The sequence below is a fragment of the Oryza brachyantha genome, chromosome 7 (genome assembly GCF_000231095.2).
Source record: "Oryza brachyantha chromosome 7, ObraRS2, whole genome shotgun sequence".
NCBI lineage: Eukaryota > Viridiplantae > Streptophyta > Magnoliopsida > Poales > Poaceae > Oryza > Oryza brachyantha.
The window spans coordinates 18183223-18319149 of NC_023169.2; the positions used below are offsets into that span (position 1 = coordinate 18183223).

The 135927-nt window shown below is 42.0% G+C and overlaps 19 protein-coding genes, 1 long non-coding RNA gene, 1 other non-coding gene and 1 pseudogene across 32 annotated transcripts in view; 13 read left to right on the forward strand and 9 right to left on the reverse strand.

The window, feature by feature from the left end:
- Positions 1 to 3588, reverse strand: part of LOC102702580 (xylose isomerase) — a 4181-nt gene extending 593 nt beyond the window's left edge. Inside the window, exons 1-18 of the mRNA XM_006658026.3 lie at positions 3480 to 3588; positions 3195 to 3276; positions 2995 to 3108; positions 2581 to 2655; positions 2354 to 2483; positions 2167 to 2258; positions 1816 to 1866; positions 1645 to 1724; positions 1517 to 1571; positions 1336 to 1437; positions 1198 to 1249; positions 1063 to 1108; positions 928 to 983; positions 693 to 744; positions 534 to 613; positions 365 to 435; positions 233 to 273; positions 52 to 151 (exon numbers count right to left, since the gene is read on the reverse strand). Coding sequence (XP_006658089.1) covers positions 52 to 151; positions 233 to 273; positions 365 to 435; positions 534 to 613; positions 693 to 744; positions 928 to 983; positions 1063 to 1108; positions 1198 to 1249; positions 1336 to 1437; positions 1517 to 1571; positions 1645 to 1724; positions 1816 to 1866; positions 2167 to 2258; positions 2354 to 2483; positions 2581 to 2655; positions 2995 to 3108; positions 3195 to 3254 — 1257 coding nt within the window. The 5' untranslated portion in view covers positions 3255 to 3276; positions 3480 to 3588. The remainder of the gene's footprint in view (positions 1 to 51; positions 152 to 232; positions 274 to 364; positions 436 to 533; positions 614 to 692; positions 745 to 927; positions 984 to 1062; positions 1109 to 1197; positions 1250 to 1335; positions 1438 to 1516; positions 1572 to 1644; positions 1725 to 1815; positions 1867 to 2166; positions 2259 to 2353; positions 2484 to 2580; positions 2656 to 2994; positions 3109 to 3194; positions 3277 to 3479) is intronic.
- Positions 3589 to 5799: 2211 nt separating this feature from the next.
- Positions 5800 to 9434, forward strand: LOC102702865 (probable GTP-binding protein OBGC1, chloroplastic). Its single transcript, XM_006658027.3, has 6 exons — positions 5800 to 7229; positions 7469 to 7742; positions 7902 to 8193; positions 8423 to 8582; positions 8757 to 8865; positions 8969 to 9434. The coding sequence occupies exons 1-6, from the start codon at positions 5839 to 5841 to the stop codon at positions 9062 to 9064; spliced, it is 2322 nt and encodes a 773-aa protein (XP_006658090.1). The 5' UTR covers positions 5800 to 5838; the 3' UTR covers positions 9065 to 9434.
- Positions 9435 to 10349: 915 nt separating this feature from the next.
- Positions 10350 to 12222, forward strand: LOC107304574. The gene is made up of 5 exons (XM_015839276.2): positions 10350 to 10433; positions 10762 to 10839; positions 10938 to 10997; positions 11072 to 11354; positions 11658 to 12222. The coding sequence occupies exons 1-5, from the start codon at positions 10389 to 10391 to the stop codon at positions 11678 to 11680; spliced, it is 489 nt and encodes a 162-aa protein (XP_015694762.2). The 5' UTR covers positions 10350 to 10388; the 3' UTR covers positions 11681 to 12222.
- A 14624-nt stretch (positions 12223 to 26846) lies between these two features.
- Positions 26847 to 28177, reverse strand: LOC102703143 (annotated as a pseudogene).
- A 1071-nt stretch (positions 28178 to 29248) lies between these two features.
- LOC107304616 lies at positions 29249 to 31555 on the forward strand. Its single transcript, XR_001550694.2, has 3 exons — positions 29249 to 29506; positions 30126 to 30211; positions 31131 to 31555. It is a non-coding gene; the product is annotated as an uncharacterized LOC107304616 (long non-coding RNA).
- Positions 31556 to 31887: 332 nt separating this feature from the next.
- LOC121054979 (ethylene-responsive transcription factor FZP) lies at positions 31888 to 32832 on the reverse strand. The gene has a single exon (XM_040526281.1). The coding sequence runs from the start codon at positions 32830 to 32832 to the stop codon at positions 31888 to 31890; it is 945 nt and encodes a 314-aa protein (XP_040382215.1).
- A 7228-nt stretch (positions 32833 to 40060) lies between these two features.
- LOC102703139 (PRKR-interacting protein 1 homolog) lies at positions 40061 to 43112 on the reverse strand. The gene is made up of 6 exons (XM_006658028.3): positions 42898 to 43112; positions 41885 to 42045; positions 41142 to 41203; positions 41005 to 41067; positions 40819 to 40887; positions 40061 to 40538 (listed from the first exon to the last, which is right to left on the reverse strand). Exons 1-6 carry the CDS (start codon positions 42999 to 43001, stop codon positions 40476 to 40478), a joined length of 522 nt encoding a protein of 173 aa, XP_006658091.1. The 5' UTR covers positions 43002 to 43112; the 3' UTR covers positions 40061 to 40475.
- A 796-nt stretch (positions 43113 to 43908) lies between these two features.
- Positions 43909 to 50117, reverse strand: LOC102703413 (potassium transporter 7). The gene is made up of 9 exons (XM_006658029.3): positions 49886 to 50117; positions 48671 to 48914; positions 48171 to 48413; positions 48015 to 48068; positions 46879 to 47139; positions 46736 to 46788; positions 46482 to 46596; positions 46140 to 46394; positions 43909 to 45278 (listed from the first exon to the last, which is right to left on the reverse strand). Exons 1-9 carry the CDS (start codon positions 49916 to 49918, stop codon positions 44191 to 44193), a joined length of 2346 nt encoding a protein of 781 aa, XP_006658092.1. The 5' UTR covers positions 49919 to 50117; the 3' UTR covers positions 43909 to 44190.
- Positions 50118 to 56364: 6247 nt separating this feature from the next.
- On the forward strand, positions 56365 to 67680 carry LOC102703417 (cysteine-tryptophan domain-containing zinc finger protein 7). Its single transcript, XM_006658886.3, has 13 exons — positions 56365 to 57081; positions 58021 to 58093; positions 58177 to 58301; positions 58376 to 58738; positions 58844 to 60177; positions 61494 to 61891; positions 62020 to 63704; positions 63790 to 63947; positions 64577 to 64734; positions 65066 to 65226; positions 65763 to 66445; positions 66528 to 66623; positions 67245 to 67680. Exons 1-11 carry the CDS (start codon positions 56923 to 56925, stop codon positions 65949 to 65951), a joined length of 4803 nt encoding a protein of 1600 aa, XP_006658949.2. The 5' UTR covers positions 56365 to 56922; the 3' UTR covers positions 65952 to 66445; positions 66528 to 66623; positions 67245 to 67680.
- On the reverse strand, positions 67623 to 69963 carry LOC102703708 (pentatricopeptide repeat-containing protein At4g32430, mitochondrial). The gene has a single exon (XM_040525945.1). The coding sequence runs from the start codon at positions 69955 to 69957 to the stop codon at positions 67762 to 67764; it is 2196 nt and encodes a 731-aa protein (XP_040381879.1). The 5' UTR covers positions 69958 to 69963; the 3' UTR covers positions 67623 to 67761.
- Positions 69964 to 70055: 92 nt separating this feature from the next.
- LOC102703991 lies at positions 70056 to 73790 on the forward strand. Its single transcript, XM_015839637.2, has 4 exons — positions 70056 to 70142; positions 70896 to 70947; positions 71067 to 71324; positions 73667 to 73790. The coding sequence occupies exons 1-3, from the start codon at positions 70074 to 70076 to the stop codon at positions 71297 to 71299; spliced, it is 354 nt and encodes a 117-aa protein (XP_015695123.1). The 5' UTR covers positions 70056 to 70073; the 3' UTR covers positions 71300 to 71324; positions 73667 to 73790.
- A 351-nt stretch (positions 73791 to 74141) lies between these two features.
- Positions 74142 to 75002, forward strand: LOC107304575 (protein SRC2-like). Its single transcript, XM_040526344.1, has 2 exons — positions 74142 to 74220; positions 74293 to 75002. Exons 1-2 carry the CDS (start codon positions 74142 to 74144, stop codon positions 75000 to 75002), a joined length of 789 nt encoding a protein of 262 aa, XP_040382278.1.
- Positions 75003 to 79085: 4083 nt separating this feature from the next.
- On the forward strand, positions 79086 to 80360 carry LOC102704269 (protein SRC2-like). The gene has a single exon (XM_040526156.1). It carries the CDS (start codon positions 79146 to 79148, stop codon positions 80103 to 80105), a length of 960 nt encoding a protein of 319 aa, XP_040382090.1. The 5' UTR covers positions 79086 to 79145; the 3' UTR covers positions 80106 to 80360.
- A 1607-nt stretch (positions 80361 to 81967) lies between these two features.
- On the forward strand, positions 81968 to 84129 carry LOC121055012 (autophagy-related protein 18a-like). Its single transcript, XM_040526345.1, has 4 exons — positions 81968 to 82702; positions 83090 to 83300; positions 83415 to 83544; positions 83799 to 84129. The coding sequence occupies exons 1-4, from the start codon at positions 81968 to 81970 to the stop codon at positions 83887 to 83889; spliced, it is 1167 nt and encodes a 388-aa protein (XP_040382279.1). The 3' UTR covers positions 83890 to 84129.
- Positions 84130 to 85014: 885 nt separating this feature from the next.
- Positions 85015 to 87791, forward strand: LOC121054935 (60S ribosome subunit biogenesis protein NIP7 homolog). 2 transcript variants are annotated; one of them, XM_040525996.1, is made up of 2 exons: positions 85015 to 85678; positions 87398 to 87791. In XM_040525996.1, the coding sequence occupies exon 1, from the start codon at positions 85111 to 85113 to the stop codon at positions 85675 to 85677; it is 567 nt and encodes a 188-aa protein (XP_040381930.1). In that variant the 5' UTR covers positions 85015 to 85110; the 3' UTR covers position 85678; positions 87398 to 87791. The 2 variants fall into 2 exon arrangements, with proteins under 2 accessions (XP_040381930.1, XP_040381929.1); XM_040525995.1 differs by lacking the exon at positions 87398 to 87791 and adding an exon at positions 85884 to 86216.
- A 1802-nt stretch (positions 87792 to 89593) lies between these two features.
- LOC121055058 lies at positions 89594 to 89694 on the reverse strand. The gene has a single exon (XR_005812277.1). It is a non-coding gene; the product is annotated as a U6 spliceosomal RNA (small nuclear RNA).
- Positions 89695 to 94289: 4595 nt separating this feature from the next.
- Positions 94290 to 95069, forward strand: LOC102703703 (flowering-promoting factor 1-like protein 5). The gene has a single exon (XM_006658030.3). It carries the CDS (start codon positions 94427 to 94429, stop codon positions 94742 to 94744), a length of 318 nt encoding a protein of 105 aa, XP_006658093.1. The 5' UTR covers positions 94290 to 94426; the 3' UTR covers positions 94745 to 95069.
- Positions 95070 to 97309: 2240 nt separating this feature from the next.
- On the forward strand, positions 97310 to 98976 carry LOC102704543. Its single transcript, XM_015839931.2, has 8 exons — positions 97310 to 97570; positions 97657 to 97734; positions 97817 to 97886; positions 97972 to 98025; positions 98113 to 98166; positions 98283 to 98336; positions 98432 to 98506; positions 98592 to 98976. The coding sequence occupies exons 1-8, from the start codon at positions 97557 to 97559 to the stop codon at positions 98688 to 98690; spliced, it is 498 nt and encodes a 165-aa protein (XP_015695417.1). The 5' UTR covers positions 97310 to 97556; the 3' UTR covers positions 98691 to 98976.
- A 78-nt stretch (positions 98977 to 99054) lies between these two features.
- On the reverse strand, positions 99055 to 100861 carry LOC102703987 (pentatricopeptide repeat-containing protein At2g32630-like). The gene has a single exon (XM_006658031.3). It carries the CDS (start codon positions 100859 to 100861, stop codon positions 99221 to 99223), a length of 1641 nt encoding a protein of 546 aa, XP_006658094.2. The 3' UTR covers positions 99055 to 99220.
- A 7776-nt stretch (positions 100862 to 108637) lies between these two features.
- LOC102704264 (heavy metal-associated isoprenylated plant protein 35-like) lies at positions 108638 to 110243 on the forward strand. Its single transcript, XM_040526087.1, has 3 exons — positions 108638 to 108785; positions 108882 to 108957; positions 109060 to 110243. The coding sequence occupies exons 1-3, from the start codon at positions 108750 to 108752 to the stop codon at positions 109935 to 109937; spliced, it is 990 nt and encodes a 329-aa protein (XP_040382021.1). The 5' UTR covers positions 108638 to 108749; the 3' UTR covers positions 109938 to 110243.
- An 8463-nt stretch (positions 110244 to 118706) lies between these two features.
- On the reverse strand, positions 118707 to 127299 carry LOC102704539 (probable indole-3-acetic acid-amido synthetase GH3.11). 10 transcript variants are annotated; one of them, XM_015839757.2, is made up of 8 exons: positions 127079 to 127299; positions 126815 to 126904; positions 124721 to 124780; positions 124510 to 124598; positions 123381 to 124131; positions 121720 to 121821; positions 120148 to 120962; positions 118707 to 119727 (listed from the first exon to the last, which is right to left on the reverse strand). In XM_015839757.2, the coding sequence occupies exons 5-8, from the start codon at positions 123737 to 123739 to the stop codon at positions 119159 to 119161; spliced, it is 1845 nt and encodes a 614-aa protein (XP_015695243.1). In that variant the 5' UTR covers positions 123740 to 124131; positions 124510 to 124598; positions 124721 to 124780; positions 126815 to 126904; positions 127079 to 127299; the 3' UTR covers positions 118707 to 119158. The 10 variants fall into 10 exon arrangements, with proteins under 10 accessions (XP_015695243.1, XP_015695245.1, XP_015695244.1 ...); XM_015839759.2 differs by lacking the exons at positions 126815 to 126904; positions 127079 to 127299 and adding an exon at positions 126448 to 126587; XM_015839758.2 differs by lacking the exons at positions 126815 to 126904; positions 127079 to 127299 and adding an exon at positions 125594 to 126261.
- A 1567-nt stretch (positions 127300 to 128866) lies between these two features.
- Positions 128867 to 135679, forward strand: LOC102704826 (probable histone-arginine methyltransferase CARM1). 2 transcript variants are annotated; one of them, XM_015839769.2, is made up of 16 exons: positions 128867 to 129241; positions 129378 to 129455; positions 130314 to 130422; positions 131079 to 131222; positions 131401 to 131504; positions 131589 to 131687; positions 131771 to 131840; positions 132289 to 132385; positions 132561 to 132615; positions 133182 to 133265; positions 133608 to 133685; positions 133780 to 133883; positions 133972 to 134144; positions 134235 to 134392; positions 134885 to 134961; positions 135164 to 135679. In XM_015839769.2, exons 1-15 carry the CDS (start codon positions 129038 to 129040, stop codon positions 134918 to 134920), a joined length of 1593 nt encoding a protein of 530 aa, XP_015695255.2. In that variant the 5' UTR covers positions 128867 to 129037; the 3' UTR covers positions 134921 to 134961; positions 135164 to 135679. The 2 variants fall into 2 exon arrangements, with proteins under 2 accessions (XP_015695255.2, XP_006658954.2); XM_006658891.3 differs by lacking the exon at positions 134885 to 134961 and having other exon boundaries at positions 135164 to 135493.
- Positions 135680 to 135927: the final 248 nt, after the last annotated feature.

A 135927-nucleotide genomic window follows, 5' to 3' on the forward strand; every position in this document is an offset into this window, starting at 1 on the left:
CTTCTAGATCCCTGAATAAAAACTTTAGAAGGCAGTAGTGTTTTCAGTTACCTCCATCAGCTTGACAACATTTCGAAGGCCACGGGCCAGGGTGTCCATTCCTGATATATGAGCCAGAAACATGTCCTCAACATCAGTACTCTCCCTCCTCCTGTAAACATAACCCAAGTCAATTGAATTTCAATTGAATCTGAACCATTACAAAATAAAAGCCAATGTCATGGGAACCAACAATTTGGCATCAAAGTTGAATCCACCAGGTGCAAGCCCACCCTGCAATAATATCAAAACATAGCCAATCATGAATAATATTGTTTTGATAATTATATGAATATATCAATTTATTAAAATGAGTTGAACTCACATTCTTAACTACACTTGACATAACCAAAGTAGCCTCTGAAATGTCTGTAAGGAACTGGTCGGTATCCCAACCTGTCCATATATGTAAGAATTGAGATGTTAATTTATCAAGTATGCCCCAAATCTAAAACAAGCAATAATTTCATGAGATACAGTGTGCTGGCACATACCAATCTGGGGATCACCGGTGTTTGCGTCAATATTCCCAAGCAACCCATTAATTCTTGCAGTTTCAAGCTCATGGTGGCAGCTGCAGATTTAACATACCATTATGATACTGCCACTGTAAGCTACTATCTTGATCAACGTTAGGGAAGCAAGAAACTAACCTATGTCCAGATAGAGTAGCATGGTTGCATTCAACATTTATCTTGAATTCTCCTGTATCATCATGCATGTGAAATAAAATGTTCTTTAGATGATTTCAGAATACGCTGCTAACTCCAGACAGGCACCAGTTAATAAAATTATTGAAAACGCGATGACACATGAATTTGTAAAATCCAAATAACAGTTCAACTTTAAAATCATTGTAAACCTTATATAGATTCCAACAGACTGTACCTGTTAGACCATATTTCTGTAGAAAAGAGAATGTAGTTGCAACATCCCAATCATACCTGGAGAGGACGAACAAGGGTTAGTATTGTTTAATCCTTGTAGACATTTTGTTAACATAAGTCAAACTAATAAACATACTGGTGTTTTGTGGGCTCCTGTGGTTTAGGCTCTATCAACAATGTTCCTGAAAAAGAATGTAAAAACAAAATTAAATATTATATCCATGTCACAAATGGTAACATGTGATATAGCAATGACATGAGTGATGAGTACCATTGAATCCGATTTTCTTCTTGTAGTCAACTGCAGCTTGAAGAAAATTAGCCTGGACAACACCAAATAAAATGGTAAATCGAAACTGAGACAAAATAGCACGGAAACAGAACAGTAACAATATAGGCAGACTCATACCAAATGGTCAAGCTCTCTCTTCATGTCAGTATTAAGAAGAGTTTGGTAACCCTCTCTTCCACCCCAGAATACATAGTTTTCACCACCTAGGTAGTGAGTGACCTTCAAGTGATAAAAGTCAAATCAAGAATTGACCTATGCAATACCCTATTAAGATGTTCAGAATTCCGAGACAACTCACCTCCAAAGCTTTCTTAACCTGAGCAGCCCCATAAGCATACACTTTAACTTCTGGGCTGCAGTATCAATGTAGACTTCTGTTAGCTTCAAATCATACACAAAATTTCTAATGCAGCAAAACCAATCTACCTAGTAGCAGCTCCGTGCATGTAACGTGGATGCAAGAAAAGTTGCGCAGTCCCCCACAGTGGTTTTATATTGGTCTCCTCCTGCATGAGGTTCAAATCATATTTGAGCAAAAGGATCAGAACCAATGCACTGCAACAAAATTCCAACAATTTTAGGCTACAGCAATGTAACCTGTAGTTTCTTTGCCAGCTCAACTATCTCATCCAGATTTTTATTCGTTTCCTGCAATGTGAAACAAGAGGATTGTAAAATACCAGACCTTCCACAGTTCGCCAGAGTACACAGAACCCAGAAAATCCAATAATTAACAGAAATACCGTAGGAGTAAAGCTTATCTTGAAAAGTACATGAAACAGATGTTACACATTGTTCTGAAGGCATATTCAGATATAAAGGGACTGGGGGTTTGACAATATCTAAACTATTTTTAGTAAAACAGATGATTAAAATAGTTATGCTGTTAACAAAGGGTTAGGTATCATAAATTGCTATAAACTGGAATATTATGTATGAAGGCCATACCGTGAGCGTTTTGCCATCAGGGGCAATATCCCTGTCATGGAAGCACCATTTGTCAACTCCAAGCTTCTCCATGAATTCGAAATGAGCTCTCACTGCAGTGACAACTCAAACAGAAGTTGTTGGTTCAAGCAAATGTGTGAATTCATAATGAACTGAAACTAAACATGAAACGAGGCAATAGCCATACTTCTTCTCTTAGCCATGGCCAACGAATTTGTGCCATCCTCCCAGGGCCAAGCCTTTGTAGGGGCACCAAAAGGATCTGCTCCGTTACCACGGAATGTATGCCAAAAGGCCACGCTGAACCGCATCCAATCCTAATAGCAAGCAAATAAACACAATGCTCAGCTAAATTCGATGATGCAAAAGGGATTAAAGGGATCTGTACAACAGGACGTCGTTCACAAACCCTACCTTCATCTTCTTTCCAAGAATCACTTCTTCGGCATTATACCACTTATAAGCAAGCGGGTTCTTGCTACTTGGACCCTGCAGCACAATTGTTCAACAAAGTTTTGTAACTCAGAAAGTCACAGCAGTTTCAATCCAATATAACAATCCAATCTAAGCTTTTGTCAAACAAATCTAACCAAAGAGTCGCAGCAGTTTTGGCCCAATACAATAATCTAAATTTCCAAGCTTTTGTCCAACAATCTAACCAAAGAGTTGCAGAGTTTTTGTCCAGTACACAATAATCTAAGTTTCTAATCTTTTGTCCAACAATCTAACCAAAAAATCGCAGCAGTTTTAGTCCAATGTAACAACCTAAACTCCTAAGCTTTATCCAACAATCTAATCAAAGGTGTAATCTTTGATGGTCTCACTCACCTCATACTTGATCTTGGGGATGCCAGGGAAGAACTCCCCTTCCCAATCCCCTGAAGCAGCAGCATCATCGCACTTGCTATCGAGGTCAGCTGGACAGGTTTGCGGGGCACCGATCTGCAACAACAAACAAAATCACAACACGAAGGCCACATTTTTCACCTCAGTAATCAAGCACCGCTAACTACGCAGCGATCACTCACCGAAGCAGATAGACACAGAGATGAGGCCACCAGCAAGAGCAGAAGCTTCGCGCCCTTCATGGCGCCGGTGGCACCGGCGAACCTGAAGAGATGCAAACGCGACGGATTGGCGAGAGAGATAGCCAGAAAGCTCCCGATTTGGATGAGGAATTGAAGAACTCCCAGACCAATCCAATCCAAGCCAGTTGGAGCTCGCCGCCCACATAGAAACCTACCGGAAAATAGTGCTGTCCAATCTGCGAGGGCGGCGAGAAGAGGAGGAGAAGGGAGGAGACGAGACGGTACCTGCGGCGGCGGAAGGGTGAATGGAGTGGGGGCGATGAAGGGGAAGAGGATAATTAATCGCGAGGGGGATGAGGAGGCGAGAGGAAGAAGACGATGAGGAGGGCTTTAAGTAGGATTGCCCCCGCGGCCTCCCTGCTACTCCGGCGGTGGGTGACGTCACTTTTGTTTGGATTTATATTATCCATGGGGCCAATGATACTAACAACCCAACACAATAATATCCCCTTCGTTTTAAAAAACTTAATTTTTTTATTTATATCACACGTATCACTACAAGCTTAAAATGCCTTTTACCTTTTGAAATCCTATGAGATTTGTCTTATACATTTTCAACTTCAGTACAGTACTTGTTTCCGCCATTACCAAAATCCCTTACAATAAATATTCAAGAAATAAAGTCTTTATGGAAAAGGAGATGAGCTTAAAAACGATATTTTTTGGGACTGAGTCGTTGACCCTTTTTCACATTTATTATTTAAAATTGTTATGTAAGTATGTAAAAGATTTAAGTTATAATTAAATATATTTTTAGTAATAGATCTAATTATACTAAATAAATGATAGTCCAAGCAGTTTTTCCGAACAAGATAAATAATTAAACATGTTTTAATATATATATATATATATACTATTATAAAAAACGCGGTAACGATTCTGTTGGGAATTTTCGTCCGTCAATGCTGACGTCATCCATTCATCATGATGACGTCAGCAACAGCACCGTCGCCAATCTCCTTGATCTTTCCGTGTCCGCGCGACAACTGGAGGCATATTCTTACGCTCAACCGTAAAGTAAGATTGATTTGTTGGCGTAGTGGATATGGCGCACCTCCCACAATGCACAGGTTTCTTGTTCGAATCCTAGGATTGCCAGGGCAGGCGACGCGGCAAAGAATTTTTTTGTCAACTTGATTAACTGCAGCTAGCCGATTAATTAATAAAATTAAGATTTGATTTGGTAGATTATTTTGATTGTTCTATAATCCAAATCTCTATTATTATTAAGATTTGATTTTAGCCCTAAATTTATAGTATTGTTTTATATATTTTTAATTATTAAATATATCAGATAATAAAGTATAAATTTAACACAAAAAATTGACACCTAAATAAATTCTCAAATCAAAATTATTAGTGTGATTTTAGGTTAGATTATTTTGATTGTTCTATAATCCAAATCTCTATTATTATAGAAAATATCTAAATTCCTACCGTTATAAAAATTAATAAATTTTGGCACTTACATAAATTCTCAAATTAAATCATTATTATTGTGATTTTATGATAGATTGTTTTGACTACTGTATAATCCAAATCTCTACGGTTATCTAAATATCTACTGTTATAAAAATAATAGTGTTTCTGCCAACCACCTTGCCCAAATAGGCCAATCGGGCCACGTTGATCATGTTGTGTATACTGCGCGGGCCTTCCGAGGCTCGGTAGTCTATCTTGAATGGGTCACGACATGTAGCACAGTGGTAATGCGTATGTGGTTGCAATGTGATTGCTTTGTAAGTAAAAGATTACGAGTTCGATACTTGCGCGAGAGCATGTTTTGTATTTTTTTTCTTTTTGAGCAGTCGTTCGTCCAAAACCGTTGTTTCAATATAAAGACCTTAGTAAATAAAAGTTTCATAGACCAATGGTTAAGATATTGATCATTAACTTAGATGTGCTAGGTATGACTATTTTTTTTACCTGCCAGTACAGTTTTGATGTATTTAGTTACACCTTTTATACCTAATATAAATATATATCAGTAAAATAAGAGCGCAATTGTATGTTGATCACACTTTGCTATTTATGACTCAACGCTAAATTTATTTTAATTTATATAATTAAAATTAACTTAACCCGGTGTAACGCCCAATTTTTCTACTATATAAAAGACTAAAGACAATACCTATTAAAATAAAATACGGATAATCACTATTCACTATTATCTTTTTCAAAAGATTAGGGGCGGTGCTTGTCAAGTCATTATCTAGGCGGAAGGGCACGAGATTCTCCTGATATCTATCCACAGACGGAACGTAAAAGGCAAACATATTTATAAAATAGAACTTTTATATCTAGATCTTAACTGTTTAAAAAGAAAAATAGGCTATAATAAAAAATATAAAATCCGAAATTAAATATCTGGAAAGAACAGGGCCCACTGTCGAGGAGAAGGACGACTCTAAAATCATCACGTTTTAAAAACCTCTGAAGCTGATGACGCATCGATCGGCTACCGCAAGATCTGGAATGGACGGCCCAGATCTCACCCAGCGACCCTCTGCTTAGCGAGGCTGTCATCTTATCCGTTCTGCTCACTGAGAAAAAAAAAATCTCGCTCGGCTCAAACGGCCACGAAATGGCGCCGGCCGCCGCCGCCGCCGCCGCCTTCCCCTTCCGCCTCTTCTCCGCCGAGGCTCGCCGCAACACCAAGGGCTCCCGGGGCAAGCGGGGCTCCGCCAGGCCAATCAAGCCGCCCCCTCCTCCTCCTCCTCCTCCACGACGTCCGTCTGCGTCGTCGGGTGCTGTGGGTGGCGTCGGCGCCACCACCTTCACTAGGCTGCCGCTCCGCGACGCCCCCGCGTCGCTGGAGGTGACGTTGGACCGGTTCCCCACCTCCAATCCCGAGCCCCGAGCTCCCGCCTTCACTCGCCGAAGTGAAGAGCGGTTGGGCGACGAGGAGGAGGAGGATGAGGATGAGGATGAGGTGGAGTTCGGCCTCCGTGGGGCTACCACGTTTGCTCGGCTCCCTCTGCGGGGCTCCCCCGACGGCGGTGATCTCGCCATTGGGAAATTCGATGCTGGCTTGGCCACTCAGGGGGGCCCGAAGAGTCGCTCCATTTCACGTCAAATGGTCGAACACCTTGACGACGTAGAGGACGAGGACGAGTTGGAGGAAGAGGAAGAGGAAGATGAGGAGGAGCAAGTTGTCAGCCGCTTGGACATCTTCGAGGGAGCAAAAGGCAGGGAAGCTCGGGTTTTCTTACCCGACGAGGACGATGACGATGACGTCGTGGTGTTCGACCCGGACTACGACGGCGACAGCGACGACGAGGGATTCGGCGCTGTTACTCTTGCGCAGAGTCCACCGGGCGACGCCATCGCCGTCGCGGAGCTGGAAGAGCTACACTACAACGTTGACGAGGAGGAGGGCGACGACGACGGTGAGGTTATAGTGTTCCACCCAGGCTACGACGAGGAGGAGGAAGATGACGACGTGTTCGAGGACAACGGCGACGACTACGAGGACAAAGAGGGGGAAGAGGAAGGTGAGACGAAGGAGAAGGGTGTCCCCGCCGTGATGCGGTGCTTCGACACGGCGAAGATATTCGCAAAGGCAGGCGACGGCGGGAACGGCGTGGTGGCATTCCGGCGAGAGAAGTACGTGCCGTTCGGGGGGCCCTCCGGCGGCGACGGCGGCCGCGGCGGGAACGTGTACGTGGAGGTGGACGGGGAGATGAACTCGCTGCTGCCGTTCCGCAACTCGGTGCACTTCCGCGCCGGCCGCGGCGCGCACGGCCAGGGCAGGCAGCAGGCCGGGGCGAAGGGCGAGGACGTCGTGGTGAAGGTGCCGCCCGGAACGGTGGTGCGGTCTTCCGCCGGCGACGTGGAGCTGCTTGAGCTGATGAAGCCTGGCCAGCGCGCGCTGCTTCTCCCCGGCGGCCGCGGCGGCCGTGGCAATGCCGCATTCAAGTCCGGCACAAACAAGGCGCCCAGGATCGCCGAGAAAGGGGAGAAAGGTCCAGAAATGTATGTTCTCTTCTTCCCTCCATTGAAAAATTGCTCATCTTTTCTAGTTAGCTATGGAGTAAGCTCTTGACATATATGAAATTAGCCATTTAGCTTACACTAATGCTGCCAATTCAGGTTTTTTTTTTTTTCGAACCAAACCATTCTTCTTGATAACTTGGAATTGTATTGCCTAATTTACCTCTGTTGTTTTCTCTGACTGATGTTACCTACATTTTGGGATGATTGGTGGTTGTTAGGTGGCTAGATTTGGAGCTGAAGCTGGTTGCTGATGTGGGGATTGTTGGCGCCCCAAACGCTGGAAAGAGCACACTTTTGAGTGCTATTAGTGCAGCCAAGCCAACTATAGCCAATTACCCTTTTACGACATTATTACCGAATCTTGGAGTGGTCTCATTGGATTTTGATGTTACAATGGTAGTTGCTGATCTTCCTGGACTACTGGAAGGTGCTCATCGCGGATATGGCTTGGGCCATGAGTTTTTAAGGCATAGTGAGAGATGTTCAGTGTTGGTATGTTCCTTTGCTTTTTCTCTTCTTCCATTCTTCCTTCATGATCAATGTTGAAGTACACATCTCTTATGTCATGGTTTGATTGTTTCTTGAATGTTTGATATTGGAAATGTATGCATGAATTCATGACTTTTGTTTTCTTTCTGGTTTGGGTCTTAGATTCATGTTGTTGACGGCTCAGGAGAACAACCTGAATATGAGTTTGAGGCTGTCCGTTTGGAACTGGAGCTATTTAGCCCATCATTGGTTGACAAACCTTATATAGTGGTGTATAATAAGATGGACCTTCCAGAGGCATCTGAGAGATGGAATAAGTTTCAGGAAAAGCTACAGGCTGAAGGAATTGAGCCTTATTGCATTAGTGCAATGAATAGGCAAGGAACACAGGATGTTGTTCATGCTGCCTACAAGATTCTGCAGAAAGAGAGGCAAAGGATGAAAGATGATGAAGGTATTTCTATACCCTATATTTTCCGTCAAATTATAGTATTAGCTGACAGCTGGTTATTAAGTATGGATGTGCTGGCTTTTTGCAATTTTAGATTAACTGCATACGTGCTACTTCTGCTATCTATGCTAAAGTAGCGTTCTTACTAGCATTTGTTTTACTTATCATAGTTAACACTTCCACATTACTTGTTTTTCTTTCTTAGATTACTTATTACTGCATGTTTCTGCAGAATGGATCGGCCCTGAAAATCTGAATCACGTGGCTGATGCAATAAAAAGGGTAAGGAGGGCTCCCATGAACGAATTTGAGATTTTTCATGATAAGGGCACGAGGACATGGAACGTTACTGGAGCTGGAATAGAACGTTTTGTTCAGATGACTAATTGGCAGTAAGTAGTTCATTTGTGCAGTGCTTACCTGTTGCTCTCTCCGAGAGATCAGTCCTAAAAAGAAAAATCTCAGACTGCATTACTCGTTGTTTATCTAAATTGACCTCTTCTAGAATTACTGATTAAACAGTAAAAAGCAAAGTAACAGTAAATCTGGTCTCTTCTCAAATGCAGGTATTCAGAATCCTTGAAACGATTTCAGCATGCTTTAGAGGCATGTGGTGTCAACAAAGCTCTTATCAAACGTGGAGTTAAAGAAGGAGACACGGTAGTTGTTGGTGAGGTATGTATTCCTGTGTCAAACAAAACAGCTTGAAAATTATCTGTGTCCCGTGGAAGCGGACAGACGGAATTATCAGACTTGGTAAGAAAGTTTTTTTGTGCAGATGGAAATGATTTGGACAGATGGGCCTAATAAGACCAGCTCATCAAAAACAATGAACTCGAAAGATGACTCTGTCAGATGGCCTGAATTCGGCTAGATCAAGAAATTGTTCTGCATAGCAGCAGAGTGACTTCAGTGAAATGTTTGCACAATAATTGTATCGCTGCACTATTATGCCAAGAACAAACTAGTCATTACAATGGCTAGTTGCAGCAAGACCAGACAAACACATTCAGCACAAAGAAAAGAGACATTTTGTGGCACGGCGCATCACACAAGCTTGGAAAGGTAGATTATCTAGAAGTGCTATGCCATTCTCCAGAAAGGTAGATATCTGTAGATGAGATTCAGGAATTCTAAGGTGATGTATAAAACAATTTCTTCGGCAAGATAGAAAGCTTGTCATTGTTTCGCCCATACTTATTACAAAGAGAACGGCTTATGAGTGATGAAAAATAATTTATAGATGATTTTTCTGTATATATGTTCTTAGCGATTTAAAAACAAATATGGTAAAATAAAGTATTATTAAAAAAACTAAAATCAACTTCAAATTTTTCTTTTATGGGTAAAGCTGAAGTGCAAACGATGGAGCTGTAAATGTTCGCATCAATGAGACAATGACATAAGATTAAAGAAAGACATTTGTCATTGCGTTGTTCTGCGTTGAACGCTGGAACAAGATCCGTGTGCTCTAAATTACGCTCAAAATGTTACTAAGACATCTAGCTTTTCTTGCGTGCTTAAGCTTATAAGCTAAAATTTAAATTTAAAGTTAATTTTAGAGTTTTTTCATCGTAATTTACTTTTTAGTCTTTGTTTTTATATCGTTAAGAGCATGTATATAAAAAGTTTTATTTATAAATCATTATTAAATCAATAATAATCCGTTTCTAAACACTTGCAACCAGGGGCTTTTTTTTCTGTTGTACGTGCCCAAACAGCAGCGTGCCGAATCCAATGCAGCATCGGATTTCGGCGAGACGAGGTTTGCATTACATATTCGACTTACTAATCAGAGTTGGAATCTGTCTGTTCGTACGTGTCTCTCTCCTACGAGTAGTAGATAAATATGCGAAGCGCGCGGTAGCTAGCACGATCGATCACAAGCCCTCTCTCTCCGTCTCGCTGCACCTGGAGGATCGAGGCTGGCTGCTCGATCGATCGCCATGGCTACGACGCGGAGCTGTCTCTTTCCGTATTCGCCGGCCATCTTGCTGCCGGTGGTGGGCAGGCGCGGCCGCCGCTGCCTCCTCCCGCCGGGCCTGAAGACGACGGCGGCGCAGCCCCGCAAGTTGACGGCGACCGCCCGCCCGCGCCTGCAGCCGGCGCAGTGCCAGAAACGCGACGGCGGCGGCGCAACTACGCCGCCGGTGCAGCGACTGCCGGCCGACTTTCTGCAGGAGGAGAAGGAGAAGGTCATGCAACACCACCGCGAAATCGTCTCCGTCGACAATGGCTGCCTTGTACGTGTTCTTGCACCACCGTATTTTTACTACTTGATCTGCCACCATCATCTACTCCCATTGTATTTTCTTATAATTTACCCTATTAACCTTGTAATTTTAAAAATCAATCAAATCTACTGGATATCCAAGTAAAATTAAATTGATATGAATATTTTCTATATAAAAAATATCATATATTTTATAAAAAATATTTTTCTATTTATTTTAGAAATAACATAATATGTTTTTATCTTTACAAACCACGTACATTCAGCTAGTTTATCAAAATTCGCTATTTATGAACCACAAATTAATTCTAACGCCATTTGGTGGGAAAATATTGCAGTATGCTGAGGCCATGGATATGTCGGCGCGGCTCTGCCTGGCAGCAAATGATGGTCTCGCCATGGCTTCTCACGTCATGGTAACTACATCTACATGTTCTTGCATATGTTGCATTGCATATTAACTCCTATAAATAAATAAATTAACACAACAAATTGCTCTCCCTGAAAATCTCAGCACAGTGCAGAACTCAATCTCGCTGCGCCCAACGAAACATCTGCAGAAACAATCCACAGGGTACGTACGTTTAATTACTCCTTATTATATAGGTTTCTGCTGATGATGGCTGATCATCTCTGAACTTGCTGCAGACGGTCCGGGTGTGCGTGAGCGCCTTCATGGCCGCCGACGGCGACTCGTACCAGCGGAAGGTGAGCAGGGAGACGGTGGCCTCGTTCCTGGGCGCTCTGCGAGGCCTCGCGGCGTTGAGCCACATCTTGCTGGAAGGCGCCCTGGAAGCCGTCAGCCACAGGCTGCCCATGGAAAGCCTGTCGGAGTACGCCTTCAACTCCGACGTGATACGCCGAGTTCGAGAGGCAGATGAACGAGCTGGAGTCCATGGTCCAAACGGCTCTGTCTCCGGAAATCTGCAAGGTATATACAAGTGCAATTTACTTTAGTTTTGTCGTGTGTTTTTCATGTCTATTCTCTCTCTTGCTGATATTGATCCCAAGAAAAAAACAGAGTAGGTACAGCTAGTCCGTGAACAGCTAGCCATCACACTGTAAAAATATGATAGGTTCGATCTATGGTCATTGAGGGTCTCCTAAAAGGATCTACTAAATTCATCGAGTTGTTCTAAAGAATCAAAATGGTCGGTTATTAACGGAATTCCTTCCCTTTATCTTTGTGATGTTAGTTAATTTGGTGTGTTAAGTTTTGTTACATTGTCTGCAGATAGCACTGCCGGTGATTGTTAAGGGAACTAAAATTGCTGGATCAATTCTGGGGCTTATGGTGGATCGTCGAAGGAGAGCATATGTGAAGGCACATAGTAAAATGGCATCTTGTGTTCAAATTTCTGTATGGGCCTTAGCAGATAGTATAAATAATTCTTAAGAACATCTCAAAGATCTATCTCATGGAATATATATGCATGTGAACTTTAGTCCATCAACCTCCTTATAAGAGAGAGTGATATCCTAATGACGTGAGGGAGAACTCTAAACCACACGTTCATGCTCTCTCGGCTTGCCAGGAAGTGCTCGGGTGGCGTGCGCACACGACATGCGCATGAATGGTCCGCTAAAATGAGCTCCTCGTGCTTGTGCAGATGACTTATATATTTGGTTCAGTTACAAGTCACAAAGATAATTCACGTGTCACGATATCTCTATAAATACCAAGTCAAGTCTATCTGATTTTGTTACAAGTAGAGTCGAGTCGAGCCTTGCACCATATACGAAAAAACAGCTACTGTTTGCTACCTACTCCTATACTGCGTAGGGTTCATACGGTAATTGTTGCGAACACTCCAATTCAGAGCCTGATTCATCACGTTTCAAGGATGTTTCTTATATTTGATCTATTCATGTGTAATACCTTAATTTACATGTTTAGATCCTATCAGATGGTTTTGTTACCTTTTCTTTTTACTGTTATGATCTATTTATGAAACAAATTAAATCTACATCTACTTATATTTTCAACATATTATGCTTAGCGTTCGCAAATCACAGCTGATCTGAGATACTTGGCATATATAGTAGCCTCCCATGTCCCAAAAGTAAAAAATTATTGGTTTCTCAACATGAAAATAACGATATATGTCTGGCCTTATTAATGTATATCACTAATTAATGTTGGTCTATCTCCCTTACGACTGTTGTTTCTCTAGTAACTTATTACTCTCTAGTCTCTACTATCTACATGATCGTTTGCAAGCATACCATTATGATTTTTACAAAGTTAGAGATATACCATTGATATCTCGCTACCATACATACGAGTCAATAACACATGGGTCAGAATTACATATCTCTAATTTAGCAAAATTGCAGTGACAGCTTTGTAATTTTTCCTAATTTAAAATGGCTGAGTAATTAATGGTTTTTTAAACAAATGGAAAATTTGCACTAAAATCTTTCAAATTTCTTGAACTAAGGGCATCTTCAAAGAATATTTAACTATTTGTCATCCTCAGATTTGGCAATTACTCAGTGTCTATGATATGTGGGCCATGGACCCATATATCATAGACACATTAAGTGGTAAATAGTTTAACGTGACACTATAGCGGTGGCAAAAAAATTAAATGCCCACATCTTCAATGTATCTTACCCAACTTAACATTAGTGTGGGACATAGTAGCAGGGTAGTAGTAGTTGTTTACATAATTCACGATGTTTATATAGGGAATAGGAAGTAGGGTGGGGCCCACTTTGAAAAAATAGCAAGTTTTCCAAGAGTCACCAACTTGATGTCTGAGAAGATAACATTGTTTATTTTCTTATACCTGATAGTAACACTATATTTCGGTAGTAGTTATTCACCATCTCCATAATGTCTATTACCAATATTTAATGCTTACTGTCTGCTATTATGCTACATTATGGCTAAGAGTATGTTCGATAGCTAGGCTCCTTATGGTGCAACCTATCCAAAGTTAAGTTATAGACAACATTGATACTCGTACTTTTGGCTATTTATCCTTCAGTGGTAAGTGACGTAGTAATCAACAAAGATGCTTATGGAGACTTCGCCAATCCTAAAATAAGTCGGTGTGGTGACTTCATCGGTCTTCAGGTATATAGGCTAATCTTCAAAGATACTCATAGGAGTAGGATATGATTGTGTGCATTCATAGGGGAGAGAGTATGTACGCATATGAGCACCTACTTTTATATCATGTTTGGCAAATAGAAAACATGTAATTTTTTAATTGAGCTCTTGCACCCCCTAACTCTCGCTTCAACTCTGGCAACCTCAATAAATAGCACTAGATGAAACCCCACGCGTTGCAGCGGGCACATTAGAAAAAATGAAATATGCATGTAAGTATGTTTGAACCTAAAAATAAATTGATAGACAAAATATGCCCTAAGTAAGAAATACTTGAAACGACATCAAGCTCATAAGCTAACAATATGGAGATCTTTTTTACTCCTTGTAGCATATGATGACTTAGAAACATTAGAAGCAACAAAAACTACTTCAGATTTAGCTATATGCACACATAATATTAAAATGTATAAAAAATTACAAAGGAAATAATGGAGATATAAGTGAGTAGTTCTTCTACCTAACCAAACAGGAATATAATATAGTATATAATTTCAAAAGTGAGTAGTTCTGTGTCACACCCGGAGTTTCGTCCCAAGCCTAAATCGTAAAAAGAAATCCGTAAATAACAATTGGCTTAATTAACTCAGGAAAAATCCCTCTAAAAGGAATTAATTCAATTAAATCGAGGCTCGCAAATCGACTAACTGGATTTAAATTCAAATTGCAGAAGTATAAAATTTGGCCAAACAAATTAATTTAAAACTCGGCAAAAGTGGGGTTTTCCTTTTTCCCTCCTTTTTCCTTTCTTTTTCCCTTCCTTCTCAAATTGGGCCGAAGTCCAATTTTCCTCCCTCTCTCTTTTTCCTTTTCTTTTTCTTTTTCTTTTCCTTCCCGGGCCGGCCCAACCGAGCCGGCCCACTCCTCCTCGGCCGGCCCAGCCGAGCCGGCCTCCCTCCCGAGCCGCGCGCGCCCCCGCCTGGGCCGCGGCCTCGGCCCAGCTCGCCGCTCGCCCGCGCCGCGAGTCCGCGCCGCCTCCCTCCTCTCTCTCGCGCCACTGACGGGTGGGGCCCACCTGTCAGTGACTGTTTCGCCGCGCTCGCGCCCGCGCCCGCGCCGCGCCGCGTCCGAGCCGGACTCCGCGCCGTCGCCGCAACCGCCGCCGCCGCAACGGCCGCCGCCGAGACCGCGTCGTCGCCGACTCGGTCTCCAACCTCCGCCCGCCCTAGCCGGTGCCGCCACCCTATAAATCCCGAGCCGCCGCGCGCCGTCGCTCACTTTCCGCCGCCCGCTCGAGTCGCCGCCGCGCTGCTGCCTCTCGCCGCCGCCGCGCTGCTGCCTCTCGCCGCCGCCAGGCAACTTCGCCGTCGGACGCCCTCGCCGCTGTCCAGCCGCGTCATCACCTCAGCGTCGCTGTCGCCGACCAGTCGCCGTCCTCGTCGTTGCCGGTGGACGACCCCGCGCCGCGCATTCCTCCGTCGCGTCGTCGCCGTCACGCCTAGTTGCCTCGCCGCCGCCGATCGATCTCCGCCGCCACCGCCGATCTCCCGCACCCACCCGCGTCGCCACCTCCGCCTCGGCCTCGCCGATCCGTCCGCACCCTCGCCGCCGCCGGTGAGCACCCGCACCCTCCTCCCCTCCCTCTCCCCCTCTCCGGCCGACCGCCGCCGAGTCGCGCGCCGTCGCCGGACGAGACCAAAGCTCGCCCTCCCGCCGGCCGCCGTGGTTGTCGTCGCCTCCGCGTCGCCGACGTCTGGCCGCCGTCGCTTGCACCCGCGCGTGCCGCGCCGTCGCCGCTCGTCAGTCGCCGTCGCCGCTGTCCTTCCACCATCGCCGTGCGTCGCCGCCTCGGCCGTCATCGCTGTCGCGCCGTCGCCGCCCGCCGGTCGTCGCCGTCGCGCCGTCGCCGTCGCGCCACCGTCGCCGTGCGCCGCCGCCGCCGCGTCGCCCGCCGCTCCCGCCGGCCGCCGCCGTCCGCCCGAGCCGCGCTCTGCGCCCCTCCTCTCTGTTCCCTCTCGCTGACGAGTGGGCCCCACTCGTCAGTCGGTCCCCGCGCCCGCCTCCTCTCTCTCTTCCTCGGGCCCGCGTGTCAGTCTCTCCCTCTCCCTCTCTCTCACCGACAGGTGGTCCCCACCAGTCAGCCGTCAGTTTCCTCTCTCCTCGCTGACGTCAGCAGCCCCATTAATTGCGCAATAATTGATTTAGGACTTTTCTGTTTAGCTAAAAAACCCAGAAAACTTCTAAAATTCATAAGTAATTCATCTAGTCTCCGTTTAGGTCCATTCAAATTTCATTAAATTCATAAAATTATCAAGAATCCATTAAAAATAGTTTCTTTTGCTGTTTTAGTAGAGTTTATGCCTGTTTTATTTATTTTTGTGCTTTGTCGCTTGGATTCGGACCCCGCCGAAGAGCCGGTTTACTTCGAGATCGTCGCCGAAGTTCCCCAAGGGCCAGAGCAAGGCAAGTGACACTCATCCTTGAACATATTGAACCCATTATTGCAAATTCCCCGCTTTATGACTTCAAATATGCATTGTTTTAATTAAAGTACTTACTTTATGTTATTTTCGGGTAACCTTATTATTATGCCGTTGGTTATCCAACTTTATTCATTGCTGGACCAGGGGTAAATTGACTAGAGTTAGGCCTAGGTTAATGCTTAGCCATGCTTAGAACAAATAGCTCATGGGATCACATTTAATCATGCTTAGTTCTGGATAGCTCAGATATTGATTCACTACCCAGTTCGGGTTAATGTCAACTAAAATATTGATAATGGTGGGCTGTGGGTGCATGGTTTTGAGAGTCGCACCCATGGCGATTAAGGACCGGTTCACGGGAAACCCTGGAAGTCATTAAGTGCTAACCACATGCCGAAATGGGTAAGGTGGGATTTGGAGCATGACTTCGAACTATTTGACGTACCCAGGCAAGGGTAGGCGTGATGGAGTATGGACGGACAATCGTGGTGTAACGAAAGCTTCTCCTGCTTCCGGATCTACCAAGGCACAAGAGGGGACTGCCCGACTTGGTGTAAAGGAGGGGGTGAAACCTGAAGTGTGGTACGATTAAATAGGGAGGGTTGTGTAACGGGTCCTATCACGGTCTCCTTTCCGGTATGCCGTGGTGGTATGTCGGCGCACGTTCAAGTGTAGTGGAGTCGTGTCTTGTGGGTACAGTAGTACACCTCTGATCAGAGTATAAACTATTCGAATAGCCGTGCCCACGGTTAAGGGCGAACTCCCAGCTTCACTGTGATTAGTGAACTCTAATAACTTGAGTAAATTGGTTATCTCTCGGGACTACTGCAACGTGGTGTAACGTTGAGTAGTGGTTGGGCCTGTTGCAACGTGGTGTAACGTTGAACAGTGTTGTGGTACTTTACAACTGTTTTTTTTATTTATGCTTTACTGTTCTTAATTACCTTTGTTCTTTTAAGCTCTGTTATTTATTTAAACTGCTGCTTTATTGCAACTAACCCTAGCCTGTCCTTGTTAACCCTTATGCATCATTTACTTTTTCCCCCTTGTCCGTGTTACTTGTTGAGTACGGTGGTTTGTACTCAGCCTTGCTTAACTTTCCCAACCCAGAGCTAGAAGCAGAGTTCGATGGAGGTGCCTCTCAGGAGTGAGCTGTTCCGCCGTCGAAGCGTTGCCTGTGGACTGGAGCCGTACCCGCTGGAGCTAGTCTACCCCTTTGTTTTTCTTTCCGCTGCATTTCCGCTAGAATAAGTGTAATTTTCCGTTGTTTCTAAGAACGATGGTTATGTCATCAACATTGTCTTTTTGTGTACCCTGGCTGGTCCTGGACAAGGATTTAATACACAATTAAGTTCAGAAATTCGTGTGAGGAATTTCTGGGCGTGACAAGTTGGTATCAGAGCCTCCTTTGACCGTAGGATCAGCCCAATGGAAGCCCTAAGAGCCCTCTGCTTTTCATGTTTGTGCATAGTTTGCGAAAGTTAGAGTGTTTTGAAAATGGGTTGGTGTTTTTCAAAAGCGTGAGTGTTTTAAAAAGACAAAACCCCTTTGATTGAAAAGTGTGAGTAAATCGATTTACGGGTAAAACTTTGTTTACTTTCTTTCTTTTATGGTTTATTTATCTTGAAATAAAACTTTGCATCTATTGATTCCAAATCCTTGTGCTCTTTAGATGGCTGACCACCCTTTGTACCATCGTGGAAACGGGATGGCTGGATTCGTGGCAGAGTTGGCAAGAGTCTCGTTCACAGCAGGATACCCCTACGAGCCGGAGTACACCACGATCCATCCTCTGGAAGGCGAGTTTCCCCACCGAGTAAGATTGGAGCTGCATGGAATCCCCGGTTTCCTCCCTAACTTGGAAGCAGAAGGAGCTGGAGGTTCGCATGAGCATGCCTGCCAGGAAGCTGCCTACAGTCTGATGACAACGCTCAGGGCCAGGCATGACCTGACGTTCCGACATTCGGCTTACCGGTATCACCCTGGTCGTGGACCCAATTCCATGGTCAGTAGGTTTCGGTCTGCCCGAAGTGAGCAAGACCCTACCTTCGGTAGGATGTGCACGGTGCTGCAGGGCCTCGACCAGATGCATCACGACCTCCACAAAGCGTCTAAGGCCTTGAACGACGCCAAGCTCACCCAGATCGTTCGTCTGCAAGATGAGGTCGACCGCTTGAAGAAGGAGAACGCCAGGCTCAAAGGACTCCCAGAGCCCGGAGGTGCAAGGTGTCGCACGACGGCAAGGAAGCGAACCCGTGGGCCGCCCAGAGTTCAGTCTTACCCCGGTGCCCCGGATGAACCAAGACCCTTGATGCAGATGGTGCCAACCTCTCCGACCCCAGTGCCCGAGGAAGGTGTCTCCCCGTTCAACGCAGCAAGGAACCACAACAGGGTCGTCACGGTCTCTAGCAGCAGCGAGTCCGCTTCTGGTGAAGATGAAGATGGTCTCCCCAGCAACTCAAGAAGCCGCTCTGAAGACGAGGAAGAAGATCCGTCCCCTGTCGTCGATCGTCGCTCTCCTTCCGTGCCCTAGACGCCGCCCTTAGCTTCGTTTTAGTCGTTGTGTGCTAGTTTTGGTGTGTTAGGTTTGCTTCGCTTGGGGCTAGTGGTGAACCATAGCAGTAGTGGGGTTATGGTTGTGCCACCAGGAGTTGTGTGGTTTTTAAGTGTGTTTCTTAAGCAAGACAATTACAGATCACTAATTAAATAAAGCCCCTGTTTGCTTAGTCGTTTCTTTTTCTTCTTTCTCTTTCTGTTCCTCCCGCCCCCGCAGATGGTGAACACCCGCCACGGCAACCGCGACACCGACCAGTCCAGCACCGGAGGACCGCCCCCGCCGCCTCCACCAGAGAACCCGTCGCTCGCCCAGATTCTTGCTAACCAGACGCAGATGCTATCTTGGATGATGCAGCAGATGCAACAGCAACAGCAGCAGCACCAACAAATGCTACAGCAGCTTCTAAATCAAAGTCAGAACAACCAGCAACAGCAGGGACCACCCCCAGTGCAGTCCAAGTTGCGGGAGTTTCTCCGTGTTCGTCCCCCAACTTTCTCAAGCACCACCAACCCCATGGAGGCAAGTGATTGGCTCCATGCCATTGAGAAGAAGCTCAACCTACTGCAGTGCACTGACCAAGAAAAGGTTTCCTTCGTCGCACATCAACTGATGGGTCCCGCCTCTGCTTGGTGGGATAATTTCCTGGCTACCCGCACCGCTACCACGGAAGTAACTTGGGCGGAATTCTGTCTTAATTTCCGCAAGGCCCATATCCCTGACGGGATAGTCACGCAGAAGAAGCGTGAGTTCCGCGCTTTACACCAAGGTACCAAGACGGTGACTGAGTACCTTCATGAGTTCAATCGCCTAGCGCGATACGCTCCCGAGGATGTCCGCACCGACGCCGAAAGACAAGAAAAGTTCCTCGGGGGTTTGGATGATGAACTGAAGAAGCAGTTGCTTTCGGGCGACTATGCCGACTTTGAGAAACTCGTAGACAAGGTCATCCGTCAGGAGGACCAGCACCTCCAGATGGATAGAAAGAGGAAGGCTTCGCAGTTCAGGTCTAACCAGTCGCCTCCTCAGAAGCCCCGATTCCACACCGGCCCCTATCCTCAGAATCAGCAACACGGGCAATCAACCTTCATTGTCCGCCAGCATCGTCCTTACAATCCCAGCAACTTCTCCAGTGGCTCATCCCAGCGTGCTCCTACTCAGCGTGCTCTTCCCGCACCAGCTCCCCGGCAACAGAATGCTCCTCCACCAACAGCTCAACCTCCTCCAGTCAGGAAGGATGTAGATGCAAAGCCTGGGGTGTGCTACAACTGTGGCGACCCAGGTCACTTTGCTGATAAGTGCCCGAAGCCGAAGCGCAGTGGGCAAAGGTTCGTGCAAGCTCGCGTGAATCACGTCACCGCCGAAGAAGCACAGGCTGCGCCAGAAGTGATACTGGGTACGTTTCCTGTCAACTCCGTACCTGCTACAGTACTTTTTGATTCTGGTGCTACACACTCGTTTATTTCAAGAAAGTTTGTGGGATTGCTTGGGTTGGCAAGGGAAAAGTTAAGAGACCCGATGCGGGTTAACACTCCAGGGCATAGTATGTTCTCGGACCATTATAGCCCTGATGTGCCCATAGAAATCTAAGGGATACCCTTTCTAGCCAATCTCATCCTTCTCGAATCTAAAGACCCAGATGTCATTTTGGGAATGAACTAGCTTACTAAGCATCAAGGAGTGATTGATTGTGCCAAGCGTACAATCACCTTGACCAGTGAAGAAGGTAAAGTGGTGACTTATCAGTCGCCGGAGTCAGTGGCGACCAGGACTTGTTTGAATCAGATGGAAGCCGAAGAGCAGCCCTCGAAAAAAGTCAAAGACCCAAAGAAGTTGGAAGACATACCAGTGGTTTGTGAGTATCCGGAGGTGTTTCCAGATGATCTCACAACGATGCCGCCAGAAAGAGAGATCGAGTTCCGTATCGACTTGGTACCCGGAACCGCACCGATCTATAAGAGACCCTACAGGATGGCCGCCAATGAGATGGCAGAAGTGAAGAAGCAAGTGGATGAACAGCTTCAGAAAGGTTATATCCGACCGAGTACCTCGCCTTGGGGTGCCCCGGTTATTTTTGTTGAGAAGAAGGACAAAACTAAGAGAATGTGTGTGGACTATCGTGCTTTGAACGATGTCACTATTAAGAATAAGTATCCTCTGCCAAGGATTGATGACTTATTTGATCAGTTGAAGGAAGCCAGTGTTTTCTCCAAGATCGATTTGAGATCAGGGTATCACCAGTTGAGAATTCGGGAAGAAGATATCCCTAAGACGGCATTCACTACTCGCTATGGCTTGTATGAGTGTACGGTAATGTCGTTTGGACTTACTAATGCCCCGGCATTCTTCATGAATCTCATGAATAAGGTGTTCATGGAATACCTGGATAAGTTTGTGATTGTCTTCATCGACGACATTCTTATCTACTCCAAGTCAGAAGAAGAGCACGAGCAACATTTGCGGATTGTGCTAGAGAAGCTCAGAGAACACCAGTTGTATGCCAAGTTCAGTAAGTGTGATTTTTGGCTGCATGAAGTGAAGTTCCTTGGCCATGTGATCAATGCCCAAGGTGTAGCAGTGGACCCCAGTAACGTGGAGTCAGTGATCAAGTGGACCCCGCCTAAGACGGTTTCCCAAATCAGGAGTTTCTTAGGACTTGCGGGCTATTACCGCCGGTTCATTGAGAATTTCTCAAAGATAGCCAAGCCAATGACACAGTTGTTGAAAAAGGAAGAGAAGTTCAAGTGGTCAAGTGAGTGCGATAGGAGTTTTGAAGAGCTCAAGCAAAGGTTGGTTTCGGCACCCGTGTTGGTTTTGCCGGATCAAACGAAGGACTTCCAGGTTTACTGTGACGCATCCAGATCGGGATTGGGATGTGTGCTAATGCAAGAAGGAAAGGTGGTTGCTTACGCCTCTCGTCAATTGAGACCACATGAGGGTAACTACCCGACTCACGATTTGGAACTAGCAGCTGTGGTGCATGCCCTAAAGATTTGGCGACACTACTTGATCGGTAACAAGTGTGAAGTATATACGGATCATAAGAGTTTAAAGTATATCTTTACACAACCGGATCTGAACCTCCGTCAACGAAGATGGTTGGAATTGATCAAGGATTATGATCTAAGTATCCATTACTATCCAGGCAAAGCAAATGTAGTTGCAGATGCTTTGAGCCGGAAGAATTACTGCGGCTCTGCGATGTCAACGGAAGTTTGTGAGCAGTTACACCAGGAGTTTGAACGACTAAATTTGGGTTTAGTCGAAGAAGGCTTTGTGGCAGCCCTAGAAGCGCAGCCCACTTTGGTGAATCAAGTTCGCCAATCTCAAGCAAATGATCCGGAGATAGCCGAGCTAAAGAAAAATATGCGAGTTGGTAAAGCCCGAGATTTTTCAGAAGATGAACATGGAACAATCTGGATGGGAAACAGGTTGTGCGTACCAGATAACAAGGAGTTGAAGGAGTTGATACTCCAAGAAGCTCATCAAACCCAGTACTCTATTCACCCCGGGAGTACTAAGATGTATCAGGACCTCAAAGAAAAGTTTTGGTGGGTTAGTATGAAGAGAGAAATTGCAGAATACGTCGCCTTGTGCGATGTTTGTCAACGAGTCAAAGCAGAACACCAAAGGCTAGCAGGACTATTGCAACCTCTCCAGATTCCAGAATGGAAATGGGAAGAAATTGGGATGGATTTCATCACTGGTTTACCAAGGACCGCTGCCGGTCATGACTCGATTTGGGTAATTGTTGATCGATTGACAAAGGTCGCTCATTTCATACCAGTTCACACTACCTACTCAGGGAAAAGATTAGCCGAGATTTACTTGGCTAGGATCATGTGTTTACATGGAGTACCGAAGAAGATCGTTTCTGACCGTGGAAGCCAGTTTACTTCAAAGTTTTGGCAGAAGCTACAGGAAGAATTGGGAACCCGACTGAATTTCAGTACGGCTTATCACCCACAGACAGATGGTCAGACGGAGAGGGTAAATCAGATTCTTGAAGATATGCTCAGAGCTTGCGCTCTCGACTTTGGTGGAACGTGGGATAAGAATTTACCGTATGCAGAGTTCTCATACAACAACAGTTATCAGACCAGTCTGCAGATGGCACCTTTTGAAGCATTGTATGGGCGGAAATGTCGCACACCCTTCTTCTGGGATCAAACAGGAGAACGTCAAGTTTTCGGGACTGAAGTTTTAAGCCAGGCGGAAGAAAAAGTCAGAATAATCCGTGAAAGGTTGAAAACAGCTCAAACCAGACAGAAGAGTTATGCAGATAATCGTCGGAGGGACTTAGCCTTCGAAGCAGGAGACTATGTGTACCTCCGCGTCACACCTTTGCGAGGAGTGCACCGGTTTCAGACCAAAGGAAAATTGGCACCACGTTTCGTGGGACCATACAGGATAGTGGAACGCAGGGGAGAAGTTGCGTATCAGTTGGAACTCCCCGCTAACATGGCTGGAATCCATGACGTGTTCCATGTGTCGCAGCTCAAGAAGTGTCTCCGTGTGCCTGAGGAACAAACAAACTCCGAGCACATCGATCTGCAGGAAGATCTAACTTATGTGGAGAAGCCAGCATGGATTCTAGAAACCAGTGAAAGAAAGACTCGGAACCGTGTGATCAGATTCTGCAGAGTTCAGTGGAGTCACCACTCAGAAAAAGAAGCGACATGGGAAAGAGAAGATGAGCTCAAGGCCGCCCATCCGCACCTCTTCGCCAGTGCCTCCGAATCTCGGGGTCGAGATTCCGTTTAAGGGGGGTAGGTTTGTCACACCCGGAGTTTCGTCCCAAGCCTAAATCGTAAAAAGAAATCCGTAAATAACAATTGGCTTAATTAACTCAGGAAAAATCCCTCTAAAAGGAATTAATTCAATTAAATCGAGGCTCGCAAATCGACTAACTGGATTTAAATTCAAATTGCAGAAGTATAAAATTTGGCCAAACAAATTAATTTAAAACTCGGCAAAAGTGGGGTTTTCCTTTTTCCCTCCTTTTTCCTTTCTTTTTCCCTTCCTTCTCAAATTGGGCCGAAGTCCAATTTTCCTCCCTCTCTCTTTTTCCTTTTCTTTTTCTTTTTCTTTTCCTTCCCGGGCCGGCCCAGCCGAGCCGGCCCACTCCTCCTCGGCCGGCCCAGCCGAGCCGGCCTCCCTCCCGAGCCACGCGCGCCCCCGCCTGGGCCGCGGCCTCGGCCCAGCTCGCCGCTCGCCCGCGCCGCGAGTCCGCGCCGCCTCCCTCCTCTCTCTCGCGCCACTGACGGGTGGGGCCCACCCGTCAGTGACTGTTTCGCCGCGCCCGCGCCCGCGCCGCGCCGCGTCCGAGCCGGACTCCGCGCCGTCGCCGCAACCGCCGCTGCCGCAACGGCCGCCGCCGAGACCGCGTCGTCGCCGACTCGGTCTCCAACCTCCGCCCGCCCTAGCCGGTGCCGCCACCCTATAAATCCCGAGCCGCCGCGCGCCGTCGCTCACTTTCCGCCGCCCGCTCGAGTCGCCGCCGCGCTGCTGCCTCTCGCCGCCGCCGCGCTGCTGCCTCTCGCCGCCGCCGCCGTGCAACTTCGCCGTCGGACGCCCTCGCCGCTGTCCAGCCGCGTAATCACCTCAGCGTCGCTGTCGCCGACCAGTCGCCGTCCTCGTCGTCGCCGGTGGACGACCCCGCGCCGCGCATTCCTCCGTCGCGTCGTCGCCGTCACGCCTAGTCGCCTCGCCGCCGCCGATCGATCTCCGCCGCCACCGCCGATCTCCCGCACCCACCCGCGTCGCCACCTCCGCCTCGGCCTCGCCGATCCGTCCGCACCCTCGCCGCCGCCGGTGAGCACCCGCACCCTCCTCCCCTCCCTCTCCCCCTCTCCGGCCGACCGCCGCCGAGTCGCGCGCCGTCGCCGGACGAGACCAAAGCTCGCCCTCCCACCGGCCGCCGTGGTTGTCGTCGCCTCCGTGTCGCCGACGTCTGGCCGCCGTCGCTTGCACCCGCGCGTGCCGCGCCGTCGCCGCTCGTCAGTCGCCGTCGCCGCTGTCCTTCCACCATCGCCGTGCGTCGCCGCCTCGGCCATCATCGCTGTCGCGCCGTCGTCGCCCGCCGGTCGTCGCCGTCGCGCCGCCGTCGCCGTGCGCCGCCGCCGCCGCGTCGCCCGCCGCTCCCGCCGGTCGCCGCCGTCCGCCCGAGCCGCGCTCTGCGCCCCTCCTCTCTGTTCCCTCTCGCTGACGAGTGGGCCCCACTCGTCAGTCAGTCCCCGCGCCCGCCTCCTCTCTCTCCTCCCTGGGCCCGCGTGTCAGTCTCTCCCTCTCCCTCTCTCTCACCGACAGGTGGTCCCCACCTGTCAGCCGTCAGTTTCCTCTCTCCTCGCTGACGTCAGCAGCCCAATTAATTGCGCAATAATTGATTTAGGACTTTTCTGTTTAGCTAAAAAACCCAGAAAACTTCTAAAATTCATAAGTAATTCATCTAGTCTCCGTTTAGGTCCATTCAAATTTCATTAAATTTATAAAATTATCAAGAATCCATTAAAAATAGTTTCTTTTGCTGTTTCAGTAGAGTTTGTGCCTGTTTTATTTATTTTTGTGCTTTGTCGCTTGGATTCGGACCCCGCCGAAGAGCCGGTTTACTTCGAGATCGTCGCCGAAGTTCCCCAAGGGCCAGAGCAAGGCAAGTGACACTCATCCTTGAACATATTGAACCCATTATTGCAAATTCCCCGCTTTATGACTTCAAATATGCATTGTTTTAATTAAAGTACTTACTTTATGTTACTTTCGGGTAAACCTTATTATTATGCCGTTGGTTATCCAACTTTATTCATTGCTGGACCAGGGGTAAATTGACTAGAGTTAGGCCTAGGTTAATGCTTAGCCATGCTTAGAACAAATAGCTCATGGGATCACATTTAATCATGCTTAGTTCTGGATAGCTCAGATATTGATTCACTACCCAGTTCGGGTTAATGTCAACTAAAATATTGATAATGGTGGGCTGTGGGTGCATGGTTTTGAGAGTCGCACCCATGGCGATTAAGGACCGGTTCACGGGAAACCCTGGAAGTCATTAAGTGCTAACCACATGCCGAAATGGGTAAGGTGGGATTTGGAGCATGACTTCGAACTATTTGACGTACCCAGGCAAGGGTAGACGTGATGGAGTATGGACGGGCAATCGTGGTGTAACGAAAGCTTCTCCTGCTTCCGGATCTACCAAGGCACAAGAGGGGACTGCCCGACTTGGTGTAAAGGAGGGGGTGAAACCTGAAGTGTGGTACGATTAAATAGGGAGGGTTGTGTAACGGGTCCTATCACGGTCTCCTTTCCGGTATGCCGTGGTGGTATGTCGGCGCACGTTCAAGTGTAGTGGAGTCGTGTCTTGTGGGTATAGTAGTACACCTCTGATCAGAGTATAAACTATTCGAATAGCCGTGCCCACGGTTAAGGGCGAACTCCCAGCTTCACTGTGATTAGTGAACTCTAATAACTTGAGTAAATTGGTTATCTCTCGGGACTACTGCAACGTGGTGTAACGTTGAGTAGTGGTTGGGCCTGTTGCAACGTGGTGTAACGTTGAACAGTGTTGTGGTACTTTACAACTGTTTTTTTATTTATGCTTTACTGTTCTTAATTACCTTTGTTCTTTTAAGCTCTGTTATTTATTTAAACTGCTGCTTTATTGCAACTAACCCTAGCCTGTCCTTGTTAACCCTTATGCATCATTTACTTTTTCCCCCTTGTCCGTGTTACTTGTTGAGTACGGTGGTTTGTACTCAGCCTTGCTTAACTTTCCCAACCCAGAGCTAGAAGCAGAGTCCGATGGAGGTGCCTCTCAGGAGTGAGCTGTTCCGCCGTCGAAGCGTTGCCTGTGGACTGGAGCCGTACCCGCTGGAGCTAGTCTACCCCTTTGTTTTTCTTTCCGCTGCATTTTCGCTAGAATAAGTGTAATTTTCCATTGTTTCTAAGAACGATGGTTATGTGATCAACATTGTCTTTTTGTGTACCCTGGCTGGTCCTGGACAGGGATTTAATACACAATTAAGTTCAGAAATTCGTGTGAGGAATTTCTGGGCGTGACATTCTGCTACCTGACCAATTAATTGTGATATTTGCATCATCAATTGCTAAAAGTGCCAAGCATGGACAACTCGTTTCAAGTCCAAGGAGTTGCAAATTTATAGTCACTGTCACAACACCTGTCAGGCTTATAATGGAACATTGCAAGCAGAATATTTTTAGGAACAGCGAGATCTTCACCAGATAATTGGGTTTATATAAACTGAGTTAAATTTATGCAAATATAAAAGTAAGTTTTCTTTATTTGGTTACAGAAAACTGTAGGTAGTAAATATTGTAAGCTGGAAACAGTAGGTATCTAGTAATAGTATATAAGTACTAAATCTCATTGTTTTTCACAGTTTCTTCATCGAGAATGATATGCATGTGAGGAAGCTTATTTTTCATGTAATTCAGAATGTGAGGTAGCATATAATCCTAGAGTATTCTAGGGCAAAAAACGGTGGGCAATTCTGATATCTGGATGTCTGTTCTTCAAGTTGTCCTGATACCAGGTGTTGGCTCCGTGTGTTACTAATTCATGTCCTTGCTTGTCAAGAATGGCTACCATTCTAGTTGAGAACAATGATCTTACTGTTGTTTATTGGGCTTCTTTCCTTTTGATGTTTGAGTCTCTGGTTCATCTTCATCTTTGGCAGACATGTTTTGTTCATCACCGCCATCTTCGTCACTATCATCGCTATCATCTTCAGAGTCAGATGAGCTGCAAGTGAATGACCTTCCTGCAGGTGGGAAACCGTTCATTGTTGCTTCATCCACCTCTACAGCTTTCTCTGAATGCATATCAGCTACACCAAGAAGCAAATCCTACAAAAATAGAATTATTTGCCCATTGATTAGGACAATTGAATTGTACCCCCACGATTTTGTTTTGAGCAGATAAATATTTTTTTCATATATCACAATGACTATTTGTTTGTTTCAGATTATTGCTAATAATCTAGATTAGCATATTCCTAAGTAGAATCAAACAGGACCTAAGACAATCCAGTTTACCATCTCAATATATTCCTTCTCATTTCCTGTAAGCGCTTCTATATCATACTCTTCAGGGCGCTTATTCTAAAAATAAATTACATAAATTGTAGTTTATTAACAGCAAAAACACCCATCTAATGTAATATCAATTAGAAATATACTTTTACATCAAGCCGCAATTTGTCGTTCGCCTTTGCCATCTCTCCCAAGAAATCTTTCACTCTTCCAAGAACTGCCCTCCATTACGACACCCAGAACAAAGGCAAAATTAGGTGAGCAAGGCAGAACATCATTCAACTATATGGGAACAAACAACCTGTTACACAGTAAAAGTTTCTTACCGTGATCAGAGCATTGTGTTTTTGACAGGTTAAGTGGGGTAAAAATCAACATGCCAGCACACTACTGACTTCTTTTCTCGAACAACACAGCATTGACTTGGAAAAAAATCGACATATATATGTGTAATCCATCCAAATTTGCTACCGGCCCGTTATTTTCAGCCGCCAGTACTATGGATTATAAAACGAATACATCACACCCTAAGATCGCTATTAAAGGAAAAAAAACACTTGGGGCTGGTTCAAGTATGCCTCCACGTAATACTGGGCACACGGATCGGCCATATCCTGCAAGGATGCATTTGAGATGATGTATTAGCGACGGGAGGGAGAGTGGGGAGCAGGGAGCAGGGAGCGCTTGCCTGGAGCGATCTTTCCTCGGACTTGAGGGGGTCGAGGGAGAGGACGACCTTGGCGACGATGGGGTTAGCGTTAGCACCGGCCGCATCGGAGGGGGCTCTTGTCGAGCATGTTCTCCCGCCACCACCTTGCCACCACCGAATCCACCACGTCCACGCCGCCACCTCGGCCCATGTCTCCGGTGGAGTTGGGGGCACCGTTTTGGGTGCTGTGGTCCGACTTCTCCAAATCCGACGGCGTCTTGGCGTGCGAGTGAAGGCGCGGAGAGAACGGCACTGTCTTTGGACCTGGATCTCGCCTCGGACGCCCGGCGCGACGCCATGCGAGGCGGAGAAGGAGGGGCGCAGGAGAATGGAGAGAGAACGTACCTGGCGGTGGCATCGGGGCGGAGAAGGAGTACGGGAACGCAGGAGAAGGAAGTGCAACCGCAAGTGGGCTGGGCTTCACGCATTACCAATCATCCAGATTAGATCCGACGGCTAAGATTTACGGGTGACGTGGCTCAACCGCAGTTCATCATTGGGTCTTAACTATATATATATATAGAAAGAAGGGATTAGAGTTCTAGGCTTAGAGGGATGGTCATGTAAGATAATTGTCGCACGCAATGCCCTTTTAACAATGAGTACAATCTAATAGTCCTCTAATTTCTATCTAACCAAAAAAGAATAGTTCTTTTAAATTTAAAGATATAAGTAAAAAAGAAGGTGAGTTATTACCTTTTAAAAAGGAAAATAAACAAAGTGAGTATATATAAATTATTTAGCCATATTATTATAAGTTAGATAATGGATGCCAAGTTGATTAATTATTTTGTCACTTAATAATCTAAAAAAAGACATCCTTAAAAGGAACTTATTACGTCACAGTAATATATGGGCTCAAAAATGAGTAATAATCTATCGTAATAATCCATTTGTATGTTTTAAATTATTTTTAATAATCTAGATTAAATAATCCTGAAGTAAAAACGTAATGGAGCTTTGTTACGCGATAGATCGAAACAGATCGATGATTCATGGGACGCAGCGAGCAGCTTCTCCCTTGTCCGCGCGCGGCCTAGCCACGTTGCGCCGCCGCCGGCGACGTCCTCCTCTGTTTCGCCCGGCAGATTGACCGCGCGTGGCTCCGCCCGCTCCGCCTTCTCCTTCGCGGCGGCGGCTCCAGGCGCAGGACCGCGTCGTCGTCGTCCGCTGCCACAGGAAGGGCGCCGCCGACCAGCCGTGTCCAGAGGATGACGATGATCCCGATTAGGTATTCAAACTGACAACTTCTCAGCTCCCTTCCTTAATCTCTCGCTATATTAACATCAAATTTTACTGTGTTCTGACCTGAATTTGGGAAAAATATTCCGCCATGTTTTGTTACTCTGACCTAAATTTGAGAAAATATATAGCCAGGTTTTGTTCTTTTTCTCGGTATACAGGTCAAAATTTGCAGGGAAAATCAATATTTGTCTTAATATTGTATTAAGATTAGTCAGTGCAATACTGTATTTTACAGTTGCACATTGTCTTTTTTCTATCTAGTCTCCATCGTGCCGGCTCTATTATAATTTTCTCGACGCGGCTGACGAGCTCTAGGCTCTAGCAATGAGTGGATCAAATCGATGCTTCACTTAAAGTGAAAGGAGTAATTTAGCTAAATATTCTCTCTGTTTCAAAACATATCAACATTTTCATATATTACATTAGACATATTCACACATCCCAGTATTACGAATTTAGGCAAACCCTAGGCTACTAATATAGTGTAACACTGTAACTGTCGAAAATATTGTATTGTTGCTTTCAATGTTAATGCGTGCTCTGATTTTTTTTTCTTTTTGAGAACTGCTCTGTTGTTTCTATTCCAATGTCCAATGTTTTGTAAGAACAAGATCCCGGTCGGTACAACATTCCATGATTAGAAGGTACTGGAGCCTGGAGGGAGATATATTCATAGAAGATATGCTTTTTGGTTAGTACTGTTCATAACATGCTAGAGCTTTTTTTTTTTTGTTTGGTACTATATATATTCAAAGTTAGCCACCATTATTCCTGACTGAATTCCTGACTGAATTGGTAGGTCTCAATAATTTTGAAATGTAATTTAGCCACCATTATATTCTACTTCCAAGATAGAATACCAGCCTACAATTCATTTCTTAGCAGGAGCAAACTTACGAAGAAACATGCACATCGACTTAGCATAGCAGAAGCAATTGTAGCGTAACCCGGTAACATGCTTACCAAAAATAACTTTTACCGACATAATAAACTAAATAATACCTTGACACCATGGAAACCAGTCCAAAATAAAGACTACTGTATTATATGTATACTTATGTGGTACTATCTCTCTCTCATAATATGATTATATAAGGGTTGTAACGAATTGTTTTTCTAAAAAAATGAGACGTGAAGAAAAGGTAGGATCTCTCTTATAAAATAAAGGTTCTATAGGGAATGGGTGGGTGGTTGGGGTAAAATAAAGTGCAACTGTTTTTCCTATAGATGAATATAAGCCCTAATATAATGACTAGAAAATAAATTACTGAGAAAGCTTTTATAAGTGTGTCCCATAGCGATTTAAAGTCAAATATAGAAAAATTTACTAAGGCAAATAAATGCAAAGCCAACAAAAGTTTCAATAAATCTTTGTCCTCAAGACCAAACGATGGGGGGTTTGAATGAGGATAAACTGAGTGTTTCAATTCCTTATACTATTATGGAACTGAGTGAGGAAATAACTGTAAAAATGTATATGTCCATCTGGGAAGAATATGTGGTAAGTACTATAGTAGTGAAGCGTGTACTAGTGATGGATCGATCCAACATCAAAACAAGCTACAGCGATTTGATTTTGTACTAAAATGTGTGCAACCCCCTGCATGCAGTTGCATAGAGCATTTCGGACAGTCGATCTGAAATTCTGAACCTGACGTACGCGAGGAATCAGCATCAAGTACCTGACGAAAGGGTTGCTTGCTTGACACTTGTCCAGTGAGCTTTCCGTTGAACTGTCTCAATTGCTTCCCTCCTTTTCCCCAGCTTTTCTGTACTTCTTGCCATGTCGTATTCCTGCCTCATCTTCTTCAGTTCTTCTCATTTTTTTCTGAATTCTGAATCCACTGTTCCACTGTCAGTAGCTGCTCAGCAAATCAGTACTTCTCGCGGCGCCATTCTCCTCATCTGTTTAGTTAGTTAAGTTAGCTATCCAAACAGCTCATTGCAGGTTAGTGACAGGATCAAATTGGACATTTTTGGATGAGGTTAATGGATTAATTAAGATGCTAGAAATTAACAAGCTGTGCCATGCAATATATCATGCATGCATGCATGAACATGATGGCTAGGTACTAATGCTAATATAGAAGAGAGATCATCATCTGCCTAAGTACATATTTGAAGAAGAAGAAGAAGCTAATTAACTAGTAGCTATGGCGCCAAGCCATGCACTCTTCATTCTTGTTCCATCTACTGCTGCTGCTGCTATACTACCCGATCGCTTGCTCGATGAAACGACGATCTGATCAAGATCAACACGATCTGATCAAGATAGAGAGGAAATTATATATGCATGATCGATCAGAGGCAAAGTGCGTGATTAGCCATGCAATGCCGGTGCAACTCGATCGATGATCGATCGATTCTTCAGTGGGAGAGGAAGCTGAAGGGGGAGTAGGAGTCGGAGCCCTGCGACGAGGCGACGACCATGTCGGCGCCGCCGCCGCTCGCCGGGAACCCGCAGGCGCCGAGCTGGTCGGCGGCGTCGCCGCCGCCCCAGAACCCGGCGACCATCTGCGCCAGGTCGTCCACGTCCTCCCGGAGCCCCATCATCCCGTAGGCGTCGGCGTCGGAGTAGCGCCGCATGTCCTGATCGGCTGATGACGCGCCGCCCCTCGGCCGGAGGCAGCTCTCCGGCACCACGCTGCTCAGGTACCCGGAGTTGTCGTCGGCGCCGGAGAAGAGGAAGTCGTGGCCGTTCCTATCCAACAGCGAAGCCGACATGCTGGAGCGGTGGGGATCGACCTGGACCATCACCGGCATCGTCGAGCACTCGCCGACGGAGGACGCGCCCGACGCCGCGGCATGGCCGTGGTGACCGTACGAGCCAATGTGCGGCGTGCCCACCCCGTGCTGGTGGTGGTGGTGGTGGTGCCCATGGCCGCCGTACTGCATGGACGACGGCGCGGCGGCGGCGTACTGCTGCGCGTGGAACGGCGCGAGGAACGGCGGGTAGTTGTAGGCGGCGTGCGTGTAGACGAAGTTGGTGCGCGCCTGCGCGCCCTTCATGGAGAGCGCGGCGCGGTCGTACGCCAGCGCCGCCTCCTGCGCCGTGTCGAACGTGCCCAGCCAATGCCGCTCCTTGGTCGTCGGATCGCGTATCTCGGCGGCGTACCTCCCCCACGGCCGCCGCCGCACGCCGAGGAACCTCCCGGGCTCCTGCGTCCGCCGCCTGCCGCGCCCCGACGACGGCCGCTCGCTCGGCGACGACGGCGGCGACGGCTGCGACGGCGGCTTCGGCGGCTCCGAGAACGCCATGAGACTGGCCTGGCTCGTGCCACCGCTGCTGCTGCTGCTGCTGCGAGTGTTCATGGCAATGCTAAGAGAGAGTGAGCTAGCTAGGCTTTAGCTAGGTATACGAGTGACCAAGCTCGAGGTAGCTTAGCTTGAGGTGTTAGCTGCTTGTGTGTAGTGCTCACAGGGGAGGGAGGCAAGGGTGCTATTTAAATGGGGCTTGGAGGGGGATCACTGTCGGAATCGATCTTTTCGTCCGATACATATCATCTAAATAGTCAGTAAATATTATTAAAAATAGTAAAATAGATTAATTTAAGATATATCATACTATATTTAAATGCGGCTTGGAGGGGGATCACTGCTGGAATCGGTCCTTTCGTCACATGCATGTCATCTGAATAATCAGTAAAATATTATTAAAAATAGCAAAACAGATTAATATGAGATATAACACACTATAAACATACAAGTTTAAATATCACTTCTATAAATTATTTAATAAAAAGCAACGAATTAAACTCTAACCACCATACGTACCACTCCTGGTCACCGTGGATGAGATGGCATGGGCATGCATGGATGCAATTAATGCACTTGTTTAGTTCTAGGAGGAAGAGGGAGTGGAAAGCTGGTTCTTCATGAAGGTTAGTTTGTATGCATCTTGTTTTCCAATGTGTGTTTGGATTTGTGTGCCCTAATTTACCTTAGGACCAGTAGAGTGGAATGTTGTGTGCTACATGCATGTGTGTTTGTGTATGTGGTGTGTTGCTTGAAAATTAAGAATAGTTAGAATGTTCTCCCCTTAGTTATCATGCATACACTTCATTTATGACAATGTTAGCTCACTACATGCATGTAAGTTAGTATCATCCTAGGTATAATATGGGGGTATGCCATACAAACATATACAGTTGTAAGGGTCCAACACCAGCCTGCAGCATCTGCAGTGCCACATTAATCAGGCTAGTGACCAAGAAGCCCCTGCCAAAGCAACTCTTTAATTTGCTGGTCCTACATATATTCTAATTGTGCATGGTTTAAGCTAGTTTCTAATGAACACTGCCTTAAGCTTGCATGGAGTCATGATTCACTCCTGAGTAGAGAGTAATACAAACTAATCAGATAATGAAAAGATGCCTGCCACTGGGTGAGAAAAGGATGAGGGAAAGAAGAGAACATATGTACCTAGTCATCCACCTTTTTGAACAAGTGTAGTTTGTGTGTTCCAACAACAACAAAAAAAAATGTAATCTTTGCTCCAAGATACTACTTCTATAGCTGTATATATATATAATTATGGTACATGTCAAAATGCTACTACACACACAATAATGCCCCATTTTTTACAGGCCATATGGCTTTGCTTTCCTTTGTATCCACCATGTGCTTGCTTGCGCAATACATGCATGCATGCAAGTTAAAAAGATGCAACAAAAAAGAAATACTCAAAGCTATACTTAGTTGCATGCCTCATTGCATATGCAGGGGTAATTAAGAAAAGTTTCAAAATGGAGTGGTTAGCTTGCCCTCAAAACAAGATGAACAACAGTGAAATTGTGTAGAAGGGCACTCTTTCTCATGGCATTCCCTGTTAGATTTTTTGGTGTATTTCTCTTGGTTCCATTCATTCATGCAACCCTTGAGTGACACTCACATGAGGTGAGGGTCCACGTGGGTCTCCCCTTCTTTGACTCCTTTTCTCTAGTGAAGCCTTGCTTTGTTAGTTTGCATGAGCTAGCTATAGACAAATTAGTTAAAAAATAAAATGGCTTGTAACGATCATTATCCCTCACAATTCCCATTGAATTCTTGCTGATAATTTAATCACAATGGACATTCTATAGATTAGTGCGCATGTGCGTGCCGGTGTTAGGTTCAAATGAGAACAAATCGAAAGGAGTGATATTAAATCAGCAAAACAAGAGAACTATCCCTTTCATGTCTCTCTAGATCCATTTTAATAAACCTAATAGATGCCTTTCTGGAGTCAAAAAGAGAGAGAGAGAGCTAAGCTAGAGCCAAAACCGGAGAGAGGTATTGATCAACTTCAAGGTGGTAATGCATCCAATGTTAATTAGCAGCAACATCAGCTCGACCGACTGTTGAGTGTGTGCCATGTGAGGTTTGGGCAAAACAACAACTGAGGTGGATACTGCTTTTCACCCACCTATCTAATTTCTCCTCCACAGGAATTAAATTAACTGTAATAATATGTATCTTGTAAAAGGCTTCAAATAGAAAACATCATAACATTCTAGTGGATATACTATATATTTTGATCGATTTTCTATGGATTCTTTTTTTTTTCAAATTGGAAGCATGCATGGGAACGATTGTGTTTTCAATATAGCACAATTCCGAGTATGCCAATGGTGCTTCGGTCACTAGTTATACCTCCGTTTTATATAATGTAAGACTTTCTACCATTACTTAAATTTATATATACACTAACAAATTTAGACATATACAAATAATATATATTGATCAATGAATTAATATAAGCATAACTAAAAGCTAGGTTTTACCATACGAAACGGATACAGTAGATAAAGGCACTTTGGTGCTTAAGCTTTGAGGGGTGTTGGCTAAGTCGATGGCCCTTGTAGCTTAAGTGTTCTTGTTTGTGTCTTTACTGCTAGGGTGGGAAGTTTCGGAATTCTCGTCCATATTATTATTATTATTGTTAAGGAAATGATGTGCAGATCTTCTGTGTGTTCGAGAAAAGAAAAGTTTGCTATTGATTAAGCATAATTAGTGTAGATAAATTAAATGGATCAACCCACTTAGTGAAAGCATGTGCTGTTATTTCCTCGCTCTTCTTAGTTTTAACTTAGGAGCATCTAGAAAAGGCTTTTCTTGGAGTGTACAAAGCCTTGACTTCTATCCCTCATGAGAACAATGAGAATTTGGATTCTTATGAGGAGCTGCATTTGGTGCAATTCTTGCATCTAATGCCATAGCTTCCTACAAATGCAAGTATAGTACAAGAGAGGAGGGCTACATGTGTAGAGTGCATGCCAAGAGAGAGAGAGAGAGGGAGGGAAAAATCTTATCTGATGGCCTTGACTTCCCCTCCTCTTGTGTGTGAATTTGGCATATATATGTTGGTCTGTGAAATATTTGCAAGATGGGCATGCACCAGATGTGGTCAGGTCAAGCCCTAGCTAGATATCTGAAAAGGTGTGAGGAGGAGGAGAAGGTGGTGTTCAACTGGAGATGGGGGAGAAAAAGGAGTTTGGGCCTTTGGGGCATGCACAATCTAAGGACAAGGAGGCTCCACACAATGGCCTTGACAAGATGTACTAGAAATGTAAGTTAGTTAATTTGCACAGACCAAAACTGCTAATTATGATGAAAACTAGCACAACACACAAGACACATGTTCTTGTCCATTCCATAGGGTCACCCGGGTTTTTGGGGTGGCCTTTGCACTACTTTGACTTTGGACCTCCCCTTATAGAACCAACAAGTTTTGTGGAAAAGACACACCAAAAAAATATATATGTATGCTAGGAGTGTTTATGTGTGTGTGTGCAATTGTACAAGTATTCAAGGCAGTTCACTAAACATAATCAAGGAAAGGTAGAAAAAGACCACTTGGGGCATGCACATTTGTCTCACCAAGTTGTGGTTTGAATAAAGGAAGATCAGACAGAGTTTAATAGTGAAAAGGTGCACTCACAAAACAAAGGTCCTCATAGACGCTTACTTTAATCATTTGAAATTTGAACTCTGGATTTTCAGCTTATTTGTTATTCATTTTATAATACTAATTCCAAAAACTTTCATAAGATATATATTTTGGTGAATACCATTTCAATTTCTACATCATGATTTGTTCCTTTTCTTCCATGCGTGTATATATGTTTAGTAAGCTTTGATGCCTTAACAATTGCCAGTGCTTACTACGTAAGCTCTGTTTCTATTACTATCAGATAATTAAGGGCAATCAATAAATAACATTAAGTTCAAACCCTCAAATTGGACATGGTTATCGTACTGGTCAAACAGTCGGATGTCACAGTGTAATTGCTGGTGTCCATGTGATTAATTAAACAAGCGACCAAGTACCAAGAGGAGAGTGCACTACAGCACACTTGTCCCATTTTATATCGACCACCAAATGACAAGCAATTACGCAACTGAAGATGATGATTTGGCACTGAACCAATCAAGTTTTTCCCTCTCTTCAAGTTCCTATGATCCTTGCCAATTGGCTTGATCACCCCCAATGGCAATATGGCATTATATATCATGCATTTGACTGAACAATAATTAACATGAGCCTGCATGTTTACTTGGAACAAGGGGTAGTTCATGCTAATTTTTTCTACTTGGGATTGGCAGGCAGCAGGTAGACGAAACAACGGTGTACATACAAACATGCGCTAAAAAACTGTTTGTCATATGACAGATAGAGTGAGCTAAGTGAGAGTAGAAGAAGAAGCTGTTGCAGGGGATAGGAAATAGGAAATAGGAAACAGAGAAGACAGAGGAGTGTATGTGTTGGAGCTAAAACTGACAAGTACGAGAGTACAGTTCCTGGCAAAAGGGGGCTCCTGACCATACATTGGTAGGCTGGCTCTACACTCTACACACAACACAGTCTATACACCCCCCATCCATGCAATTATACACAGAGATGAAATGCATCTCCAACTCAGTCATATCCCAGCTAGGCCACTTGTGTGCTTTGCCTGATCATGGATGGATGGATGGATGCAGCAGCAACCACTCCCTGCAGCAGCAAGCTGGGTAAGGCTATGCAGGTAGAAGAATGGAGGAGATGTGTAGTGTAGTGTAGTGTAGTGTAGCGTAGCGTAGTAGATAGATATACATATACCACTAGATATATATTCTTTTGCATGTATATCTATTATTAGAGTGCGAGGATAATTATCATTGAGAGCTTCAGGGTATGTCTATGATCTCTACTATTGTACCGTACATTTAATTTAAAAGGAAAATGAACAATAATCACACCAAGTCAGAAAATGAACAATAATCTAACACCAGATGCACCACTCATCGCTGTTGTTACTTAAAAAAAAACCCAGATAATATGGAGAAACCTAATATCAATTAAATAGATATAAGTAAGGCTTCAAACCTTGCTAGAGTTAGCCAGAAAGTCCCCGTGTGTTTCTCTAGCTGTTGTTACTCCTTTCTTAAAAGAGATGAGTGTGTCTAGTATTTTTTAGGACTAATAATAAATCTCGACATATATATATAAATATATATATAATATAATATACATCGTCTTTGCAATACGGTAAATTTATATGCTATGGGATCGGGGGCGAAATGGTAAGGTAAAATAAATAAAACGGGAGGGGTAGCTATAGATCGCGGTGCGTGCGTGTACAAGGGAACAGTAGGTCGTGCGAGTGACAGCGTCCCCTGTGCGACGACGTGTCGCCGCCGCAGTGCCCTGGGCGACGCCAGCCACAGGGGCCAGCCATTCCATTCCATACGCCGAGCCAGCGAGCGACCGGCTACGGCGAACGCTGCTAGTATAGCAGCACAGCAGCTACGGCTAGATGGACGCGCTCGCGCCGCGCCGCTCCCAGGACGTGGGCGCGCGCTCGCTCGTAGCTGCCGCCCGCCGCGCGTGCGTGCGTGACGGCGTCTGCGCGCAGGGGCGCGCGTGTTGCTGGCCGGCCGGTCGCTCGCCGAGCGCCGTTCGATCGATCGGCTAGCACGCACGCACGCACGCCGCGGGCCGCCGCGCTGGGGCGCGCGCGCGCGCCGGCTACGTATGCACCGGCGCGGCCGCGGCCGCGGCGCCATACTCCCCCGCCGCTCGCTCACTTTGTAGTTTATACTGGGGCAAACTACTACCGGCTTCTTTCTTTTTAATTACCGTCTGACAATAATAATACTGCGGCGTTTTTTTTTAAAAAAAATCTCCCTCTGACAGTGCAAGAGATCTAGGGAATGGTTTATTATTTTAGGATTGGTTCTGGATATGAATAACTAAGTATATTTAGTTATTAATTAATATTTGTTATAATAAAATTATTTTGTTATTGATTAATACTAATTTAGTATTTCCATTCCATCTATCCTTGTCCACCGACCAAGAAAAAAATGGTGCATTCCATCCGCGTAATCAAACAACCAACATAGATAGCGGTGATTATTTAGCTTTTTCAGCAAAAAAGACAAACTATATATTTGTAATAAAAATAATTTTAAATAAAATTTGTATATATTTGTTCTTAGGATTTAAAAGTCAAGGTTAGAAAATAAGCTACGATAAAAATACTCTAAAACTAAATTCAAATTTAGGGTTAAAATTTAAAATTTTAACTTATAAACATAAACAGAAATTAAATTAAGAAATGAAGGTGATAATCATAGCTAACAAAATATGGAACATCTTACCTCATTCAACCTCTTATCCGTGAACCAAACTCACCCATAAGATTGACGTGGCTGTGAGCGACTAAAACTGTGAAATTATTAAGGCAGCCATGTAATGTAGGTAACAATTCAAGCGAGCTGATTGTAACTCTACAGGCAGTGTCACGCTACACTAGTATATAGCCTATAAGGTGTCAAATGTATGCATGTGATGGGTGGTGGTGGTAGCTCTTGACCGACCGGGCAGTCCCAAGTGTCGTGCGTGTAGAGGATAAGGGGGAAGCGACGATCGAGCTGATGTGCTGCAGCGAGGATGGATGGAACGGGGGTAGAAGGATAGGAGTAGAGCACTGTTCACGCAAGCACACGCTCATGGTGGTGATGATGATGATGGCCATGGAGTGAGTGAGTGAGTGAGTGATCGAGTGAGGCCTGGACACTGGAGATCAGACGAGACGACACTGCACTGCACTGCCAGCAGCGCCCGAAATGGCAACAAAGGATTGTGTTTGGTTTGCTTTGCCCCTGCCTTTTTCCATACTGGACTACACTAGTGCTGCTACATTCTGAGACTAATCACAGCATTTTTCTCCCAGTGTTTTTGGGTGTGAAGAAAAGTATATATGCAGAGCCCAACTTTGTTAGCTTTTACCTTTTGTTTTGCCAGTCTTCCAGACGTACGGGGCGTGGCAGTGTGCTATGCAATCCCAGGTCGACACTCAAAAAGGCCAGGATGGGAAGATCATGCTGTGCTACAGTAACACGGCCTACATGAGTTTTTTAGACACATGTTGACTCCTCGGGAAATAACCAGCCAGCCCTGCAGATTCACTGGATCTCATAACCCCAAGGAAAAGACACATCAAGCAGGAATTCTGCAAGCAAAAGGTTTGCCAAATCGTTTGCGAGATGGAAGAACGTACAGTTCAGAATAATACCATCATTTCATTTGCCCCCGACATCTCGAGCTGAATCATCATATCATCATCATCTCAGCATCATCGTACAGCCAAAAAGAAAGAAAAATATTGTTGTATAAAATACAATGAAATTCGTGTTTGACTGGTTCCATTGTCCCAGGTGAGCGAACAGCAAGCCGGTACCAGTAATTCAATTTTGCAGCATTTGGATTTTCCAGGTTTGTATAATTGTATTGTGCACTGTAAATTGTAAATTTCATACAGGTACCCAATGAGACTTCCAGCCATCATATGAGAGGTAGTTTACCAGGCGAACAAATATGACGGGAAGAGCAAGTGTTTACAACAAATGGACTTCAAAGCAAATGGAATGAAGAAAAATGACAACAGGAGGTATGCTTTCAGCACCCTGATACCAAAGAAGTTACAGAATCATAGCAACTTCAACTTTTTCTTCTTCTTCGATGCTTTATGGGCCTTGAAATCTTTAGCAGCCTGCATCCCAGAATTGTTCATCAGCATTTTCCACAAAGCAAAACCATGAGAAACTAAAATATATTCAAACTATTTTCCACAATAAAGCTATGTGCACCATTTTCATCTATCTAACCTAGATATTTCACAGTGACATGCATTCAATGGCAGAATATGTCCATCTGGTGAGCCATGGCAGCAGTACTTAGACCCTGATTTGCTAAGTAGACTATGCAATGACATTAACCCAGCAGCATTCCTGTGAAGGAAAACTGGCAAAATGGCATTAAAGTATCATTACCTTCATATTTTTCTTTTTCTTCTTCTTTTTATTGCTCTGTTCTACTTCAAGTTGACAACTCTTATCCTTCTGAGCAATATGATATGACTGTCAGATACAGGTCAAAAAACTTTGGGCATATATGGTGTAAGCAGCAAAATTGAAATAATTTGTCAACATGCCAAAGTGAATGTTCATAATACTTGCCTTATTCTTCCTTTTTCTTTTGACCCCCTTGACTTCTGCTCCATCTCTTGAACCCTCAGAATCCTGATGGACTTGAAATTGTAAGTGCAGAATCAAATAAACAACTTAGATACAAAGGTTATCATCAGCATATATACCTCAGATGAATCTTCAAATGCTGAAACATGCCGTACTATTCTTCCTGAAGTTGATGGTTCACCTACATTGACAAGATAAAAACAACCCTAATGGGTAAACATTTGAGAATGAGAAAACTGAAAAAGGATGGCATACATTAACCCTAATACCTTAGCAGACAGCGGCTCGATGAATAAATACATATAGGATCTCGTCTTATATGTCCCCCATTAATTAAGGTGTACAATGTTAGAAACCTCATGCTCATGTGATCCTAAGACAAATGTGCACTCCTTTGAGCCATTTTCTCTTTCGACCATCGTATCAATTATCATAGAGAAAAGATTCAATGATCATGAAATAACAAATGCTCAAAATAACGCAGGAATATGAAAATGGGAAGGCATAACTGTAAGATGACGTTATTAGGTTAATTTTCATGCTTTTATCTACAACTATAAAAGGGAGTAGTGGTGGTGGTGAATCTGCCACCTACCCCACCACCAACTCCCTCCTATTTTTTGAAAGAAAAAGTAACTTAGAGATATATATCAAACCACTTTATTAATTCTACTCTAATAACATGGTAATGATATTTTTAATAAGATCCCGTTGCAACGCATGGATAATATGCTAGTCTACTAAAATGTTTATCACGAGTGATTTCCTTAAATCATTCCATAGTATGGTTGACATTCAATACATGCTTTTCAAAGAACCAGAGTACCAAACATATCACAATAAGATGATAAAAAGCTTGTACCCTTGCTAGCCTTTATTGTCTCCTTTGCATTTCTCACAGCCAGTTTGACAAGGTCTGGGTTCAGAGAGTCCAGCCCATCAGGCTGCTGAAGCTTTCTCTCAAGGAATTTTGCCAAAGCTGCAGCCTTGTTTGTAGTCAGTGCTCCTCCAGGATGAGCCATTCTGTTTGAAAGGGTACATCATTTCAGCCTCAGGGTCATAGCAAAGAGAAAAAGACCATGAAGATCATATACTTTACATAGAGCAAGCCCAAAAAGGAAATTCCATAGGACTAAACTCCGTCACTCAGGCATGAGTAAAATAATATTAAAGCTATAACTGCTATAACATCTACCACAGTTTAAATCCAATATTATGTTTCAGGCAATACCCTCCCAAAACTTGAAGTATCGCCTTTTTACTTACACAAGTGAGCATAAATGCAAGAGGCACTGATTAATCTACAGAACAAACACAGCTATACCACAATCCAAACATGATAATTGCCAAATATACAGTAATTCTCTATGTTAGCCATACAGACTTTGAATCAAATTATTCCACTTTGTCATTTTTGGCTAAAGTCAAAGCAGCAGGTACCAGATACACCTCGGGGGAAAAAAAAGGAGCTGAAAAAAATACCTATATCTGTTTTTTTTCATTCAGAATCCTAGTTTAATTGCTTAAACAGTGAGACATTGCTATAAGCAACTCAAAATTCCACATCAATCAACAAGCCTATAGAAAGCAGATATATGAGAACGTAATAATTTGACTTCAACTAGAAGCAATTTCCTTCCGCTTAACCACTCAAACAGCAATTTGACCAAACCCTATTCCGCATTGGCAAGGAAACACAGTTAGCTCGATCAGTCTGCTCACAAAAATGTACTAAAGCTAATCAAGCAACCTCCCACACGCGGAATCTAGCCATCCCCACAAATGAATCTAGACGATTCGCTTCCAACCAGCTAATGAATGGATGGATCTGGAGGCAGGGAATATATACAGGGGGGGTGATAGATCAGACGATACCTTGGCTGGGGGCGAGAAGGAGCAGTAGGCGCGGGAAGGGGCGCAAACTTGCTCCCCCGGAGCGCGCGGCGCTCCTCGTCGGTCAGGTCGCCGGCCGCCGCCATTGACGCCGGCTGCACGATCGGCGGCGCCGCGGCGGCGGAGGCGGACCGGAGGTGCAAAGACGAAGGCGGCTCGGCTCGACTCCTTCGGCTTGGTTGGTTTGGTTAGGCTCTTGAGCCTTGGACCGGATCGGGCCGGACCGGACCGAACCGTATTTTGACTTTTCGAGTCCAAACATATGTCCATGTTGCTCTCCCTGTGACAGATGGGCCCGGGTGTTTCCGGTATACCGAGCGCCAAACTTTGTAAATTTTGACGAAAATCATAGCTTTGGTTCTGATTTGGTGTTTGTCCTAGTGATCTTGTAGGTCGAAAAATGTCAAGCACCTTTTGTTTCCCTATTTTTATCTTTTAGCATCGTCATCTTTTCGCTTTTGTTTATGTTTATATACCAAAATTTAAATGTTCAATCTTAAATTTTGGGATTTTTTATCCTAGTTTATTTTTCAGCCATGTTTTTTTATATCGTTAAGAATATGTATATAAATATTTTATTTATAAATTATTTTTTATTTACAAATATACATTGGTATTTTTATTAAAAAAAGGAAACAATCACCCTTGTGGTTTTTTAGTAGTCTGTGGCTCCCATTGTTCTCTCTTGTCTTGTATTCCCCATGTATTCTCTTTTGTGTTTCACGGCACCTGCGTTCTGTAATGTATTTAGATGAATATTTCATCGATCGATAACCCATCAAAAATTTATAAATTGGCCAAAGCTTGGAACAGCTAATTCTCAATCTTGGTAGCATCAAATTTTCAAATTGATTAAGCTCGATTTCCATGTGTTTCTCTATGATGCAGGCCGAATATTGCGAGTTTCTCCTAAGAAAACTTGCAAAGCTCGTCAGATCTTGTGAAACCAATCTTACAGCATGCTCCAAACTTGTAATGCCAGGGCAAAAGATGTTCAGACTTGTAGCTAATTGCTATGTGCTAAACATTGAACATTTTAACAATTGAACTAGATTATGTATTCACAAGATCACCGAAAGCCCCGGAATTCAGATGGTGGCACCTTAAGCTAGTTTCTGCCAACATCTTTACATCGCATGGTAACTCGGCAACTACATGTATAAAACAGCATACAAAATGACGTACACAGTTGAGGGGATTCAGCTCAAAACAAAGCCTGTCTGAACCAGGATAGAACTGCAAGCATGATCGACAAGGGAAGCAATCGATCCGATTTTAGACATAGTAGATCATGCCGACTTCGACGAGGCTGATGTGGGGTATGTGCAGCGCCACCGCTGGACCCCGGCAGTTCTTGCGCAGGAACGAGTAGGCGTAGTCGATGGCGAACGTCTTGAGCAAGTTGGAGTTCTTCCTCGCCTTGACGTAGGAGTGGCCGATGATGTACGTGACGCCGGCCTCCTTGGCGTCCAGCAGGTCGGCCAGCTCGCCCCGCACCTGGGGGTCGATCCGGTCCTCCTCCGCGATCTCGAACCGGACCCTGCGACGCCGGCTGAGGCCGCCGGACTCCTGCTCGTAGATGGACTGCAGGCTCCGGAGCGTCTCCGACCTGCTGCTCCTGGTTAGGGACGTGCCTGCAGCCCCGTCGCTGGAGTCCCTCATCACCAGCCCGGTGCCGGTTGTGTCCTCTGTGTGGATGACGGCCATCCTCCCTTCGGAGGATTCGTAGCTCCCAGATGAGGCTGCCTCCTCTGCTTCCATTTGGATGAACTTGGCAATGCTCATCACCAGGTGGTTCTCGAAGTTCTCGTCATCTTTCTGCACATCTTTGTAGCCATACCTCACGATGCACCGGTACATCCGGTACTCCCTGGGGCCGATCCTTCCTATGAGGTACCGTTCGTCTGCAGGAACGAACGGGACAGGCACTGACTTGACGCAGACGAAGACCAGAACCTGGTGGAACGCAGGCAGATTGGTGACGAAGTGCGAGAAGATGGAAGGCACCCCAGTGACCAGCTCTGTGTAGATGAGGCCGATTCCAGGCACCCGGACGATCCCAAGGCTCGGACCAAGTGTCAGTATCCATTTCATCGAAACCTTGTTTTGGAGATCAAACAAGTACTTCCTCCGAGTGCCATAGTGCCATACGTACATGACGAGCATGAACACGAATGCAAGTGCGATTGGAGCCCATCCTCCTTGAGGAATCTTGATGACTGATGCTGATAGGTAGACGGCTTCGATTGACCCAAACACCACGACAAATAACAAGGCAAGCAGTATGTTTTTTTGCCACACAAATATGATAACCAATGCCATCAACCAGGTGGTAACAAACATCACAGTGATACACGCAAGACCTGAAATCAGCAGAGGAAATGAGTTGCTATGGTAATAGCATAATGCTAAATACAGCATGCAGAACTCCTTTGTTTTTATTTTAAAGAAACAGATAAGAAAGCTATCATCTCTCCTAGTTCAAAAGGATGCCAGAATACATTGCATGCATCGCCAAATTAAGGCCCTGTTTAGTTAGGGAAAACTTTTGGATTTGGTTGTCACATCGGATGCAGAAACACATTTGAAGTATTAAACGTAGTTTAATAACAAAATAAATTACAGATTCCGTCAGAAAACTGTGGGACGAATTTATTAAGTCTAATTAATCCATCATTAGCACATGTTTACTGTAGCACCAAATTGTCAAATCATAGCGTAATTAGGTTTAAAAAGATTCGTCTCGTAATTTACACGCAATCTGTGTAATTGTTTTTTTTCATACATTTAATACTCCATGCATGTGTCCAAACATTTAATGTGACAACGTAAAAATTTTTGTTTTGGGAACTAAACAGGGCCTAAGTTGAAGTTGAAGAGTGTCACTAGGAAGTAGTGACCATCCAGAAAAGTAGCAGCTGGTGCACCTAGTACGCCCCATGAGGAGGATATATGAATCCAAATCTGAATTACAAAATTGTTGTCAACTATAATTAATAATGCACATTCCTTTAAACTTTTAATTATTCAACATTAGAATATGAATTTAAATTTACGTAACATGGTGGTAATACGGGATAATGTGGTCCTAAAACAGTACTATAGTCCATATATACTACTGCAGTGTTGAAGCTCTGAATTTACAAGTACTATTTGCTCAGCTACTGTGGTATGAAGATATGAACTGGTCAAATTTACAAGTATAAAGACATGGTCAAACTTACCATAAGCATTTCCAATAAGTGTCGTGTCACGGAAACCAAGTGTCACAGCTAGACAAATAACCATCAGAATCCAATTAATCTCAGGTATGTAAATCTGACCATGGATCCACCTTGATGTATGCACAACCTTAACCCGTGGAAAACATCCCAAAGCAAGACATTGCTTAACGATTGAAAAGGTTGCCGATATGATAGACTGGCTACCCACAACAGCAGCAAGAGTTGCAATGACAAACACTGGCCAAAACAGAGGTCCTGCAAAGATGTTGCACTATGAGTGAGAATCTTGTCAACATATGAAGCAAAGTATTCCAAAAATATGCTTGGAGTTGTGAAGATTACCTGGTACAGATTGGTAAAAACTATTTTCTACAACTGACGTGTTTTTGGAAAGATATGCTGCCTGCCCCAAGTATTGCAGCACAAGACAGGGATAAATGGCACCAACAAAAGCCAACTACAAGCAGGACAATAACTGGAGTCACAATGAAATAATGGTAAACACAGCATTAATATCTTAGGATGCAGTATGTGTGCCCAAAAACAATAGAAAAATCATGTTGCAACTAGCAAATCACTTGTGTATCTCTCCATACCCTAATAGACGCTGCAGTGAAGTGGCCAAGATCAGCAAACATAGCTTCAGTACCTAAATATTACAGAAATTATTAGGAAAACCATGCACTAAAATTGTAAGGTAAATTGCTTGATTCAAATAAAAGGGCTATCCAAATTTCACCTGTCATAGCAAGAAGTACTCCTCCAAGAGAAAGCCAACCATCTTTTCCAGTTATTTTGAAAAACTTTACAACATAATGTGGAGAAAGAGCCAGACATATTCTGGGATTCCAGTGGATGATATTATAAAGCCCAATCGCACCAATGCTCAAGAGCCAGATAACAACAATGGGGGCAAACATAAATGCCACCCTATGAGTTCCTCGGTGTTGCAGCGCAAACAGGCCAACAAGCACAACACATGCAATGAACACCACCCAGCCTGTAAAACAGCAAGTTAGTTAAGGTAGTGAAACCATTGAAAGAATGAAAATCCTAATAATGGCTGCTGGTATTGGTAAATGCACTAAAATTCTAGAAAGCTTGTCTGCTCTCCCAACAGAAAATTGAATAGTTGAAAATAAAAAAGAAGAGGTATAAACGGCTAAATCTATATCAACTGTTGCAGCCTGCAAGTTCACGTGGCATCAAGGTCATAGATGACTAGATGAGACAAGCATGATCCTAATATGGCATCCAGATTTAAAACTGTAATCCATGGCAAACAAGTGCAGGACATAAAATCTCAAATGTCAATATTTTTTTATTTCCAGTAACATGAGATGCAAGACTTACGATGGGAGCACATCGAGATTATTTGGAGAAAACCTTCAGTTACTTACAGGTAACTTGACAAACACAGGCTACTCACCAAAGTTTTAGAATTCAATAATGCTAGATGGTTTACTTGAGTAAATGTTCCGAATTTGTGTAAATAGATAAACACGAGAATGAACACTATTTGTATTCAAAGAAACACAAAAGTCATGTTATTTCTAGGGGAAATATCTCTAAGGTGGCTTACAAACTAAGCCTTGTTTTTTGAACTACCACATCAGAATCAGACACATGTACATCTCAAAGCTAATGCAAAGTCCAGATAATTCAACCTGTGGTTAACCAAAAAAACAGGTAACTTACCCATAGTCAAATAGTTTGTGACAGTATATAATGATTAGAAAATACAAGCAATATGGATGGATCAATTTCTTAAAACAGTTAAAGATAACATGATGATTGGAAAACACTGGCGTTAGGGACAATGTTGATCAAATTTCTTAGCAACATAAGCAGTAGGAAAGACAATGCTAGGCATACCATCTGGTATTCCTCCTGGGGCGGGGTCCTTTAGCCCAGAGATGGCTGACAGGACTGCAGTAGGCACAACAAGAGAATTTAATAACAAATCATCCAAATGAAAAGGCGTGCGTTGAATAGTTAGAAAGACAAAGCTAACAGACATGTCCGGCATACCAGAGATGGCAGGTGTGAAGGCACCATCACCTATCACCATGCATGCACCAAACAGAACAAAAAGAAGTAAACAGGTCCGCAGCTTCTTGTGCTTCTCCAGAAATCTTTTAAATGGAGAGGAAGCAGTGCCACCAACTCCAGGCTGATAATACGTTGAAAGCTCTTCATCTGCTGATTGCTGGTTTGGAAGCAGACTGAACTTTGCATGCCTACAGAGAAGTGAGTATAAAGCAAATGTCCCACCTACATAAACAAAATTACAGTCAATCAGAAGCATGGTGGAGATGAGTACTTAAACTAACTAACTTGATAGTGCATGAATTCGTTAAAGAATTCATCAACATATTATGACAATGACAAATGTCAGTTGTTGGTGGTTAAAGAGCATGATCCTTTCTCTAGTCCTGATCAGCTAAGGAAGATACACTGATATGCATGATCGAAACTTTTAAGACTTCTGGGAGTTGAAAAAACACAGTTAGTGCTATTAAGTTACTCACCTTCCCCATTATCATCTGCACCCAATACAATTACGATGTACTTCAGCAATGGAAGAAGTGTCAAAGTCCAAAATATCAGCGAAAGCAATCCAAATATTGTTGCTTCATCACGATAATCATTCAGCCTCCCGGATAATGCACTTTTGAAGACATAGAGGGGGGATGTACTCAAGTCTCCATACACCACACCAAAGCTCTGAAAGGCTAGCAGAGAGACAGTTCTACAGTAACTTTTCCACTGGTCCTGCAAAAGAACAACCATCAGTACAGAGAGCATGTGATTATGAATAGGGAAATTTGATGGTCCGAGAAAGAACCTCAATGTACCAAATTTGTAGTGCAAATGTTTTGTAGCTCGAGGTACATAAAGTACCTAGAGGTACCATGTTTTTACTCTAGGAAACATGGTATCTTATGGTACTATTTCAAGGATGAAAAAAAATGCTATTTTGAATAACCATGAGATTATGAGAACCGGTCAGTACGGTTCGGTACACAAAACAGCAGAGAATGCAGATATGGGGGTGATGCTAAGTCAAATTTACACTGACGTTGCCTAAAACTGGGCACATATTATTAATTCGATAGATAGCTTAAGACTTTTGTTCTATGAAGACAAAAAAAACAACTGAGATCACGCGAATTTTCGAGATTAAAAGTGGTGGCTGTAAACGTCTCAATAAAAAATTGTGATGCCATGCGTCAACACAGCAAAATTTGTAAAAATGTACTAGTGGCCAACCCCAACCATAAGAAAGACGCAAACGCGAGCCACAGCACAGTTGACTTGATTCAATTACCCCGTACATGGTTCTACATCCAAGCTGGCACCCAGTTTCGGTGAATTTAAGTTTAAGCGAAACAAGTTCACCGAATCAATCAGCATGGCCCCGCCATCTGCTATGCGATTCCACGCTGTAAACCGCGAAATCAAAATCGAACGAAGGTTTGCTGAACCCTCGCGAAATCAAACGCAGTACGAAGGAAGCAAAATCGAGACGCGTCCGTATCACCTCGAGCGATGTCAGAACTCGAATCACTCGCAGAGTCACAGCACACAACCAATCGCACTATCAACACACACACAAAAAAAAACTCACAGCGGATTGGATTGAAATGGGGAAAACACGGCCCCTTCTCGAACCCAAGCAAAATCCGATCCACCACTGGAGACGACGACTTCGGAGCAGGGAGATGGACTAGGGGAGAAGCTACCTGCCGCGCGGCCGGGCCGACCTCTTCGTCCATTGCGGAAACCAAGCGTGACGACGCCCCGCAGCGCGAAGCAGAGGCGGAAAGCTGACACCGCTACGACGACGGCAGCGGTGGCGGTGGGGCCCGCCTCGCCGGAGGGCCCGGGACAACGACGACGAGGGGGTCGGAAGAGGAGAGAAGCTTCCGCTCGCCGCGACGCCGCGTGGTTTTATACCGGAGGCAGGAGGAGGAGGCGGCGGAGGCGGCTCGCGCGATTGGTGCTCACGTCGCCGTCTCGAGGAACGCGTAGGAGCAGCGTCGCGTTGGTGTGGTGCGGCGGCGGGGGGAGGCGGAGGTGGGCGCGGCTGGGGGCCACCCGCAGTGGGTTTATTTTAGGGCGGGCAGTGACTGGCGCGTGGGGCCAGGGACGGGCGGTGACTGGCGTGTGGTGGGGCCAGAAAGGCAGTGAGACAGAGTGGTTTTGGACGCGCTCGTCTCGTGCCAGCCGGGCCGGGACGAGCCTGCTCGGTCGTGGCCTGGACCGTGGGGCCCACGTCACACGGCGAGCACGGGTGCATTTTACACACGAGCCCTGGTACAGATGGAAAAATAAAGGGAAATGCTCTGCCCCGCCGCTGCGTCCGGGGGCATTTAATTTTTTGTCACTCTTAAAAATAACACCTAACATATTTGTCACCCGCTGTCTATGACATGTGGGTTCTTATGTGTCTATAACATGTGAGCCCAGTGACAAATGTTAGCACCATTTCTAAGAATGATAAAAAGTTAATTATTCACCGCCCGCGTCGCCATCCTTCCGCTCTTCCTCCCGACCTCCTCGCCGACGACAACCTCGACGACTTCATCGAGACGGTGGGTGACGGCGGCACGATGGCAAGCGATGGGGCGGCCGGATCCGACCGTTGGCTGCAGAGACGGCGACGAGCCAATGACGGCGACGCGGCGAGCTCAGCAGGAACAGCGGGACGACAGGCAACTAGACCCAAGGCGGTCAGATCTAAAGCGTCCGGACGAGCTCTAGAGTTATAGATAAACCAATTAGAATCAAAATGTTATATAAAATGTAATGAGGGGGTAACTTTTTACCATCCGTGTCTAACGTAAGAACTAAGACAATTAAATTAATAGACATACATTTCTACATTTCTTTTAGTGCTCACAAAATTCATACTCCCTGTTTCTTTTCCCTAATTGATGTCGCTGAACTTTGACCATTCACTTATTTATTTTTTTTAGGTTACAAAAAATATAGGTATCCTTAAAGTACCTTTAAAAATAAAAACCACAACTTAAATAAAAATATTTTTTAAAAAAATTTTGCAGTAAAATGAATAATTAACGTATATATAAAAGTTAACCGTGTTAAATAAAAATATCAGAGGAAGTACTTCTAAATCATTAAGCTACACAAATACTGACTGATGTATTGTTTATACTACTGATGGTGATGTTGTTTAGTGATTTTTTTTGGACTAGTATATAAGTGTAATTAGCCAACATACTTTGTATTTTTTTTCCTGGATTCTATTTATGAAATTGAAGATTTTGGGAGAAGTTACAGACGTAAGAAACTCTTTCAAATAGGGCACTAGTCTTTATGTTCGCGAGTTCATTTGTGCTCTCAGCTGGTGAGTTACATACAAATTAGCCTACACTAAAACATTACTGGTATCCATTTGTAGTCCATTTGGTTATAAAAATTTGATATTTTGGGATAATATTTGTTAAGACTTTTCAAATCCCAAGGATCAAGCTGCATTAGAATATATTTAAAAATATAATAAGCTGATGGTATTGTTATCTACCAGGACGAAACTACTTATGTTATTTATTTTCAACCAAACATTTGAGAAATGTTTAATGATCGGAATTACATAATCTTAATTAATCAAATGTTGTTATAAGTGTCTTGATCAAATTGTTGAAACCTCCCAATACATTTACATGCACACCCCAATCCTACACCGCAAATATAATCTTGTTTCTTTAATATATCTACACGTTTATTTTACAGGTTCACCATCTTTATTACTACGAAATCCACTAACAACAGACAAAATTATAGAACCTAAGGTGAAAAAATAAAAGACACGACACAAATGCGTGATTGGAGCTACCTTTTCAGATAAGACAGGCAAGAAAGTGTTAAACACCAAATAACGTAACTGTTACGTGCGTGTACTGAACTCGAAAGTCCAAACATCCCATCTCAAAGGACGAATTGTGCAATTTGCTGATCGTTCATATTTTCTTTTTGGTCCAAGAGATGGCGTCCCATGCAACTCGTAAATTCCACTTATGTTTATAATTATAAAACAAAATTTAAATTTTTAACTTATATTTAAAGTTGATGTTGGTTTTTTTTTCGATTTTTCAACCTTATATTTTAGATTGCTAAAATATATTTTAGATTACTAATATATATATATATAAATTGTATCCATAAATTATTTTTTATTTATACATATACCGCCAAACAAACAAGAGAGGCCCTAACCACATTGTAAAAAATAATCCCAGCCACATAATGATCCATTGACCCTCATTATTCGTGCTATACTACTTTAATAACGGAAGATGAAGGTCGCATTAGCTAGATTGACTCAAAACAGAATCGCAAGGAAAAAACCAAGTCGATCCCACTATGTGATGGAATAGCCGCAATTATTGCATTAATATATGTCTAATCACATGTCATCTAAAAAGGACCATATGATCCTTTTCTTTTTACCCTTTTGACAGCGACCAGCAGAGCAGAGCTTAATTTACTCCTTGATTCTCTTATCTATCTTATCTATCTGTATTTTTTTCCTCTCCCCGTGAATGCTAAGAGGTCAACGTTTGATTTGTTTTTCAAAGAAAAATCCCGAAGGACATATTTAAAAGATAATTTATAAAATTTTTATATACATATTTTTATTTTTAGCAACCTAAAAACAAAAGCTGCAAAATAAACTACAATAAAAATCTTAAAATCATCTTCAAAATTAAGAGTAAAAATATAAATTTTGGGTTATAAGTCTAAACAGAAACAAAAATATAAGATCTATGTTTTATGTTTTATGTTTCCACTGATACTTTACGCGTGTACTCCGTGAATCGTCAATTAAGAAGTGATACGAGCAAGTGGACTAAGGCTAGTCTCAATGCATAATTTTATGGTATAGTTACGAAGGCTATAAACTATTTAACCGAGTCAAATAAGTTTTATGGCGATGAAACTGCTCTCTCATCTTATAAAACTGCCTCATTTAATAACCATGTCAAGTCAACATTGCTGATGTGACATTCTATTTAACGTGCATGATATCCCAGTAAAACATGCATTGATACCGGACTAATAAAAACCCGTTTCTATTTTCGTGGCAGAAATAATTAACCGGCTGCACATGTGTGTGATTCCTCTAACCGTGACACAAAACTCAGAGCGAAAATTCCACACGCACGGCGGCACGGGAAAAAAAACGGAGCTGAGCATAGCGGCACGTGAAGGTAGGTCACAGCTAACTCAGCAACGCAGCGCAAAAATCGTCTGGTCCGATGACGCGGAACCAAATGAGGATTAGTACGATACGACGAAGGAGGCGCTGTCGCGCACGAGACATGCGTGTCGTCGTCTATCTCATCTCATCCGCAGAAGCCAACCGCCGGAGCATCAGTTGAGCCGGGTTAGCTGACTGACCCATATTCTCATATCCCCACGCGTATCTTTTTAAACTGCTATATATAATATATCTTTTTTAACAAATAAAAATGTTAGTTTAAAAATTCATATGGATGTAAATTTTTAAAAAGTAGATACTATCTCCGTCCCAAAATAAAATTATTTTTCAGTTTTTTATATAGTGTTTTGACTTTTCATCTTATTTAAATTTTTTATTCTTCCTAGATGATAAAACATGAATACTACTTTATACATGACTAATTTTTTAAAGTTTTTTTACAAATTTTTCAAATAAGATGAATGATAAACGTTGGACATTGAAAAATAAAAAATGAAATTATTAAGGGACGGAGGAGGTAGTAACCAATAATTTATTAATTAATCACTTCATTTTTATATGATACCGTTGGCATGTTTGACCATTCGTCTTATTAAAGATATATAATTATTAATTATTTTGTTGTAATTTTAATTGTTATTATTGAAAATTTAAGTATACCTTGTAATTTTACATATTTAAATAACATAGATTTAAAAGTTAGATATCACGTAAAAAGAACATCGAGAAAGTATACGCTAACGTTCCAGCCCATTAGCCCCATTAGCCCAACAAAGAACGCGGTCATGGAAAATGCGCAATGGCCCGTTTCCGATAAGGCCCAGCGCCCGTGTCATCGGCAACGTCGCTGTCTTAAAAAATAAAAATAAAAACTCCGGTCATCTAAAGATCGTGACTAAAATTACAAAATTATTTTAGCTTGGTGTTTGGTCACGAGGATCCGTTTTTCCGTTCGGTCTCCAGTCATGACCGAACAAACCAATCAATTTCAGGGCATTTGCTATGATGGTAAAGTTGCAGGATAACAGTAACAGCATATAACACCAAAATAGCAGCTGTGACTTGAAAACATGCATTCAATTGTTCAAACATGATCATCTTTTCGTGTTTTTACGTATAAGTCAAATTTTGAACTTTAAAAGATAAACTATGGGTTTTTTTTCATCGTAGTTTATTTTCCAGTATTTACTTTTATATCTCTAATAACACGTATATAACAGTTATACGCATAAATTATTTTGTAATCGCTGACACTAACATCTCACTTATGATTAAAAATAAGCCAAAAGATAAGGCACACGTTTATTGCTCTTATTTGTTATATTTCAGTTATTTGAGTTAACCGGGGTCAAAAAACACTGGATTAAAGTTAGTTAGTCAGAAATGTTATGAATTTATGGTGAAAGTATTCCGTTTCGGTTTCGGATAGTTTGGTTCGGTTTTGAGAGATTGTATCCTCCCCTAGTTTAATTGGCCGGAGGTGCGCTCATCAGACAGAGTAGTCGGCTGATGACGCTGGTGCTGCTAGTGTTTATCCGCTCAAGCTTGCAGCTACACGCAGAGAGTGCCAGCCACGGATCACTTTGTTTGGAGGGTGATTTTGTTATCTGTGGACGTGAGCAATCCAGGAATCGAGAGGCTCTGGGCAGAGCCTTTCGACAGCGACGCGTGAATTCGCCGAGCGCAGTGTGGATTATAGGCCATGTGTGGTGCATTCATGATGTGGATTGATGCATCCCTTGATTGCTTGCTTTTAGGTTTTTTTTTTAATCTGGCACGGATGAACAAGTGTTGGGGAACTGAAGGTAATGCATCTCACCTGAAAATTGATCCAGGAGCTTGACTTTTGAGTGTGGTCAAATGTATGCAGTGTCAGATGTGTGCAGTGTAATGTACATGTATGTAAATTAGTTTTTTTTTTTGACTGGATCAACATGCTTGATATTGTGGATAATTTGTATGTGCGCAAATATATAATCAGATATCATAGATAATGCTGGCATAAAGCTATTTTCTATACAAATCAATATCATAAACCAATCATGAAAGCAATGATATCGTGTGTCGTCTTGAACATTGTGGCAGTGATATGTGACCGCAACTTTCGTGTTTATTACCTAGACAATCTTACCGTTAATTAGTTACTTGTATTTTGTAGTTTTTCTATATTTTTGTTTAGAAGAAGCCTCCATTTACAAAGTTGATCTCCCCCGTCTTTGCACTTTTGCCTATGATTATAAGTCAAAATTTGAAGTTAATTTTGAGTTTTTTTATTGTAGCTTATTTTATGACCTTGACTATTAGATCGTAAAACACATGTACTAATTTTTTCACTGATTATTTTTTATTTGCAAATATATTGTTTGAACTTTGTTAAAAAAACCAAACAACCACCCTGATATGGGTACTACTATAAACAGTAAACACCAATTGTCTTATACAACTAGTAAACATATATTTTAGGGTGTGCATGGCTCCCCTTCTTTCTAATTTATACTCAATTATTTTTCCTAGTTTGGTTAGAATGTAAAGAAAAATGCTTTAAAAGTCACATCAATATTTTTTTATGTGTTAGGGGAGTTCTAACTACGTCGAATGCAGCCTTCGATGGACACGTTATTGAATAAGAACTTGAGTGTGATACTCTTTATCAGTAATATTCTACCATACGTATAATTGTGCGTAAAATCTTTGATAATTGAATCCGAGTTCTATTACTAATAAAAATATCATATCATAATACTTACCGTAACGATACGAATAAATATGATCTATTAATTAAAAAAACTTTCTATATTAACTCTATCACTAAAACACGTAACGAAACAATTAGTCACCGTCCACGTGAGGTTTTCCCTGTGCAAGCAAAGAAAAAGACGTGGCAACACATCCAAACCGGTACACCTGCAAGCCTCGATGGCCTGACACACATGAGGCTCAAGTATGCAGGCAGCTGAATCCGGCGTGACAAACAACCACCTCCAAAACCGAACCCCCCTACACATAACAACGCACAGCATTTCCCCCCTCCTCTCCGGAAGAAGAAGAACATTCCAAGCAAATTATTCGGCTGCGAAAAGGCGGCCGAGGCGAGGCCAGGAGAGGAAAGAGAGGAGAAAAACCAGCGACAGCCAGCCACCAAACCCAAAAAAAAAACAAAAACCGGAGAGGAAGAGGGGAAAAAAAAAGCTTGGCGGAAATCAATAAAAAATTCCTCGCGTGCGAGGAAACCTCGAGACGCCAGCCAACGCGAGGAGGGGGGAAGAGGAAGAGGGAGGCAGCGGCGGCCGCCCCCACCGTCGGAATCTCTCGCTCGCGATCCCCAATCCGTGTGGGGGTGGGGGGTGTTACTTTCCTCCGATTCGCCGATTCGGCAGGCGCCGGCGGCGGGAGATCCCGCCGATCGGGGAGCTGCGTGGGGTGGGGGATTTCGGGTAGGTCGGGGTGGGGGCTTGTGCGATTGGGGGGGTTGAGGAGAGGAGAGGAGCGGAGCTGAGCTGAGCTCGGCGGAGGGGGAGGGGTGGTGGGGGCTGGATGCTGTCGGTGAGGAGGCGGCAGGAGGATGCGCGCGGCGTAGGGCTCCGGGGCGGAGCCGCGGGGGGCGGCATGGAGGACGACGCCGAGCTGGAGGAGGGGGAGGCCTACGGCGACGACACCGCCTTCGTCGACCCCGACGTCGCGCTCTCTTACATTGTGAGTGCCCAACCGAAATGCCGCGGTGTTTCGTCCCGCTGCCGTGGCTCCTATGCTTGTTTGGTTGTCATTCGTCGGATGCCAATTTAGCTTCAGGGAATTGATCGGTCAAATTTGTATGGAGAACAAACATGTCTCGTTCGATTTCCATGCTTCCTAGGAGCGATGCTGCCTCAGCACGTAGTGAAGTGATTGCATTGGTGAATCGTTTAAAATCGGGTCGATTCGTTGCTTTGGTTGTTGGAGACTGGAAGCTAGCATTTAAAGTTTGCTCTTTTTTTTTTGTTTCTTAGTAAGTGAAAATGATGATGGTGATGAGGATTCTATATTAGTCCAAGTAAATGCTTTGACGACGCTGTTATTATGTAATGAAATGTGAATCAATAATTTGTCCGGTTTCTCTAAGATTATACTTTATTTTATTTTTGATAGGCATACCATTTTATGTGATGGGGATCAATCTTTCCTCACTTTAAACTGCCAGGCCAAATTCCCTGGTGCTGTTACTTGGGTTTATTCCTGCAAGACTGTACATTCTATTTTTTATGGCAGGACTATGTGCTTCCTCGAGCAACTTTTCACGGATCGAATAACACTCTTTGTGTACAATGCACAGTGAATTAATTAAACATGCTTACGTTTTGAGTTTATTGTCAGCGGTTACTTTATATGTCCAGATACATACCACATGCCGTTATATTTTTTGACGGATGGAGTAGTAATTTCAATGCACTCTATATCCAAAGTCCTTTTTCCCTGAAGAAACGAAAAAGGAAAGGAAAATAAAAGGAAGAAATAATGAAACTTATGATTAACAAAACTCGACTGTACGCAGGGTGCCTTTTATGGATAACTTGCAACTGAATGCGATAAACACTAGCAACTTTAACCTGCCAAAATGATTCCTTTTTTGTTCTTGATGTGCCTTTTTTTTTTCAGGATGAAAAAATCCAAGATGTACTGGGCCATTTTCAGAAGGACTTTGAAGGAGCTGTATCTGCAGAAAATCTAGGTGAAGAGATATGAGTTGCTTCTGTAGTCATCTTCACTTTGGTAACTATAGAGACATTAAAACAGGAGATTAATGTATAACAGGATCGAAATTTGGTGGATATGGTTCATTTTTGCCTACTTACCAGCGTTCTCCTCTGCTCCAAACTAGAAGTCCACCTAAGGCGGCAAACATTAGCTCAAGATCTCCTTGTCACCAGCCTGCTGAGGTGCTTAACTTGGTTTTGACTTTAAACCTTCAGTGTTTTAAATTGATGTTCTAATGAGGTGATTTGTGATTTAGAGCATGTCCCAGAACACTTTGGCTGTGGCAGTTCCATCTGTTTCAAAACCTAATGGTTCCGTGGTGCTACTTTCTGACGATTCAAGTAAAAAGGAAGTACAACAAAGCACAAAAGTTGAAAGAGCCTCTAGCACCCATGATTCGTTGAATGGGCCAACTAAGTCTAGTGACCACAATAGATTTAAAGTCCGGATCAAAGTTGGTTCGGACAATGGCGTGGCAAGAAACAATGCAGCTATTTACAGTGGTTTGGGTCTTGATATTTCTTCACCTTCATCCGTAGAGGATAGCCCTGATGGCTGTGGGGGCCTCTCCCCAGAATTCAACAATGTGCCAACTGAATCTCCCCGTACCATTCTTCAGGTAAATTACTGCATGATAGCTATATGAGCTATTTGCTCTTACTTTTCATTATGCATGGTTCATACGAGTGAATAATTCTCTTCATTCTCTAAATATTTGGAACAGATCATGACATGCTTTTCAGTCCCTGGAGGGTTTTTGCTATCCCCTCTGCAAGGTAATCTTCTTCAACTGACACAAAAGGTTGTGCCTACATCAAAGAAATGGGAAACAAGTGTAAACATAGGAAATGTACATGAAGGGCATGCAGCTAAAAGGGTGAAATCTGATTCTAAGAAAAAGAAAGCTGTAGATACAAAGAGGTCAAAAAGCAGAAATGATATCAGTGCAGTTATGAAAAACGAGATTGATATAGAAACACCTGCTGGTCAAAAGATCGTATCGGAAGCTCTCAACATATCATTGCTGTCTAATCCCACAACCATGGAGGCAAAGGATGGGAGCCAGTTTGAAGAGTATCATATCCGAAACAACCTGGTGGGAAATAAAGATGCTCGATTGAAAGAACGGACCATCAACAGCGACTTGATGGCAATCAAACCTGAAAATGTCAAAGCCGAGGCAGCAGAATGTTTAGAAAACAGTGGCCTTGGCAGTTCAGAAATGGACATTTCAGCATCCAAGGGGGAAACGAAACTCAAGGCAGAAAAGGAAGAGGCGCATGTAGAAGACAGGAACACTACCAGTGAAAAAGACTTCCAATTGGATAGGAAACAAGAAAGAAAAATAAAAACAGAGAGTAAATGCAGTACCACTGGAGTTAACTTTGAAGGTAACAAGGTTATGAATGAAAAAACACCTGCTGTTGGCAGGAGCACAGGAAAGGTTTCTAGTAAAGAAACTTTAGTTAACGATATTAATGGAGAAAATGTCTCCAAAAGTGAAGTCAGAAGAATTCAGAAAGAGCAAAACATGAATGCTTCATCATCTTCTGATTTCCTGGAAGACGACAGGGGTGTCCTTTCTTCTGCTGCAGTTAAGGAGTGGAAAAATGATTCGCAATCCAAATCTAGCCATGCAGGAAAGAAACCCAAAGCAAAATCACATAGAGATGTTAGGGAGAGCTTGCCTGAAGGATCTTATGGAGGCAAGGATCATGATACATTGGAGAATGGAAGTGGCTTGGGAGAGTTACGACCAAAGGAGAAAATTTGGAAGAATGACAGTGAGAGGGATTCTGATATGCCTGGGACATCAAAGAGGGAAATTTCATCTAGTTTGAAGAATGATAGACACCCACCCACTGAGGAGCAGAAGATACATGTACCTCCATCTGCTAGTGCACCTACTGCAAACGCAGCTCCCACGCTTCCTGCCCCAGTCGTGATAGATGAACATTGGGTATGCTGTGACATATGCCAGAAATGGCGTCTCCTGCCGTATGAGATGAATCCTGCTCTGCTACCAAAGAAGTGGAAATGCAGCATGCAACAGTGGCTGTAAGTTCAACGGTTCAAATCCACATATAATGTTGAAATTTCATTCATCTTATCACTTTTAGCTCCCTCTTTATATTTCCTGCTCATTTTGCTGCCTCTATTATACCTGATTTAACCAATGAGTGTATCAGTATTCGGTAGTTACCATGTAACAAAGGGCACCATGTACATCCAGGGTTGTTTGGTTGCTGCCTTAAATTACTCCATCCGTTCTACTTTAGTTGTTGCCCTTGGTCACAGACAAGTCTATTATGCGTACACTTGATCATTATTTCTCCTAATTATATGTTCTCAATAAGTATTAAAGATATAATGGTAAAAAAATGCTTTTGGTGAGAAACATACTAATGCCATCACTAAAAATGTATTATATAGTTACATGTGGAATTTTCTTTGCGTTCTAACTCGAATGCGAGGAAATTTTTGGGTAGAGTGGTTAGTGGCTTTTGTTATGAGCATTAGTACTGTAGCACATGGCATCGTAGCATCAGATTAGGGGAGAATTTATCTTCGTAATATTATAGTTACCTAAATAATTAGTTAGTTCCTATGGTAGGGGGATTAGGTATTTGATATATTGTCTGTTAGTTAGGAAAATATAGTTATGTTAGGAGTTAGAGATATGGTTTGTTAGGAAAGTAGAGATTAAGGGGCAAGTTACTATTCACGTGAATAGCACCGTGGTACTATAGCACGAGGATTCCCTTATATAAGGGACCCATGAACGCCATAGTGATCAAGGAATAAATAATCATAAAGTTAGATTTAGTTTGATCAGAGTCTCGTAGCCATTGGGAGAAGCCCGGTGCCGACGAGAGCGATCTCGCATTTATCCTGGTCTTTGGACTCTTATCCTTTTTATGAATCATCGTCCATAACCCTAAAGGATTGGAGTTTGGATATATTCTTAAATGGTTTCTTGTGCCCCCTATATTGCACCTGAACTGCTTAGGCCATAGTTTAATTAAAAATATTTATACTGTAGTTAATGCTATTTTCTGCTATCTTGGAGTCTTCAGTGAGGCTCTATGTTGGTATGCATGAGCAATGTGATATTTATTCATGTTCATCCTATGTGGGACATTTTGCTTGTTTCTTGCTGAAAAACTATATTTTCCAATTTTGTTGGTATGCATGAGCAATGTAATATTTATTCATGTTCATCCTGTGTGGGACATTTTGTATGTTTCTTGCTGAAAAGCTATATTTTCCAATTTTGTTGGTATGCACGGCAATGTAATATTTATTCATGTTCATCCTGTGTGGGACATTTTGTTTGTTTCTTGCTGAAAAGCTATATTTTCCAACTTTTGCAGACCAGGGATGAACAGATGTGAAGTTAGTGAGGATGAAACTACCAATGCCCTGAATGCACTATATGTCATTCCAGCCCCCGGCAATGGCGTTGCTGCGGCTGGACATCCTCATGTTGCTTCTTCAGGGTTAACAACATCAAACACTTTGAGTCTAAATGGACATGTTGAACAAAGTAGGAAAAGGAAGAATGCCCTGAATGATGGAAATGGCTCCTTTGAGGGTTCTCAGCTAACACAGGCTTCAGTTCATCCACTGAGCAACCAACACGCTCCTACTAGAAGTAAAAACACTGCTGATAATAGCCAATTTCCTGCCGAGAGAGATTCTAAATCAGTTGACCATTTCATTGAAAAGAAAAGGTCCAAGAGCAAGAATCATGGTAGCTCTTCTGATGGAGGTTCTGTTTACTGTTCTTCTCTTCTCGCAGTTTTGTTTTCTTGATACATTATCTTCCCGTATGAATTCACCCTATCATGCATCAATTGGTTATGTTTCTTTTCTGAAGCTCTCCTTATTCAAATACAGGGCATCTCGGGGAAAGATCCAGGAAGCATTCAAAAGTAAAAAGCAGGAGAGAGATGGATCATGATGAATACAGAACTTCTAAGAAGCTTAAAAAAGAGGAGCGGCGCCATTGTGGCATAGATTCTACCCCTGCATGTGATTTAGCTAGTGGAGACGTTCCTGATGAAGCCAAAGCTTTGCCTGCAAAATCAATGGCCTTACAGGGTTCGAGTGAACGGAGTGATGTTCCTTCATCAAAGTATAAAAGTGTTTCTAAGTATAGTTCTTCAGAAAAATCTAAGAGGGCTAAGGACGGGGATGTTTTTCTTCCTGAAGACAAGAACAAAGAACATTTTTGCCCCTCAGATGTACAAAAATCAGATTTGTCTAGTAAGAAGAGGATAGTGAAGGAATGGGAGGAGAGTCAGCACAATTCAACAGCTCAGGTGAGAGTGTCTATAGTAAACCAAAGTTCTTCTGCCAAAGAAACCTTCAAGGATCAGAATTTAAAGGAAACTAAGTCAAAGTTAACAAAATCCGAAGAACCATTTGCCATGGCAGATTCAAAATCAATAAAATTTGCACATTCTAATCAAACTTCAACTTACAATGGGGGCAATCTAACTCATGAGCTATTTGAAGACAGCACACGTTTTGCTGTTAAAAGGGGTATGTCTGAACTACCAGAAAATCGGTCTTGTGAACAATCTCTGGATTTGGCTGAACCTGCCTCCAATGATTTAGCCTACTTTCAAACTGCAGCTGTAACTTCAAATTCTTCAAAGGCTTCAGGCTCACAGAGAAGGAAACAAAACTTTCAAGTTGCAAAAACTTCAATTGAGTCTGTATCTTCATCACCGCCTGGAATCTCTAACAATGACAAGGTCTCCCATAACAAAATATTGGGAAAGGACGGATCTATGTGTGCTAACACAAACAATACACCAAGCTCGGTGAAGTATCCAAATGCTGAAGTTATTGTAGATAATGTTCATCAGGCCAAGAAGTCACACGAGAGTATGCTTGCTAGCGAACCTGTTATGAATGATTTCTTGCAAGGGAACTCTGATAAAGATAATGATTTGTCTCAGTTAACTCAAGGCCATGCTTCCAATGGTATTATTTCAGGAAGGAGTTTGGATGATGATCTGCAGCATGCATCTGGGAGAAAAGATTCATCTTTGAAAGGCTCCAATTCAGGTAGAGGTCATAACCACTTGCATTCTGCGAACAAAAATAACTTGCTTACTGATGGCTCTTCAATACAAAATAAAATGACAAACTTGGACACTAAAAGCGATTCAGTGGTGCATGAAAACAAGAGAAGTGTTTCTTCTCTCCAAGACAGAAATGAATCAACCCATTACCCACCAGATGGAAATCCCCAGTCAGAGGTGTCACTTGGAAAAGAAAAGTCGCATCCCAAGGGCAACAAGCATGATCAAAATTCCAAAGCCCAAATGCTCCCCTCACCTCTGAAAGAAAGCAAAGTGGAATCCCACTCCGCTCCAGTAAGATCTAATGCATCAAAACCAACAGCACAGTTAAGGCGGGCCAGTGTTGAAAATGGAGGGCAACATGGCATTACAAAACAAGCAATTTCTAATCCTGCAGATACTTCCAGTCCAGTTAGGAAGGATAATAATTCAACTGGATATGCTCTTAAAGAAGCGCGGGATTTGAAACACAAGGCTAACCGTTTAAAGGTTCCTCACCTTAGCTCTCTCTTAGCTCATGCACATGAAAGTGATAGTTCTTGATATGTAAGGTTCTCACATTCTTTCTCTGCAGGAAGAAGGAAAAGAACAAGAAAGTACAAGACTTTACTTTGAATCAGCCTTAAAATATCTGCATGTTGCGTCAACATTGGAGCCTCCTCCAAGCATTGATGGCTTTAAACAATGTGATGCAGCTCAGAACTTGTATTCTGATACTGCAAAACTCTGCAAGTAAGCTATTGTTGTACTAATACGTATGCTGCATCTTGGAATACCTGTATTTGATCAACCAAAGTTTTCTTCCTCAAATACTTTGCACTTTCCTTATCCAAGGTGGAATTTCGCATATATCCCATTACATCTATCCATACCCCCACAGCTTGCATCGATTTATAGCATATTGGTCCAATATTTATAGCATATCTTTCCCACTATGCATCATTCAGTTAAAAGTGCCTAATATTTGGAAGCCCAATTCATTGCTATGGCGAAAGGTAATATAAATTGAGAGGGTGCATTTCGTTCATGAACTTGTAATGTAAATGTTTGTTTAGTGATTAGTATGATGACTAGTTGATGCCATCATTTCTGTCATTCTGTGGCCCTCTGCAATCTGCCACGTGTAATATTTTATAGTTACAGTCTTCTCCTGGGTTATAGTTATTTTGTTGTCTTGTTCATGAATACTATGCACGAAGAACCAGTCTGTACTGCAAATAAATTCCTGGGGGTTCCCTCGTGTTTTAAGTTGGATGTTAGTGTCTGAATTTTTTCTACTGCAATGGTCAATGGTCTGCCTGATGTTATTGTACTTAACTCATGTTTCGTCACTATATTAATTGATTCATACGATTGTCCAGCTTTGTTGGTCATGCATATGAGAAGTCCAGGAAGATGGCAGCTGCTGCTTTAGCATATAAGTGTGTCGAAGTAGCCTATCTCAAGGCTGCGTACTATAAATATCCTACCGCAAGCAAGGATCGGCAGATGTTGCAGGCAATTGTACAGGCTCCACCAGGTACTTGAACTTCAACACTGAAATTTAAATTATATATATTAATCTATCTTGCATTTTGAGATTTTTAAATACCTTTATTTGGTTTCAACACTGAAGATTATTCGGTTTTTCTTGAAAGTGCATATGCATCATACTATTTATATGTGCTGTGCCCAAAAATTCAGAATACCATATCCAATGCCCTGTTCTTGCTGGTGTTTCACTACTTCATTTCATATATTTGCGTATTTTCCAGGCATAGTCATCTTGTTACTGTTTCTTATCTGGATTGTGTTTGGGCTAACTTTTTTTTTTTTGCTTTGCTATTTACTTTCGTTTGCTACCTTTGTAGGTGAATCGCCATCATCTTCTGCTTCTGACATTGATAATTTAAATAACAATGGATTATCGAAGGGCCCTTCAAACAAGGATGCTAATTCACCCCAAGTTACTGGGAACAATTTGTTACTAGCTGCTCGCAATCAATCACACTTGATGAGGTTACTAGCCTATGTAAGTTATTTAATACCTTGATACACAGGCAGTTCAAAAAAAATCTGATTAGAGTGGTTATCTTTTTATAGTGTCAGATGAGTTCACAATCTGTTGTCTGTGCTGTAAGAAATAAAACCGTTGATTGTGATGGTATTAACAAATTGCAAGCAACAAAGCTAGGCTAGATTTTAACAAATGAGCATATTGCCATATCGAATAATTTTTGCCAGCTCATAAATAAGTTTTGGTTTGAAGGTGACTTGTAAAATGTTTACTGTGGTTTTTCTTTCTTTCTTAAGGATTTTACTTGCTTTACCTCCTGTCGTGATGGCAGTCCAAGACCCTTTGTTGCATAGCACTGCCATCATGTGGAGTCATATGGTGATGAACCAACCTATTTCCATTCCCCAAAACTAAAGAGGGGTTAGCTTTGGGATTAGAACCTGATGACCCTTAAACCCTTAACATATTATAAATTGACAGAAGTCTACTTATAGTGCATCATGCTTTCATCAATTACACTTTGGATCTGATGACCTTGTTGCTGTTCTTAGACAAATGATGTCAATTGTGCCTTCGATGCAACTCGGAAGTCACAGATGGCAATTGCGGCTGCTGCTGGCAACCAAGATAATGGAATAGATGGTCTTTCTTCAGTGAAAACAGTTTTGGATTTTAACTTCCAAAGTGTGAATGATCTACTAAGACTTGTGCGGCTTTCAATGGAGTCCATCAGCTGCTGACATGTTTGGAATCCAGGAAAATGACATCCCTTTACAAGGTTCTGTTGGATGTTCATTCCATGTTTGAGTTATGTCATGGACTTGCCGGTAGCATATAGTTCCAAAATTCAACTGCATGAGATGCTTAGGTCCTCTCATTTAAGTGTGCTGGTTAATCTGTACATGAGGTGTTTTGTCTTCTCTTCTATTCTGGAGGCGGTCTGTTCTTTTACACCATTGCTAGCATCTACTTGGATGATTTTATCTGTGAGGGAGGCAGCTGAAGATGTGCTTTGCACTTATCAGCTTGAGTTGGCTTTGAAGACTGCTACTTACAGACTGCACTTGATAAGCTTATACACAATGCTACTGGAAAGCAGTTCCTTTCTAGATAATTTTCTTTCCTCCGTGCTGTATATGATGTCTTTTCGTCATGGAGTTGACTTATGGTAAATAGTACCATATGTTCCTTTCAGAATGACAGGATGGTGGGTTTCTACTTGGCAATTTTGATGGTATGTTTCAGTTAAGAAATAATTTAAGTTCAACATGCTCTCCGTACCCCTAATGTCTATGTAATGTTTGATTCTTGAGCAGGTCAGAGGAGAGCAGTGTCAATTAGTGTCTTAACCAAGAAATCAGCCACTGGTGTTTCTTTTTCATTGCCTCTTCTTCTGGATGAAGTCCAAGCAGGTACCCTTCACTGATGCTAGTATCTTAGTTCGTTCTAACCCTGCTCCTCAAAATAGTGTGGAACAAAATGACTTGGAATGACTTGGGCTCATGTTATTTTGTAGAGGTGAAAGCGACCTTTTTCTCATTGATACTGTCCCTTGATGACGTATTGTTTGTTATATAGGGTCCGTATGGCCTTTGCAGTAAATGTTACGTGTTGAAACAATAATCACGTAACGCTTTCTACTTTTATACTACAGTCTACATATGCCTACACAGCACCACCAGTGTATTATTTTTAGACCCAAAACTAGAACGGAAGCCAGGAACATCCACTATACAGATGGCAGGGCCTGAACTGAAATGATTCACCCAATCTTTTCGCCTATGCTTATAAGCCAAAATTTAAATTTTTAACCTTAAATTTAGAGTTTTTAGGGTTTTTTCACCCAAGTTTATTTTCTAGCCTTAGCTTTTAGATCGTTTAAGAATACATATATAAAATTTTTATTCATAAATTATTTTTTATTGCAAATATGATGTTTGACTTTTTCCATGAAATACCCAAGCAATCTCCCCCAAGATTACCATTTTCTAGTCCTCATTTACTAACTGTAATAAGGTCTTTTCCTTGTTCAGGTTTCAAAGAAGAAATCACTTGGACCATCACCTGTGTATGAACAATGTACATACATTTTCGTGTACAATAGGCTAACTCGTTCCTTCATTATCAAAATCACGACTATAACGAGCTACCAGCACATGTACATGTATATATACCTGAATGGTCGGACCTTTTGTCTTGCGTGCTGGTACACTCGTGACACCAATGTACCTTTAGTCCCCATTTTTTCTTGTTGCAAATTTTGTTAGTTTCACATTAGTTGTCGAGATGTCAGATGTGATAGAATTTATCTTGGACTGGAAATGTGTCGCAGAGCGCAAAAATAAGCCCTGTATCCTGTACTGTTTGTAGCGCGAATTGCTTCTTCAGTCCTGAGTAAAGTGATGCTAAAATTTCGTTATGCAACTCTCCTTTTGTTGATTCTGCAAATGAAGGCTGCAGTGCAAATGGGTTTAATTTATGGTTCAATTTCGATCAGAAACCTCGAAATTCTATCTTGGTTACCCTAATGATTTTTAAACTGAGGTAATCTTACATTTCCATTTGCGAACAATTCTTGCGAAATTTCATCTCCCAGCCTAGCCCCTCGGCCATTGCATATATCTCTTCCGTGAGCGGATGCGTCGTGTCGTCCGACGAAAACCTGTGCAAATGCAGCGCCTCGTCGGCGCCGGCGCCGGCGTCCACCCAGCTGAACCCGATCTCCTTCTTGACGCCTCTGTCCCGCATCTTCCTCCTCACCCTGGCGACGCCGTCCCAGTCGCCGACGTCGGCGTAGATGTTCGACAGCAGGACGTAGGCGCCGGACCCCGTCGCCTCCGTCTCCGTCAGGACTCCGGCGACCCTCTCGGCGATCTCCGCGTCGCCGTGGATCCTGCAGGCTCCGAGCAGGCTCTGCAGAGCCGACATGGTCGGCCCGGCCGGCATCCGCATCATGAGCTCCTCGGCCTCCGCCAGCCTCCCTGCCCGGCCTAACATGTCGACGACGCACGCGTAGTGCTCCGGCCACGGCTCGACGCCATGGTTGGCGGCCATCGACTCGAAGATGTCCCTGCCCGTGTCGACCATCCCTCCGTAGCGGCAGGCCGTGAGGACGGCGAGGAGCACGACGCCGTCCGGGGCGACGCCGGAGTGCACCATGTCGCCGAAGAGGCCCATGACGGCGCCGTAGCTGCCGTGCTTGGCGTTCGCCGAGATGATCGCCGTCCAGGCGATGAGGCTCCTCTGCTCGGTCTCGTCGAACGCCCTCCGTGACTCCTCCAAGCTGCCGCGCTTCGCGTACATGTCGATGAGGGGGCCGGCGACGAACTCGCCGCCGTCCAAGCCCAGCTTGAGAGCATTGCAGTGGTACATCTGGCCGTACGCCATGGACACCGTCTCGACAGTGGTGACCGCGCTGAGGACGCTCGCAAACGTGATCTCGTTGGGTGTCAGGCACCTGGCCATGGACGAGAAGAGCTCGAGGGCGTCGTCGCACCGGTCGTTCTGCGCGTAGCCGGAGATCACGGCATTCCAGGCGATGATCTCCCGGCGAGGCATGAGATCGAACACCATCCTCGCGTCATCCATGCGCCGCGCCTTAGCGTACATGGTGATGAGGCTGTTGGACGCCGCCGCTTCGCCGGACAACGCGGCCTTGAGGCATGCCGCGTGGACCATCTGCGCTTCCGCCGCCGGGCAGTCCGCCAGCAGCGCTGACATGAGCGCCACGAAGGTGACCTCGTTCGGCGGCACGCCGTCTCGCCGCATGCCATTGAACAGCGCGACGGCGTCCTCGCCGTCCATGGAGATGGCCGTGGTCCACGAGATGACGTCGCGCTCGCTCATGGCGTCGAAGAGCCTCCGGGCGCAGGCGGGAGCGCCGCACTTGTAGTACATCGCGACGAGCACGTTGCCGATGGAGACGTGCCCCTCGGCGCCCAGCTTCAGCGCAAAACCATGGACTTGCCGGCCCAACTCGAGCTTCCCCTCGTCGCCACACGCCGGGATCACAGTGCAGACTGATATCCGGTCAGGCCGCACGCCGCCGTCCCTGAGCATCCGCCGGAACACGCCAATCGCCTCAGACGGGCAGTCGCCGTCCTGCATGAGCCCGCAGATCAACGCGTTCCAGGAGATGGCGTCCCTCGCCGGCATATCGTCGAACACCCTGCTGGCCTCCTCGAGAGACCCTCCCCGTGAGTACGCCGTGACGAGCGCATTGCCGACGAACACATCGGCGGCGAGCCCGAACCGCCAGGCCATCGCGTGCAGCTGCCGCACGAGGACGTCCTCCCTCCTACCAGCAGCCAGCGAAAGCACGACGGTGCACGTGACGGCGTCGGGCCGCACGGGGCCGGAGCGCAGCATCCACGACGCGAACTCGAGCGCCTCGGCCGGGTCGGGGAACGCGGAGAGGATGGTGTTGTAGGAGCTGACATCCCGCGCCGGGGCGGTGGCGAACACCCTGAAGGCGGAGGGGAACGACCCGGTCTTGGCGTAGCGGGCGGCGACGGAGTTGGTCACGGCGGCGAAGCCGTAAAGACCGGTGGTGACAGCGACGGCGTGGAGCGCCGGGAGGGAGGCCGGGTCGGACGCCCAGACGGCGGCCGAGAAGGCGATGGGGGAGACGACGCGGAGGCGGCGGGGCGTGTTCGCGGCGGCCGCCGACGGGTGGGGAATTCTGTCGAACGGGTGGTGGGCGGCAGCGGTGGAGAGCGCGCGGATCCGCAGCCGCCGCAGTGGCATCGTTACGACTAGGAGATAAAGTTGGCACCCCTCTCAACTCGGCCCAAACAGTCCAGTGTGAATTTCCCCACCAAACCCCTCCTCCTCCTCTCCGGCCGCTTCAGTCCTTCGCGGCCATGGCGTCGTCCGCTGCCGCCGTGCGGCCGTGCTTCCTCTCCTCCCCTCACCGGAGCGCCGCCGCGCAGGTAATCTTTGTGCGCTTCTCAGGCCGTAACTCCTGTGTCGTGGGCAATCCAATTCGTCGAATGCATTGTGGTAATTGGGAAAACATCGCAACACGGGAATAGTAAATTCTCAGGGGAATTTGCTAGCCAGTTACTCTCAGATGTTACCACTGCATTTTTAGTCTCGATGAAATCTGTGTACTTCAAGGCGTACTGTTAACTCTGTAGCTGCAGTTTTGTTGCTCAAAAATTTTCTCGCCTCTTTTTCTTCCAAAGAACCCAAAAGCAAAAACACATAACCAAAAGAGAGAAAAAAGGGATGATAAGAACAAAGCGCCTCGGCAAGGCCCTCCTAGAACAGAAGCCTACTTGTTCAAACTTAAAAGTAGTTCAGTCTGAACTTAAAACAACAAGGAATTTACTTGTAGTTGTTGAAACGTTAAGGGCTCCTTTCCTTGGGAACGCAGGAAACAGTACAATTCCTCCAAAACCGAATAGGCGCTATGTGTTTTATGACTAGTTGCTCGTAATTCTGTCTCGTTTTTGCATTTATCCAGTTGCAATGTAACCTGATGCTTCTTTCAGGCAGAGTTTCTTGATACACTGGAGTCCGACACAAAAAATGTTTTTTATGTTTGTTTTCCTTGTATTAAAACCTCATCAGCCACCCCGTACAACAAATCACTGATTTCTGAACCATTTGGTGGTTAAACCTAAAGACTTCTGACTAGTTCTTATTTATATTCAACTGTTATCTGTTTATTCTTGGAACAGGCATATCAAATTTTTCCCATGATAAAGTTTCAGCGGAAGCGACACATCAGACGTAAGTACCGACATTCTTTAAAATTTGCACACTTCAGTGACAGGAATTTGAACTTGTGATTCATACTTTGGTTTCACATCGTTTCACTGAAATGGTTGGGATAAATTTTCTGACTGCAGCTGCAGGTTCACACAGGTCCAGGAGCCTTGTTGTTTGCAGAAGTTCAGGTTTCTCTGCAAAAGCATCTACTTTCAGCAGACCTGCATCTGCTTACACTCACAATGATCTATCTAGGATACATTTCTTCGATTCTCTTCTAAATACACATGTCGGGATCTCTGGATATTGGGTTGGCCCTGATATGGATGATGGCTGCGGTATTGTTGTCGCAATTCTCCAAAGAATTGGATGATACTCTCAACTTGTGATTAAACCAGGTGATTTTTTCTGGTATTCGAAGATAATCTATATGTCCTAGATCACCACCACATTAAGGATATGTATAACTTCTTTTTAGAAAATGACTTCTTAGGGTTGTATCATTTCTCATATGAATCAATGTGCCACTGAAAATGGTTTAATCATCTGCAATTATTGGTATGTCTGCAATATTGTATTGTGGATTATATTCTAGTTGGCCTAAAAGTGCAAGCAGGCTCGTTTAAATAAATGTGCACATGATAGTGCGATAGAGACATCAGTCTTTCATCTCAAGCTACTTGGCACTAATTCACAGAATCATAACGATGTTTACAAGCTACTAGTATGAAAGATATTTCTTTTTTGATATTACGAGGATTATTTTACGGTGCTCTCTATTATTCAATTTCGGCTGTTCATTTATTTTCTAGTTTAATAGATCATATCTATTTATAGTTCTATCTCAACTATTGGTAATATAATATTTTTTTACTTGTAGTAGAACTCGAATCTTGACAGCTAAGAGTTATTCTAAGACTATAATCTATCTATCTATCTATAAAGACAGGCTTGAAAGGAGACTTCACGTTTGCTATAGGGACTAGAAATTCCCATGTTAATCGAAGAAAAAAAAATATGAACCATTAGATCACAGTGGGTCCAGATTATATAATGGTGTAGATTATAAGGTATATTAGAAAAATAATTATATTTGAACTCATGCTAAGACGTTGAATCAGACACTAGATCGAGGACTCGATCGATAGATCGGCTAATTAGCTAATATACGTACGTGTACATGCCTTTTAAGTCCCAGACCGTACTCCAATCTAAGTAGAAATACAAATTTGGGTAAAAAAAAAGAAAACTATTAAGAAGTGCCAATGCAGAAATACAATTTAGCAAAATCTAAAATTTGCATTAGTTTTTTAAATAAAATAATATCGAGATAGAAATCCATGTATAAATAAATTTTATAAAAATATGAAATTAAGACTGAAAATAAAAATAAGTATTATTGATAGAAGAGTCCATGTAAAAGTAATTTTGATTTGCCGTCATAGGCCAGGGCCAGTTGGAAAGTATGTATTAGATAGCTAGGGCTACCAGGGCTAAGAGGAATAGCTTTTGATCAGTTGCCTGCTAAAAGGCCTTTCTATCATTATCGGAAGTTCTTTTTCTCACCTGATCCGCACAATGCCACCAAAGGTAAGGATCATCATTAAATATTTTAAGAATTTTAAAGAGAAAAATCCACATAGAGATAGAATTTTGAAGTGTGTAAATTTGGTGAAAGAAGGTTCCACATTCGCTATGTATGCTAGAAATTACCACATAAATCTAGATCATAATATATATAGATGATATAGTTTAGATTTGTTATATAAAAGGAAAGCAAATAGATCATACAGGCTAGGACCGTATGGCCGGTGGATAGATTAACCTCTCAAAAAAAGAACTGATTTTGTAGATTGATCTTCTCACCAGCCACTGCAAAGCACGGTAAATGATGACTCGGGAAAAAGTATTACTGGATCATCGCTGGAAGAAAATAAAGAAGAAAAGAAACTCTCGAGATGTTATGCAAATCATGCATAGTGCACAGACAACCTGGCTTTGAGCAAAACAATTTATCGATACTAATAGATATAACAATGACATTAAGGTTTGAAAAACAGAAAAATGATCATGGTGATCTCATATTTTAACGGTCAAGATCAAATAGCAAATATAGATAAAAAGATATGTTAAGATTTACAAAAGTAATCAAATAAAGCATTGTTTTCAATTAATATTGTTTTATTTTTCAGACTCCACCAATCGGAAGGAAGCAGGTAAAGAAAAAATACCAGCCATACCAGGCAACAACAAAATAATAAAAACGAGTCCATATATAACTAATGTAGGTCTGTAGCTGCCCGTCATTATTATTGATGATTTGCTTTTTTTATTTGTCCTATCTAACATGTAGTACATATATGAGCATAGAATAGTTTGAATTTGAATCGAATAAGGTGTTGAGAAAAAAATGATAGATGGACGTCTGCCGAAAGAATTAGCTTCCAAATAATATTCTTATCTCTTTCTCCAGTCAATCTCTTTTATAAATCCCTAATTGTTATTTAATAAATTTATATAATTTGGGGTATGACGTTTATTCTGAAGGCTAAAAATTACAATGTTCATCAGAAAAAAAGAGAAAAATCTACGTCATTGATATATCATGGTGATATCATATTTTAACGGTCAAGATTAAAGAGTAGATATAGATAGAAAATTTTATGTTAAGAGTTGTAGAAGTAATGAAATAAATCATTGTTTTTAATTAACATTGTTTTATGTTTTCCTGACTCCACAGATCGGAAGGAAGCAGATAAAAAAAGGCAAGACATACATGGCTCCACACCATACTAGTAGGCAACAACAAAATAAACATCACGTCTATGATTTTTTTTACGAAGTCATTAGATTAAATATTAGAAAAAATCTCAGACATAATTTTTATGTAAAGAACGTCGATACCATTAGATTATGGTGGATCAAGATTGATTGCATACATATAAGTAAAAAAATGCCGTGTAATTAACAGAGTTATATTGAAATGACAAACAATTAAGATAATTAAAAGTACAATGAGAGTTTGCAAAAGAAAGAAATTAGAACATAATATAAGTAAAATATATAAATAAATTAAATCTAGCCGCGCAAATACGCGGGCCATCCAACTAGTATTGATAATAAAATACTATCGAACATCATATAACTACTCAAATTATAAAAATAATTAAAAAAACGACTTGCCAAAGCAAGTCTTCTCGTCAACTTACCATGAGATGAAAAGCTACCAATGTTGGGAGGGAACAGTCACTGAAACTGGGTCCCACACATTCCTATATAGAGTAGTTAGTGTACGTACGCCTGGAGGTAGCCATCGCCATCTAATTAAGCTCAAGCTAAGCTGAGGTGACTGGCCATGGCGTACAGGGCCGGCGCCCCTGGAGGTGACGCTCATCTCGGCGAGGAACCTCAAGAAGGTGAACCTGATCACTCCCATGGAGGTGTACGCCGTCATCTCCGTCTCCGGCAACCCGCTCACGCGCCAGTGCACCCTCCCCGACCGCTACGGCGGCCGGCACCCGGCGTGGAACGCCACGCTCCACCTCGCCGTCCCGGCCTCCGCCGTGTCGGGCGCGTTCCTCCACGTCCTCCTCCGCACCGAGCGCGCCCTCGGCGACCGCGACGTCGGCGAGGTGTACGTCCCCCTCGCTGACCTGCTCGCCACCGCCGCCGCCGCCGCCGGCGACGACGTGCGCGGGCTCCTGCACCCGCCGCAGCTCGCGCCCTGCCAGTACGAGGTGCGCAAGGTGAAGAGCACCGATCCATGCGGCATGCTCAGCCTGTCCTGCCGGCTAGGCCCCGTCGTGGCGCCGGCGGCGGCGGACACCGCTGTTGCTGCTGCTGCCCCGGCGTACCTGGTGGTGCCGTGCTACGCAAACGCGCCGCCTTATGTCTGCTTGTCGCCGGCCAATCCCGCCCTCCGTGATGCAGTGTCGCCGCCGCGCAGGAAGAAGGGTGGCTTCGGGCAGTGGTTCGGCGGCGCCGTTGGCGAAATGTTGACCGGCGGCGAGATGATGTCGTCGGACACGGCGGCTTACGAGGCCGGGGTGGCTGACGGCCGAATTGTCAAGTTTTAGTTAATTAGATTAGGGTTTCTTCAATAAAATTCGGAGTCTGCTTGTAGCCTTCTCAGCCCTATCAAAAGTTTGAATTTTAATCTTAATTTTAGAGTTAGTTTCGGGATTTTTCTAATTGTAGTCTATTTTGTAGCTTTGGTATTTGAATTTAGTAACATAAGTACTAAAGTTTCTATAAAATAATTTTTGTTGCTTTGTTCGTTTTTATATGGCTTATCCTCCATAGCAAAACAATAGTCAACCGAATTTTGAAGTTGTTTCTAAAAAATAATTCAAACAAATTATGATGTTTCTAAGAAAAATCAAAAGAATTTCTAAGTTTGATCCACGTATTTCCCTTGGCGCTAATGAGGCCACTTATGAAACATACTATTGCAAAAACACCGAACACGGAGATAGAAAAACGCATGCATAGAATGCATATAATTTCAAAACTTTATTTTGGTCGACTTAGGATAACACACAAGAATCCAGGATCATAAGAAAAACAAAATATTATATTTTGAACGCCATGCTTATGTTTCTTCGAGATCTCTATAGGATGGTTCATTTCATAAGAATTTTATAGAAAATAATATAATTAATACTTCCCCGTTTAAAAATAAGTTCATATTTCTAGTTTAAATTTAAACTAGAAAATAAACTTATTTTATGACAAAGGGAGTACTTTAATTCTAATAAATACTTGAAAGCTTTTCCTATAGGATTCCAGTTTTCTATGTTCGATCTTTTCCTATAAATCAAAGGGGGCCTTAGTACATGTACCTTTACTAAAATTGCTCTGTTTGATTTTTTATGCCAAATAGCCAAATGATTTATGATAAATATTTGAGAGTACACACAAATGAATTAGCAAGCATAAAACATGAATTTGAAACAATTTTACGAGAAATCATATATAGAGAGTTTCTTATATAGAGAGTACCATTTAGTAGTTTAAGAAAAATGTCCTCATTCCATTCTGTTTCATTAAGATGAAAAGAGAATGTCCTAGAATTAAATGATCAAAACCCACTGGAACACAAAAATAATCCAATAAACTAGACGCAACAGAAAATTGACGGATTGAAGTGAATTGAGTGTAGCTCAGTTGGTTAGGCTCCGTGTGGTGGAACTTGACCATACGATTCAAGTCCTGCACTTGATATGAGTATTCATATTTACATCTAATTATTTTTTATAGTAGGAGATGTATCCATCGGTATTAAGATATCTATGATGACTTCGTTAATCTCATTAGATGTTAGTGTAGTCTTCAACTGTGCTTATGGGAGATGTGTAAGTGAGCATGATGGTATAAACAACTGTATTTTTTTAAGAAAAAAATAGATTAAACCATAGTTTGGACCCCTTTAAACCTATCCTTTATTTTAGACCGACATATTTGTCATTTTCGTGATTTGAACCACCAAGGTTCTTTTCTAATAATGTCTAGCCTCACCCTAGCAAAAAAAATATAGACCCCATATATATAGGGAACTTGTTGGTGTACAGGACTCGTTAATTGAAGTATTGAAAAAGTTATTTTAGGTGATCTAAATTGCAACAATAATAAATTTACCTGGCCTAAAATAAAAGGATAAATTTAAGATTGGTCTTAGGTATCCACCAATACGACAAAAGATGGTACAAATTGCAATTTAATTAAAAAAACAAACTGAGGGAGACAGCAGAAACAACATGCACGTTCTTGTCCCGCTCAGATTATCGATCGCCTCTGGATATAGATGAATCAATTCTGTCCACCTTGCACAGGAGACTCTATACTGAATATAACTGATGATCACTGCGAAAAATACCGCATCAACATTATTCACGCACGATCTTACGTGCCCAGCACTAACCTGCCGGCCCCGGAGACCAGTCAGGATTCTGTGGTTACTATCTGTCTCGATCGGTTAGGCATTATTCATCTATGGATTATTATATGTAATGCAATGTTAACCTTGAGCATCTACATCTTCAATTCAGTTTTGCGTCATGCGTGAAGTCATGATGATGACTCGATAATGAAGTTTTAAGATGAGCACAGTAATATATACTTCCTGATTCTCTTGTTCGGTTTCAAAGGAAAGGTTTTTTCTTGTGGATTTTTTTCTTGTCTCCCTCAGTACCTAAATGTTTGACGCCGTTGACTTTTTAATACACGTTTGACTATTCATTTTATTTAAAAAAATTCCATAATTATTAATTATTTTTATATCATTTTATTTATTGTTAAATATACTTTTATGCATGTATATAGATTTACATATTTTATTAAAAAAATTGAATAAAATGAACGGTCAAACATGTATTAAAAAGTCAACAACATTAAACATTTATGGACGGAGGCAGTACTAGCTAACGAGGAATCATCACCATACCCAGTCAAAAAGTCAGTGGTAAGTACTAAATAGTGAGTTTTACCAGCTAGTACTAGCTATATTCTCATGAGATATTTGCCACTGAAGAAGAGATACTTCTGAGTAAAACCATCTCCAGTTAAGGAAATAAAAGCAGTTCTACTTTCACTGCTTTGTCTTAAAAAAAAAAACTTTCACTGCCTAATTCCCACAGCACATTCAGGATGATCAGTAAAGCCGGCTGAAAGCAATGATAACGGTACATATCCAAAATTCGCATCTTCAGCAACACGCAAAAGAAGAGAGAATAAACCAATTTTAAAACGAAAAATCGAGCCAGACAAAGATATGGCATCGATCCTCTCTTCTAACAATCATCAGAAACTCTGGACACGCAGCACTAGAAACTAGAAGAGAGCCAGCCGGCCTGGGCTCCAAGAACACTATCCTCTCCCTTCAAGCTATCCAGCATCAGATGCCTCCTGATCTGTCCTACCATTGAACCAATTATTTGATAAATATCTAACCTCATGCAGCCTCCCAATCAGGGATTGGTGATAATTCTCCATTCAATGGAGGTGTTGCTTGGTGGAACTTTAGGACATGCGACAATTAAAAATGCACAGGGTTTTTTAACTATGGGCATTAGTACTTAAACTCTGCCAAACATTATACTGAAAAACATCGAGGTTGTGGTGGTTTCATATGTAAGATGAGTAACATAGCCGCGTTCATCTGAACCGCTAAGTTAACTTATCCTCTTGCTTTCCATGCGCACGTTTCCCGAACTAATAAACGGAGTATTTTTTACAAGTTTTTTTTTAAAAAAATTGTTTTAAAGAATCATATTAATATATTTTATGTTTTTAACAATTAATAAATAAATAATTATATATTAATCTATTATTACGTTTTTCACGACGAATAAGTTAATTTACCCCTCCTCTCACGAACGCGGCCATAGTCGCAAGTTTATTAGCCAAAAACATCGATAGAGTTATAGATACATGACTCCACTGTTTAAAATCCTGATATCCACGAATATCACATGAGTGCTATTATAATAGGGAATCTTAGTGATGCTACATATTTACTGGAGACCTCGTTCACTTCTATCGTGTGTCAGGAGACCCATATAGCATTCTCTCTTTGTATTTTAATAGACAATGCCATAAAATTTATTACATGTTTGATGATTTATCTTTATTAAATAAAGGGGTGATTGTGAAAAAAATTAAATGACATATTTACTATAATTTCTGAATAAAACTTTTATATACGTTTTCTTAGCGATCCAAAAGCTAAGGCTGAAGAATAAACAACACGAAAACAAATCTTAAAATCAACTTTAAATTTAATATTAAAAATTTAGATTTTGGGTTATAAGTATGAGCTTAAGTGAAAAGATGAAAACGAAAGATTTCATGAAAACATATGAAAATAGAAGTCGTAATTAAGATACATTTAGTATATAATAATTCAATCACAATAAAATAAATAACTATTATTTAAATAAACAAATAATACGAACGATCGAACGGATACCATAACGCCATCTATTGATACGCTGAGCAAGTACATTTTTCGTGTAATCTAAAATAATCCATTCCGCTCACTCCACAGTCAGTTTCTGCTTTAACGACCAACTTTCTGCCAAACACAACATTTTAGGCAGCTTTAGAATCTTACGGTCGCTGAAAGTGGGCCCCACTCCGCCGCCTATACATACACCCCTGCATTCTCGCTTAGCTGGAGCACCACCACCTGCTCGAGCCTTGAGCAAGCAAGCACTGCAGCCATGGCGTACAGGGTTCTCGAGGTCACCCTCCACTCGGCGAGGGACCTGAAGAACGTCAACTTCATCTCGCGCATGGAGGTGTACGCCGTGGCGACCATCTCCGGCGACCCGCTGACGCGCCAGTGCACGCCGTCGGACCCCTACGGCGGCCGCCACCCGGCCTGGAACGCCACGCTCCGCTTCACCGTCCCGCCCGCCGCCGCGGCCGCCGGCGGGTGCCTCCACGTCGTGCTCCGCGCCGAGCGCTCCCTCGGCGACCGCGACATCGGCGAGGTCATCATCCCGCTCACCGAGATCCTCTCCGGCTCCGGTGGGGGCGGCGGCCCCTACGACTTCGGCCCCCGCCCGCCGCAGTTCGCGTCCTACCAGGTCCGCAAGGTGAACCGCTCGGAGCCCCGCGGCGTGCTCCACCTCTCCTACCGTCTCGGCCCCGTCATCGCCTACCCGGTCGCGATCCCGGCCCCGGCCCCGCCCTCGCCGCCTTACGATTACCTCCCCCCTCCGCCGGACGCTTACCTTCCCCGTAAGCCGGCGCCGCCGCCCACGCCGTCTCCTCCACGACCTGTCGATAGAGTTGCCAAATCGCCGCCGCCGCCGCCGATGCCGTCTCCTCCGCGACCGGTCGAGAGAGTTGCCAAGCCGCCGCCGCCGACACCGCCGGCTCCGCGAGCTGCGGTGGGGCAGGTAGCCGCGTTGCCTGCACCTGTGGCTGCAAAGGCCGACAGGCATATGGCGACGCCTTCACCGGCGAAAGCCGACTGGCAGGTGGGTACCTATGTGCCGGCGGCGAGGACGAAGGGAAGGAACAATGGCAACCTGGAGTTCGAGATGGGGCTCGGCGCCGGGCTGGTCGGCGGCGCCATCGGCGGGATGCTGGCCAGCGACATGGTGTCCGACGCGGCGGTCTACAACGCCGGCTACATGGCCGGGTTCGCCGACCGCGAACACGCCGTGTACTGAACTGTTACTTGCTCGGCGAAGATGGTTAGCTTAATAAAAATCTCGTCTTTTTTAACCTTTGAGATTAGCTCAATAAAAGTCGAGAGGATTTACTTTGGCTGAGAGTTTGTAACTTTCTCTTTGGCTGGTGAATTGATCGACGTGTTGTATATATTCGTTGTTGGATATGATATAATATGGAAAAGTCTCTTTTACTCTTTTCATATATGCCGTTAAAAAACGATTTTTTATAGAAGTGATACGAGATGACAATATGTAATAATATCGTTCCCCCAAATATTTAGGTTCAACTTCGACTTCCACAGGTAGAAAATTATTTTGTCAATTTTGTTAGTATTAAAATTTGAACATATATATTTGTAAAGTGATATCATATATTTATCTAACTTGCCAATATATATTTAAAATTGTTAATAATCTAGTGGCACGAGTGAAACGAGGGTACATCCCCTCAGGAATAAAGCTTAGGCATTCCCAACCTAATGACTAGGATAGTGTCCATAACATTAAATAAGTTGCCATCTAGAATAAAAAATTATGTGCCAAGTGAATAAATGAGAAAATAGAATGAAACCATGTCTTGCATGAGACATGGTTTCTACACAGCATTCAAGATATCATGTGAAATAAGTAGCATTAAATTGAAGTATGGAATAGTGATGTTTGCATTGAAAGAGTAATGTCTAGTACTAGTTTCTTGATGATGTGGAGTTTATGGAAACTACATCTAGTGTTATGTGTTGGTAATGCCCTTATGATATACTTCCTTGGTATTGACGATACCGTTGATTTTTTAGCATACTTTTAATCATTCGTTTTATAAAAAACACTTATTTAATTATCATTATTTTTTATGATTGGATTCATTACTAAATATATTTGAAGTATATTTATATTTTCATATATTTGCATACTATTTCTATAAAATCAAAGATAAAACATTTACTAAAGAGTTAATAGTGTTATCTATTGAAATATGGATGGATTAATATGTATGTAATTTGGGCACAAAAGCTCAAGGGCAGACAGCATGCCCTGCACTCATCGCTAGCTGGGTCTCAGTTTGGACGAAAATTGGTCGTTCTGTTTTAATGAAATTCCGATTTCTAGGAAGGTCGGAACCAGATTTCGAGGTGGACCTAAGAATACTTTTACAAAATTTAGTTTTGAAATAGTAAATTTGATTGAATACGGGTCGAATTCGGTGAGTTCTCCCCGTTCAACATCTGTGAACCCCGTTCATCAGAGTAGGTACAATAGCGTACAATAGCATGTTATAAGACAGTTATAAGCATATTTTAAAAAGATGAGAGAGCGGAGAGAAGAGAGGTGAGCTATTAATTTTTAGCCAGCTACACACGGGCTCTAAAATAAAATGTGTGCATGACATGTAGTACCATGTAAACTATGGTATAAATTGGCTATTAGATTGACTATAGATAAATTGGAGCAAGTTTAATAGTATAACCAACTGCTGGCTCTAATTTATCTATAATCAATCTAATAGCCAATTCATACCATAGCTAGCTATAAACATATACAATTATGTCTCCACATATCATACGCATATTGTGTCGTGAAGTCCATGTACAGCTCTCTCAGTACTAGGCAAATTCGGACTCTGCTCCAGCTTCCAACACGGTTTTTCACGGCAACGAGCACGAAATCGCAGTGTTTTGCCCGAGACAGTTTAGTAGTACATAATAGCAATCAAACACGAAATCAACAATGCTTAGCAACACGAGTTCGTGTCCAATTCCATGCAAGAAACCACCATCTAATCATGGATGCATCGAGTCATAACAATCACGGCATCCTCCATTGATGTGGTGCATGCCTAGCTATACTCGAGGTCGATGATGATGGCGGCGGCAACCACTTCCCCCGCCGTCGCCGGCGGCGAGAAGCCGGGGCCGCTCGTGCACGTCGCGTTCAACCCCTTCTCCACCTGCTTCATCGCGGCCACGGCCACCGGCCTGCACGTCTTCTCCTGCGCCGACTCGCTCCACAGAGTCCTCCACTGGGACGACGTCGCGGTTTGCCCGTGCCCGGCGGACTCGGGCTGGAAGGTGGTGATGGCCGAGATGTACAACGAGGCGTTCGCCGCCGTCGTGTTCCGGCGGAAGAAGGACGGCGGCTCCGGCGGGTGCGTCGACAAGATCTGCCTGTGGTGCGTGCCGAACGGGCGGATGTTCCCCATGGACAAGGACCTCCCGTTCGACGTCGTGCGCGGGCTCTGCCTGGCCGGGGAGTACATGCTCGTCGCCGGCGACGACAGGACGGTGCTGTACGAGATCCCCTACTGCGGCTCGTCGGTGAAGAAGGTGAAGGCGGTGGAGACGGCGCCCAACCCGCTCGGCGCGGGCGCGCTGGTGCAGCCCGACAGCGGCGCGCGGTTCGTCATGGTCGCGCCGCAGAAGATGAAGGGCATGCTGCAGGTCCACCGCCTCGCCGACGACCACGTCTACGTGCGCGCGCACCGCTCGGCCGCCGCCGCCTTCGCGCTGTCTCACGACGGCCGGCTGCTCGCCACCGCCGGCTCCAAGGGCACGCTCGTCCGCATCTTCAGTACTAGCGACGGCAAGCTTCTCCAAGAGGTGTGTGAGTTTTTTTTTACCTTAATTAAGGAGTATCTCTGAGATACCAAAAATTTTAAGCGTAAAATTCTGGTTGTGCATTAAGTATTAAACCTTTACACTTAAAAAAAATTTTCTCCACACATCTTTTCAAGATGGTAAAGAAAGTATCTATATATTGGCTCTATTTTGCTTCGTTTTCTAAGTTTTTGTTATTTTTAAAATTATTTTCTAACATTATCATCAGTAGAAAAATCTTGCGGTTGATTTAGAGTTGTACACGAAAAAAATCTACTACCAACAATTAATTAATATGATAGTATAAATAGATCTATTTTATTGGATTAGAACAATACAGAGTATGTAGAACACATGCTGTTAAAATATGTTTTTGTTATCCATTTGTAGGTGAGAAGAGGCTCCGGTAGGGCCAACATATACTCAATTGCCTTCTCGTTTGATTCAAAGTGGCTGGTGGTCTCAAGCGACAAGGGTACCATACATGTATTCCGTATCAACGTTGAGTTGGCATCAGCTTCCTCCGAATCCAGCAGCGGCCATAATGCAACTGAAGCACCCAGTGCAAAAACGCCTCAAAGATCTTCATCTTATATGAAAGGTAATTTGGTTTTTTGAACCTGTTTAATTTTGCTATCTTTTGCATGGAGTATATGGTTTTTTGTGAATTTGTTCTATACTACCTGACTCGTTTTGTCATTTTGATATGCTTTAGGTTTATTGTTACCGAGCTATTTCACTTCAGAACGGTCATTGGCTCAGTTCCATCTACGTGAAGGTGTGAAGTACTTGGTCGCATTCAGTATCAGACCAAATATTGTTATCATCGTCGGCATGGACGGAAGGTGAGTCTCATAATTCTTTTATCTGTATCGATTTAATGATTTAACTCTCTCTGTTTTACTCACCTTTCTACCATAAAACTTTATACCATTCTTTATATTCATCTCTTAATCAATATATGTCTATATGTATTATCATTTAAATCTAGAAAATATAATAAAGTCTTAATTACATGTTGAAATGGAGGGAAGACGTAACATTATTCATCTTTGAATTCGGATGATAAATCTAATCTCTGTTGTGTGTGTTTGTGCAGTTTTTACAGATGCCAGTTTGATCCAGAAAATGGAGGAGAAATGAAACAGCTGCAATACACGGTCTTTTTTGAACAATTAGGGGAGATTTAGATGGTATTACGTCACAACATGCGATCATTTTACATTTATTTTTCTTTTGCTTTTGCAGTAGAAACAATACATTGTGTATGTATAAGCTGGTAGCAACCCTGTGCATGGCAACGGCAAATATTATTGAGAATGGGTTGGGAGATTCTTTTGGACTTTTGTTTTATTCTTTTGTGATGCGCGTGTATAGTATAGAAGGAGGACGCTTGCGCTATAAAATGTGATTTATTATGTGCGATGTAATAGTCTCATTTATATTATTTTCTATCAAGCAAGTTAGCTGTACAGTACACTACAAATTTTATCAAACTCCATTAATTATCTTAAAATGATTGCATAAGTGGGACACAAATTTACGTGCACTCAAGTATTATGCCTTTTTAAGAGTGAAAGAGTAATACCAAATGCTAGAAAATTGTTCGTGACACCTCTAACTGCAGCATGAATATACGTGGGAATGGATCAAGTCCCATAGATTCTTTTATAACTCTATTTAGTTTTTAAATTTTTTAGCTCAAAATTTCATTTAATTTTATTTTTAACTTATTTTGAACCAGCTCAGGCTCATTACCACCTTAACCATGACCGGCTTCCACGCGTTATCGCGTCCAACTCCCTCGTCCTCTGCGACTCTGTCTCTCTACCAGCATACATACACATGTATACACGCATTAGCAAATTCTAAAACTAACTCTAAAATTATCATAACTTGGTGTTGCTCAGTATTGTAGTAAAATGTTGCACTGGATTTTTTTTACATTGTTTCATAGTTTGTCTTTGATTTTTACATTTTTATTGATGTTTCAACCAGTAAAGAGTTGATGCTTCATATGTGAAAACTGAATGTTTCTATTCGTGATTCAAATTTGTTTTAATATTTTAGTATATTGAAGCATATTTTGATATAGTGATGAAACAAGGTGTTTTATTAGCGATGGAACATATTGAAGATCGATGTTTCATCCGCAGGAGCTAAATGTTTCAATCGTGATATAATTATGTTCAAAAATTTAATATATTAATTTTTTTTAAATATAGCCACGTAACACTGAACCCACCGTTGATTGTTTTGATCCAACGGCCGTGATTTAAAAGAAAAGAAACCCTCAAACCCTTAAAAAAGAATATAAATCCAAGGGGAATCCGGCGCACAAGAAGCCCTAGCCTCCATTCCCAATCCGCACTAAACCCTTCGTCGCCGCCGCCGCCGCCGCCGCCGCCGCCATGCGGGCGCTCGACGAGAAGGAGACCAAGATGGTCTTCGAGAAGCTCTTCAAGTTCATCGGTACCAACCTGAAGCACCTCATGGAGCGGCCCGCCGTGGAGGGGCCCGACCCGCAGCCCGGCCGCTACTGCCTCCGCCTCCACAAGAACCGCGTCTACTACGCCTCCGAGGCGCTCGTCCGCCGCGCCACCGCCGTCGCCCGCCCGCGCCTGGCGGGAGTGGGCACGCCCATCGGCAAGTTCACCCACGGCGGCGCCTTCCACCTCACCGTCCACGCGCTCGACCTCCTCGCCGCCCACGCCCGCCGCCGCGTCTGGCTCAAGCCCGACACCGAGCGCTCCTTCCTCTTCGGCAACTCCGTGCCCAAGTCCTCCCTCGCCCGCATCACCGAGAACACCCAGGCCAACGACGGCGTCGTCGTCATGTCCATGGCCGACGTGCCCCTCGGGTTCGGCGTCGCCGTCAAGTCGGCGCAGGACTGCAGGAAGGCCGACACCAACGCCGTGATTGTGCTGCACCAGGCTGACGCTGGCGAGTACCTCCGCCGGGAGGAGGAGCTCATGTGAGGTGAGAGCTGATTGCATCAACAGGGACTTGATGAACATTGTTACACCTCTTATATCAATTTTGGCATATGCATGGATTGTTTAATTGGTTATGAGATGAGAGGACTGCAGGTGCCAAAGTTTATTTACTTGCAATGCTGTGCTTGTAACAGATTGTGTGCTCAATTCTGTTGAGTTCTCAGATTAAATTGATGTTTTGATTTCAGGGTGAACTAAATTAGGGAGTGCTTCAAGCAGAATATGTGCTAAATCTTCAATTGTGTGAAAATCAATCTTATTGAATTCTAAGATTGAATTGTCTGATGTTTCATGAAAGCTTCATCATTCCCTGTATCCTGTGTATTGAGTGTTAACTACATATGTTGATAAACCTTATTACTCTTTTGTAGTCTTAATTTCTTACTGCTGAGTTCTGTTGCACGGACACAGTCTTAATTTTTGTAATCCAAAGACTATTCTTATATGCACGTCTTTGTGATGTGTTCACCTGCCTTAATTTTATCATCCTTACCGCTGAGTTGCATTGCGCAGGCATGTACTTAAATTTGGTAATCCAAAGACCATCCTTATATGCCTGTCTTTGGGATTGTTAACCTGCCTTCATTGATAAGTCTACAAGAGGGATAATCCTGTAGCATGCATTCTGTAGTGTAACTATATGAAGGGCGTTCAAAAGACATGTTTTCAGTTTTTCTTTTATATATACTCCCTCGATACTCGAAATTTAGGTCATTTAGGACATGATTTAGCATACCAATGACTCATTAATTTGGGTCTATTCTTCCATGTATGCCCTTATTAAATACAGTTCGGAGTCTATTCCTAGCAGAAGTCTCTCTTGAGCGGATTGGCTAGCATAAGCAGTGTTGAGCTTTAAGGTCTTGTGTTCCATACCCAGCTCCACACCTTATTTTGCATTTTTTTTTGTATGGTGCTGTAGCTTCACGCCCGCGAACCAAAGCAACGACAGGTTTCAATACACCTTGGGACTGTGTGCTTCGCAGGGGGCATAATTGTCTCAAAGTGGCTAAGGTTCACAGAACAAACAGAAAAAACGAAAACTTGCTCTTCCTCCAGAACGACCAAAATTTTGAGTACGGAGGGAGTACAAGATACAAGATCAATGAGCTTGTTTGTCGACTGTAGATACTATATCTGTTATATTCCATTTTTTTGTTTATTCTTTTGCAGTGGATAGATGATAGATGTACTCTGATATATCTCCAACTTGATCTGTACTGATTCTTGGTTCAAAATGATTCAAAAAGTTACCTTGTCATTATTAACTGTTCATACATGCTGCGCCTAGCATTAGAGGCCTTACCTTTGGCTAGGAAGCTTAGGATTGTAATTGCAAGCCTATGGTTTGATATTTTTATCCATAATTTTCCTTTGATTGTAGCTTATAGTGACTATCTGGTTGGCCTGAATTGCTATAATCAGATAAAATAGCTGACACGGAGGCACACACCATGATAGTCAGCTATGTTTTTTCCACTAGCAACAAACAATATGCTGGTTCACCTTTCTAGTGTTCTCTATGATGTTATGACCAAATGGCACTATGATTTGTTGTGCAGTAAATTTTTATTTGATGTTCCATAGCAGCTTTGCTTGATTATGTGGTCTGTAGAACAATTTTTCATAACCTGAAGGAAGGCGCTTATAGCCTATCACTCAGTTTGAATACGATTCTGATTTTACACTTTCCTGCTTGCAGGTGCTGAGGTTTGATGTTTGACACACTGGCATGACTGCAGGACTGAGGGGATGCAGGAAATTTAATTAATTGCCACTTTTACATGTTGAGTGACAATAGATTTGCCTCTCCCATCACTGTAGCTGCGAGGGGGATTAAGATGATATGGCAAATAGTGGCAAAAAGTTAAAAGTCCCGTTTAAGATAGTGGAGGTCTGCTGTATCATCTATCTAGTAGAAAATTTTGTTCACAGGTTGTTCTAGGGGCTATAAACTGTGTTAAGCTGTACGATACTTGCCGTATGCACAAATCCTGGGTTCGGGTGTCTGATTTGATTGGTTTAAGCTGTCAAATTATTTCTATAATCTATAGCACTGGGTATCTCCTGGAGTTTGCCACAGTAAACTGCAAAAAGAATGTCCATTGGAGAAAAAAAAGTGAGAGTAACTTTTTTGTAACAAAAGTGAAAGTAGCTTGCTATGCGCATCCGGGTAATCGAACCCCGGTCAGTACCGTGGGAGAGTACTATGATACCACTACACCAGATGCTGGTCGACCTGGATTTTATATGATTGCATTAGGTGGGCCGGTTCATTGAAGCCCAGCCCACATGGTGGCAATTGTTGTCTAATTTTTTTTTTCGATTTTTTGTCCGTGTGTTTTCCAAATGTTATATATATATATATATATATATATATATATATATATATATATATATATATATATATATATATAAATAAAAGTTCTTTCTTTTAGTTAATTTATTGTTTACACCATTAAATAGCTATAAAAAATAATCTTTTATATTTCGCCATTCATCTATAAAAGAACACAACCTATCCCTTTTCAAAATATATCGCTTCTAAAATTTAGATTTGTCTATGAATATAACTACTTTACCAATCTCATATCAATCAATCATAACATTCCTCTATTTAATTTTTTTCACGTATTTTCTTATATTAACCAATCAAGACCATTTCTTACTTCAACCTTGATACATCAAAGAAAAGGTATAAGTTTTTATTATTTTAAAAAGAACGAAGTAATATAATGTCATCCACATAGCTAAAGTTCTTTACGCCACTTGGAAAATTATCGTTTAAAAGATGTTCTTATTTTTGACCGCTCATGAGAACCATTTTATTCTGGACAAGATATATCATGTTGCAATGAGACGATGCTTCTTGTCGATTATGTTGTGATCTGAAGCCCGCAATTTGCTTGCCGTTTCGTATCCAGGGCAGCCTATGCGTTCAATTGTTGACTGTCACAATCTTCTCAGGCTGTCTTTTATTCTAACTGCAGCATTGTATCGTACTTTTAGTATAGATATGACTTGATTGATTATGTTTCTATTTAGAACCTATAATTAAATGTGTGCTATATTTCTTTTTCAAATACAGACACAGAGAATCTGGTCCATGCCGAAATTTTTTTGTTAAATAAACCATTTTAGCAAGTAATTTTATTACTAATCCATTGGGCAAAATTTTTCCAAAACTGAACCTTTTGGCCACGCCAGTGTTGGGTGGCGTGGCAAGATAACGCTGTCATGTAGCCTGGTCGGCGTGGCAAGCCGTTTCGCCACGCCAATGTTGGTGGCGTGACCAAAAGGTTCATACGGTGGAAATATTTTCCTGAAGATTTAGTAATAAATTATTTATTAAAAAGGTTTAAAGAATAAAAAAAATTCGTCCATGCCTCCACAGACCAGGCCCCAGCATCAGCATATTTACAGTGGAATTGCATGTTTTTTTTTTATAACCCATTACCTGTTTTAAAATTAAGGAGCTTTCATGCAAAGTATATCATCCCCATCTTTTCGCTTATGCTTATACTAATAAGCTAAACTTTGAATTTTCAACATTAAATTTAGAGTTAATTTTTAGGGTTTTTTACTATAGTTTATTTTCCAGCATCGGCTTTTAGATCGCTAAGAATACTTATATAAAATTTTTATTTTTACAAAAGGGTATGTAGTCTAGTGGTTGTAATGACCTGAATAGCATTCTAAGATCTTGAGTTCAGATTTTCGTAGGAGCGAATTTTAAATTGGATTGTTTGAGGGAATAAGTTCGCAATTTAAAATGGCTCCATATATCAAGAAAAATAAAAAAAACTTATATTCATAAATTATTTTTTGTTTAGAAATATGTCGTTTAGCTTTTCTATGAATGAGTTATGTTAAACCCACTTAAAGATAAAGAGTATGGCAAAAAAAAGAGTATTTCTTAATTTGTGTGTGTCATACTTATACATCGGCCATTCTAATATTCTTTGTATTGTTCTAATTTTATCAGTTCTTCGAAGAAAGTCTTTGCTTGTCTTTTCCAGCTATGGCTTTTTCCATAAAAAAAACAAACAATCATCCCCGAGACATGATATTTAGAACAAAAGCAGTTTGGACGCTACAAAATTAGGCTAATCCTTTGGCGCCCTACAACATTGGAAATTGCAGAATTCCATGGGATTAGTCCACAACACAATTACAAGGCCTAAAGGCCAAAACATATTCGGACTAGATAAGGAACACAATTTTTGTGATTTCAGACCACTCAAAAAGAATTTTGATGTGGGACCAAAACCATCTAAAATAATTTGAGATCTTTCCAACAAGCACTCATCAGCCTTGAGATTCCTTCTTAATCAGCGACTAGGTCCAGTTGAGTTTGATGTTGTCAAGAGGTTTGAATCCAAAACCAAAACATGAAAAATTTTATTCCTTACCTTTTATGGTCTAATAGTGGCGTGATATCATAAAAGAAGACTTGTAGAAGATCACTGTTTGGTCCTCACTCAACTTCATTTATCATCCATGTATTTCGTTGGTGCGTTCCCTATTACTTCACCCATGTAAGTACTTCTACAATGATAAAATAGACAACTAATAGTTTATCATCCTTTGTTTAAATATAAAATAAGTAAATCTTACATAGAAAAAGCGCACATGCGGTTCATAGACGTACAAAATAGCCATGGTCATATCCAAGCTAGTGATATCCTCATCAAAATATCACTACCCTATAAGCACTATAACCAAAATAAATTTTGTATTAGCAAATACAAGTATAATAAATTATACTGGTCTTTGGAAAAGAGTTCAGAATTTTGGATAAAACCACAAAAGGCCAAAATTGTAGGACACAATTATGGATATTAAGCAAGCCATTAGATGATGTTTCATCACTTGTCAAGAAATATTTCAAAATTTTCAGCACTGCACAAAAATGCTTCAAAAGAATTGTTTCAGATAGTACATCACTCGTTGAAAAATATTTTAACGAGATGAGTCATTTAAAAATATTGATTACAACACCAAGAAACCATTGTGTGCAACATCGCAAAAATGACTGCAACATGAATAAAACATTTTTCCACGGTAAGCATCATGTGCAATATTCGATTAAAGAGGATCAAATATTCCAATACAACAAAATACAACCACACGAACAATGGTTAGGAAATTTTTTCTGTCAAACTCTAACAAGTACTCCCTCCATCCCTAAATGATTGACACCATTGATTTTTTTATACACGTTTGACCATTCATCTTATTCATTTTTTTATAAATATGTAAAGCTATATGTATGTATAAAAGTATACTTAACAACAAATGAAATGATATAAAAATAATTAGTAATTATGTAAATTTTTGAATAAGATGAATGGTCAAACGTGTATTAAAAAGTCAACGGCATCAAATATTTAGCGACGGAGGTAGGACCTATTATTGTTCGTCATGTGTCTCTACTCCGGTAGTTGATCCATTTTCTTCCTCTATAAAATGGTTAGCACAACACTGTTGTCTCACACCTGAGATATTCTATCGATCGCTTAGACCGGATCCTGCAGGCACACTGAAGTTTCAACCAAGAACTGCCTTTGCATTTTTGACACCGGCGATGCAACTCCGGCCAGTCAGCTGTCACTACTTTAATTAGACCCTATGATGATTGACGACAATGGAACATTTTGCTTCATCAGTGGCTGCGTGGAGTTGAAAGGAATGAAGCAAATGCGCACGCACAAGAACTCGGTCAAGTTAGAGCAACAGTGTGCCCATGTCCCACATGAATGTCCTCGTGCGTTGACTACACGGTCCAGTGATGACGGCGGTAGTGGTCATCAGGAACACATCCTCCCTCCATGTTGCGCGTCCCTCCGTATTGACGAAAGTGGTAAATTATTTAGAAAAAACTATAATATATCATATGATAAATTTATAAGAAACAAATTTGAAAGTGTCATTAAAAAATGTCATCACTTTATAGTGGCAAATAGTCCCTGAAACAATTTGCTTGATCGGTGGCTGCGTGGAGGCGAAAGGAATGAAGCAAATGCGTACGCACCAAGAACTCGGCCAAGTTGGAGCGGCGGTGTGCCCACTTCCCACGTGAATGCCCTCGTGCGACAACTACAAGGTCTAGTGATGGCAGCGGTAGTGGGAATAGGGACCACGTCCTCCCTCCACATTGACATCTTATGTGTCCCTCCACATCGGCAGATGTGGTAAATTATTTAATAAAAACCTATGATGCATCATATAATAAATTTATACGGAACAAATCTGATAGTGGCATTTAAAAAGTGTCATCACCGTGACAAATATTCTCCGGAACACGCACTTGCAATTGGCGCGACGGCGCACCATCTATCCTCGTCCATGCGCCGCCCAGCTCCACCGCCACCCACCCGCTTTTATATATTCTCCTTTTGCTCTACCAATCTGAAACTTCTGTGCAGATATTTCCCATTTTCGTTACTCAAATGCTCGAGGATATAAAGATGTCGATTATTCTTGACCATTTATCCACCAATTCAGAGGAGCGGGCATTATATTTCTTTATCGGTTATTCTTTTGAAAGATCCTCTGAATTATTATGCTCTGGTGTAGTAGGAGTACATGTCAGCAGAAACATATACAAACAATAATTTAGGGCTTTAGGAATAACTAATCTACTGAGCTCACAATGGGGAATAATAGCGGAATAACGGTTGTTAAAGTTGATGATGTAATATACAGCAGCCTAACAACTGTTAAATTCCATTGGCAAAAGTCGATTGATGCCATGAAAGCTTGGTGTAGCACCGAATCTGCAGGAAAAAGTGCGTCACTGTCAAATACAAGAACATTTAGACCAAATTACATGGCTATATATGAATTAGCCATATACACGTCAATAGATTCCATCTGAAAAAGTAATCTTTACCAATCGAGGTGTTCATCCTCGTCTTTTTACTTCTGCTAATTGAAGTTGATTTTGAGGTTATTCACCGAAATTTATTTTTCAGCCTTATTTTTTAGATCACTAGAATATATATATATAAAAGTTGTATTCATAAATTAAATTTCATTGTAAATATATCGTTTTGCTTATTTCATGAAAAGGCTAAACAATTACCCCTGGTTTTCCCCTACGAATTTTTTATAGACACATCCTTCTAATTTAAATTTAGGACAATGTACACCAAAATTTGAAGCTATATTTAGATCAAAACATAAGGTTTGAATTGTTTTGCACTAGGGTGTTCAAGATTGTGAAAAGGAAAACGGTACTTTCCAGCCGATTAATTCTAATTAAACAAACAGAGGCTCAAGGTTTGTGAAAACTGATTCTCGCAATACTGGAACCTCTTATTTTGGGACCAGAACTTCTGATATAAGTTGGTCTGCAAACTTTTGGGAAGGATTTACGTCGATTTCTCGACAGATTTGAGAGCAAATTTTAAGTGGTTCTGACTTAGAATATGAGGCAAGACCACCCTCTGTAAATGTAAGGCGCCAAGGCTGATTACTCCAACCCACAATATTCAAAATAATCTGCTACCTTTACCGCTGTTTCTTTTTTTTTTTTGCATAGGATTAATAGTAACATAGCTATACTTATTAACTAACTAGAAAAAATACTCATATGTTGCACCGGATCAAATTAATTTTAATTGTACAAATTAAAATAAATTGCGTGTTGAGGTAGGAATAGTAAAACTATGGTTAACATGCAATTGATTTAAGAAGCGTACGTTGTATCAGAAAGTATAATTGATAGTAAATTATGCTCAACATCATACACTAATTAAATAAGATAGATGGTCTTTCGACAATGAAGAAATACAAAGGCACACTATGCCATGTCATGTCATTTTCAACCAAGTTTTCTTAGTCATTTTCAACCATGTCATGTCATTGATAGTAAATTATGCTCAACCATGAAATATAGAGGCACACTATGCCAAACACACTACCATTGTGTTATATGCTACAACCCACTTTCACTCAAGGTACACCACTCGCGTAGATGGAAGGCTTGCATAGTACGTGCGACGGGTGACGTGACCCGATCGGCTCACTCGGGCGTGATGGATTGGTTTAATGTGTTTGATTTTAATGTGTTTGATTTGCGGATAAAACTAAATATGATAGATAGTGAAGCGAATATTTCACGAAAACGTTGAATGAGTGTATCCAAGCGAATTGGCTGGATAAGCTCAACCACATTCACTAACAATGATCATTAGTGATAAATAATATTTTTTATTATTAAGTATCAACTAGTAATTTTAAATTAGTAATAATTGTGGATAATAGATATATTTTATTGTTAATTGGTACTAATTACTATAAGATCTATGATTAATAATTTATATATTATTCATTAGTAATTTAGTATGTTCATCTCATCCACCCATGTCCATCCACCAAAAAGAATATTGGATCGTGCCATTATAGAAAAAATATAGATGGCCATATTCTACCCACACCTTAACCGCCAATTAGCCCACGAGTTACACGGGCCGGCCGGTGTACATGTAAATATGTCACCGTGGAAATTGTTGTCATGCATGTGAAGAAAGCACACTCAGCTATCATGGTAGGAGTAAAGGAAGCGATGGATTAGAAGAACAGATTCATATGTAGGCGCCTATAAAAACGAGGTAGGAGATGTCGATCGACATATCTGCAAGAAGCTAGCAAGAAGCAAAACAAACAAGCTAGTGAAGGTGAAGGAGAGAGATCGAAAGGGAATTAGGGAAGGAAGAAGGGAATAATGTCGGGAGGAGGGGTGTGGGTGTTCAGGAACAACGGGGTGATGCAGCTGGAGGAGCAGGCGACGAGCAGGAAGGCGTTGGTGCACGTGGCGACGAACGAGGTGGTGCGGTCGACGGAGGCGCTGGAGCGGCGGCTCGGGGCGCTGGGGTGGGAGCGCTACTACGAGGACCGCGCCACCCTGCAGCTCCACCGCCGCGACGGCAGCGCCGACCTCATCTCCATCCCCCGCGACTTCTCCCGCTTCCGCTCCACCCACATGTACGACATCGTCGTCAAGAACCGCGACCACTTCAAGGTCGTCGACCTCCAACCCTAATCCATCCCTCCCCCCTCCCTTCTTCTCCATTAATCCACCACTACTCTTCCCTCTCTCTCTCTCTAAATATATATATATAGAGCTTGGTGTGCTGGCTTGGTTTGGGTTATTTTGTTAATTTCTACGTCAGATCGGTTCAGCTGATCTTTCTACATATATATGTACCTGCTGGTGGTAGTGATTAATACAATATTGTGATGTAATTAAGTGCGTAATAATGTGCACTGTGTGCTCGGTTGGTATGATTGTAGTTAAATCTTGTGTAATATATGGTTTCATATGTATGTATGATTGTACATCTTAATTATCATCAAATATTGCTTAATTATATATATGTTAACTCCATATGTACTACCACTGCACGTACAATGCCCTCTGTCTGTGTCGTCGATCGATTTGTCGACATGTATACGACAAAGAGCTTTACAAAAAAAGAAGAGGAATCTGAACAGAGGTGTATCCTGTGGAATCTTCCATCTCGGTGATCACCAGCGTAGCCTCGCTTAGAGCAAGTTCAATAGTATAGTCAACTACTAGCTCTAATTTATCTATAGTCAATCTAATAGTAAATTCATACAATAGTTACCTACAAAACATCAATACATGATCTCACATATCATACTGGCTACAAATTAGTAGCCCACCTCCCTTCTCTCTCATCTCTTATCTTTTTAAAATATATTTATAATTGACTTATAGCCTCTATTGTACCTGCTCTTACCTCACGGTGTGCTCTACACTGCCCAGCGTCAGCTACCCGCCTAATGATCTGCTATATAGGTCCGGTATGGTGAGCTTATGACATCTATAACTTCTTTCAGAATGATCAATCATCTCTCTTAATTAATATTCGAGATTCTCATCTACTGTCTTCGTTCTAAAAAAGCCTCATTTTCAGCACCAAAGTTTTTTGAAAAAGATTGTTTTTCTAAAAAATAATAGAAATTTTATTGGACTCAATCAATTACATCAAGGTTATGTGAACTTCAAGCTTTACACCGAGAACAATACTGTAAAATATTTTAGTAATCTACTATACGGTGCTGTAAATTAGTATCGAGTCCAATATGTGGACTCACATGTCACTTGAATTACGATACTGTTTGAGTCCACCATACAAATAATACAGTTTTAGATGGAACAAATCCACATTTGTAATAATTATGAAAGCATCCCCTTTTCACTTATGTCAAGAAAGCATTAATTATTGATGATATGTTTTCAAAGGAGCAACATTAGATATTTCTCAAATGACAAGTTTACTCCTTAATAGGATTAAAATAACATAATGTATTGGAGAGACAAAAGCAGCAATGTACGGGATTTTACTAGTTAAGTTACCTGAGGAACTCTTTTAAACCTTCAAAATATGGTTTAATATGTGAGATCCACGTAGCATATGAGATTAAATTTAACTACCATAAGTTAAAAAAACAAATCCGACTGTAAATATGTGTATACTATTTAGAGCTTATTTTTTCTTTTCGTTGAAACTTACAAATACCGAATTTGGACATGCATATTTATAATGATATCCCATATTTACATGTCTTATCAAAAAAAATATTTTTTTTCATAACATGTAAAAAATGAGGACACTGTTCTTTCGAGGAATTAGAACTCATTTCCATAATTTTGCTGTCTGAAACTACTGCTGCTAAGATGGCCGGTATCGATGCTGGCTTTTCGCCATGACTGTGATGTGTGCCGGTCAAGTATAGCTCCCGACCGGATGGGTCCACCACTAGGAGAAATATATTCTGATGATGTATACAAGGATAGAGTTGGATGAACTAAAGCCAGCTCTCATTGGTTAGCTATGTAGTATATACGGCCTGAAAGTGGACGCACGACGGATACGAAATCAAATTAATGGTCATGGAACCGATACCAATCCTATCTACTACTTCAACATACATACACCTCATATGTAAAGCGACATAATTGCATCTTTTTTTATCTACTATCTCCATTCTGAAATGTATGTCGTTCTAGGATGCTTATAGTTAAATCTTGTAATCTTATATGACTAAGTAATGTAAAAAAGAATTAAAATTTGATATAAGAAAATGATATTGATATATATATATATATATATTCAAAAAGTAGCGATGAAATATGTTAGAAAACAAAGAGTAATTTTATTATTGTTTAAAAGGTGTCAGGAGGTCCCACAATTTCTATTGTTCATTTAGATACCTCTAGGGTACTTTATATCTTGAGTATAAATTTTGGTATCTATATTATTTTTTCAAAAATGGTAAAATTGTTCTAAATTAAAATAATTGTTCTCTCACTGTTTTGTACGTATGTCTAGATTTATTAGTATTTATATTAATTTATACCAGAAAATTTTATGTTGTGAAATGGAGGCACTAATACACTGCCAGAAAAACTAACAGTTGGTGAGCCCTACCACACTAATTAAGCACTATGTCAGATATGATTGGCCATCATCACTGCATTTGTTTCAGTTCCATTCCTTCTACCAGTACAAAACAAATCGGAAAATCACATCAAACATCATCGCAGTGTACTACGACGTGTTGCTGGACACTTTAATATGTTCCCAGTTTCCAGCGGCGGATCACATGTTCTTGAATCGGAAAAGTCGTATGAACAATTAAGTGAGTAGTCGTCAGGTAGCATACCTTTGAAGGCGGGAGACAAGTGTTGTGCAACCACCCAGCTGATGACGGGGCATTTTCACTGCCTCTGCACTTCGCATTTGCCGTTTTGCAGGCGAGAGATTTAACCTGCAACCACCAACCCGATCGATCGATCGATCTGCAGGTTTGCTTGCATCTGAAAAATGTCCTCTTCTAGGTGAGGTACAGTACACTTGTTGTACAAATTAAAGCCATATATACAAGTTGCCGCTCGATCTGGCCATAATTCAACCTGTCTCGCAGTGATCGATGGCGGAGCAGCCACCGCCGCCACCTCCATCTCCTCCTCCGGCGCCGACGACTGTGCCGGCGGCTCCTCCGGTAAGCACATGCGTACGTGCTGACCTCATCAGAATTCAGGGGTGTTCTTGTGTTCAGAGTTTGAGTTTCTGATGGTGCGCAGCGTGTGCCTGTTTGTTCATGTGGATCTGCAGAGGTTGGCCGGGTTTGAGCAGTTGGACGCTCGCATCAAGGTCGGTGGATTGCTGGGCCCGTTTCTCCGTTCTTGGTACTGAAATCTTCAGGTGATTTAGCATTGCGATTCGTTTCGTTTTGCAGGAGCTGACCTCGTCGCAGGGGCAGTTGCTGGACAAGATCCAGAAGCTCAAACTGGTATGAAAATGTGCATCCCAATACTTTGCTATTTGGATTGGAGAGTTTATTTGTGTTGACGACAAGATCATGGAGAATGAACTGCAGGAGGTGCAGAACTGGCGCTCCAATCTCGAGACACAGGTCAAAACAAGCCAGAATGTGAGTAATGTTCATCCTATCCATGTAACTGTAGGAAAACTCCTACTTTCCTTTTCCTGTAGCAAAACAAATGGCATATCTTATAGCCGATGATGGCAAGTTGGCAACTCATGCAGGAACTTCTGGAGCTGAAGAAGGGGCTCAATTCTGAAGTAGAGCTGCTGAAATCGGTCTCTCTTTTATCTCTCATGTTCATGTTTTTTTTTTCACTTCTGAATTCCGATTCTTAGATCTTACCACTCATGCTTCTGGCATTTGATTCTAGGAAATGAAGGAAATCAAGTCTGCAATCCAGGAAGAGAGGACCAGCTTACAGACTCAGTTTGTAGATACAGAGAAGGTTATTACTCTAGTACCATCTTTATCTTTGTTTACTGAGCCATTACTGCCGGTTCTGAATCTGCGATGACTTGCTTCTGTTACAGAGCAACGAAGACACAAATCAAGCCCAACATCCCCAAGAACAAGTACAGGAGATTGATGCCGGTGTCTATACAGAAGAACAAGCTGAAATGGAAGCATGAGTTGGTGCTCTACACAGATATGGTTGTGCTGCTAGATGTGGGGATCCATTCAATGCATTGCACAAAAATGTTCAGTGTATAAGGACTTGAATTTCGGTAAATACATACACGCACTACATGACAGGGAGGGGCCAAACTTGCACACTTGCGAGTTTCCTAGTGCATGTTTGTATATCAGTACTGGCAAATTGAAGTGCTGTTGTGACAAACAAGCAATTTCCCTAGTACACTCACAAGAATTACTTGAGTTGTAATCATTTCATGTACTCTCTATTTTGAAACTAGTTTTTGTACTCCCAAATCATGCAGATCTAGATGGTTCAGTAACAAACTGAGCATTGAACATTTGTGTATAAGCTCTGGCACTCCGCATTCCTATTATTGTCTTATGCCCAGCTCCTCCAGCTGTCTGATGGACAACTTATCTGATCCACTATTTCATCATATATTACAAGCTGAGTAACATTATGTACTTCATGCTAGTAATTTCAGTCTGGCCAGGACAGCTTACACTGCTGCACCCACAAAACTTACTTTGTTTGTGGCAAAACATTTTTCCTTTTATCTGAGTGAAGGCTCCCTACAAGCGCAGAATACAGAGTGTCATCCGGGATCAATCCATCTCCCAGCATATTGTCGTACAACTGGAATGCCTCCTCTGATCTCCCTTCCTTTGCCAGGCCAGATATCAAAGCTGTATATGCCACAATGTTAGGTTTGGAACCTGTCTGCTTCATCTCTTCAAAAAACCTCAGTGCCACATCCACTTTCCCATTGACACAGTGCCCGTGGATTAGCGCTGCATAAGAGTATACGTCTGGAACAAGTCCTTTCTTCTCCATCTCCTTTTTGAACCTCTCAGCCTCACGTATGCTCCCATTCTTGATGTACCCATCCATCATAACATTGTAGGTTACCAGACTTGGTTTTGCCCCATTCCCTTCCATATTTCGAAACAGCCTTCTCGCCTCAACCATGTCACCTTCATTGCAATGGATGCTGATCAACGTAGTGTAGCTGACATGGTTTGGTCTAACACCCTTCTCAATCATGATATGCAATAGATTCTTGGCCTCATCCATTCTATTAGCCCTGCGAAGTCCACATGCTAATGTGTTGTATGTATATACATCCAGCTCAATGCCCATCTTCTCCACGATCATCTTTACTTCAAGAGCCTTGTCCACCATATTTTTACGACAGTAACCATCAATCATTGTATTAAAAACAATTTGGTTAATTCCCACCCCTTGAGCTTGCATATCTTCCAGTAACATCTTTGCAGCATCCATCTGCCCAATCTTGCAGAACCCATTGATCAATGCTCCATATGTGCGCTCATTTGGCTCAATGCCATTCACAACACATTCATCAAACACCTCCGATGCCCTCCGCACATTCCCTGCACGGCAATAAGCATTAATGACTGCACTATAAAAGTACACATCCCCTGCAATATTTTTCCTCTTCATCTCATCAAACACGGCCTCAACCTTACTGATATCTCTGGACCCTGACAAACCATCGACGAGGATCGTATATGTCCCAACAGTTGGCTCAATGCCTTCAGTTTCCATTACCTTTAACACCTCCGCTACCCGATCATCATCTTTTCCGCGCGTGTATGTGTCCAGCAGCGAGTTATAGCACAACGCGTTAACCTTCACGCCGTGTCGAGGCATTTCGTCGAGCAGCTGGCGGGCGTGGATGACGCGGCCAGACTTGCAGAACCCGTCGACGATGATAGACGCAGAGAGAGGAGTGACGGAGTCAGGACAAGAAGTGATGGCCTGTTTGAGGAGGTCGGCGGCGGTTTCCAGGTGGCCTGCTCGTCGGAGGGAGAGGAGGGAGGAGGTGAGAGAGCGAGGGTCCAGGCCGCCGAGGCGGGATACGGTGAGCCCGAACGCCTCGGCCGCGCGAGTGGAGGCGCCGGAGTCTGCGTAGGCGCGGAAGAGCATGTCGTAGAAGGCGGTGACGGCGTGCCGCGGCGCTGCTCGGGGGAGGGAGGAGGCGGCCAGGTCAGCGAACGGGACGGCGAGCAGGCGAGGCGTGATAAGGGAGGCGAGCAGCGACTTGGCAGCCGCGAAGCGGCGCGCGGACAGGAGCGACACAAACCCCGCCAGCGGCGTGGCCAGGAGTGGCGCCGGCGGCGACTCGGAGTCGGACGCCATCGGCGGGAGCGGAGCTGGTGGAAGACGAGCGAGTCTAGGTGGGCCTCGATTTTCTTGATGCTGAAGATACTTCTCCAGATATCGGGCCAATAGTTTCTATGGGCTGAACTGATGGGCCAATAGTTTTGTGTTGACTCAAATTACGGCCTATTCAATGGTGGGCCCAGAAATGTGCTCCTCTGCTGGACTTTACGTGGGCCGCCTTGGGACACCTTCAAACCAGTTTATTGATATTACATGGTACTCCCTCTATATTTCTATATTTTTATATATGACACCGTTGACTTTTAGGATTATATTTGACCATTCGTCTTATTTAAAATTTATATTCAAATATACAAAATTATAATGCATACTTAAAGTTCCTATAATAATAAATCATATTAAACAAAATAATTAATAATTAAATAATTTTTTTAATAAGATAAATGTTCAAACGTGGACCTAAAAGTCAACGTCGTCATATAAAAAAATATGTAGAGAGTACATTATTAGTTGATGTAAGTATATATAATATTCCCGTTATAAAATTTACTATCATTGTATTAACCGATTGTCGTCTCCATCATAAAATATGCCCCAATTCATAATTAAAAACAGCTATATTTTGACCGTCGGTAGTTTGGCTTGTGCCTTGACCTAGGAGCTAGCCCTCGCTCAGACAGGTGCATCCATCCATATATACACAAAATCGGACGTCTGATATTGATGTCTAACTCAGACTCAACTTGATCTTAAGGACACTAATTAACCAACCAAAGTCCTATGCCCTTGGGTCATACACTCAGTACTCCTATATGGGGTTTTGATGTGTACGTGTACTCGTCGACGACGTCCCTCGTGCCTCTGCCCACATGCATGCATATCGGGAACCCTGCATGTACACGCCGCACACGTGCGCGCGTGCGGCGGCGGCGCAGTAGCTTCGATCCAAAACCTTCGTGCGCTTGCACCGGCGAACTGGCGGCGGCGGAAACGAACTGCACTTGCGGCGGCGAAACAGTATATTTGGAGTGCTGATACAGTTAGTTCATGTGTGTTTGATTAATGTTGGAATTTGGAAGCAAGCCAAGCAAGCAGGACGGCTGTGGCGCCGGCCGGGCAGCTGTGCTGTGCTGTGGCTGTGGCTGTGGCTGCCTTTCTGCAGGCGGAATTTATAATCACAGGCCCTGCTTTTGATGGAGAAAGCTCAGCACACTTACCGCGGCAGCCAACGAGCAGCAGTACTAGCATCTACTCCTGCCCCTAGCCACCCTGCCAGCTGATCGATCAATGCTTTTCTACTGCACCCACGGCTACACAACGCTCTGATTTTTATTTAATGATATAAATAATGAAATAAATTGTTATAAATTTTAAAGTTGTACTATAAAAATATATAATATGGTAAAATTTTATATAGCATTTTTTATAAAAACATATCTCATTTGGTAATTTAAAATCATATGAACTGAAACCGATGAATAATCTGAAAATAAGCACAGTCGAGTGAATATGATAGGGTGACGGAAAAGAGAAGGGAAAAAGCTATAGAAAAGAAGGCAGTAGTATGGACTATGGAGAATCTGATCGACGATCAGGGGCGGAGTGCAATGCAAATGCAACTTTTTGCCTTTTCTTGCGTTGCATATTCGTCCTTGGAGGAGATCACATCGATTTGATCCCATTACGGTGGGAACAGTCCCCTGAATGAGTGAATCCCCAACTGCCGTTGCTTTTCATTCCAGCTTCTCGACAATATTGCTACGAGAAAATCTAAAAAATACCACTAAACTGTTATTGACAAGTGCGAGTTCTAGAAAATATTATTGTATAAACGAATTTACATAGCTGTAAATCCACTTTTCTTCTTTCTCATCCTTTTTCTGTTTTAAATCAGTATTTAGTCGGTTTATAGTCTACTATTATTCATGCTGTTATTAGACTTGCTCTCGGGGTTCAGGATACAACACACAACACAAGCGGTTGCTGCTTGCTCAGTCATATCATATACGCACAAGGATAACACAGGATGTGTATCTTCGTCATGACAGCTGCTAGTGAGGAATTAGGCAGAAGAGCTCTGCCAACACCCAACTGTTTACAGCTAAAACCTTGAGGTAACCATGCCGGTCAAAGGTACGGAGTAGTTGCTAGACGAGAGGCAAGACAATCCGACGCATTTCAGTCTCGCAGCATCGGGTAAGGTATAATTTAAACAAGCAAGAACAGCGACGGAGCAATTAACGAGGTGTGGGGGAAGAAGAATTATTCAAATCCTGATTAATTAAGCTCGTGAACCCTTCTTTCTTCTCCGGGATCGAAACGAATAAACCGCGAGCTATGCGCCCAGCTCGCCGGCTCGCCGTACGTACCTCGAGCTGCTCAACGCTGCAATCTGCGAGATCGATCGATGGCGATGGCCGGGCGGGCGGCGTCGTGGTGGGGATTCCGGCGCATCTCGGGGCTCGCCGCCGGTGGCCGCCGTCCGATGCGCTGGCCCACGTGGCCGGTACATGTAGGGTAGGGGGGCGGCGGGTGGGCCCCAGCGGCGAGATAATGATATGATAATACGGCGGCAAGGACGTGGCCAGCAGCTTTTCTTTGGACAAGGAATAATTACGACCCTGACAGAGATGTTTATTTACGAACAGCTAGAGCACCGTAGTTCCACTCTCTCTCCACCTGTTCACGGTGAGATGTTTAAGGTCATTTGAAACAAAAAATATATATATAGGAATAGCAAAACAAAGATGCAGATTTTTAATAGAAATATAAACGTAAAATAGAGTAAAATAAATGAATATGGATGATCCATTGTTAACTACCATTTTCCGTTACTTTTAAGATGAACGTGCAAACAAACAAACCACGCCATGCCTCGCCCACAACCACGGCCCGCGCGGGCTTGCCCGTGTGGCTTTCCTTTGTTTCCTTGATCCTCTCAATTGGTGCTCATAATGATAATCTATTTAAGTTGAATCAATTTCTTGCTAATATCCAATATGGGACTAATTTCACCTAGCATTGATTATGGAACGAAATTTGATGGACTTAATATTGGGCTACCATTTAATTCCAACAGAATTATTGCATTAGATTTACCTTAAGTAGGAGATAAATACATCGAGATTTTTAAAAAAAGAAATTTATGGAACACAAGCACTGAGATTTGAAAGTTAAAAGATACTCTATTTTTTTTACTATGTATAGGTATACATGAGGCAGCCTACAAATAAAGTTTTTGGGATAGATGGAGTGCATGTTACACTATGAATAATCTAATCCACTTTATTCTCTTACCAGTTACAAGACTATGACCGATGCAGTGACGTGACTAGTAGTCATAGCTTATCAGAATTAACGTGGCCGTGGGTTTATGTTCCCACAAGACTCTATGGGTTATGTGAAACTATAGTATCTTAGGCACAATTCAATTGAGAAGAGGACATAATTTATGTGTGATCTTATAAGTCATATGAACTTGCGTATAACTGCTTATTGGACTCAACTAGGACTACTCTGGTTTAGGAGGAGGTACGTGACCTACTATTAGTCTCATGAGCTGAAACCACTGGTTGATGGTTCTTAGGTTAGAGATGCACTAAGTTTCCAGGAGCATGCTCCTTCTACTTTAAAATATAAAATGTATTTTGTTTTGGTAATATAGTAGTTTAACAAAATATTACTCCATTACTCCCTTTGTTCTTAAATATAGCAAATTCTCTGGATGAATTTGGACAAACATTCATAGTAGTATATAATTTTTATAACACAAAATTGATATTATTAATATATTCTTATTTGAAAATAATCTATTATTAGTAGTTTTTGTCACAAAAATGATACTATATTAATAAAATAATTTTTAACCGAAGTGTTGTACTCCCTTCGTTCCAAAAAGATTTTAGTTTTAGCCAAAGTCACATATAACACCACGAAGCTACATAGATTAGGCTCGTTCACTTTTTCAAAACCATCCTAAAATATAAATTTCTAGGTTGTTTAAGCAAATATCAATGTATGGAAGATTTAAATAAAATACTAATATTTTTATGGAGGGAGTATAAAACTATAAATATGAAGTAACAGTTATTATGTCATGCTTAGGCCCTGTTTAGTTTTCAAAAACTTTTTCCAAAAACATCATATCGAATCTTTGGAACACATAAATAAATTATTAAATATATATATGAATATTAAAACTAATTATATAGTTATAGGAGAAAGCGTGAGATAAATCTTTTAAGCCTAATTAGTATATGATTAGCCATAAGTGCTACAGTAACTAGCATGTGTCAATGACGGATTAATTAGATTCAAAAGATTCGTGTCGCGGTTTCCCGGCGAAACCTAAAATTTGTTTTATAATTAGACTACGTTTAATACTTTCAAATATATAATAATACATACAGATGTTATGTTTTTACAAAATCATTTTACAAGCTGAACGCACCCTTGTATCTGCTCTCAGAGTGAGTTCACAGTCTTTCTCCGCATACTCTTGCTTCTCTTCTCTCGTGTCATAAACAAATCTGGTGGGGTCATCGCCTTTGATGCAGATTGGAGAATTGTACCCTACCCTGCTGTTAGATTGACAGGCTTGGCCGAGCACAATTTACTAACCCTGCAGGCGGTTGGTAGCTCTCCGGATTTATTGCTGCACTTTGCTCTACGATTAGTACAGCTACTCCACCATTCACGCACTATAAACTGAGTTCAGGGGTTCAGGGCGATGGAGCAGCAGTACATTGGAGCCAAAACTGTGACCAGAGAAATGCCAACTGGCATGCCAAAATTGATACTACTCTCCTCCCAAAATAAATCCTTTTAGTTATTCCAGCTTGTTTCATCAGAGTTTGTTAAATCAAGGAATAAATATATTAAGAATAGATAAAATCGGAGATAATTGTATTGATATTTAACAAAGTAAAGGGTATTCTAATCTTTTAGTTTTTTATTGGTATATCGTGACAAGTGAAAAATAAATTTATTTTGGAACGAATGGAGTAATAACAGCAAAGGTCACGGAGCCGTACTCTTCAGTTTTTTTCATCGAACTATTGCTATAGTATTTATTTCAGGTCCCTTAAACCATACACCATATGTCTCAAAATGTAAGTATTTATAGTATTTAAATTTTATACCATAATATAAGCATTTCTATACTAGTCCATATGATTTTAATCGTCCCTATGATTACAGAGTCAATTAATCAGATGGTTAGAAAGAAAATCTAATCAATTTAAAATTTAAAAATTAAACACTGAAATAACTAAAAGTGAATATTTTGATATCTCTTTAATATATACTAAACAACCTAGAAATGATTATATTTCAGATGGAGGTAGTAGTACATTTATTCGAACATAAGATCGTATTCGCCCATGTATAAAGTAAGTTCGTTTTTAAACAATTACTCTATTGCATTGGAGTTTATGGAATTAGAGAATAAATGCATTATAGGTAGACAAAAGGGTGAGGAGCAATTCATTGAGATTTGATAAGGTAAAGGATATTATAGTCGTTTTTTATATTGGTGTGTGGTGATGGGTGAAAACTGAATTTGTTTTTGGATGAGGATATTTTCTTTTAATATATAATAGTTCTCTTCTAATGTACTTCTTATAAATCACTTGTTCTAAGGCCAGTTTATTTCCATCGAAGGAACTTAGCCTTTCGAGACTCTTGAATGGTGACTTTCGAAAAACAATATCCATATAAAAAGTTTTTTGTACTACCTTTCCAAAGTAAATTAAGTTTTTTAATATTTTATTAGTTAATTCAACAGTTTATACCCTCAAACAATATAAAACAATCAGACAGCCCGTAAATATCCTTCAACCTCACCTATCCCAGATACCACCTAAATTTTATCTTAAGTCCATCAGTTTCTCCAAATATTTACTACTCCCTCCATCCATAAATGTTGGATGCCATTAACTTTTTTATATATGTTTGACCATTTGTCTTATTTAAATTTTTGCAAAATATGTAAAGCTATATGTATACGTAAAAGTATACTTAACAATAAATAAAATAATATAAAAATATTAATAATTATATAAATTTTTAAATAAGATGAATGGTCAAACATATATAAAAAGTTAATGGCGTCAAACATTTAGGAATGGAGGTAGTAATTTATTTTGTGCAACAAAGTTGATGATATGTGATCAATAACCTACTCCCCCTGTTTCACAATATACATTGTCTTAAATTTATATGGATGCTAATGAATCTAGACATATATATATATATTATAATATCAATTAATAAATTTAGATAAGACTAAAAATTCTTAAACTGTGAAACCATAGTATCTTAATTCTCAAACAGGCGACGTCGCACGCACATATGCACGAACAGGCGACGGATGCTCCGTTGATACGCCATGAATGGCCTTGCACCTCAAACGGGAGACGTGCCTGACAGCAGCAGTGGCAGTACATTTCGCCTGTCTCTTGCGAACTATACGCTCTTCGTACGTACGTACGTACACACATACAGATACAGCACGTACGTATGTAGCTATAACCACGCTACGTACTGTACGTACCGGCATACGACGACTGATATTCTGATACGTAGTATCTTCTGGTCGACCCTACGCCGTATTTACCTAGCTACGTACGTACGTCACGTGGGGGCGTGATTAACTGTAGCCCAATCGTATTTAGCACTAGTACCACGTACGTACGTACTGGGGTACAGCAGTTTAATTTCCCAGTGTTTTGAATTCTGAATGTCTGAAACTGCAACATGCAACGATCGATTCTTAGGTCTGTCTTACTGCGTTTAATTTTGGAATTTTTGGCATACTTCCCAAGCTTGTTTCGTGCAAAAAATATATAAAAATTTTCTCATATAATTTTTCTTTCTTAAGACATTTTAACTTTTTACAAGCCTGTTTCACAACGTAGGATTTTGTAACATTGGTTACATTTTAAATAGCTATTATAAAATCATGTAATTTATAAAATCGAAAATTCTCACGAAAATGAGCACCATAGGACTACGTTTCTCGATTGAGAAGCCAGTCACAGAATGGCCATATCACCGGATCAGATTAGGATGCAACAGTAAGTAGTAACTTTAGTACTCTGTAATTAGCGACTAGTAAGCCGCAGAAGTGAATGTTACTACTCCTAGTTTTTCTACTTCGCTCTGAAAACAAACTTGTAGTAGTACGTGCATGTGGTGCTCCATTATGAGAGACACCTTTTGTTTTGAATGCTGCTGCTGTTAAGTTGTTGCTGAATCTAATGGCCTGTCCCAACCCCATTTCACCCAACCCTGCAGCAGCCAGATTACGAGGTCTTGATTGCACCACTGAAAACAAAGAAAAGATCGCCAGAAATGCATGCACAAGGGACCAATCTTTGCAACAAAACGCAGCTCGATCCTTCATCAAACATGAGATACATCATACAGTAGATAAAAAGATCATATCATTCACCAAGAACAGCATCAGCTCAGGATAATCAGCAGAAGAAAACAGAACTGATCATCAGGGGAGCTACCACTTCAATCTGATCATCATGGATCATGATCATCTTCCAATGATGATGTGCACAAACACACACACATAAATATATATTTTGTGGTTCTGATGTCACCATCCTTCACCATTGGGGACTCACAGTTTGACGTGTACACGGTACCAGTAGGCCTGGGCCCACACGTCAGTGACACCGGCACTTTGCAACCAGCACCCTCAACTCCTACTGCTACGCTTCGCTTGTTCGCCATTATAAAGGCCAGCTTCCCTAAGCAAGCAGCGCCGGCCTTCTTCTTCCCACTCGCACGCGCCGCCATTACTGAGCTCAGCTAAGCTCTCTGTCTCTCTCTGCGCACGCGCGAGAGCGAGACGTAGTACTGTCTCGAGGGAGCTAGGTGAGCTTCCTCCATGGCGTCAGGAGAAGCAGAGCCACTGCAGTACACGGTGAGCTAAGAGCCTAAGAGAGCCACTGAAATTCCTCCCTGACGACGACGACGACGCCATTGTTTGCTGACGTTTTGTTGTTCTTGTTGGTTGCAGACCACCGTGCTCCGGGTGTCAATCCACTGCGAAGGGTGCAAGAAGAAGGTCAAGAAAGTGCTCCAGAACATCGAAGGTGTGTAATTTTTCGCTGGTTGATCGATTGGTCTGGAGGTGATTGATGGCGTCCGTCGAGGTTTCATTAATTCTTGGTGTTTGACTGGTTTCCGGCGAGCAGGCGTGTACAAGGTGACGATCGACGCGGCGCAGCACAAGGTGACGGTCACCAGCAGCGTCGGCGCCGACGCGCTCATCAGGCGGCTGCACAAGTCGGGGAAGCACGCCACGCCGTGGCCGTCGCCGGCGGTGGCCGCGGCCAAGAAGCCTGACGAGGTCGCCGCAGCACCACCGGCCGGCGAACGCGGGAAGGGTGCCGAGAAGGCCGACAAGAAGCCGAAGGACGCGGCTAATAAGGAAGCTGAGCCCGAGAGCTCGGAGAAGAAGCCGGAGAAGGAGAAGTGCTCGGAGAAGAAAGCCGAGGCGAAGAAGCCCAAGGACGAGGCCAAGAAGGAGAGCGAGGTGTCCGAGAAGGAGAAGGGCTCGCCTGAGCCGCCCAAAGAAGGCGCCGCCGACGAGGAGGGCGAGGAGGAGTCCGGTGGGAAGAAGGGCAAGAAGAAGAAGAACAAGCAGAAGGACGCCGGCGAAGCGGACGCCACGGCGACGGAGAAGCCAGCAAAGGCGCCACAGGCCGCAGCAGCACCGTCGATGCCCGCTCCGGCGCCAGCACTGTCCTCGCCGGAGCGCCCTCACGGTCACGGCGGCTTCCCGTTCTACGCGCCGCAGCCGGTGATGAGCTACAACGTGTCGCACCCGAGCGCGAGCGTGTCGTCGTACTACGCGCCCACGCCGGTAATCTCCATGCAGCCAACGCCAACGCCTATGCCGCCGCCGCCGCCGCAGATGTCGTACGGCTACTCACCATACCCGCCCATGATGATGCCGCCGCCGCCACCGGAGTACCTGTACGGCCCGCCGGGCATGCGGTCGTCGCCGCCGCAGGAATCGTACAGCAACATGTTCAACGAGGAGAACCCCAGCTCGTGTAGCGTCATGTAACGCCGCCGCCGCCGCCGCTCGCCGGACGGGACCCCGAGCTGTAGTTAACGAGGATGCCTCGTAATAGAAGCCTCCTCTCAAGTGGTTGCTTAGGTAGACTGGAGTACTGTTAATTAGATGGTCAAAGCTCTTCTTGACCAGACTTTTTTCCCCCCAATTTTATAATGCTCTTAATGCATCATGTAATGAGATGAGTATTTTAGTAATTTTATTATCCTTTTTGTACTATGTTTTTTTCCTGAATGATGGCCCTTCTTCAAAAATGGATTTTTTTCATCTAATTAAAAATCTTGTAAATTGAGTTGTTAACCCTCTCATTCATTACACAAGGGAGTACTAATAGACCACAAGTTTCAAATTTGAGCGGTAATGTGATATTGGTAAGGTCAGTCTCAATGTATGTTTTATAGGGATGTCATGCACATTAAATATGATGCAACATTAGTAAAATTGATGACTTGGCAGTGTTATTAAATGAGAAAGTTTCATGAGATGAGAGAGAAGTTTCATCCCCATAAAACTAATCTGGCTCGGTTTATAGTCTTATTAATCATGCCATGATACTATACGTTTGAGACATATGACGTGGCTAGTGGAGGCACATTTGGCGCCAATAACAACTTTTGGCCAGGCTAGTTAAGCTGGCCTCCTGTTGGCTCACAGGCTTTGTCTATGAGATGATTGCTCTGCAAACTTAAACAAAGGGGTTATAGTTGTTGACATGTAATGAAATGATTCTTTCTTGTAGTTGCTTTGTGAATTGTGATACGCTCCTTGATTTGATTATTGTGGAAAACAAGCATAATGGAGAGTAGTGGACAAATCAGCAGGGTCATGAAAGTGGACATGGAGTTGTTTATGTGAATCGAGTTGTTTAAACTAGCACTTGGCAGTGGTACTCTCTTGATAGTATTTTTGTTAATCAATGGGCCCACCTGTTAACTTCCCCGTTCTATACTAAGATATGCTTTTAGTTTCAACCTAAATTAAACTTCTTCAAATATGAAAAATAAAGTGTAGTAACATTTATAACACAAAACTAGTTTCATTAAATTCACTACTAAATATTTTTATAATATATTTGTTTTCTGTTGAAAGTGATGTTGCATTTTCTATAAATTAATTTGATCAAACTTAAATAAATCAAGTCAAGATAAACTTAAAGCACTGGTAATTTGACATCGTTAGAGTGATGCACTTGGGTTTAGAATATGGCATGTTTAATCAATTTTGTAATAAGGAGAGGGGAAACAACGACTGTGTGACAGCGGAGTCACGAGTACTGACTACCGAGTACACACCCCGGTTCAAATTTGGGTGTCCATTATCCTAGTCTTATTTAAAAAAATTATATAATTATTGATTATTTTGTTATAATTTAATTTATTACTAAAGTAAAGTAATTTAAGTATGATTTATAATTTTTTATGTCTTAGACAAAAAATTAAATAAGATGAAGAGTCAAATGTAAATAAAAAAGTTTAAAAAATCGGAGAGGGTAAAACTAACGGTGAAACTTTATGTCCAGAATCAAAACATCATATATTTCAAAAAGGAAAATATATAAGAGACTAATTGAAAACTAAGTGGTGGTCAAAGTTGCGTGGTGACCAAGGGCAGAGCACGGACAAGGCTGGTTGGTTCTCTGCAGGCTGTAAGTATAAGCAGATAATTCGTACGTTGCAGGCAGTATCGGGCACCGACATGCAATGTGGGCGTGTAAACCCGGTGTTTCCGGCAGCAAGAAATGAACGTGACCATACGTCGTCGGTTGCAACCCCGCTCTCGTGTTGGTGTTGGTGTCGGTTCCCTCGTACGCACCTCCCACATGCCGTGTCGAGCCCCCCTAAACAGCATTTCTTTGTTTCTACCAGGTGACGGATCTAAAAAACGGTATTAAAAGATACAAACAAATTAGACGGAGCTATAATTTATTTTCATATCCTATATCTTTAACATAAAGCTTTAGTAGAAAGGGAAATAGGAATAGGTTTTATGGTTCTAATAGAGGTAGTGTAGAGGGTTCAAAGCATATCGATTAGAAGATTAGATATCATATCCGGAGTTATTCGTAACTGATAATAAGAAAAAACGTGCTCGTGATGCCGGTGTGTTGCGTGTATTGGCGCGGAGGGGAGAGAAGAGAGATGGCACGAGCGAATTAGCCTCATGGAGGAGTGTGAGGGCCGCGATACTACCCATGGGGATGGACTGAAAAAGACCAAAGAAAAAAGAACAAACACCACATTTTGTTCGATCAATTTGGTTTTTCTCAATTGCCGAAATGACCAAATTAAATAATGAAGCCTATATACAAACTCCAACGCGCTAGGCACAGTAAAAATACAACTTATTTTTCATATCCGTACTCCATTTAGACATACAGGCATCGCAATTCTATCCACTCTTGCACTTGTGACTTTTTATTTTTGTGCTATAAAATTGTTAAATGTTTTTCGTGATTTCTTCACGTCAATGGAACTATCACTCATTTTCAGATATTAGAAACTGAGGATTGAATTGTCCACTCTTTTTTTTCTCAACATCGATATAGATATTGAATTTCTAATAACCAAAAATTACTTGAAGACTACAGATCGAGACCGAATTATTTAGCAAGAATCTAGCTGCGGCTGCCCTGCGTGAATCCTACATTTCTCATCGAAACCACCAAAATTTCGAGGTCGCAATGCAACCGGTGGTACGTCGCGCGGCGCAGCAGATACACAGAGAAAATTGATGGTTTTTTCTTTCATGGCACAGATCGAGGAAGAGAAGCAGAGAGAGGCAGAGAGAGGGAGTCAGTGGCAGGGGCGTCATGAATGGCTCTCATGTGTGTGTGTAATGTGTGTAGGTTTTTGTTCTCTAGTGTATGGTTCTTCCGGGCAGCAGGAGGAGGAGGGGATTGGTGCTGTAAAAACTGCAGGTGAATGCTGCACCCTCCTGCTCCAGCTCTCCAGCTCAGGGCTGCAGCAACAACAGCAAATGTATGAATTGAGGGCATGTTTAGTTTCCATTTTTTTTGAAAAAACATCACATCGAAATTTTTAGATATAAATGGAGCATTAAATATACATGAATATTGAAACTAATTACACAATTATATGGAAAATCGTGAGACGAATCTTTTAAACCTAATTAGTACATGATTAGTCATAAGTGCTACAGTAACCCACATGTGCTAATTATGCTCAAAAGAACCCACATGTCTCACAGTTTTTTGTCGGAATCTGTAATTTGTTTTGTAATTAGACTATATTTAATACTATGTTCGTATATTTGATGTGATATTTTTACAAATAAATTTTGCAATCTAAACGGGCTTGAAGCTGAAGGTGAAGGGAGGAGATCTAAGCTTGCTGGTACTACGAGTGAATGGAGATCTACTCGTGATCAAGTGTGTCTGTGTGTGTTTTACTGGTAGTGGTACTACTGAACTATGCTGATGGCTGCTGTGTGCTGTGCTGTGCTGCTGCTTGGCCTTGGCTGCACTGCATCTCCTCTCTTGCGACAACCCTGCCAGAGCTGATGCAATGGCACTACTGGGTGTAGTAAATTCAATGTCAATGCCAGAGACGATGCAGGGAGGGAGAGGAGGATGCATAAATGCCATTTTGCATTTTTTGCAGCTACTAATAACAATGCTGCTGCTGCTACTATATGGGTAGGAGAGGAGGAGCAGTGGTACGCTAAACACTATGCTCATTGAATCTGAACTGATCAACAAATTAAAAACACTCTGCTCCTTCCTAGCTGGTGTCTAAACTCCGGCAGGACGTACGTTCTAGGAGTGTGGAGTATATACATGTGCAACACTCAGATGTCAGGATCTCTTTGCACTTAAGCTGACAACTAGAGAAGCTTCATTCAACGTGCATATACTGCTATACTATACTATTACTATTACCGTAGGAGTATCTTTTGTTTCCCTTCTTGGTGGGTCGTTTCTAGTTTTTCATGAGTTAATCTTTTAATACCTCGTCCTGAAATGCTTATATCCAGACATTCAGTGATGCATCTACAGCAACATTTTAAGGGTGGAACATAAAGATAACTTGTCAATACACAATAACATATATACTTGATTAACGTTTCTTCATGTTATACTGATAACGTAGTTTTTTTTTTGTCATGAGAAGTGTTTTTCTTTTATCATTGAGCCATACTAAGGTGCTCCATCTTACCTTTGGGGTGCTAAGAGTTAATGTTGAATCCTAACCACTGATTTATTTTATTTGATTATCTATTGTTAAATATAATTCCACCTCTTAATTAATAAATCATAGCAATAAAATAAAGCATTAATGCCTATAATTATCCTTTCTAAATTTGATCACATGCAAATCAATGTGCATAACAAATTTCATACTTTGCAAAACAAATATGCTTAACTTTCAAAATTTCATACTATGTAAAATTTCAAATTCTTAATACAGAAAAAAATATAAATATATTTGACAATTTGAATTGTCCCCGAGCATCTAAATGCATATAGCCTAAGTATTGATACTATTCTACTATTGCATTTGAATTCTGCAAATCAGGTTGTACACATATGGTGTTGAAGATTTGAAAGTAATTACAAATAAGGATTTTCCCCTAACCAGCTTTTCAATGCGATAAGGGACGAGATCATTATATGGGCGGAAGTGGGGTTCTTTAAAGTTTGTGAGGAGTAGCCTCTCGTTCTTTTCTAGTTAGAGTTCCCCCGGTGAAAACCGGACTCAGCATCCTCTGCTGAGATTGTAAACTCAATTTGTGCATGCTTCAATCTTAATGAAATTGGTTGGCCCAGTCTGGGCCTCCCGGCAAAAAAAATTTTCAAATTAGGATTTGTAAAGAAAATGACAGGCAAATCATGCATTTATTACCTACTTTATTGGCACCAATACGTTCTATATTATATTAAATAACTTCATTTTTTTTTTCATTTTCTAGCATGTATTATTACCTCCAACTCCAATGAGGTAAGATTAATGACATCCGTTAGATTAGCCTGAAATTGATGGTCTAAACTAAATTTGAGTATTGTAAAAGAGTCCTTTATCATTACATTTATGGCCTTAGACAAGGACTTTTGTTCTGTCTCCGGACCACCGGAAACACCCCTAGTTACGCCCATGCTTGTATTTATGGACGAAAAAGGTTTTATATTATTTATATAATATATTGTTGTTTTCTGATATGCCTTTCTCATCCACGGTTTATGCATGTAATTTCGTCTCTGTGCTTAGTTTTTGAAGATGGTGCTAATCATGTTACAGATGACCAGAGGAGATTCAGTTAGATTCTAGCAGGATAATGCTGAAAAGATGCGATCTAACATGTAGCAAATGGCAATTACTTTTGGATGCAATAACTTACTCCAAAACAAAGTAGGAGCTGATCAGCTGAGTGACTCTAGTTTCCTGTTCATCACAATCCACAAAAGCAGCTAGCTGATCGACGCGACCCTTTGCCATAAGCACGGTTTGACTGATGAGCATGCTTGATCGCTTTGTTATTATGGTCTCAGTACGACTGATGAATCAGATCAAATCTGACTATATATCTGAGTTACTCACATGTGCTTGAATTGCTTGATTGAAAGGTAGTACAATGCTTATCCAAAGTGCAATGGAGTAGCCCAACTAATGCGGCAGCCTTTTGATAATCTAGATAAAGCAATTCGATCACATCAGAATTGTATATAGTACCAAATTCAAATGTTCATCTACAGAGAAAAGGTTATGCTTACCTTTTGGGGAAAAAAAAGAAGAAGAAAAACTCTAGATGTTGCCAGAATTCTCACCATCTTTAGGTTTATAAATTGAAAGGCAATGGACCAATGCATGATTAATCCACCACAAAATAATTGTTGGAATGTTTGTGTCACGACAAAAGCTACTGTTTCTTTTCGTTTTGTTATTAGATTTAAGATGGCTACTACTGTTTCAGCATGTGCAACACCGAGCGATGAGAAAAAAAATGCCATATTATTCCAAACCTGTTATACTTTCTGAACACGAATGCACCCTGTCTCCCCAGCATGCACGCACATGAGCATATCCCGTGATTTCTCTGTCAGGATGTAATACAGACAATTTTGTACGCACCAATGAACTTTCAATATACGCATCCAGTTAGAATCTGTACGAAATATATATACATAGTCAATTTTAAATTAGGACTTAAAGTTATAATATGTGTAAAATTTTAATTAGAGTCGAACTCTGTTCTATGCTCTCTCTTAAGCAGAGAATCGTATGTTGATTTTTAACATAGGTATGGGCATATGATTAGCCATCAGTCTTAGTCCGGTCGATCGTCGTGGATATCCTAATGCCTTGTAATTTGATAGATTGAGTATGAGTGTTTATAATTAGTTAGTTCCAGTTTCGGTTAAAACTCGTTAACAAATATCAGCCCGTTGTCGATATCACGTCGGATCGTATATGGTATTATTCTGAATTTGTCTCTCGGTGATGGTTTGTTGACACATCGAAATGCCATATTTTAGGGGATATCCAAATTTTAATTTTTAAAATATTGCCAGGCCTTTCCCTTTCCCATACCCCCAGTGTTTCCCTACGTGAATATTTGCACATGCATGTGATGTGCAGTGCAATGATCAGAGCATGTACCCATGTACCACCTGAAAGATTTGAGCACTCAACTCGAGAGCAAATTCCAGAAGAGGCATGCACTGGTGATTGTGATGACTTTACACTGAGTGAAAACCTCGCAAAGCTGACATAGCAAAACTCTTTTTAGGTCACCAGCGACGGCAAGCAGGCATAGGTCCATCTGAAAAGGAGCCCCCTGCGTTTGCATTGTTGGGTCCATTCAGATACAAAATACTAGTACTCCTACTCCTACATGTATTGGCATCACTGATCACTTGTGATTTTGTGATGCATCATCTTTCCATCGACCCATTCCTCGAGTCTTAGCTTAGAAGTAATTAACCTTGCATGAAGGCCATCATTGTCATGATTGAAAGTTCATTGCTTTCGCAAAACCAAACTCTTGATGCTTTCTGCTACACCTCCCTGCATCCCTTGTGTGAACTAGGTCAACCCCCTTCTTTCAAGAAGTGTACAGCAGTAGCTAGATAAATTTAAGGCATGTATGGAGAGCAATTTTCGCATTCTTAAGGAGGTACTACTGTTTTCTATATAAAATTTGGTATTTCTTAATACCTTAGATACTAGAAGATACCAAATTTTACATATAAAACAGTGATACTTCTTGGTACCTCCTCAAAGATAGAAAAAAGCTCATGTATAGAACACAAAGTATTGTTGTATACCATTGACAAAGCATGAGTCCTACAGTATACCACTGATAAAGCTCAATGCTACAATATGCGAACGAACTGTTGGAGATATACATACATATGGTTAGAGATAATAGAGTCCAATAAAAAATCTAGAGATAAAAGATAAAATCCTAAAGAGATACGATAGAATATTTATCTTGTAGTCTAAATTTCTATCTCCTATGTACGCTATAAATACACCCGCGAGGGTCAGTGCAATACACAACAGATCATATAATCTCTCGCTATTCAATATTTTCCACGTGGTATCGGAGAAAATATGTCATCGGTGCTACTAAAACTTTGTTAAATAAGAGAAAATGGTCATTTTACCTCTATGATCAAGTTAAGATTTTACATGATGTCATATCACTTGAAATAATCAGGGATGGTGAAGAAAAACATTGGATCATGAACAGTGATATCCATGATTATATGATATGATGCCCTAGTGGTAAAATGGTAAAGTTCCCTACCTTAACAGAGTTTGACAAGCCCTGATGGCATGAACAAAGATAAAAAGTTGTTTGATAATACATTATAGAACGTAGTTTTGTCGATGGCACATCGTTGAACCGGAGATAAAAATAAAATCCATATGTTAGGTAAAAGTATAGTGGTAGTGCCCGTGCACAACCTAATCATCCACTGAAGACATCGACACGCAGAATATGCGTGCACGACTCAACCAAGACGTTAACATCAGACCGGTGCAAAGAGCAGGGGATCAAACCGGCAGAGAGCTTCAGCCAGGTAAAGCTGTCTGGATGCAAGACACAAATACCATGGCCTACACGCCGCTGCTGCATGACACACTGGCATCGTCTTCTTCCTAAGCCTCTCTCTGCTAAGTTGTTGAGTATACTTAACCAGCATGCATGAACCAGCAAGCACAGAATCATGTTTCCAGCAGCAGAATCAACAACTCTACACGCATGCTCTGATTGTTTCAGGCTTTCACCTACGGCTCATAAGCCATTGAAAAATAAACGAAGGTACCAAAGATCTTTTATGCATGTATTATTAATTAATGGTTAAAAAAACTAATGCTAAAAAATAGAGCATGATGAAAAATATTCTAAATCAATTTCAGAATTAAGTTTTAAAATTTAAATTTTTGGATGTAGCAGATAAGCAAACGACTAGAAGATGAGAGACAGGAATGCACATACGTCCATTGCTGTATGGACCTATAGGTTTACAGTAACTGCCTAACTGGTGGGCAGTTTAGCATGCAGACATGCTTCCAAGAATTGAAACTTAAATAGGAAATGGAAAGTACAATTGTTAGCATACACTATCTAGCGATGGTGCCGTGGTGGTGTGCGGTAAATCTGGCAACCACCGACTCCCCCAAATTCAAACATATGGGACCACTCACCGTTCTTTCTTTAAAAACTTAACACCAATCTCTAATTAGATATGAATTTTAAAATAGATTCTCTATGTGCATATATGATGGTCTTAATTCCGTAATAACACACATATGGACATTTTACTAGTACTAACAGAAGCCAAGAGTGGAATAGTTGTAGTAGCAGCATATATAGGAACAAAACATATATATCACTCAGTTAAGAGTTCAGATCACCCATCAGGCTACAGAGGGGATTTAGCAACAACAGCACATATGATTCTCATTTGGTTACTCTGGTCCTTCAACATTGAATAATTAAAATCCAAATGAAAATCTAAGCAGCGGAGACATTTATATCCAGTTATCCAGGCAACAAGCTGATCTGACCAGATTGGAAATGAAGCTCCTAAACCCTGCAGGCATCTAAAATAAGAACATTTATTTATTTTTTTCAAACGTTTATGCCTGTATTCCATCGTATCACAGACTACTAATTTCTGTTAATTGTAGTAAGATTGCATATCAATCAAGCACAGAAGCAAACATTGTTATTTACCTCAATGCTTACAAGCTGCATTCAGGATCCCGGGGACTGAAAAAGCAGGCAATGACCTTGGAGTTCAGCAGCTTCAGTGCAAGGCCAGATTCGATACATCTCAGTGTCTTGTACTGATTAATGGAGCTGCCATGGCTAACCAATAGATCCATCAGAGCGTCAAACGCACCAGCTTCAACAAGCCGTATCTCCAGAGGCCCTATGGACTTCTCATGGGCTCTGCAACGCCGGTAGACGTAGTCCAGCGACTCCTCAATAGCAGCACAGCAGCTCTCAAGGAGCTGACAGTCAAGAGGGGTTGGGCTTTCATCATGGGTGGACTTGATCTCCCAGAACAACACGTAGTGGCCAGGGACAGTGGAAGTATCAGTGTAGCTAGTGTACTCCAGGAGGAGGTAATTTCGGTTCTCCAGGATTTTCTTAGCAGCAGTGATACTGTTGTGGAGATCCTCCTCGTTGGTCTTGTCAGTATCAATGCTGAGGATGACATTTCTCCGGCAAATAAATTTGAATTGTGGAGCTTGGTTGTAGAAGCCTGTCACCTGAAGCACATCACCGACCCTATACCTGTAAAGACCTGGGTGAAAATAATTGTCAGTAAGAGGCATGTATTTGTGAGCTAGTGGCTTACATAATTTCCTAATATTTGCAGTGCAATGGTTTGTAGTTTTATTTTGTTTTCCTTTACGTGAACTTACTACATCTATATATTTATTATGCTAATAAACAATAGTCAGTGAGCATAAATAATCTGTTTTACTTGTCTAATCATTAAAAATAAATTGAAGCAAAGATAACTGACTGTTAACACATGTATTGTATTGTGAAAATTAAAGTTTTGATTAAATTATAGTGCATATTAACATTGTATATAATTAATTTCAAGAAAGAGTTCTTTTAACATCTGGAGTAAAAGCTGATGTAGCTCTAAGTATAATTACATATGCTTAGTCCAAGAAAACTTTTAAAACCATAATATAACTGCAGTTGTTCTTACCTGAAAATGTGGTAACTACAAGCTCATAGTAGCACCCAACCTTGACATCAACCAGGCCAACAAGCCTATCATTCTCTACCATCTCCTCGTGATCAGTCAACCTGAGGCCATCCTCTAATGGTATGAACTCAAAGTAAGCCATGTTTGGGAGGATGGTGTAAGAAACGTCAGCTGGGCTACACAGTGGCCTCAGATTGACACCGAAATAGCTTTCTGATGAAGCATACATCGTGCAGACCAATGGAATCCCACCACCACCATAGAATTCCAGCATGGGGATATACTGTGCCATTGTGCCCGTAAGAACAGCTTCGATATATTTAACATTGGGCCATAACCTGCCCAGAATTCCCTTCCATGATCCGCAGCTGCAGATTGCCTCAACCTGATCAGCTAGCTCTGGGTTGGGTGATGCCAGAAAGTCCAACATGGCCAAACGACATGCTGGGCTGGTGATACTGGGATTGAGCTGACCAATTCGTATGTCATTGACAAGGTCACACCAATGATGCTCAAGGAAGCTGATAGATCGAAGGAATGCTGAGGCAAAGACTGCTCCAATACGGAGAACATGCTGGCGTTCTACCAGGCCACAAAGCAGCTGGCAGTACATGCTCTGCTGGCTGTCAGGACAAAGAATGACCTCATCAGGACTGGTATAATTGTTGTACAAATCATGTTTGCGGTGAAGGAAATGAGGGCTCTTATAGTAGCTAGTGAGGACTGATCGAACCGGCATGCCAGAATTTGTCAGTGTTTCAGCTTTCGCAAAGAGAAGATACATAGCCTTCCCCTTATCAAGGCCTGATATGTACCTGCAGATTGGATTGTGACATAAATTGCCGTTCCAAGACATTCTGACTGGAAACTCTTGATAAACATATAGAAGGCGTGTGTTCGGCTGAAGATTAATAGTCAGGAACAAAAGCATTTAAGTTATATCTGGAGATGCCATTCCGTTTAGTCCAAAATTCAGGTACCATACTGAACATAATTACCTTTGAAAACATTAATAGTGGGGATCTTAGAAACACCAAAACAACCTGTGCATAACAGTAGGTTTGTTGTATGATGTAGGGAATGTATATCTGCATTGCCTGATACTTTGCTAAAACAGCAACCAAACATTTCAACTTATTTTAAGGTTTTTGAGCTGCAAGTCAGTGGCATATGTGGTAACTGTTGCCCAATGCTTTGTCTTGTAGCTGTAGTACTGGACCCAGGTTGTGTAGCTAACGCGAATAATCCAAAAATATGAAAACGTCAGAAACAGGAAGCATTCAAAGCAACCCCTCTTAGGATCTGTCAGTACAGCCCATTTTAACAAAACTTCATTTTCCAGTCGGTATCAAGTACCCATATAAGTGTAAATATATATGACTCTTAGTTCTTATTCAACTATCAGTTGACAGCAAATTGGTTAACGCAATAATCAGGTACTTAATCTCGTTACTTTTGAGAGAGTAAGAAGGCTAGGTAAATTGCAGAAAACAGATTAGGCATACAACTGAGCCCAGCACTGTAATGAAGTTGTTAGAACCACATAAAATCCATAACAAAACATAAGCTTACTTGCTCATGATAGGCATGATCAGGCTATAGAGGTAGGTTCGACGGTCAAGATCCTTTAAGATGGATGGCATCAATCTTGGTTCACCTTGCGAAGTCCCCGAACTACAAAATAATGATGTGGTTAGCATCAAAAGCATGGTCATTAAGTAAATAGCAGCAAGTACAATACATAGCAAGGCCTACTATTAAGTTCTATTAACACAGTAAAGCCTACTATTAACAGGAAGTTCTTTAAAGACAGTAAAGAGGGATAGGTTAAGGAGCGTGGATCGAACATTAGGATTTTTCTTCAAGAAGCAGTTGATATATACTACATGTTAATTAGTAAACTGATGTATCTCTTTAACCGTAAGTTCTTGTTAATTAGTAAACTGATGTATCTCTTTAACCGTAAGTTCTTTAAAGACAGTAAAGACAGATTAAGGAGAATGTATCAAATGTGAGGGTCTTTCAAGCAGATGATATAGACATGCAAATCAGTAAACTGACGTATCTCAGTTTGTTGGCAAGTTGCTATCTATTCTTTTGCAGGTGGTCCCTAGTTGTTTATTTTAGATTGTGGTTGCTTATGATGGGTATATTCTGGGTCTGACTGTGGAAATTATTTATCATTATTCCTTTTGTTCTGCCTGATGCAAAATATTCACGTCTCTTCTGCATGTTCTTGAAAAATTATGTCCTCAAAGGTTGTATCAAGAGAAAATGTTTACATACTTTGGTGGTAATATATTTTTAAAATTTTTTATGTACTTTGCTAGTTTCTTCGGTCCTTCCATATAGAAAGGATAACTCAAAAAATCCTGAGTCAAGATAGCTTGTACAAATTGCTATATAGAAATATATAAAATTTTATATTAGCTGGTTTTCAAGAATAAATAGAATACAACATGATTTGACTTCATGACCATCTTAGCTACTCCCTCCATCCCAAAATGGAAGCATTTCTAGCATTTAAATATTTTCCCAAAATATAAGCATTTCTAGCACTTTATAATACTACTTGTCCCATCAATCACTTGTCATTCAAGATTCTTACCATTTTATCCTCACCTATCCCCCCACTCACATGCATTCCTTATTTATTAAAGGACACCATAGTAATTTGTTCTTGACCTTAATCTTTGCTAAACAATCTAGAAATGCTTATATTCTGGGATGGAGGTAGTATTTAGCAGAACAGTGCAATGAGCCTTGCAGAGTTGCAGGTTGAGAAGACTTTGTAACAAGACAGCGAGAGGAATCACAGCATGACATCCTCTTTTCACAAGCAAATCATTCCATAGAAGCCCTTAAGCTATATTTTATAACTACATGAAATGCATAATTTTCGCCTAGTAGCTTACAAATTAGTAGCTTAGTATGATAGATCATTTCTAACCTAGAACATGCTAAAAATATACTAAGCGAAGCTTAGTTTTTGCCTCCAGATACATGGCGATCATGAAAGCAGCCTAGCAAGTAACAAGCATACTTATTTTTCACCCATTAACCATTTACTGCACTAGAACCAACTTCTATCATAGGCAAGTACAGCTGTACAAGTAGGGTCCTGCCAGATTGCCAACAAATATATGTTGGTAGTTACTATGTTACTATCTTTACCATACACAAGCAGTCAAGCAAAGATGTGAACTGATGAAAGCATTGGAATGAAGGCGCACCTTCTAAGCAGCTCCACTATTTGTTCTCCACATAAAATTGAAGAATCCTCACCAGTTGCAATCCTGAGAATGTATTGTTGTACCTTATCATATGTAACTACTGGAACAAGTCTCTTGAAGGCAGATATATTTCTTGACCCATTCATGAATTTGCTCAAGTACTCAGTAGCTTGATTCCTCTCAAGGATTTTAGTCAGAATGAACTCTTGGGCTTCTTTGGCATTCACTGTCAGTGTCTCAAGCTCTTGAAGAACATCATTTCCCTTGCAGTCTAACTTAGTATCATCCATGTTATAGACAAAAGCAGAATTACAATCGATATTATTTCGAAAGGGGAGTCGAGAGCTCAAAGTAACCATACCTGAAGCTTGTTTGCCCCTTATATAGTGTGATGGTGCATGATCTGAGAAGCATATCTTCTTAATATTTCCACTTTATGTGAAATATTCCGAACCAATATGACGGTGCAGCCCATGTAAGATGATCCACTTGCTATCTTTCTGGACACGACAGTGTCTCAATTTCTGGAACTCCCGCTAGTAGTGTTTTATTGAAAAGTGCAATGTGATGTGATCATATGTTGAAAACTTAAAAAATTATATCAACAGGCATGTCCTCCATTATCCATTGCCTTGTTTTGCTGTGTGACGTAGAACTCCACCTGTTTCTCATGATGTACCTTTAAGAATGCCTCCTCTCTCGTGAAGTAAAATATGAAATATTTGCACTAGTCTTGAAACACCTCTACAAACTGCTCATCATGAAGAAAACATGAGGCAAGTAAGGATAAGCAAAAAGACACAGCATTTGGATAACCAATAAGTAAAGGACTGCATTATTGTAAATGATAGATAATATAGGTCAGAAAATCTAGAACTGAGTTAAAGTTCTTAAAGAGTGGTGATACAAGTGTAAACCTGGCCACCTTCCATCTTTTGTGTGAAATGTTTTATGTAACAAGAACAGGTGATGCCATGCATCGTGGTTAACAAATTAATCACAAATGCACCACCTAGTCTAAACCAGGTAGATCAAAAGGACATGATTAACCGTGATCAAGGAAAAGGATAATCTAATGGGTGACTAAGTAACAAAGAAACAAGAATACAAACAAAGGACTATAACTGACAGTTATTTCTTCTTCATCCCAGGAATTTCTGTTCTTTGCAGTTTGTCAAGTGATTGATGCTAACCAAAGTCTCCAGAAGCAGAGACCATCTACAATACTCACAAATCATAATATTAGTATTAAGTTACCAACTATAAATGAGTTGTGCAAACCATCCTGGTCATATTGTGGATTTATGGTCAAAGGGGGGCAGACAGGAAAAATAACTCACATGTTTCCGTTGCCACACAATCCCGTGGACTGAGCATGAAGAGCAGATCAAATTTAATTCCTGAAAAAAAACATGTGAACTCTTTTGACTTCAATTTCATATGGAACTGGGTATAGAGATGCTGACAATGACAAATCAAGGAACATAGACCATAGATAAACAATATCCCAGTGAAAAAAAAACATCCACCAAGATTATCAGCAAAAGGTGCACACGCAAATAACAATATTTGTCAGATCATGCTAAAGTTTCCAATAATGCAACTAAGGAATACAATCGCAAACTGTCGCTGCCCAAGGTTGCACACAATGAAGCAGGCCTGTAAAGTAGACAACACTGCAGACAAGAACACATTTTGTACACTAAAAAAAGTTATTCCAGGAGTTGTAACAGCATCTGAAGATTTCATGTAATAAAATGCATTAGAGGGGAACAATGCAAGCCTTAGTTTGTAATACCTAATGTCCCAAGGTCACTGAATCAACTGAACCTATGGCCATAAGCAAACATCAAATTCGGTACCACTGAGGCACTGAATCAACAAAACATAGGCCATAAGCAAACACCAAATTCTGTACTAAGTTCATCCTCAACTTGAAGCATCCAATGATGATTCAATGATGAAATGAACAGATTACTCAGGAAGGTAAAGAGCCTGTGTGTGCATATGCTCAAGACAGCACATCAGCTCCATTTACTTAAACCTGGTTATAGAGGCGACAACTGCAAATTTAATTTGTTTTCACATACCAATTTCTTTCAATTGAACATCACACTCTCCCAACAAAAGTGAAAATTCTACTGTACCCTAGACAATTTCAAAAGGTGAAGTTGACTAAATAAACGCGTAGGTGACAATCCCAGGCATCGTACTTTCTTTATGATATTATCTTGTCCTTTCAGGGTAAAGGTATGCATTTACAGTATGCGGATGCTCGCCGCATATGGTGCACTCCCTGTGGTAGTGCAATACAGGATGGTAGAAAGTTGCATGCGCCCATGCCCTGTGCTCCTCATCCATTAACTACCTTCAGAAAAGGGGAAGCAGTGCACATATTCTTCGCTAAAGTTGAAAAGATTAATCAGGAAAGACAAGTTATTCGATCCCATGTAATATCATCATTGTCATATCTCCACAACTTCCCTTCCCCTTGTTCTTGTGGGAAACTAACGAGAAAAAAAAAACCTCTTCAAAGTGGCTTGCACACACCATGATCTGAATAACACCATGTGCAAGAATGGAACATTCAGCAGCTACTATGCATACATGCTTCTGTTCTGGAGCTTCGACATTTTACCAAACATTTAGTGGGCACAGCATTAGGCAAGCAGCACAATCTGCTTCTTACATGTAACTTTCTGCATTTTTGTTCTCCAGTATAGTTCACTCTAGTCAGAATCATTGTAAAGCTAGTGATTATGTAATATATCAAAAACTATCGAGCAGGCATCTCCAGTTTCCATGTCTCCTAATTTTTTTCAAAAGAAAAATAAAACATATCAAAGCTAAAACAAAGGTAAAACAAAAAAAATCGATAACTTAAACTTAATTGTAGCATCACATAAATCTGGGATAGACCAAAGAAGAAAGTGAAGAAGGTGAGGCTGAACGAGAAGGACGCTTTCATGATGGAAGCGCGAGCATGCTTGGGGGGAATGAACTGTGCTTAGGCAGAACTGCAGAAGTAAGTCAGAGATTGGTGCTTCTGGGAAATGAAACCATCCACCTTTGTGCCCCTTTCTTTCCATCAAGAACAGGGAAAGACAGGAGGGAGGTCCCTCCCTCCCTCCATCCATATCTCATCAGTGGCGTGTCCCCTCCCTGACCTAGTTTCCCTTTGCATTAGGATGGTGGGGGACACCGAAGAATGAACTGACCAGATAAGAGAGCACAGGACCAGCCTATACCACTACAACCCTACCAACCTACGGCTAGCACAGAAGACGTCAGCAGATTGCACCCAACCAAGGAATCAAGGATCGATCGCTCTCCAGGCACGCGTCGGTTTCAGGAAAGAATTCAAGCCACACACGCTCATCGAGCATCCAATACTTTTTGCTTGGTTTATCAAATGAGATGATTGGGGTGGGTACCTCATCTATGACTTCTCGGCGCCTCTTTGTGCCGCGCTCCTTCGAATTCCTTTGATGGGGGAAGCTTCTGCTGCTCCTTCCATGGCGGCACTGTTCAATTGGCAAAAGGATTTACAACAATTGCAATCAAATTGACACAAACTGATTTTCTCCCTATTTTACGACTAGTGATGAGCAGCCAAAACAAACTGGTGGCGATATAAGCCTAAGAAATGTCACTCGAACGTTGACTCAGCCTAAAAAAAGCGTAAGAATGTTGCTCACTGCGGCGATGTTTCCGGCTTTGCTCCGGCGGCGTCCTCCAGGATCGCAGCGAAGACGACCTGAAGAATCGATATATGCAAAAGTGCAAAACCCAGGACGGTGGAAGGCAAAGCTCTCATGGTACGGGATGGAATGATCTCGAGCCTGCCTGGCGGGTTGGCGCAAGGCGCGGCGAATGAAGGAGATGGGAGCCAGATCGCCACCGGTCTCTGGCGGCCGGCGGCCGCCGTGAGAGGAAGGAGGCGTCGAGACGAGGCCGGAGAGAGAGAGGAGTAGGAAATGGAGTTCGCTTCGGTCCGGCCCATCCCTCCTAACGATTAAATCGGCCTATGGACCATAGTATTGTTGACATTTGGCCCATTACGAAATTTCCTTGCATGTAGCTCACGGCCCATGAAAACTTGGGCTGAAAAAACAAACCATATTAACAAATGTGACCTTGAACCAAAGCACTTTAATTTAAATTAGAGCAGGTACCATAGTAGGCTATAAATCGGCTGCAATTATATTTTAATGGGATAAGAGATGAGAGAGAAAAGTAGTGGGCTATAAATTTGTAGCCAGCCACAACGCAGATATTAAAACGCAGTGTATATATGACATACGGAACATAATAATATATGTTTCGTAGCTAACTATTGTATAAATTGGCTATAGATGAATTGGAGCCAGTAGTTGGCTATACTATTGAACTTGCTCTTAACTCTGAGCAAGGCTAATAATATAGTCAACAAGCTGGCTATAAGACTTTTTATGGCTTTCTCGTAGCTTACCCATATAGTAGTTAACTTTTCATCATTAATGCAGAACCAACATGTCATTCTCATAGAGTTTCTTAGTTCTTGTGCCCGAGCTGGCTACAAGCTTACAGTCCGCTTACACTCTCTCATTCCCTCTCTTTTTCACGCATTTAGCCAGCTTATAGCCCCTCCTATATAAGAACCACCTGTTTGTCTCTGTCAGTAGCAAAGGTCGACACATTGCCCGGTAAAGCCCATAAAGCGACGGCTTTAATTAGCTCTCGTCTGTCATTACGCGTACGATCAGGATAAATCCCACCCGCCACTGATAGGTGGTCCCATTATCAGTGATAATGTATAGAAATTCGCCAAAGCTATAGGTTTGAGGTAGTTTTATGTACATAAAAAATGAAGAGAGTACAAAGTGAAAAATATTTTACACGAAATTCACTGTTTGAGATGTCGAAAACGTGGTCATAATAACTTAAAACATTTTAAAATATGTAACATTATATCATGCTTGAAGTTTTTTACAGTATAAATCAAATTATAATAAGATAATTATGTGTTTTTATAAAATAAATGATAGTAGACGCAAAAAATTTAAGATCGTCAAATTAAAAAGTACGAGGGAGTAACCATAGACTATACCGCAAATCATCTAATCTTATTATAGAAAATGGCACGGCGAATAAAATTAGGCTCGGTTTAGTTCCCAAAAAGTTTTTCCAAAAACATCACATCGAATCATTCGACACCTTACGAGATAAATTGCGAGACGAATATTTTGAGCCTAATTTGTGTATGATTAGCCATAAGTGCTACAATAACCTATATGTACTAATGACGGATTAATTAGGCTCAAAAAATTCGTCTCGCGGTTTTCAGGCGAGCCATAAAATTTGTTTTTTCATTCGTGTCCGAAAACCGGTCAAACCTCCAACATGATCTTTATTCTAAATTTTTTTTAATCTAGACAGGGTCTTACATAGAAAAATGCCATGATGATGAACAAGACAGGGGAGAGGTCTGCGGTTGCACAGTGCAGTCCACCTAGCCACGCGTACCAACAGCAGCTCCACCCCGCGAGGCGGAAGCCAAAGCCACCTCCCTCCTCTCGCCCGCCCGCGCGCGCGCCTCCGCCCAAAACCCTAGCCTCCTCCTCCTCTCGCGGCGCCCCAAAACCCTAGGCCTCCCGGATCCGACCCCCCGCGCTCCAATGGCGTCGCCGGACCTGTTCCCGAACATCTCCTTCTCCCACGTCTCCTCCTCCTCCGCCGGCGCCGCCTCGCCGGAGGCCACTGCCGGTGCCACGGCCGTGTTCGGCGGGGACGTCGCATCCGGAGCCCCGGGCCTCAGCCTCGTCTGGCCCGGGGACACTCAGGCGAAGCACACGCTCGAGATCGATCTCTCTGACGCGCAGGTATTCATTCCTCCGTGATCTAGGTGATTTAGTGGGACCGTGGGAGTGACGTAGGATGTAGGATTCGATTTCGTGGGGTTCTGGGAGGTGACCGCTGTTTCCATGCGATTGGAGAGTGAGATTTTGGAATTTGCAGATGTATAAGCTGGGGCCGACGGAGTGGCTGTGCGTGAGCGGCGAGTCGGAGGCTAAGGACGGTGTGCAGGAGGAGGAGGTACTCTTCAGTAATTTCTCCATTTCTTAGTTAATATGTGCTTCTGTTTATTAATGTTGTACATTCTTCTGTTGAAATTCATACTTCTGACACACACTGAAATCCATACTGAGCTTTCCAGTATAATAACCAGTCCAATTCCTGGTGCAGTATGCCTGTATCCTGCTCAAGCAGCTCCACTGTTCAGCTCGTCCAATTTCCACATGATCTTAAGGATTGATTGTTGCAGTGTAGACAACTAGAGGCATACAAACAGTAATTTTGTTTTGAAGATGTCTCGAATTAAAGTTGGTGAATTTTTATCTGGGGTGAATATGTTGGGATTATCGATTGCATAACATGACACAGTTCACATTCAACTTTGTTGTTGCGACACTTTTTTGGGCCATATTTTTTTACAAAGTCAACTTAGAGTCTTGTATGAATACTAGTTCAAACAACTAAATAAAAGGATGGAATGCACGTCCCTTTGGTATGTGATGGTGATTTCTATAGACACCGTCCTAAATATACTAAAAGCTACTTTCCGAAACGGCAAAGAATATGCACTTGATCAATGATTGAGAGGCAAAGCATAACTAACTGATGATTTTCCTGCCTGTCTTAAAGTCAGGCTTATAGAACTCTAGATAGTTTGTGGCCTGTTTTTATGGTATAAAGTTGGATTTCCTTCTGACTGCTGTGTTACACTTCTTTGTTATCGCCTGCTAAATAACTTCCGCATAGATTTTCTGGTAATGTTGCCTAGAGGTAAAGGTAATGTGGCAATTTGTAGATCATTGTTTGGCCTTTTCTATTGGAACTTTCTTGTAGCACATATTAAATGGCTGCATGTTAACTCTCAATTCTTTGAGGCAGAAGTCATATTCAAGAGCAATTAAGGTTGTTCTTAGGACAGAAGCTGAGAGCAAAGCCTTCTATTTAGCTTTTCAACAATGGAAACACCGAGTGATTAGTGGAGAAGCTGGTTTGTCCTTTCATTTCTTGTTTCAGATAATTCCACTAGCTTATTTTGTTGCATTACTTCTGAGTTATGGGCCCATGGCCTCAATGCTAGTTTCAGATCATCGTGCACAAGTCAATTACATCCTCTCCATATCTGTATCAGTTGGTAGTGCCAATAGATTCCCTTCAATACCAAGTGTGTTTGAGACTAGATAATGATTACTTTGGTTTGATATATTGTCCTAGCTCTACTTTCTAATGAAATGCACAATGCCATTTAACTTACATGTTTAATCGTGCCTAACCTGATAAAAATATTTAATGCTATCAGGCATTCATAGAGGTAGCATCCTTACTGCTTTATATCTACACATCCAGTTATGCTCAAGGATAACTATAATTTAATGAAATCAAACTACATCATTCATGATTATATTTAATGCATGTTATTTTGAAGAATATGCATTAAGACTCGGATCATTTTTCTTGTGCTTCTTTGTTTATTTGTTTCCTTTTCTCAAAAGTGTTATTTGTGACCAAGCAAATTGGCAACTAAGAGATAACAGTGACATGTTAATCTCAAAACTTATGACAACAGCGATGTCAGAGTAATTGGCCTTTATTTCATGGAAAATGCCATAGATTTGTTATTTTCAACATATTGCTGCTTTTTGGCAGGCAAATCCTTGGAAAATGGAGTAATAGTTGGTTCTAAGAGCAGATTTGATACAAAAATCGAGGCGTCATCAGCAAAGATGTATTTTCACTACTATGGCCAGTTATTACATCAGCAAAATATGTTGCAAGACTTTGTCAGGACAGGTCAGTATCTATACTATTGTTAAAGTGTTGGAAGTTATATAATGATTTTACTTACAAAAATGTTGACAGCTGTCACCATTTTTTACCGTTCTCACTTCACTCAATTCTTTTACTAAAAGAATTGCATAAAGCTTACATTCCTGCCTATACGTAATTAGTATACAATCTTTTACCCCAGGAACATACTATGCTGCTGTAATGGAAAATCGGTCCGATTTTGAGGGTCGAGTAGTTGTTGATGTTGGAGCTGGTAGTGGCATTCTTTCATTATTTGCTGCACAGGTACCCTTCGACACTCTTCATAACTAACCTAACTTTTTTGTTTTTGAATGACATAATAGATAATGTTTTATATGTTAATGTCAGGCTGGTGCCAGACATGTATATGCAGTTGAGGCATCCGAAATGGCTGAACATGCTCAGCGTCTTATTTCTGGAAACCCATCTCTTGGACAAAGAATAACGGTTTGTTTCTGTGCCAGCTGGATCTGATAACTTTCAGTCTTCTTCTTTACCATAAAATAAATCAGTCTCTCCATCTTAATTAGGTCATCAAAGGCAAAGTTGAGGAAGTTGAACTTCCAGAGAAAGCTGACATACTCATTTCAGAGCCTATGGGTATGCCTTACTGACAAACTTTCTGGAGCATCTCTATCACCAGAGCCTACAGTTTTGGTGCTCTTGCTTTACATCTTATACCTGATGTTCATGGATAACTTCCATACGTATTGCAGCTAGGTGATGGATAAGTATTACTGGGTTTTATTGTCATCTGTTAATCCTGTTATAAAATTTGCTGTATTTATATTTGTAGACAAACTATCCATTGTTAGCATCATTGTTTGTTTTAACGTATCATATGGGTTAAGCACTTGCCTAATGGTGATTGGATAAGTGACACTGCTTGCACCATGCACCATGTTCACTAAATAATTTAATACCCTGTGTATACTAGCCGACATTTGAAATGTTCTATTGTTATTTGAATTCAATTTTGGTATAGGACAGTGAACTTGTTTCTGTATATGTTTATATGTAGTGACTTGTTTTGTTTATAATTCTTTAGGGACCCTGTTGGTGAACGAAAGAATGTTGGAGTCATATGTTATAGCTAGAGACAGATTCCTTGTGCCAGGCGGTAAAATGTTTCCAACAACTGGAAGGTAATCTTTGGGAGTTTGATTAGGATTTGCTCACTAAATCACCTGTGCTTATTAAAACGTCAGAATATATCTATTAGCTGAAAGTATTCGCCAAAATGAGTTCAGATGGTTCTTTTAGCCACTCTTTGGTATTCAGAATCACTCACTGCTGCTTGATATGTTAAATATTTCCTAGGATTCATATGGCTCCATTTTCCGATGAATACCTCTACGTTGAAATGGCAAACAAGGTACAGCATCATACTCCCTTTTTTCCTACTTTTACCTTACAATCTTATTATCCAGTGCTCCTAGTGAGGCTTTTCTAATCTCCTTGTACATTACCATGTGCACGTTGGGGTGAAAACAGTTGGAATCGATCGGAAAATGTCCAAAATGTTTTCAAGAATCATACTTATTCTTGAAAGTTCTTTAGTTAGGAGATATTGATAAATGGACTCTCAACTGTGAGAATGTGTCTGTTTTTGTCTTCCCCCACCCCCATTTGTACCCTCTTGTTTCCTGGTCTGAAGGTTCATTTTCATGTCAAATGGACCATGTTAGTGAGCTCTTTTCTGTCTTAATACAAATATGCACAGCTCTCTTGTGTGTGTTTAGCACATCATTTGCTCTCTGTGGAAAAAATCTCATATTTTGTATGATGATGCTGGTGGGGGGTTAAAACCACCTTGTGGGCACTTCCTATTTATTCTCATGTTGTCGAACTAGTATATTATCCTTGCTGAAAGGATGCCATTTCAATCCTAAGCGTCTCTTTAATTTGATTCATCGTTATATTTGGGTTGTGTCTCTGCAGGCTCTCTTCTGGCAGCAGCATAACTTTTTTGGTGTTGATCTTACACCTTTGCATGGCTCAGCATTCCAGGGGTATTTTTCACAGGTACTACTTTTTATCTTAGTCTTACCAAGTGAGTTGGTCCGATCTAGTAGCATCTCACCATTTTTCTTTTCCACTTTTGACTGCTGTTAATTTCCAACAAGATCTGATAAAGGTACCCCTCAATTTAAAAATAACAAAAAACAGTTCAATATACTCTTACTGCCTTACTGTGGCCTAAAATCCTTTAATTACCCACCTGGATTCCCAACCCCAGTGGTTACTCCCAAGATTTGAGACCCCCGTGAATGGCTATTACTTTAGTAATTCTAGATGACCCAAGACCGCAATGTTGATTAGAGTGACTACTTGACAAATCTGAAGTGTCCTGCAATTCTCATGCAGCCTGTGGTGGATGCATTCGATCCAAGATTATTGGTATCTCCACCTACATATCACACGCTTGATTTCACTAGCATGAAGGTAAATATGTTCTATTGGAAATGAGACTGAAAGTAAAGATAAATTTATATACCTTTTCTCTACAAAATTCATCATCTTTTCCTTTCTTTGCCAGGAAGAGGAGCTTTACGAGATTGACATTCCTCTAAATTTTGTGGCCTCTGTTGGCACTAGGGTGCATGGGCTAGCTTGTTGGTTTGATGTATTGTTCAATGGGAGGTCAGTGCTATGTTGGTTTATTTCAGCCTATATTGTCTCTCATCTGCTTCTACCGCTACAATCTGGGTGTTTTGATGTTTTGATACAGCACTGTCCAAAGGTGGCTTACCACTGCTCCAGGCTCTCCGACAACTCACTGGTACCAACTACGATGCATACTTTCACAGCCATTGTATGTCATGGCTGGACAAGAAATAACGGGTCGACTTCATCTGGTAGCCCACAGTGCACAAAGCTACACGATATACTTGACGATGTCAGGTTGGACATTTGCCTTTTCATTTGTTGTCAGTTTTTTAATCTATTGTACTTGAAGCTGATGGTTCTTGCTCTTTTGGTTATTTCTGGAAGCTAAAATGTGGGGTGAGGGTGCTGAACAAGGTGGCATTCTGCAGACATCCACAGCCAAACTTGAACTCAAGGAGCCATACTACAGGCTGTCTCAGCCACAACCCTATGTTGTGCAACAAGACCAACAACAGCAGCAGTTACCATCTTTGCAGCAACAGGTAAGTTGTTTTCTGTTAAGTACTTGAAGGGCAATAGGGATGTTTGTTTAATAATTATTTTCATGCACTATATCCCATCCATATATCTGCTTCTGGCATAACTGTGGCAACACTGGAAAATCACCATATTATGTAGTATTTCCTCCAAGGCACATAATCCTGTACTTGACTTACCCATGTAGTAGGCTGTTTGGCTTGTACGTTGCTGGATGACTAGATAGCACTCTGGGCTTTTTAATCTTGCCAGCAATATGCCTACGCTGTTATGCATTGCACAGATGCAACATAAATATACAAGTTCAAGAGCTAATATGAAAAAAAAATCACTTAATTTTAGAAATTATATACATTACCACATAAAGAATGGGGGTTGGTCATACAATTCTTACCTGAGTTACTTGAGAGATCTAATCGAAACATGTGTGCAAATATGCAATAATAAGTTGATACAAGTATTTTGATTACCAATAGCTATGTTTAATTGCATTACAGAGTCCTCTGTGGGACTATCACTGCGGACAAGATTAGTTTGTCTGGCCTCAGCTATTGAACGTTGGCAAGACTAGCAGGTACACAGTTTTTAGGGTGACAAACATGGAATGCTTGTTTGCAAGGTTTTTTGTGACAGCAGACTTTATTAAAAATTGAATTAAATTCATAATTCAGATTTTTTTGCCATTTAAACGCCCAAATTGTTACTTATTGGCAGCTTTAATGCTATAAATGTTGTGCATTTGCTTGCTATATATCTAACACTTTTACTGCAAACAGGGATCTGAGCAGCAGATGCAAGATGGTCTTAGCCCTAGTATAACGATTGAACCGGACCAAGATTCTGCAGCCTTCGCTAGATAGCTCGGAGACCGGAGTTGCACTCTTGCTTCAGGCGAACAACTCCAGGCCTGTACAACAGTATGCTCCTACCTGATGTTGCTAGGCGTTAGCTGTCAGTGGCTAACATCACATTCGTTGTGTACGAGAAGTTGTGCAGCTGTAGCTAATTGTGCTCGTGTCTGCACCCTTATATTTTAAAAAAGGTCAAATACAATAAGTGTATCTGTTTGCAGGGAAAGCTCAACGTCAAAGGCGCCTTAACTAGAATGATGATTGTGTATGTTGTTATGTATTATTGTTTCTTATAAACGATTTTTCGTGTTGGGTCAACTGAATGCCGGTGCTCTTTGTTATGAGCCGTGTTCGCTTTAGTGGACCTCACGCTCAAAATCTAAGTTTATCATAGCTCTCTGCAATGAAATGTATCTGGTGGCTATTTTACTTCGTTCATGTGCTTCTGTTGTAGCCGATCAGATACATATCACCTAACGGATGGCTGATTTTTTAACTGCCAGCACAATCCCTTTTTTTCTGGCAACATGATGCAGATTATCCCGGCAATTTCAGACAATGCCTGCGGGAGATTGGTGGTTGCTAGCGTGGACTCCTGCTGTACAGAAGAGCCATTGGGAAAACAGCTTAGCGACGCAAGTCAGTCAGATGAAAAGCTAGCTAGCTAGTAGTTCAAAAGCTACTTCCTC

What these genes read in the sequence shown, in the direction of transcription:
- LOC102703987 (XM_006658031.3), bottom strand. Translation starts at nt 100,861, where the DNA reads ATGGCGTCCGACTCCGAGTCGCCGCCGGCGCCACTCCTGGCCACGCCG.
- LOC102704543 (XM_015839931.2), top strand. An exon ending in CTGTGCCGGCGGCTCCTCCG is followed by an intron (nt 97,735 to 97,816) that starts GTAAGCACATGC and finishes GATGGTGCGCAG; the next exon opens with CGTGTGCCTGTTTGTTCATG. An exon ending in AAGTAGAGCTGCTGAAATCG is followed by an intron (nt 98,337 to 98,431) that starts GTCTCTCTTTTA and finishes ATTTGATTCTAG; the next exon opens with GAAATGAAGGAAATCAAGTC.
- LOC107304575 (XM_040526344.1), top strand. Translation starts at nt 74,142, where the DNA reads ATGAAAAGCTACCAATGTTGGGAGGGAACAGTCACTGAAACTGGGTCC. An exon ending in ATATAGAGTAGTTAGTGTAC is followed by an intron (nt 74,221 to 74,292) that starts GTACGCCTGGAG and finishes CATGGCGTACAG; the next exon opens with GGCCGGCGCCCCTGGAGGTG.
- LOC102702865 (XM_006658027.3), top strand. Translation starts at nt 5,839, where the DNA reads ATGGCGCCGGCCGCCGCCGCCGCCGCCGCCTTCCCCTTCCGCCTCTTC. An exon ending in GGGGAGAAAGGTCCAGAAAT is followed by an intron (nt 7,230 to 7,468) that starts GTATGTTCTCTT and finishes GGTGGTTGTTAG; the next exon opens with GTGGCTAGATTTGGAGCTGA. An exon ending in GTTCAGATGACTAATTGGCA is followed by an intron (nt 8,583 to 8,756) that starts GTAAGTAGTTCA and finishes TCTCAAATGCAG; the next exon opens with GTATTCAGAATCCTTGAAAC.
- LOC121055012 (XM_040526345.1), top strand. Translation starts at nt 81,968, where the DNA reads ATGGCGGCGGCAACCACTTCCCCCGCCGTCGCCGGCGGCGAGAAGCCG. An exon ending in ACGGCAAGCTTCTCCAAGAG is followed by an intron (nt 82,703 to 83,089) that starts GTGTGTGAGTTT and finishes ATCCATTTGTAG; the next exon opens with GTGAGAAGAGGCTCCGGTAG. An exon ending in ATCTTCATCTTATATGAAAG is followed by an intron (nt 83,301 to 83,414) that starts GTAATTTGGTTT and finishes GATATGCTTTAG; the next exon opens with GTTTATTGTTACCGAGCTAT.
- LOC102703413 (XM_006658029.3), bottom strand. Translation starts at nt 49,918, where the DNA reads ATGGACGAAGAGGTCGGCCCGGCCGCGCGGCAG. An exon ending in TTTTTACCAATCTGTACCAG is followed by an intron (nt 46,395 to 46,481) that starts GTAATCTTCACA and finishes ACATCTTTGCAG; the next exon opens with GACCTCTGTTTTGGCCAGTG. An exon ending in ACTTATTGGAAATGCTTATG is followed by an intron (nt 45,279 to 46,139) that starts GTAAGTTTGACC and finishes TGCTGATTTCAG; the next exon opens with GTCTTGCGTGTATCACTGTG.
- LOC102703703 (XM_006658030.3), top strand. Translation starts at nt 94,427, where the DNA reads ATGTCGGGAGGAGGGGTGTGGGTGTTCAGGAACAACGGGGTGATGCAG.
- LOC102704269 (XM_040526156.1), top strand. Translation starts at nt 79,146, where the DNA reads ATGGCGTACAGGGTTCTCGAGGTCACCCTCCACTCGGCGAGGGACCTG.
- LOC102703417 (XM_006658886.3), top strand. Translation starts at nt 56,923, where the DNA reads ATGCTGTCGGTGAGGAGGCGGCAGGAGGATGCGCGCGGCGTAGGGCTC. An exon ending in CTTGTCACCAGCCTGCTGAG is followed by an intron (nt 58,302 to 58,375) that starts GTGCTTAACTTG and finishes TTTGTGATTTAG; the next exon opens with AGCATGTCCCAGAACACTTT. An exon ending in ACAAGGCTAACCGTTTAAAG is followed by an intron (nt 63,705 to 63,789) that starts GTTCCTCACCTT and finishes CTTTCTCTGCAG; the next exon opens with GAAGAAGGAAAAGAACAAGA.
- LOC102703708 (XM_040525945.1), bottom strand. Translation starts at nt 69,957, where the DNA reads ATGCCACTGCGGCGGCTGCGGATCCGCGCGCTCTCCACCGCTGCCGCC.
- LOC102703139 (XM_006658028.3), bottom strand. Translation starts at nt 43,001, where the DNA reads ATGGCGGCGGCCGGCGACCTGACCGACGAGGAGCGCCGCGCGCTCCGG. An exon ending in CATTTGAAGATTCATCTGAG is followed by an intron (nt 41,068 to 41,141) that starts GTATATATGCTG and finishes CAAGTCCATCAG; the next exon opens with GATTCTGAGGGTTCAAGAGA. An exon ending in AGAAAAAGAAAAATATGAAG is followed by an intron (nt 40,539 to 40,818) that starts GTAATGATACTT and finishes TCTGGGATGCAG; the next exon opens with GCTGCTAAAGATTTCAAGGC.
- LOC121054935 (XM_040525996.1), top strand. Translation starts at nt 85,111, where the DNA reads ATGCGGGCGCTCGACGAGAAGGAGACCAAGATGGTCTTCGAGAAGCTC.
- LOC102704826 (XM_006658891.3), top strand. Translation starts at nt 129,038, where the DNA reads ATGGCGTCGCCGGACCTGTTCCCGAACATCTCCTTCTCCCACGTCTCC. An exon ending in ACGGTGTGCAGGAGGAGGAG is followed by an intron (nt 129,456 to 130,313) that starts GTACTCTTCAGT and finishes TCTTTGAGGCAG; the next exon opens with AAGTCATATTCAAGAGCAAT. An exon ending in ACGTTGAAATGGCAAACAAG is followed by an intron (nt 132,616 to 133,181) that starts GTACAGCATCAT and finishes GTGTCTCTGCAG; the next exon opens with GCTCTCTTCTGGCAGCAGCA.
- LOC102704264 (XM_040526087.1), top strand. Translation starts at nt 108,750, where the DNA reads ATGGCGTCAGGAGAAGCAGAGCCACTGCAGTACACG. An exon ending in CAGAGCCACTGCAGTACACG is followed by an intron (nt 108,786 to 108,881) that starts GTGAGCTAAGAG and finishes TGTTGGTTGCAG; the next exon opens with ACCACCGTGCTCCGGGTGTC. An exon ending in AGTGCTCCAGAACATCGAAG is followed by an intron (nt 108,958 to 109,059) that starts GTGTGTAATTTT and finishes TCCGGCGAGCAG; the next exon opens with GCGTGTACAAGGTGACGATC.
- LOC121054979 (XM_040526281.1), bottom strand. Translation starts at nt 32,832, where the DNA reads ATGAACACTCGCAGCAGCAGCAGCAGCAGCGGTGGCACGAGCCAGGCC.
- LOC102703991 (XM_015839637.2), top strand. Translation starts at nt 70,074, where the DNA reads ATGGCGTCGTCCGCTGCCGCCGTGCGGCCGTGCTTCCTCTCCTCCCCT. An exon ending in ACCGGAGCGCCGCCGCGCAG is followed by an intron (nt 70,143 to 70,895) that starts GTAATCTTTGTG and finishes TTCTTGGAACAG; the next exon opens with GCATATCAAATTTTTCCCAT. An exon ending in GCGGAAGCGACACATCAGAC is followed by an intron (nt 70,948 to 71,066) that starts GTAAGTACCGAC and finishes TTCTGACTGCAG; the next exon opens with CTGCAGGTTCACACAGGTCC.
- LOC102704539 (XM_015839757.2), bottom strand. Translation starts at nt 123,739, where the DNA reads ATGGTTACTTTGAGCTCTCGACTCCCCTTTCGAAATAATATCGATTGT. An exon ending in ATCATGCCTATCATGAGCAA is followed by an intron (nt 120,963 to 121,719) that starts GTAAGCTTATGT and finishes TCCAATCTGCAG; the next exon opens with GTACATATCAGGCCTTGATA. An exon ending in TGTAGTTACCACATTTTCAG is followed by an intron (nt 119,728 to 120,147) that starts GTAAGAACAACT and finishes ATTTTCACCCAG; the next exon opens with GTCTTTACAGGTATAGGGTC.
- LOC107304574 (XM_015839276.2), top strand. Translation starts at nt 10,389, where the DNA reads ATGCAACACCACCGCGAAATCGTCTCCGTCGACAATGGCTGCCTT. An exon ending in CCGTCGACAATGGCTGCCTT is followed by an intron (nt 10,434 to 10,761) that starts GTACGTGTTCTT and finishes AAAATATTGCAG; the next exon opens with TATGCTGAGGCCATGGATAT. An exon ending in CCATGGCTTCTCACGTCATG is followed by an intron (nt 10,840 to 10,937) that starts GTAACTACATCT and finishes TGAAAATCTCAG; the next exon opens with CACAGTGCAGAACTCAATCT.